Below are 144179 nucleotides of genomic sequence, written 5' to 3'. Positions count from 1 at the left end.
ACATTAATGTTAGAATCTATCAGAACATTGAACAGAACCAAGCGAGACAATCATCGTAGGTCGGGAAACGTTTCCCAGCTCGTTCCTCTTTAATACAGACATGTGTGCATATAACACCTACGGCTTTTTCAAAATACATTTCAATGTAATATATAATATATTTAGTTAGATGAACTCCTCGTAACCATTACCCAAGTATCAAAAATGACTTCTTTCCGGCTGCTATTATCCCCCTTACCATCCCTTTCAATGTGCATTCTTCATTTCAAGGATACATTCACTATGCCCATCGTCCGTTTATGATAGATGACTTCCTGACCAACATCCTTTGGACAATTCGAGCTTGATTTTTATGGATAAAGTTTCCTACAACCACGTATAATGTACAGCGCGTTAGTGTTCCATCTGGCAAGTTGAATGGAGTCAACTTTCACATCTACTTAACGGGTCCAGGAAAAAGGATATAGCAAACGGAGAAAATTTTATTCCTTGTTAGTTTTTATGGGTAAAGTTTCTCTAGGACTATGATATGCATGTTCGCGGAAAATCAAGGTTAAGTGACTGCATTCAAAGGATAATGGAGTAGAAGAGTGGCAATAAAAAACTAACAAATTTCAGGAAGATTTTGTAAAACTACTGCATGAAAAAGCTTATAAATTTAGTATATTTCTAAGTTAGAGTTGGAGCAAGTATTTTGTATTCAGAGCTGGGTTCAGCAGAATATTATTAATTTTATTAACGGCTCTTAACTGATTAATTGGGAAAAATCATCATTTCATCAACGACGGTACAACCGGTATCCGGTCTAGGCCTGCCTTAATAAGGAGCTGCAGACATCCCGGTTTTGCAAAGGGGTCCACCAATTAGATATCCCTAATCCTATCCTATCCCTAGAGATTGCCCCTATAGACTTTCCGGGCTGGGTCTTACTCATCCATACGGATTAAATGACCCGTCCGCAGCAACCTATTGACCTGGATTCTATCCACAATCAGACTGTCATGGTATCGCTCTTAGATTTCGTCGTTATGTAGGCTACGGAATCGTCCATTCTCATGTAGAGGGTCAAAAATTCTTCGGAGGATTCTTCTCTCGCACGATGCCAACAACTGTGCGCGGATTTCATCGTCGTACCTTTTATCGGTTGTGATTTGTGACCCTAGATAGGAGAAGTTATCAACGGTCTCAAAGTGGTAGTCTCCTGTATTTACCATTTTCTTTTGACCAGGGCGATTTGATGTTGTTGATTCATTCTTTTTCGGTGCTGACGTTGCCACCATTGATTTTGTCTTGTCTTCATTGATCTGCAGCTCAAGATCTCGCCTCGCCTGCTCGATCTGGATGAAGCCACTTTGTACGTCTCGAGTTTAAAGGATTTATGCTCATTATATCCCCATTTATTATAATTCAAGAGACCAGTCATACGTAGTGATCCTTTCATCCACAACAGTTTGTTGTTGCAGTACAATTCATCGTAATCCCTCTTTCTAGGCCTGGTGTATTCGCAATAGCCCTTTCAATGTAGTTTCCCTGCCAACTACAAACTGGTATGCCATGGTTAACCATGGCCAGTATGGTATTAATACCATTCTGGCCTAGCAAATGACTGGAAAAGGAATATGACACTCGAATGTAATGGGTGTATATAGGAAGTGTCAATGTGTGTATATGCTTCCATAACGTACCTGCTGATCAGGGAGTTTATTGAAGTTCCTATCCTTTGTAAATCACTGTCTGGTTAATTACCGGTCCTCCTTGATCCAGAACCAAAGCGCTCAGTATTGCCTTATACTCGTCAAGTGTAGCGCTGGGTGGAGCATAGCAGCTGTATAGGCAAACTTCTTCCACCTTCGCTCTGATGAAGCCTTCCTCCGGATGCTCCATGATTTCCTCGAAGGCCTGTTTCCCGAAAGTCCATAACGCTGCTTGGCCCATTTAATTTTTGACCCAAATGCCTCCACCGTGATTTCGATGTGGCTCACTAATTATGGTTGGTTTGGAAGAGTAGATCCTGCGTCACCTGGCAGTGGTTGACGACGATTTGTATTAAGCTCATCTGCCACTTGTGTTGAGAGCTCTCAACTACCTACAATATGCCACATGGCATCATGTCAGTTTGGATCTGCTCTAGAGTCCTTGCAAATGTGGCTCTCCACTCCGTATATTCTGCATTGTTTCGACCTGCTTTCGCGATGTGACTGAAACTAGGCATATAAAGCATCATTCAGCGACACCTGCTCTCTCTTGCCAGCAGCAGTTTGCATGTTCCCTCCACTTATGGACTGATGATGGCGGTTTCTGTCGCACCGTAGGCTTTCGGTAACGTCTTTACCGCTGACTGTTCAAATCCAATAAAGTCGAACTCCTTTTCCAAAGCCTCGCGAACTTCCTGTTTCCTAATTACCACATATGTATCCTTGTGGTCCATAGAGATCTCCGGCCAGCTTCGGCTTTCTGTCCCAAGGGCTTTTCAGTTTGACTCAAGAATTTATCCACCGTTATATCTATCCGGTCGTCGCTTTTTCGTTTGGTGTACTCTCTTATGTCTTCCTCGAATCTGGTGGTCACTAGCCTTTTTCACATTCTGGACAGCTGACCTTATAAATTCCGCTCATCTCTTCTTTTTAAGGTTTTGTGTAAAATAAAACCTTATTAGAATCGATTCGATGTCTGTCTCTCTATCCGTCCGTCTGTCTGTCACACCCAATTTATTCGGAAACGGCTGGACCGATTGTCACGAAAATTTGTGAGAGCGTATGGTCTGATGTTGCCTTTACATATATAAAGTGGCGCCATTTTGTGTTACTTTAAGGGGAGCTCCCCATACATGTGAATGAATATGGACATTTGATAACGGGTGAAATCTAGGGGAGTGAGGGCTCAAAATATGACCCACAAAAAGTGTAACAGGTCTCGTTCTCAGAACCTATCCAACCGAAAAATCTGAAAAAAATCACAGTGATGCAATGATGATCTATGCAAAATCTAGGCCTCAAAATAAAAACCCTTCCCAAAATCTGAATGAAAAAAGTTAATAATAGTATTTTAGCATATTCTAGAAATTTAGTCGGAAACCCCCCTTAAGTTCATGCTAGAACTACAAAATTTTGCATTTATATAGAGGGTGAAACTTTGCCATTTGTTGTGAATTTCGTGCATTCTACAACGTGTATGACGTCATCGTCCCATATCAATTCGTCAATACCACAACAAAGTGAGCTCAAATGAATGGGGGTCACAAAGAAACATTTTATTTTACGTTTCTGGGTCATTTGTATATCAATATTAATTACTCTAGACAGACATACCGTGCCTTTAAAAATGATAAAACCCCCATGTTTTCCATGAATTCTTAAAATAATAAAACAATTCCAAGAAGGTGTGTATACGCTCCGGATAACGATCGGCACCGTTACATTCTCCTGAGTGATTAGCTGGGGAATTCGAATTTCACGTAGGAAAAAAAGAGAAGGCAGCAAGGAAAAATCATTCTCTGGTCATTCGAGTGTGAACATTTGACCACTAAAGATGACGAAAGGTATTAGTAGAATTGGGTTTTAACATTTGAAGGTGATTTTTAGTAAATTTTGTTTAGTGAATACGTGATAATAGGTAGAGGAAAACGGTTGAATATGGCGGAATCAAAGATTATACAAACACTAATAATAATAATAATCGTTGGCGCAACAATCCATATTGGATCAGGGCCTTGAAGTGTGTTAGAGCACTTCATTCAAGACCGAAACGGTACACCACAGTACACTGTGGGAGGCAATGTGGTCAGCATTGCGCTCGCCCGAGATTATTACCCTGATTTGACTCAGGTACTCATTCACAGCTGAGTCGACTGGTGTCCGACATCCAGTCACGATAACAAATTCTTCTGCCCCCAGCGAGATTTGAACCGCGACCTTCCGCTACGACAGCCCAGCGCTCTAACCACTTGAGCCATCCGGACACAAACACTACATAGCCGAAATTGCTCGGATTACAAAGCGCAACAGATGTGCCGTCCGTAATGTTATTCGGGATCCCGAAAATTATGGGAAGAAAATGTCTACATGGCGGCCAAGAGCGGTAAGTCCTCGGTCTGAATATATTTTGATGAGTATTTCGGCGTTCCTTGATAAATTCCCGAAGTTCTAAGATTTTATGATATTACCTAATGCGATGAAGGTACCTCAAGGAGTAGCATTTTCATTCGGGGGACTTGTGCCTGAAATTAGGATCTACGCGGAATCGAGCTTCTTCTGAACGGGTCCGCCGATGGAACCATTTTTGCTCCATCTATCGTGATTGTAGCAGTTGATGACACAGTAGCCAAGATTTCCACTACTGAAGCTCTGTGGTCGTTGGATATCGACGACCAGGAGCCCGTTTGCCCACTCTCCTCGCCGGTGCTGGATTTCCGAAGCTCTGCACCGTCACTTTCACTCTATTCTTTTTCTCCATGTTTGGTTTTATTTCTGGATATCCTTCCTATAGCCAATTTTTATCCACGGGTAAGCAGTTTTATTCCCACCTAACCGGCCCACAAATAAGTATTCTCATACAGGCACATCTCCAGATGTGTGCATGGGCACTCACATATCACATCAATCGAGTGTTCCCTTATCCGCACGGAGGGATATAAATGGAGATCATCCCGTTTTACTGTAAGTTATGTCCAAAGCATTTACCTCAATTCGGATAGAGTCTTGTCTAGCCTAGAACGTTTCCAAAGTACCGTGATGAATCACAATATCTGAAACTTCAATGCCTGTCTGGCTGACCTTTCTTGGAAACTTGCTAAAAAGGTTGAACTGATTTACCGACCATTCATCAAAGAGTCTCTGACAAAGAGCATCCTTCAAATGTAGAGGGAATCTGAGAATCCAGTCAATCAGCGGCAATAAATAAGCATCCTTTATAGTGACACTTTTTCAAAGCTTTATGATTTAGGTAGGTAAGACAAAATGAACATAAAGCCCAGCCTGCCTTCGATCAAACTCAAAATAGATGAGCATTTCAAAAGCGGAAGAGGATGCAAGTGTGCAGGAAACCGTTTATAAGTCCGCAATTTCGGAGGCAATTGATATTACTGGCGTTCTCAGCATTGTAGCATAGAACTTGCCAACTCAGCACCAAGGCGAAAATGAAAATAGTTGGGGACAGGTTGAAAAGGAGCAATAACGATTTCATTTAATAACAAACCGCGATGTCAAAGATCGATACACATAGTTCCGTACAGTATAAATGCAGATAAGGGAGAAAGGTTAAATTAACTTGCACCTGAACCCCCTTTTTTTCCTATCAACTTCAATTCTCGTTCCGAGGTACCAGTTTCAAGATGTCCTAATAATAATTCTCCAATGGTTCTCGTTCACCTTAAGTTCGGTTTTGTATATGTTGTCTAAATCCCATAAACAGGCACGAAATTGACTGTTGAGCCCTTCTGTCAATTTGATCCTATAGATCCACGTTTAGACTCCACGTAATAACATTCGTGGATCCTCACTGGAGTGAGCATTTTCTTTGGAAATTGAAAGGTTTTTACGAGGTATAGGAAGCGTGTATTCCTCGGAGACTTGGGTTCTTAGCAAAGAAAAATTGCGAACTCTTGGCCACGTTCGAGAGAAGAATCCTCCGAAGAATTTTTGGCCCCCTACATGAGGATGGACGATTCTGTAGCCTACAGAACGACAAAATCTATGAGCAATACCATGACCGTCAGGTTGTGAATAAAATCCGGCTCAATAGGTTACGATGGGTGGGTCACTTAATCCGTATGGATGAGGATGATCGATCCCGGAAAGTCTATAAGGACAATATCTATGGAAGAAAAAGAAGACGAGGCAGACACTGCCTGAGATGGAGCGATGGCGTAGGTCAGGACGTCAGACTGCTTTTAGGGATATCGAATTGGTGGACCTCGGCGCAAAACCGGGATGTCTGGAGTTCCTTATTAAGGCAGGCCTAGACCGGATACTGGTTGTTGCACCGTTAATGATGATGATAGGAAGCGGCCCAGGCGATCCCTCATTCTCATTTGAATCTAAGCTCCAAATATGCAGATGTAGTTAGACGAGTAGAGTTAAATGTATGAGCAACTAAGACTAACTTTTTTCAAATCAACATTGGTTGTTTCTTCTGCGGAGAAGACCTCTTCACGTACTTCAATGGTTTCCTAAAGGCCTACCTTAACCTGGGACACAGTAGGAAATCTGGAAAAAGTTCATTTTAAGGTAATCTTCGATAAATGATCGCCGTTACTTTTGCTGTGCTGCGCCGAATTTGTCTTCACTGCTTTTCCCAATATTTGGAAATGCATTTATCTCAGCATTAACACCAAGTACATGGCTTTCTACGCCAATATTCTCTCTGTGCTATTGTAAAGATGTACTCTGTACATGGAAAGTGACCTGCACTTTTACTCAAAAACCCCAAGCTTTCATCAATTCATGTCGGTGCAGATATCCGCGGACGTGTTGATGAGAAAACGGAAGTGACAGTGGATGGGTAACACATTAACAAAGGGCGGCAATTCCATTGCAAGTTACGCCATGCAATGGAACCCACTACCCGAGAATGACCTTTGAGTAAGTCGCCCTAAAATTATGTGGCGGAGAACAGTGGAGGAAGAGTGCAAGCTACTCGGAAAATGCTGGATACAACTGAGGCATATTGAACCGATAGCGATGGCGCGTGAGTGTTGTTGGCGCGCTATGTCCCGCATAGGAGTTCATGGCAACCATATAATTACATGAAAACGAAGAATATGAAATGAAACGACCGCTTCATCCACTACATTCTTCTTCGATTGAAATTCAAAAACTTAATAAGGATAAAAAATTGTATATGGAAAGGTACAAAGTCAATCAACAAAGAAGAAAAAACAAGTTAAGTTCACAATAATCGGACGAGTGAAGGCATCAGCTCAAGGTTAGACACTTCCAGATATATATATATATATGTGTTGCCATTTACTTCTTGGTGAAGTGTAGTGTGTCAACCACACGTAAGTGCCATCGCTTACATTTCGCTTAACTGCGCTTCAGCTCCCTTCAGGACCTCCCGATATGCTCGCACTCCTCCTCTATCGCTCTGCGCCAAGTGCTCAAATGCAATAGTTTACAATCAGTTTACAATCATCCCACTGGTATGCCATAGGCGAAGGATAAGGGCCCTTCTCTACAGGACAGAGGAGACGGGGAGGGAAGTATGCAGCACGAGCCAAGTCTAGGTCGTCCAGCTTCTGTTCTTCACTAAGCATCAATCTACATCCCTGATTGATAGTCCTTTCCACCTCTATGGTATGGAGAACCTCATTCTGAGCGATTAGGAGGAAAATCACATTTGCGTCTCTATTTTTGCGACTTTAGGAAGAAACACCGTCACCATGTGTGCTACTAGTATATCATCCCCAACATATTTTTCAGTTTCACAGTTTTCTCCCCTCTTGGGTACAGGTTTGGAATTTAAGGGAGCATTTCTGTCATTTGAGCTAATGTCCGCTACTCCCCGCTTTCTTAGTTCTGATAAAGGTGGTTTAGGTCTGTCCTGAGCCCTTTTAAGGACCTCTTCTGGTTTCAGACCTTACTTCTGATAACGCAGGTATCATTTAGCACCTGCGCTACTGAGGCCTGTCTCCTTTCTGACATCTGATGTGTCGATCTCAGACGTGCTTTTGCTTGCCTCTGGTTTTTGAGTAGTGGTCTTTGTTGAATGCTGTCCTCGCAGTATACCAATGTTGACCTTAGACCCACTGCTTGACGCCCCAACGCCTTCCTTTTTGGTTGTAACCACCTGGCTCTCAATATTTCGGAGATGTGCCTCCGCCTGGTTGGCACTATAGGTGCGGTACGAAGTCCCGCTTGCTTGGTTGTAGTTTTTTTTTTTGTTTTAATACGTGTACTTATTTGATTCCCGCAAGTATAGGGGTTAGGATATCCGCCGTGCCACACCCCCCGTAGCACGGAAAACTCAAACTTACTCTAGACGTGAGAGTAAGTTGCTCTCCATTTGATCTGGTCCAACATCAAGTGGATGTGGACTTAGGATCCCTCACTTATCCTAAATAATAATTTAGCTTTAGATTAGCTTAGGCTCAAACTATTGGCGGTTTCACTTGGATAGAATTCGCACCATTGGCGTGTTTTTCTGAATATATAAAGGAGCGTTTTCCATATGTTGCCACTCACGGTCACGCTGCTTCCAGGACAGAGGTGAGGCAGCGTCGGACGAGTTGCCTCTGCCCCAGACGAAACCGTTTGTCGATACATTTTTTTTTTCAAAATTATTCACTGGTGGGACCAGGTATCAGTGACGCTCTGTTCCAATACAGTCTGTTACCCCCGATTATAAACTATCCTATAGGCACCGTTCGCATGACACCCTGGATTGGGTTTTTTCCGAATTCCCAATCTAGATCGGTAGCGTTTTGTTGATAGTAGGGTCACCTAGTACAGGGTTTGACTATCACCACCCAATAACTGTCTTGGTAGACGAGAGGCTTGACCCCTAGGAAACCATATGTCAGTCTAGAAGAGAGACAGCTCACCCTCAGAGAGATATAAGTTGGCCCCAGGGAGCTACATTCCTCGTCCGTCAACCCTGCAGTGCAATGTTTGACTACTAGTACTTTCATACAAAATATGGGCGGCTGAAAGCGGGAATCGCCTCTACTTAGTCGTTAATTGATATTATACCTGGGAAATGCTTCAAGGGTTTGTATCACTGCCTCGTGGATGGTATCCTTCTCCAAGACTACCCTGTAGGTGGTGGAACGGTAATGAGGTCTATGATTCAAAATTTGAGAAAGGGAAACTGCGCAAGTAAATCGTTTGCCCTTTTTCTTTAAAGAGTCCATCGCTGTGTTGTCAGTCCAGTACGAGGCTCCTTCTGTAGCTTGATAGCAGGTCGTTTCCCATGTGGGGTTGTCAGTCCTACCCAACCCCGTAACCTAGAGGGCCAATTGGCACATTTTTGTACTTTTCCTTTTTCATATGCAGTTTTTCGTGAAGAAAAAACTCACAGCATGAAAGTGAAGGTTTACTAGCAGATCTGTTGGTGTTTCTTCCACAGACATTTTCAAAATTTTGTGACTCATCGTAAGTTCCAATCAATGCTTTCGCTCTAAGGCTTACATTTGACCTCCGTCCTCCGAATAATTACTTTAAAACAAGTCGGAATACCGGAAGCTCGCGCTTCGGGTATAAAGGTTTTGTGTTCATCTTATGTAAGAAATTTCAACGCACATTTTTCTATCCGTATATAGCTACAAACCCAACATATTCGTTCATATTTTTCCAAACTACGAGACATACGTACATATTACAGCCATAGATATTACGCTCACCCTAAACAAACAAACTGCCTATTTCTGAATACCGTACACATATATGCACGTATATAAATTGATAGTACTCATATTTCCGATTTACTTCTTATATCTATCTGAATAGGCACTACCCACAAAGTTCATTAGCACGCATATACTATATACCTACATACACAGTTGATATTCATATACAAATGACTAAAAAACTAAAACAAAATAATTCTTTGGGACCCCATTCATAAGAACTCATTTGGTTGTGGTATTGACGAATTGATATGTGATGATGACGTCATGCAGTCATGCATGAAGAGTGCGCGAAATTTACAAAAAATGGTAAAGTTTCACCCCCTATAACTTTGTCAATAATAGTTGGATTTTCTTCAAACTTGACCAAACTGTGCACTATGTTCTTAACTATATGCATGCCAAATTTTGTACTTCTGGGATGAACATAAGGGGGGGGGTGCCGGGTAAGTTTCTAAAATGTGGAAATATACTATTATTAACTTTATTTGTGCAGAGATCGGAACCGGATATATTTTGAGGCCTAGATTTCGCAGAGATGCACCACTGTGATTTTTTTCAGATTTTTCGGTTGGATAGGTTCCGAGAACGAGACCTGTTACACTTTTTGGGGGTCATATTTTGAGCCCTCACTCCCCTATGTTCCACCCAATATCAAATATTGAACCAGTTTCGAAAAGTACTAATTGAGGCCTTTCATTTGATACCCCACATGGCCACATTTTATGAAAAAAAATTTTGCACCCTCCTTTCACATGTATGGGGAGCCCCCCCTTAAATTTAACACAAAATGGCGTCAGTTGCTGCATGTAAAGGGAACGGCAGATTACATACTCCTACCAATTTTCGTGACAATCGGTTCAGCCGTTTCCGAATAAATCGGGTGTGACAGACAGACAGACAGATAGACAGACAGACGGACAGACAGACAGACAGACAGACAGACAGACGGACAGACAGACATCGAATCGATTCTAATAAGGTTTTGTTTCACACAAAACCTTAAAAAAACGCCTTCATATATTTATCAACAACTTCTTATTTCACTATTTTTCTTCTCGTTAATGGTGTTTTGAGGCGAGAACCTCTTTAATAATGAGTCTGGTCATGGAATAATTCTCTTAGGTCTACTACACTCTGAACTCTTAATACTCCTCACAAACTATAACATCTTCATTTCTATCTTGCACCATTGCTGATTTCAGTTACTATCAAAAAAAATCATTTCATACTTTCATGTTTTTAGGTGTTTTCAGTTATATTATTCACTGTTCATGCGAATAAGAATAAACTGCAATTATAAGCCTCTTATTTATCCTTTAATAATTACTTTTATATTTTCCTTACATATTCATACATTTTAGATAATTATTTATGTTACTCGGAGCAGCCTGAAAACTAATGAATCTAATTTTTGAAGGTTTTGTGTGAAATAAAACTTTATTAAAATGGATTCAATGTCTGTCTGTCACACCCGATTTACTCCGGCAAAATGCCTCACTCGACGCCGCCGGGCAGACCCCGGTCCTGTCGAGAAATGAGCAAGGGTTCTTGATGCATGACGCATGGTGCCATGGAAGAAAGAGGATTGAAGTGTCCAATGAGGCGCCGAACCCCCCCCCCCCCCCCATTCACATCTCAACATCGGCCGTTGATTGCCGTCCTGAGAATTAAGCCATTGATAAAACAGGGTGAGGAACGCACTGGCTCCCTGCGCATTAAATGGTGACGGTTTCGTGAGAAGAACGAAGAAACGATCTCGCTTACACGAATACCAACCATTATGAACGTGGAAGAATCATAGAACCAAATTAAAAACACGATCCACAAAGCGGCTTCTGCAACACTCGGGTTCATCAAGCCAGGTAAGCGGTACATCAGCCGAGGTACTTGGCTTTGGAAAGACGATGTTCAAATGAAGGTCCGTGAAAAGAAACGCCTCTACCATAAATTTCTCGACAATAAAACGCTCGGCAACTGCCAAATTTATAAGAATGTCAACCGGCAAGCAAAGAAAGCAGTAGCTGTCCCCCGAGCGGCCATTACAAAAACCTTTACAATAAGCTGGACACTCGGGATAGCGAAAGAGATCTGTATCGACTTGCCAAAAGCTGAAACGAGCGCACACAGGTTATCGAACACTACTGTTGCGTTAATGACAAGAATGGTACTTTTCTTACCAACCGTCGAGCTGCAACGGAGAACTGGAGATCAGAACTGCGTTATGAAATTGCTTCACGTATTAACGCAACCTGGATGAAGCGGCGTTCCACAACTGGTGTTCCTCGTAGTCGACGTATCAACGAACGTCTCAAATCTAAAATTTACCGCAATGTCGTCCGTCCTGTCGCTCTCTATGGTTCTGAGTGTTGACCGACTATAAACGACAATGAACGGCGTATTGCGGTAATGAAGACGAAGATGTTGCATTCAATTAGTAGTGTGACATGTTTTGTTTTGATCAAATCCGAAATAAGGATATCCGTGATCGATAAGGGGTTGCACCAATCGTGCAAAAATTTCAAGAGAAGCGTCTTCGATAGTATGGTGCCAAGATTGGTCTGAACATCGAAGTCGATGGTATACGACCAAAAGGCAGACCGAAACAAAGGTGGCTTGATGCGCTGGACGGGCGCTTAAAAGCCTCGAGATTGCATCCAGATCAAGCATTTGATAGAGCCTAATTTCGGAAACGATCACGACGAGCCGACCCCGTAAAATTTGTTTTCACAGAATTTGATTATGTGCGGTATCAAATGAAAAGGCTCGATTAGTACTTTTCGAAGCGCGAGGCTTCCGGTATTCCGACTGGTTTCTTAAATAAAATTATGAATATTGAAAGTTTTTCTCCTTTAAAACGTACCATAAAGATATGTAATACTTTCAGTACCCAACCACGGTTCATATTATACTTTTAATTTATTTATTCATTTAACACCTCAAAACTGTCTCCCTCGACCCATTCATTACGATCTCGGAAGGAAATTTATAATAATTGAGCTCTTGTAGATAGGATATGTGTGGATAAATAAAACACAGTCCATGTGAATGGCAGAATGCTAATCAGCTTCTAATGAATAAATTTTATGGTAAAGTGGGCATTACTGTCAATTCAAATGCGTACGACAACGAGGGTGCAACAAAGTATGGAGATCGCGAAAAAAAATTAAATAGCACCAATAAGATTGTTTCTTAATTGTGCAGAAAACTGAACTGATTTAATTTTACAACAAATACAAATCAATAAGGTTATTTCATTATCACCAGTTGGCCATTCGTTAATCGGCTGGTATTTTGTGATCGTGATTATCCTCATTGAAACACGACCCGCAACCATCGCGACGTAAAAATAATGAGATCCATTTCATGTTATGTTGCTAATAAATGGAGAAATGTGTTTCAAATTACAGGAAAAATATTATCCGGGCTTCCCTCAATTTGCAAAGATTTTTTCCAGAAAAAGTTGAAAGTGGGTAATAAATACTTAAGTCAGGAAATTATAATAAACGTAGTGGTTAAAGATTGCCAAAGTGATCATCTAGGTTGTCATAGTTAATAACAGACCTATTCCAACCGCGGAGAGTAGAGGTCCATCAGCAGTAAAGTACAACTCCACTGAGGTGTCCCGTTGACCCACCATTGTGGAGAGGAGAGACGTTCTTTTGGATACTTCGGTCCCACTCACGTTCATTGCAAATGGCCTTCAACATGGGATCAAACTTACAACAGTGATCCTGCGGAAAATAGTCATTTCGGCACCAAACTTGGCTTTTGATTTGCCCGATGGAGATGACATCAGTCCCTCAAATTTTTTCGAAATTTATTTCGAATGTTGTTAATTCCATTGACAATGGCCACCACCTCCGTGGCGGAGTAGGACGTGATTTAGAAAATAACAATTGAATTTAAAAAATGAATTATTGGCGTTTGAAATTAAGAAAAGAGGTGAAAAAGTTTTGAATTACGAATACAATTTTTAAACGAAATAATGTTCAATTTAGTGTAATGAAATAAAAATAAATACTACAAAGTAAATTATTTAATATTTAATTTAATGTAGTAAAATAAATAAATACAACAAGCGCTGAAGTGGAATAGGAGTCAGTTCAACGCACCAAAACAAACATTGATTTCGCGTTTCGTGCACACTAAGTGCAAATGTTGCAGATTTGCAGAAAGACATACAAGTGGTGACCCCGAAGAACTCGCCCGATTGGAACAAGGAAAAGCTGCGACCACGGGCCGAGCTGTCAAAGTGCCACCGGCGGACATTTTCGTTGCCCCTTCTTCGAATTCGAGGCCCTACCTAATGGCCTTCCGACCTGGTGTGTCTGCAATTTTTGCAAAAGCCTACTACTTTCCCGGTGACATTTGGATATTCTTTTTATTTCACCCAATTCGTGCGTCAAATCTGGTGTGTCGTCAGCGGCGATAAGAACAAGAACTAGGTGCGACTGTCCGGTCATAGCAAATCATAGCATCATATTCATAGCAAATGGACTGCAGCCAGTTCGGCGAGACAAACTCAACAACCAACTGACTTCGACAACGTCGCCGCAGGGAGCCAGAGCCGCTGTCAAAGACCAATCGCACGCTTAGGAGACGCAACCTCAAAAAAGAAAAAACTGCCACTGCAAGCCACCGAAGGAAAAATTTAAATTTTTGAGTATTTATACCTGAGTTATCACAATCTCGGCTGATGCCGGATTTTACCTAATACTAGAACGAAGTGCCAAGCATTTAGGCTCGGATGATCCTACCTACTTAAAAACTAAAGGGGCGCTGGTGGTGGTGGCCGGTGGTAGGTTGATGAAAGAATCCGTCGAGTACTCCCCGCAACATCGAGCATGTATGCAGAATGGTGTACTTCTGCATAGTTTGAACCAGACTGTGCGAAAGTCCCAGGACACCAAGGAAAGCCGTGAGGGATTTAGGTACAATACCTGTAGTTGACAATATTATGAGAACTACAACCACCCGCTCGAGACGCCTAATTTCTTTGATTTCCCGAGCCAATAGCTCATAGTTCACCTTCTTCTCTACGTATTTCCGTTCAATGTTGCTACTATGGGGGATGGCAACACCAGTAATATACACAGAGCGACCCGTCTTGTCAACTAACAGTACATCAGGCTTGTTATGGGCAGTATGGCGATCAGGCAGAACTTGCCAGTCCTAATACATGCTGTAAGCAGAATTATCTGGTATTGCTTGCGGCTCATAACGGTAAATCGGACATGTTCCCGTGATCAGCCCATGCTTGTATGCAAGGTTTTGATGGATAACCTTACATACAGCATTATGCGTGGTGATGTATCGCCCCGGTGCCATAACAGCACAGCCAGAAATGAGATAATCCAACGTCTCTAACGCCGAACCGCACATTCTGCACTGGTCGTTCTCCACCCGTTCTTTTATGATGAACTTTTTATAAGCGCGGCTGGCGACCATGCCATCCTGAATGGCACACATGAACCATCTGTTCGACAAATGCAAATCGACAAATGGTTCACGTGTTCACCGTGCATTGCCATCGACTTCTATTCATCGATCCGCTCTTGGTCCGACTACACTCCACTCAGAGGATTGAAAGATCGATCCTTCAGGTTGAGTGGAGTCAGTTCACAGTCTGCCTTACAGACAGCCGCATGCAAGGGACTCGCCTGCTCTTTGCTGTACAAATAAGCGCGCAGTGAGTCGACTTGGCGATGATGTTGTGCCGCCACGTCAACCACGCCCCTACCTCCGATGTCACGAGGCAGGTTCATGCGCTCCACGGCAGACTATGGATGATACATTCGGAATTTGGACATAGTAGTCCGTATCCGCCGCTGGACATTTCCCAAATCGGTCTTCGTTCACGGCAATATTCCGAATGCATAAGCCAGTGAAGGGATAGCGAATATTTGCAACGCGCTTATTTTACTCTTCCCCGAGAGATGCGATTTCAGTACCAGCTTTACACGTGGCAGGAATTCGGACAGCAGAGCATGGGTACCCCGCAGAATTCGTAGGTACTGGTCTGTCTCGGTCATAGCTTTGATGTGGAGGTGACCAATGCTATGTCCGGCATACAGCTTGTGATGACCTTTGTGGATTGCTTGGATTCGACACTTGTCTAATCCAAACTCCATCCGAATATCACGGCTGAACATGTCTATTGTTCGCAACAGATTTCTAAGATATTCGTCAGTACCAGCATAAAGCTTGATGTCATCTAAGTGCATCAAGTGTGTCAGTTCGCACTTAGCACGTCTGCCATACTTTATTGCAAAACCATGTCCTCTAGTTTCATTCAGTAGCCATGAAAGGGGTTTCAGTGCCATACAAAACCAAAGGGGACTCAAAAAATCCCCCTGGAAGATGCCCCTGCGTATACGGACTCTGAGCTATTAGCACCCTCAGATGCACGCGCTGATAAGGTGATATGCCACCCTTCCATAACTATCGCCAAAAACTTTATTTGTTTCGGATCAATGCGATACAGAGGTAGAACATCGATTAGCCAGGTATGCGGGACGCTATCAGAAGCCTTGACATAATCGATATAGCAACTAAAGAGGTTTCTTTGGCCTCTCGTTGCTTGCCCCACAACTACCCAGTCGATAATGAGTTGCTCTTTGTAACCCCTTGACCCAACTCGGCAGCCTTTCGGCTCGTCGGACAAAATGTTGTTGATCTCAAGGTGCGCACTAACACTTCCACTAATAATGGACGTTATGAATTTGTAGGGGGTTGGTAAGCAAGTGATCGGTATTGTGTCTGTGGGGTCTTGCACCGTGTCCTTCTTAGGGATAAGGTAGGTAATCCCCGCAGTGAGGAAGGGTGGAAATTCCTCCGGCCGACTTATGACCTGGTCTATGCTGAACCGACTGTGTGTGCTGGTATATATATATACCAGAAATTCTGCACCCGATCCAGACCTGGGCCCCTCCAGTTCTTCGAGCTGTTTATGGCCCCTCGAACTTCCTCTTCGGTAGCATCCGCAAGATTCATGCCAGATGTATTGGCATGACGAGTGCCTTTCGCGGTGATCCACTCAGCATTCTCAGCATGCTGAACGGCTAACCCACAAAGTCCACCCCAATACTCTTTCACTTCCGTCACCGAAAACTGTACTGTCTGGACGCTCTGTTAGGATTCGTTGAGAGATCTGAAAAAGCTCCGCTGGTTCCTCGCGTATGTTTCATTCTGGAGACATCTGGAATGACTTTCGTCATACCGTCGTAACCGACTGCATATGACAGAAAGTTTCTGCTTTAGTGGGTCCAGAATTTTAACTACGGGTGTCTCACAGGAGATGGCATAGTTCCGGTAAACCCCCTGTACTTTATCTCTCGCCCATCTGCTGACATTACCAGTGCTGATCTGAATCAGTCTAGCAGTGTCCTGCCTTAGTGTGTCCCGCCGACGTTCCATACAAATTTTCCATGGTGAATTATTATTATTATCATTTGTTGCGGTGCTTTTTATTATTCTAGTTCAAAGGTATATTCATCGAAAATCTCATTTGGAAGTCTTATTATTTGGAACTGATTTAATATTTTATTATAGAAACTCGAAGAACGAAACCCATAAGCAAGCCTGCAAATCTTTTCGAAACGATCTTCTGTTTGCGATCAAGAACAACGCGGTAAAAATCCCCATCGTCATGGAAACCGTGTCTAGACTTCTATACAACTTTCCCTCCACAGAAGCCATTAAACCTGGCATACAAGTTGTAACATATTTTCGGTAATTAACATTTACACTTTAGCTTTATTTTGATCTCTTCAAAATCTAGATAGCCACCGAACCTTCCACGCTCAAGCTGTGAAAATTTCATAATTTTCTCACCAAGGGTGTCCAGCTACCGGAAATCGCATTTTTATTGTTTTCACATTAGGCTCCATTCGCGGCCATCATCATTGTATACCTTCCACCATTAATTGCTCCACGCGAAGGAAAAAAGCGTAAAGAATGTTTTCAACGTCTGTCATGCTCATTTATGCAGAAGTGGTCAATAAAAGCTGTGTATTTATGTCAGCGAAAACAATAAAGCCAGTGCAACACCCTCCCGCCAAGAATCAGGCCAACTACCGCACAAACATAATGTCGCTCGAGCGTATCAGCTGGAATCAGTGTGAAAATAATAATTTCGACTCCCTGTGATAAATTTTCTCAATCATTTCACTACATATTTAATTGCACACGGATAAGCCGAGTGCGTACATAAATAAAGCATGGACGTTACCCAACAACTATTTCTGGGGCCCAGTTCGGCTACTTGCTCAGATTAATGTGCAAGAATGGCGATTGTAATTTAATCCCAGCATTAGAAACGTATTAAGCGAAGAAATAACACTTAAAAGGCACTTAACCTGAAAATAACTAAGTAACTACAGATCATTAATGTTTCATGAAATCTAAAAAAAATCAAGATGGCGGCCGTAGCGCAAATGACGCGACGCCGTGAGAAATTTTATTATCAACTTTGATTTCAGCAAATCATCTCTGCGGGATAATTTTTGATAAATTATTTCTGGAGGAATTTAGAGTAGTGTTTTTGATTCGCGTGTTAGCGTGTATATCCACAAATGTGCTTAATATTGCTTCCATCTAATGAAACGGAAAACAAAATGGCGTCCATCTGATATTTTGTCCGTTCATCTGGCGTGAGATATGCTGGAAATGATACACATTTTTGCAGAAAGCTTTCGCTTCCTACATATTCTGATTGAAATTCATAGTAAAATGAAGCAAAACTGATGGTGGCGATATGCAAATGGGGTTTCCGTACAAATACACATTAAATGGCCGTTAAAGAAAGTGGAAAACGCAAAACGAACACAACCCACCATTCCGTGGGCCTGCAATAAAAGGACCATGGGCATGGGCGAAGCAGCCACTTTGTAATGAATAAATGTGTGAGTTTTTTATGTTTTTGTTTTACTCCAGACATTCGTCTTCCATCTCCGATCCTATTCGCGTCCGCATTCGCCCTGACTAGCTATAATTTGAATATTATATTATCTCGAAGTATATTTTCTCCATTACTAGTATGGATTATAAATGGACATGTCGGGAATGTCATTTGTCATGTCACGGTGCTGTTGTGTTGTGAACACGCAATCCGCCATAAAACGACCGTTACCACACTTCTTGGCGGACAACACACGCGACACTACACTCCTCCAATTGGCCATCATTGCTGCAGTTTGCAGTCGGTGCTCGCGAGGATACTATCTGAGGAGGGTGTTGTTTGTATTTATGATATATGCATATGCCGGCATATATACAAACAGACATAGATGCAGAATGTGGGATCCCGGTTTTACCAGAAAATAAGAAAACGTTTTTAATGCCCTCACGCTGTGCACTCCGTTAAGGCAAATATGTAAATCCAGGAACGAAATTTTAGGGTGCTCCTGATGATGATCCCGACGATTGGCATGATGAGCTAACGAGGAGATCTATGTTCCCAATAAGTAATAATTTTATTTGATAGAAGCAGAATACACCCCGTTAGCAAAGCGTAAAGAATGTATAATACTTAATCAGCGGTTATTCATTAAAATTGGTGGGAAATCAACTGGAGGTAGGAATCCCATTCGGGACGTTTTCCCACCATTATGAAATGAATCTATGAAAAATCTTCGATTTTTGAGATAATTTTCAAAAACAGTTGAAATGATAATGAAAGCTACTTTTCCACCCTAATACCCTATTTTTTTTGGGAAAAACAATCCTAGCGACGACGATTCAATGGTTTAGTTCAGTTAAGGAGGGGGGGACCCGCTCCTCGAAGCACTCAAACCTTTGTTGGGCTCGTTGTACCGCCCTCCAAAATTGTCTATGCAGTGGCCTTCGCAGGCTTCTGCCAATCTGAGCACATCTCCCTGAGGAAGAGGGAGCACGGATTCTTCATTGAAGACGTACCATGTGCTAAGTCCAAATTTCTTAGGTTTGCTCTAATACGAAGGATGCCAGAAAAGGATTTAAAGGCGACAGCCAATGTCGGATGCTAACTGGTTTACTTCTACGGAGTTCCTATCTATTTGCTCAGTACTACTAATCAACCTAGCAAATGTTGAAAATTGTTTCATAAAATCGGCTTAAATTAAGTCGTCTTCCACTCCAGTTACTACGGCCGCATAAAAAAGTGTTTCTAAATCTAATGATTCGAATGGAGTTTTTAACGTATCTTCTTCCCGAAGAAACGACACAATGCCTCCGATAACAATCCTCCAGATGCGCAATCCAGCCCTCTGAGTTGGGGCTTAAGCATACACTCAAAACCTTCCCTGCTTGCTGTAAGAGGCGACTGAAACATTAACAATGCCACGAACAGGGACTGACGTCACGGCTACGACCTTTGGCTATCGAAAAGGGACTATAACTGGTTTCTGGAATGTACGCACGCTACTCGACGACGGTAAAGAGGGTCCTCACAATGGTCGCTTTCTCCAACTTAAGCGAGAATTCCAACGATATAAGCTGGACATTCTGGGCTTAAGCCAAGTAAAATGGCACGACTCTAGAGAGTACTTCTCTTCTTTTTGTGGCAATGAGTTTTTGTACTCTGGAAAGCCAAGTAGTAGCAGAGGCGAATCCAGTGTCGGATTGTTTCTGACGGCTACCGCAAAGCACGCTCTCTTGACCTGGATGCCGGTTGCTGACAGACTTCTAACTGCAAGATTCCGGTTCAGCTTAAGGAGCATCACAATTTTAAGGAACATCACAACTGTACATCCGATGTAGTAGCAAATGCTGCAGATGCTTTCTACGAGCAATTACACACAGTTCAGGATAGGCTTCCTAAAAGTGACATTATGATCGTGATGAGTGATCTCAATGCCAAGATGGACTCTGACAACACCTTACTCGGACATGTAATGGGGAAGCACGATCTTGGCGTCCATTACGATAACGATGGAAAGTTTGTGGATTTCTGCAGCTTCTACCGCCATTAATAGCACATTGTTCCAGCACAAAGCCTGCCATAAGGTTAGTTAAGTTTCAACTGACCGACAACGTACGAGAATCAGATCGACCACTTCGCGATCGGCAGTACATTTAGAATTACCTTCTGGATGTACTTAACAAGAGAGGTATTGACATTGGCCTCGAAAAGAACTACCAACTGATCGCTTACGTTCGCCAGGGTTGGAGAGCTGCGACCCCTAAGTTCAATATCTATCGCTTGTATGATCCAACTGCCGTTCAACAGTCGGAGAGCTATCTTGCGGATCGGACGGCAGATATACGTCAGAGAATATCGACGAACATTGGACCGCCATCAAAAATGTTCTTTTCTCGAGTGCTATATAAGTCTTCGGTCCCATCCTGAAGGGCTGTCATAAGATCTAGCTGACTGCGGAATCGTGGAAACGAATCGATAAATGGTGGAAGTTGACCGCTCTATTGGCCGCTGCTAGTGATGGGCGAAACGCATTCGAACTACAATCATCATCATCAACGGCGCAACAACCGGTATTCGGTCTAGACCTACCTTAATAAGGAACTCCAGACATTCCGGTTTTGCACCGAGGTCCACCAATTCCATATCCCTAAAAGATGCCTAGCGTCCTGGCCTACGCCATTGTTCTATCTCAGGCAGGGTCTACCTCGTCTTCTTTTTCTACCATAGATACTGCTCTTGTAGACTTTCCAGGCTGAATCATCCTCATCCATACAAATTAAGTGACCCGCCCTCCGACCGTAACCTATTGAGCTGGATTTTATTCACAGCCAGACGGTCATGGTATGGCTCATAGATTTCGCCGTTATGTAGGCTATGTTTGTCGAACCAACCGTGCCGACTTTTCTTACGGCTGGGGCCGAGTATGTTTGTGGCCATATCAATGATAACGCTGTTTGGTTGGGAAGATCATTTGTAGATGCTTCACCTTCTGGACATCTGTTAGCTGCGGTTATTGCGGCATTCATTTCCTCCTTATATGTGTTACGGAGGTCGTTGTTGTGGATGGCTTCAGTACTCACTCTCACCTGATTGTCAGAGGGGATTGTAGGCGGTGTTGTAATTCGAGCCAGGAACAATATGCCTATATTGGCCCTTCAATATATTCTAACATTCATCAAGGCTCAAAAGTGGCGGTCCCGTCCGGCGAGGTTCACGTATGTGTTTAGACCGCTTTCCGCGTAAACCAGGTACTTCCAACAACCATTTGGTGCGATACTGCTAACTAAATAATCCGCAGTTCGTTATCACCTATGTTTTTATGTAAATTATGGGAGCCGACGTATCGCATGAATACGAACTCCACCCCTACTCGACTGTTTAAATCTCCAAGTATGGTTTTGACATCACACTTGGAATAGACGTCGGAGGCCGCTCAACTGCCTCGTAGGAGACATTCTTCTCCGACTCTGCAGTCTTCTCTGTAGGGGCGTGGATATCAATGAGGCTTATATTTCTAAATTTGCCTCGAAAATACAGAGCCTTCCGTTTACATTTTCAAAGCCGACAACAGCAAGTTAAAATATGCCGTTGTGTAAATTTGCCTCCAGCTTAGTACTGGAGCGGCGCATACTCAAAGCGCCCGGCCAGGCGAGGAAAAATTCGTTGGATCTAACGGTGAAACTGCGCTGTTAGATCTGACCATGAGTCTGCCCTTTCAAAAATCCGCCGTCGCCGAGTGCACAGCTTTTTTGTTGGGTTCTAAGCGAATCAATAGAAAGTTGTGCACTATTTGATTACTTTCGATGTAAAAGTAGTGATCACTGTAGTCTTAATATTTTGTGTAACTTCTCGTCAAACAAATCCTGAAGTCGAATCAGAACCGGAACACCTAAATTTTCCTTGGGCTGTTTTAGGTGAATGGTCAGCTCCGATGATCACTACAATGCCAATTTCCGTCACGGGCCAACGATTCCAATCCAGCCGCTTCCATGTAACTTTGACTTCAGAGGCAAATACTACTCCCTACAGACCAGCCAAAGTCTCCAAACTAAAAAGCCTTCTACATAAACGGATGTAGAAAGGAAAAGCCTAGGAAACAGAACGTCACTAAGTGCTTCAATTGTCAACAATTTGGTCACGTACCTACAAATCCACCAGCAGAGACACAGTCATCATAGTCAAATCGTGGCTAAGAGCAAATATCATCCCAATGGATTCACTTGCTTCAAACTGCATGTTATGATAACACTCGTTAGATTACCTGTCAAAAGTGGTGGCGTCCTTTGAATCCTAATCGGCTCCCTCTACTTCCCGGGTCGTATAGGTTGCCGCATCTGCCCAGTCCTGTCCGAACTCTCGGACATCGTAGAAAGTTTGATCCTTCCTTTCAGCTTGTATCACTAGCGGTTCCTCGGTAGCAGCTTACTCTGAACATCATGCCCTCCGCCTCTCAATATATTCACAGCAAATTGTGCCCTTTCCCACCCCCTTTCCTGATCGTACACATGCAGATTCTTTAGGCTAATAAATTGGGACGCTATCTACCGCGGGTTATCCAGTGTGGTGTTCCCTCAACTGAACAACACACGCATTCACACTAATAAGGAGCTAGGCACTTGTATAAGGAAATTCACCTCTGCCTCGATCTCACAACCGACAAACATGCTTCCAAAAAAGAATATAGCTACTACAAATACATGCCTTTCCCCTCAAGCCTCCTCTCGACAATGTAACAGATGTAATATTGACGACCGTCTCCTCTCTAAGATAATTAAAAACCTGCCCAGCAAAATTAATAGTGTTATTACATCCGAACTAAATACATCCTACCAGAAACTTCTTAAGTCCCTTAACCTCTCATATTTCTCCAATAATAAATCTCTCAACGTCAATTATTCCCCGATAAAAATAACTAGCTTAAAGTTCCATTCCCCTCAGGAAAAAGTATCTACTCGCGTAGCCTATATCAGCCACTTATTCAAAGCCAGGCCGCGGAAATCATCCAGTACTCAGAACTCATCAGTGCTCTCAACGTAAAAAGGATGGACATGAAAGAGTCCTTCCTATACTCTTTTCCCTCAGTCGTCTGGCCGACATTGTCAGAATTGGTCCGTTAGTCCCTTTCTTTACCTTCCAAGAAGAAGTTGAACTTGGGCTACCATGCCCCCAACGTAACAGGAGCGGGTCAGCTAGGAGAAACATAGGAAACAAGACGTCACTCAGTGCTCTAGCTGCAAACGTCTACAACCTGCAAAATGCGGCTATAATCTCCAATGTGTTAAATGCGCGGGCTCACATGTCTCCGAGGAACGCCCTCTCTCGATTGTTCAAGACAAGGCCGATATGGAGCGGGCAGTACCTCTCAAATGTGTAAACTTTGGCTTGTTGGGTCACTTCGTCAAACTACTCCAAATGTCCCCGTAGGATGAAATTAATTCAACGTAAAGAGGCCCTCTCTTTACGGCAACTCTGCTTTACACCCTTCTTCGTTACTTCCTCCCCAACATCAAGACAATGCACCGAATTGCTGCCGATTCACCGTATTCTCCAAATCTGGCCTGACCTGTTTCCTCCTTTTTGTAAATAATACCATTGTAGTTTTATTTGGATTTACTGAAAGTCCATGCCTGAGACACCAACTGTCAATCAAATTAACGGCGCATTGTATATTTGTATACACCATTCCGAGATCTCAACCACAGCCACGTCATCATATTTTGCAGTTCGCATAGTAGTGAGTTGATCTCCACAGAAGTGGCGATAGCACAACTCCTTGAGGGCAGCCTTTCGTCGTTTCGGTTGTTAGGTAGCGATCAACACCCACTTCATCACACAACAATCTCTGCGTTAGCATGGCGTAGATCCACTTTATTAGAATTTCGTCAATACCATGCTGGCGGCGTCACAGAGCTTTTGGAAGGGCGCACAGTCAAAAGCCCCTTCAATGTCCCCGAACACCCCCATCGTGTACTCACCCTTCAAGGTTGCATCCTCTACCTTTGAAACCAAGTAATGAAGAGCAGACTCACAAGAGATGATACCCAGCAACGTGATACCTCTATAATTGTTACACTGCGTGATATCTCCCTTTTTATATATGGGACAGATAATGCCTCGTTGCCAGTCGTCAGGCATTGATTCGCTGTCTTACACCTTGGGCATCAGTGGTTGAACCACTTGGTGTAGCTGGTCGCCTCCATATTTAACCAATTCTGGTTGTTTAGTAGTTCATCAAAGTACTCAACCCATCGCTTCAATAAGCCCATTCTGTCGGAAATCAGATTTCCCTCTTTGTCTAGGCAGGACGAACATCGAGGTGTGTAAGGCTTCATCCTACTAACTTGTTGGTAAAACTTGCGCGCCTGGTGCGGTTGCTCCCTGTACTTTTCTAGTTCACAGACTGTTGGTTCTCCCAGGCTTCCTTTTTCCTTCTGTGAAGTCGCTTGTCCGCTCGCCGGAGTCTTCGCGGGTGGCCGCGTCCTTTGAGAATGCAACATTGCTCAATATGCGGCATTCTTCTGCTCCCTTTCTAGCTTACATTCATCGGCAAACCAGCCGTTCCGACTCTTTTTGCGGCTGGGGCCGTATTTATGATAACGTTCTTCAGGCGATTGTGAAGATCATTTGTCGATGATTCATCTCCAGGATCTCTGTTGACTGCGACTCCTGCGGCATTCATTTCCCTCTTATACGTGTTGCGGAGGGCTGTGTTGTGGATGGCTTCAGTGTTAACTCTCACCTGATTGTCAGAGGGGATTCTGGGCGGTGTTATTATTCGCGCTCGGAGCACCATGCCAACGAGATAGTGATCCGAGTCTATATTGTCCCCCCAATATGTTCTGACATTCATCAAGGCTGAGAGGTGGCGGCGTTCGATCAACACTGGTCAATTTGGTTGAAAATGGTCCCGTCTGGAGAGGCCCACGTTTGTTTGTGGACCGTTTTCCGCGCAAACCAGGTACTTCCAATAACCATTTTGTGCCTCGTAAATGCAGAATGCATAACCATTCACTTATATTTCCAAAGCCGATAACAGCAGGTTTCTTTTTTTGGCTGACTAGGAAACCTACTCCGAGCACATGATTTACTGGATGGCCACTATAATATATGGTGTAGTGGCTTTTCTCCAGGAAACCGGTCCCTGTCCAACGCATCTCCTGTATCGCTGTTACATCAGCCCTATATTGTAACAAGGTAGGTTTTCGTCTGCAGTTTTCCATCAAGAAAGAAAGAACAGAAACTCCCGGCGATCACCACGTTGAGGTGGAGATACGGTTCGGTAGTTGAGCTGTTGATGTTGGTTCAACAGGCGTCTCACAAGTTTTGTGCTCCACTTTGAGTTCCAATCCACGTTTCGCTCTGGGATCTATACTACCCTTTGGCCGTCATTGTAATATAGCACCAGTAATACAAACGAAGTACTCCATCAACCTATTACATGTGTTAAGTCAACTCTATATTAAGCAAGACAATATATTCTAGAAACCGATTAGGCTCAATAGGAATCCGTAATCAATGTAACCAATTTCGGTGAAACTCACAATTACAAAAAAAAACTCCATTCATTAGCCTTATCCCCTAACCCTAAAACAAAAATGTCTGTCTGGATACCCAAAATGTACAATCTAGAATATAAAAGCAAATTCATCTTCTTCGGGGAATCCCGCAAATTGTTCTCTAATTGATGCTCCAAACCAATTCCGACTAACTGCTTCGGTTTTCACGAATAGAGGGCAGTTGCAACGATAACTAGAATAACCGGCAAAAACAGCTGTCAAGTTGCGAGTCAATTTTGTTCAGGGGAATTGCGCCTTTTCGTCCGCGTTCTCATGGTGGTTTTCGAGGATAACAACTACTTGATTTAATTTTGATGGTCAAATAGCCATACAGCCAGTATGTCAAAGGTAGGTTGGTACCTACGATTATTGCACAATTCTCATTAGTGTCTGCTTCCAGGACATTCGTTCATATTTTACGCTTGGAACCGCGAAAAAGCCGGCTGCCAAGGTGGAGTCAGCGCCTGTAGTGAAAAGAAAAGCCGTCGTGATTTCAAGTGACGAGGAAGATGTTCCGCGCACCCCGAAACAACCGTCGAAGCATGCCAAGAGTGGCAAAAAGAAACGCCGCATCAGCGACTCAGACGATGATGTTCCCAAGCCAAAGCAGACGCCAGACAATAAGCCAAACCTCAAGAAGTTATCGGGCGTGAAGGACAAACCCAAGAAAGCTGTTGACGTGAGTAATTTGTTTGGAGGCGAACCAAATCGAGTTGAACGTCCAAAACCGAAGAAATCTCCTGCAAAGGCTACCAACGAGGTCGACCTTCTGGACGATGATTTCGATATTTCCATTGCGGAGCTCGCCGATTCTCAATTAGAGGGCACTGAAACTGCCGTTGAGTCGAAGCCAGTCAAGGAAGAACGGTCGCGCAGTAAGAGCCGAGAAAATACTCCCAGAAAGTCGGAACGGCCAAAGAAACCAACTCCAAAGAAAGAGACCCCGAAAAAGCAAACTCCGAAGAAAGATATCCCGAAAAAGCAGACTCCAAAGAAGGAGTCCCCAACTGTGAGTCCCAAGAAAGAAGAAGGAACTCATCGCCGGGGAATAAAGAAGACTCCACTTAGCGATTTGGGTTTGAATCAGACTTCGGAGGACGAGCCACACACTTCCCCGAAGCGGAAGGCGACGAAAAAAGCTGATTTGAATTCAAGTGCGACCCCTAAACATCCAATCAAATTGATTTTATTATCAAAGGTTTTGTTGCAGGTGTCCTGTCTGATGAAGAGCGCCATGAGCGTAAGCAGCTTGCAGCAATTTTATACCAGAAGTACAAAAATCGTCAAAGCGTCATCAATCCAGGTTGCAAGGAAGTCCCTAAGGTAAGGAGACCGTTTTTGATTTGAAGCAATTTCTCTGCGGGTACCCATCTTCCCGGCAAACCTACAAGATGCGCAGGGGGTTCGCGTGACTGACATTGTCTGCACATTCTCCTTCATTTCCTGGATCCCTAAAATTAGATGCCGTTTTACACTTCCAGGGAGAACCGAACTGCCTGGCGGGGCTCTCATTTCTAGTTACTGGCATCCTGGAGTCCTTGGAGCGCGAAGAATGTAACTCCCTCATCAAAGACTTGGGCGGCAAGGTTAGCAGCACGGTAGGCAAACGCTTGGATTATCTTGTCGTGGGCGAGGAGGCTGGTCCTAAGAAACTCGCCACTGCCCAAGATTTGGGTATCAAAGTCATCAGTGAAGACGACCTTTTCGATTTGATCCGCGAACGGTCAGGAAAAGTAGACCTAAACAAAAACTCCAATAAAATTGTTCCTAAAAAGGAAAAAAAGGAGAAGGAACACGATTCTGGCGGTGGAATGAAGAGAAAGTTGCATGAAGAGCATAAAGTGAAAGAAGAGAAAAAGGTGTTGAGTCCTCCGAAGAAGATAAAAACTGAATACGATGCGCCCAGTTCGACGGAGTCCAAGCCTGCAACGGAATCTGCGGCAAAGAAAGACGAGAACTTGGCCTGGGTCGATCGGTACAAACCGACGAGTATCAAACAGATAATTGGGCAACAAGGAGCAGCCAGCAATTGTGTCAAGTAAGCGGACAGAATTTCGGATCATCCAATATAAAACAAGTTTGCTTTCTCAGACTCACTAATTGGCTTTCGAAGTGGCATTCCAATCACGATGGTAAGAAGAAGCTGCAACGACCAAATCCGTGGGCAAAGAACGACGACGGCAGTTTCTTCAAGGCAGCACTGCTGTCAGGACCTCCTGGAGTCGGTAAGTCGATTTTTAAAATAATTTATTTCGCGTGTTGAGCGGATTTCATGTTCTAGCGGAAATTTAGTTTTAAAAATAAATTTTATGCGTAGTTTGTAGTCAAAGGACACGTCGAATTGAGGAAGTCTTGCTTACAATTTTGTATTCGGCTCTGTTTTGCCAAATTAGTAGTTCCAGTTTCGTCGAATACCAGTGTGTCGACCAACCAAAACGACGGTGCAGTTCCTTCTTATTGCCATAGGAATTGTAAGCGGGGTGCTCTCATTCATCCTTAATATTCTTTTTTGGTGAAGAGTAAGTGCTATTAACATAGCATATTGACCCCAAACCCAGGGAGAAAGGTTTGAAGCCCCGGTCCTGCCGAGAAATGGGCAAGGGTTTTCGACGCATGAAAGGCATCAGGACGTAAGCAAGTTAGTCCGAGCAAAATAAATACTTGTATGCACGGCAAATGTTGGCACCCTAACTGAAAAGACCGAAGAATTCGCAAGAGCCCTTCGAAAAAAGCGCATTGATATCTGCGCTCTGCAAGCTGCGACATTGAACGCCAACGCGGTAAAAATGGCTATACACTTCTCTATTTTGGTAGCCCACACACTCAATATGGTGTTGGCATTGCCATCTCAGATGGTTTTCGTAATGCCATTAAATAAGTCGAACGATTTGATGACCGGCTGATGAAGCGACCAAAGGGTAGTATAGGTCCCAGGGCGAAACGTGGATTGGTACCCACGATGGAGCATAAAACCAGGGAAACGCCTGCTGAACCAGCACCAACCGCTCTACTGCAAACCCCTATCTCGACCTCCACGTGAGAGTTAATCTTAATGGAAAACTGCAAACAAAAGGATAAAGACGACTCCCGCGTCTAAAAACGGGACTAATTGTACCAACTGGTCCTCCAGGTTGGCGGTTGGGTAGGGCTGACAACCATACACGGACAACCGAAGATACGAAACCACGGAAGTTGCCTCAGACAGGATGGATTTTAAAACAACGAACTCGTCAACGACAACGGAATAACGATTTGCGCATTTTCTCATGGAACGTGCGCTCCCTGCACAGGCCGAATGCTGCTGAGCAGTTAGACGATACCCTGTCCCAATATAAGGCTAATATTAGGTTGGGGAAAAAGTAATGCCCTATTTTGTCAATAAATGGCGACACTTAAATATATCTTGTGCTGTACTTATCGCATCGGGTCATACTATACGGCGGTTTGAAGACGACAATCTGGGCTGCAGACGTCTCTTTGACAGTTTTATGATCGTAAGTTTCAGTCTCAAGTTATAGCGGGTCAAAGATAGAGTCCACCAAGCAAGCATAGCGTTGGTTCGATCGATTTCGTTTTGGTGTAGTGGATGTCGAAGATACACCCCATACTGGTAGGCCAATCGTCGTAGAAACCGATAAAATCGTCGAAATCATCCAAGTAGACCGGCATGTGAGCATTCGCTCGATTGGCCAGGAACTAGGTATAGTCCATAAAATCATTTGAAGCCATTTGCATAAGATTGGATTCGAAAAAAAGCTGGATGTTTGGATGCCACACGAGTTGACGCAAAAAAATCTCTTGGACCGAATTAACGCCTGTGATGTACTGCTAAAACGGAACGAATTCGACCCATTTTTGAAGCGGACTGACTGGTGATGAAAAGTGGATCACGTACGACAACCTCAAGCGAAAAAGATCGTGGTCGAAGCGTGGCGAGCTGGCCCAAACCATCGGCAAGCCCGGATTGACGGCCAGGAAGAATTGGCTGTGTTTGATGGGTTTTGGAAGGGAATCATCCACTATGAGCTGCTCAACTATGGCCAGACCCTCAATTCGGTCCTCTACTCTGAGCATCTCGACCGTTTGAAGCAGGCGATTGCCCAGAAGCGGTCAGGATTGGTCAATAGGATATGATGGTCAATGGTGTTCTGTTCCACCAGGACAATGTCCGGCCTCACACATTTTTGATGACCCGCCAGAAGCTACGGGAGCTCAGATGGGATGTCCTATCGCACCCACCGTATAGTCCGGACCTGGCACCAAGTGATTACCATCTCTCCCGGTCCATGCAAAACGCTCTTGGTGCTACTAAGTTCGCCTCAATAGAGGATTGCGAAAACTGGATGTCTGAGTTTTTTGCAAATAAGGAGAAGGGGGGGGGGGGATTTATAAGAAGGGGATAATGGAGTTGCCTTCTAAATGGCAACAAGGTTGCGAACAAAACGGCGCATAATTAACTTAAATCGGATAATTCTAAGTATGTTAAATAAAGCGTTAAAATTCGGTCACAAATACGACATTACTTTTCCCCCAACCCAATATAACAGCGTTGCAAGCGATGCACTGGACAGAAGAGAAGAGTCACTACACCATATATTATAGCGGCCATCTGGCTTTGAAAACATAAGTGAAAGGCTATGCAGTCTGCAAATTTAGAAATATAAGCCTCATAAACGTTCACACCCCTACAGAGGAGACTGCAGAGTCGGATAAGGATACCTTCCACGAGGCAGTGGAGCGGACCCTCGAAACCTGTCCCAAGTATGATATGAAAATCATACTTGGAGATTTCAATAGTGAAGTAGGGGCGGTGCCCGTATTCTGGTGATACGTCGCCGCCCATAGCTTATACATAAGGATACCAATGATAACGGACTGCATTTTATTCAGTTAGCATTATCACACGAAATGGTTGTTGGAAGTACCTGATTTGTTCGGAAAGCGGTCCACAAACACACGTGGGCCTCTCCAGACGGGAACACTTTCAACCAAATTAATCACGTGCTGATCGAACGCCGCCACCTCTCAGCCTTGATGAACATATTGGGGGGCCAATATAGACTCTAATCACTATCTCATATGGTGCTCCGAGCTCGAATTATTACCTAAAATCCCCTCTGACAATTAGGTGATAGTGAATACTGAAGCCATTCACAACACAGCCCTCCTCCTATAAGGAGGAAATGAATGCCGCAATAACCGCAGTCAACAGAGATCCTGGAGATGAAGCATCCACAAATGATCTCCACAGCCACGCGCAGAGACCTATCACGAACTCCGTCGACCGAAGAAGCGACTTGACAGATGGAAAAAGGAAGCCTGGGAGAACCAACAGATCTGTGATTTGGAAAAGAACAGGAAATAACCGCACCAGAGGCGGAAGTTTTACCAACAAGTCAGCAGGATGAAGCGTTACATACCTCGATGCCCATCCTGCCGAGACAAAGAGGGAAATCTGATTTCCGATAGAATGGGCAGATTGAAGCGATGGGTTGAGTACTTTGATGAACTACTGAACAACCAGAGCATCGGCAAGCTGTAGGTCCCGCCAACTGAAGACAACGGACAAATGCTGCCACTACCAAGCATAGAAGAATCCGTAGAATCCACCGGCTTAAAAACCATTAGTCGCCGCGAGCGGATGAAATTACCACCGAATTGGTTAAATCTGGAGGCGACCAACTACACCAAGCCTTTATGAGTTCAGGGATGGATTTTATCGCATCCGAATCCGTTGCGATTCTATGCATGATTAGGTAGGTATTTATAGTGTACATTGGGCGTCGTGTTTCATTTTACTGAAATATGCCTTGGAAGGCGATCTTAGACAAATAGTCCATCTACGGTAGCAGGATATTCGTAAAGACTTATGTAGGAGAAACTAATTCTCTCCCCAATATGGGAGCCCAACAAAAATAGTTAGAATCCCGATTTTATAATTTACAGTGGAATAGCATGAAATCTAAGTTATGCCCGATCTTAATATGTACAATCGTCATTTGTTTTTTGCATCCTCCGCTCCAGGTAAAACAACTACAGCGACATTAGTGTGCAAAGAATTAAGCTTTGATATAGTTGAGTTCAATGCATCCGACACCAGAAGCAAAAAATTGTTGAAAGAGGAAGTCTCAGAGCTACTTAGCAGTAAATCTCTTTATGGTTACTTTCACGGTGATAAAAAAACAGTTACCAAAAACCACGTACTCATCATGGATGAAGTTGACGGTATGGCTGGTAACGAAGACCGTGGCGGCATCCAGGAGCTCATTGCACTCATTAAAGAAAGTTCGGTTCCAATAATATGCATGTGTAACGATCGAAATCATCCGAAGATGCGCTCATTAGTCAACTATTGTTATGACCTTCGATTCAATAAACCTCGTATGGAACAAATCAAAGGTGCCATGATGTCAGTTTGCTTCAAGGAGAAGTTCAAAATTCCACCAGCTAAGCTTGAGGAGATCATCGCAGCCACTAACAACGATATAAGGCAAACATTGAACCATCTATCACTTTTGAGTGCCGGCAAAGAACTAGATTTAGGGCAGCGCGAAGGCAAAGATAATACAGCGAAAAAAGATTTGAAGTTGGTACGTATGAAATAAAGTAACAGATAGATGGGTTGGTGGGAATTCAAAAGGCTTAGATCATGCGCTGGTTCTTAGTAGCTAGCAAATATGAAGTGTCCATATTCGTTGCAGTAATAAATGATGATGATGAATTTCAGGGTCCGTGGGAAGTCGTCCGAAAAGTGTTTTCAGCGGATGAACATAAAAACATGACTCTAGACGACAAGGCAGATTTATTCTTCCACGATTACAGTTTGGGCCCATTGTTTGTCCAACAGAATTATCTTTCAGTTTTACCTAAAGTTCCAAAGTAATTATACAATTTTTTATCATCAAATTTAGTGCTAAATGATTGCAATTTCCGTAGACCCCAAGTTCCACAACAAGTAGCTCTCGCAGCAAACTCATTAAGCTTAGGCGATTTAATAGAAAAACGTATACGATCAGCTTCCGCTTGGTCACTACTCCCCACCCAAGCAATGTTCAGTTCCGTTATGCCTGGCGAGTACATGGCCGGACATTTTACAGGGCAAATCAACTTCCCAGGATGGTTAGGTAAAAATTCAAAAAGAACTAAGCGAAGCCGTTTGGCGCAAGAACTGCATGATCACACCAGGGTCAAAACATCTGGGTCGAGATTATCTATTCGGCTGGACTATGCACCCTTCCTATTAGATGCCATTGTACTTCCCTTGAAGGAAAAGGGTTTAGATGGCGTACATGATGCCCTAGAAGTTATCAAAGAATATAGATTGCTTCGCGAAGATATGGAATCTCTGATAGAATTGACATCATGGCCAGGCAAGAAAAATCCTATGGATGCGGTTGATGGCAAAGTAAAAGCTGCTTTGACTCGCGCTTATAACAAGGAAGTTTTGGCGTACACTTACTCAGCGATGGCTGGTGTTAAGAAGAAACGAGCAGAACAACAGGATGAGTTAGGAGGACTAGAAGAAGAGGGAGATGGAGTATTTGTCGTTGATGATGAAGAAAATGAGGAGGAAAACAAGTTGGAGAACGATGCATTGATTAAGGTAAGTCGAAGCCCGGCAAAAACCAAATAATTATTGAATTCAATTCCAGGCAAAGAAACGACCGGCTGAGAAAGGGGCAGCAAAAGCCGAAACCAAAAAGACTGGAGCTGGTACTTCCAAAGGAAAAGCCGGTAGCAGTAGAAGCAAGAAGTGAATGTTTAGTTAATACGTATATATTATTGTACAAAATATTCCATGAATAATAAAATCTCCGTTGTAGTAAGAGTATTTAACAGGAGTTTGTAGTTTTTAAGGATCAAAAGTAATATGCATTTCCCTCGGGATTCATCAGGTTGAGTTTCGAGTCAGTCTGTTCGCTACCACGACAGCGGGACACCTTTCAAAAACTTCATTCTAGCCTAGCATCCGAAAGCCTGAGAGCGATTGAAAGAACAATGGCACGATACATTTTTAATTTGAAATCATTGACGTGTAATAACAAAGTCCATTTGTCATCTCTATCGATCGTCGACACTTCAATGGATTTGATTTCGAAATCTGTTGGACTCCTCTTTCATGAATTTGTGGTGGAAGGCCGATGTCGTCGGTCTTCATGGGCCAATTCTTGTAGAAATTGATCGTCTTGGTGGCATCCCGAAACACTCCAATTTCAACCTAGAAGAGAAAAAATCATAGTTCGTGCCGCATATTACTGTTTTGAATGGAAAATATACAAAGAAATCTCAATGAATCATGAGCAAAGACTCTTCACTCCAGGCTTAGGTAGGTAAGTATCGGTGCGTGCACTGAACAGCTCAATTAGCGTTGTGGTACGCCGGTTTGATCCCACAGACTAAGATGGCGACTGCCATTGGGAGAGCAAAGGGGGCAGAATGTAGCCAGCTCAGATCTTCAGAATCAACCCATAGCATTCACGAAGCATTGTAGGTGGGGGACCCTGCGACTAGAGATCTCTTTAAGGTCCTCAACGAATTGTTTACCTAGTGTCGGCAGTTTGGTTCTGGCTAGAGGTGGGCAATCGTGAAGGAAGTGTCTGAAGCTTTCTCCCTCCTCTCCGCCGCTTCTGTGATGCAATTTTTTAGGGTATGACTAGTCTGGCGGCACACATCCCCTATTCGGCAATGCCCCGTACAGACCGCCGTAATCCTGCACGCATTTCCACGAGCCTGGCCGGGTCTTATTATAAGCAAACCAAATCTTCCTTACCTTGGCGCTGGTGATGAGCCCTCGCCACCTAAAGTTAGCGACTACAAAGTAGTGTGGGTAGATTCCATCTCTGACAATCGCTGCCGGGGCGCAGATTTCCATGGGCAGAGCCGCACCTGGCCAATTGGTTTGCCTCCTCATGTTCCTATGACCGACAACCCAAATTACGATGACTTTCATCGTGCCGTCCAATTCAGCGCGTCCCTGCACCATTCTACCAGCCTGGAAGATGTTGCCACTGAGTACAAAGCCTTAATGGCCGTCTGGTTGTATTTCAGAATGGCTACGTTACGCTTGGGGTTTGGATCTTGCCGTCAATAGACTTATAGTAATGCCAGTACTTCCGTCTGAAATAAACGTGCGAATCCTGGGAGACCGTAAGACTCGGCCACACTGCATCCCAGAAAAACCCCGCACTGACTTCACAGGCCATCTCTGATTCGTTGGTGAAGAATATTGTTTCATAGCCTTTCAACATCGCCGGTTGTCCACTCTACCCTGGTTGTAGCAAAGTTCCCGTGTGGGGTAGTTCATTAGAAATGCCCAGAGCTGCCGAGGTACTTCGTCTAGGATGTTAGTATCGCCGTAGGGCACCAGTGTCCAACATTCGGGCGCACGTAGTCTGACAGCACAGTGCGCTGCAGTGTATTTAACATGGAGGCCTAGAAGGAGTAGGAGTATATTGAGGGCATCTCCCGGGCAGATCTTCAGAGCCCCACAGCCCATACACATGGTTCTTTGAATCTTATTAAGCTTGGTTGTATTGTACTTCTTGTTCAGCGCCAGTCACCACACAACATAACCGTACGTTAGGATGGGACAAACTACCCTTGCATGTATTCAGAGAATCATCCCCGGCCGAACACTCTATTTTCTTATAAATGTTCTCTTGGAGGCGTACAAGGCTATACAGGTCTGCTTAACACTCAATTTTATGTCCAGTCTTCAATTTAATTTAGGATCCAGGATGACGCCTAGATACTTTACATTCGAGGAAAGAGGCAATCTTTGTTCATTTAGCCGCGAAAAGTGGAATTCGGGCACCGAAATCTTGGTGGTAAAAAGCATTAGCTCTGTTTTGGTTAGATTTATGCTGGGTCTACATCTTGCAGCCCACAGGCACAACTTTCTCAACGCCAATATCATCGAGTTGTTGACATACGCCACCAATTTACCCCGCTCCTGTCCAATGTAGAATTTCATGCATGACTATCAACCAGAGTCACAGGTCTGATCAAGTGGCTACCTCCCAGATCAAATTGGAGCAACCTAGTTCTCAGTATGGATATTATCCAATGAGTAAGAAACCCCTGCAATTCTATTGTGGTTAAAATTTCCCTAATGTTGGAACTAACGATATTAAATTCTTCCTCTACATCCAGAAAGACAGCTAGGATTATATTGCTTGTAGTGTAGCGACCGCTAAGTAGCGTGAATAGCGGTTTTTATGAATTTCCCTTTGAGGGAGGCGTCGTGATACTTGGGGGAGGGCGCCCTCTTCATTATCGCCCTTAAATCAATATCCAGTATGCGCTCCAAGGTCCCCAGCACGAAAGAGGTGAGACTGATTGGCTGAAAGTCTTTCACGGGCTCACGGCCGCGCCTGCCCGCTTTCCGTAAAATGCGATACATATCTGAAAGAAATGCTGCTCCAGCAAATCTCTGCAACCGTAGCACAACCCTTTCTTATTGTTTCTGTAGCATGACTGGTATTATATCATCTGGGCCCGGAGATTTATATGCAGAGAAGTTGTTTATATCCTACCTGATTTTATCCTTGGAAATGCTGCATACCTTCCAAGTAAAACTCTTGACTCACAGTCCTCCTTGCTGGCACTGAAGTGCGCGCGAATTAGCAGCTCCAGGATCTCACCAGAAGATCCCGCCCAGGAGCTTTCCCACTTATTACGAAGGATGGGCTCCTATGTTTCTTGGCCAGAATCTTAATGACTCTCATAGACTGGTTGATGCTTTTAATGTTATAAGACCAGTTCAATCAGGATCGCTTGATGGCAGTTTGGGTGGCCAATTTGTACTTCAATATTTGTACCTGTCTTTTTGCTGTATTTTGATGGCTACGAGACTTTGAAGGCGGTTTCGAATGCAGGAGTTTCGATCTTCGACTCTAGTTCGTCTGTCGTGCGAATATTGGCGATTCGCACACTAGAGACTTTGTTCTTGAAAACTTAACCAAACTTTCTCTGAAAGGGTTGAAGTTCTCTACAACGAGATTGAGCTGCGATCTGAAAAGGACCTCAGTTCAGACACTCCAATTCTCCACCGAGAAAGCCACATTGTCTATCAAGGATTTCCTCTCAACTGCTGCAGTTCTCTGAGCTGGAATGGAAGGCAGATACATGCTGACATACTACCCTTGTTAGACATTGATTAGTTTGTGTTGATAATTAAGTCAAAGAGATATTAATTTCTTTCATTGATTCCCGAGCTGGTAATCAAATGTTATTCTTCTAGTGGAGCTAATCGGACGTGAGCCATATAAGTTGAAGAGATACACACGTTCTCCGCTCCCGCCTGGTCCAATTGAACCAAGGTTAGGTCGCTGGAGGTCAGGTTCAGACACAGAAAAGCGTGCAGGCACTTCCAGGCGAGGATACATGCTCTAGCTCAGTTCCGATCAGTGTCTCTTGTGCTGTGGAATAATTTGTAATATTTACTTTGGAGCTCTTTGATGGTTTGCTCCCCTCCGCTCCAGGGAAGACCAGCAGGTAAGCTGAGGCGCACTTTGAGTGTTACAGATTTATTTGCGCTACCTTCAGCATGACCTGCTTTGCATAGAGGAATTATCGTTTCCTCTCGGACCCTCGCCTGTCCAGTGCTTCTAGGCATTTATTCGGAGTAGAAAAGGTTGACTGAAGTTCCCCCTTCCCTTGCTTCAGTAGTCCATGGAAATCCTGGGATTTTGAAAACTCAATTATTGGACGAGCTTATCCTTGTTCGCGCAGATCTTCAATAACCAGATGCGAGCAACCGGTCTCCTGGGAATCTCGTAATATGGAACTATCTTGAACATTGCGCCCTCCCAGGTGACCAACGAACTGAGAACATTCCTATATAATTGGTCCTCGTATGGTATCGCCTAGTACCCACGCACCACCTTGGAGAAACTCGATTTGCAGTCCAGGAGACGTTCGATGACCACATTCAACAGCCTGGCTACAACACTGTTCTATGCTTTCCGGCGCTAGTTTGCCACTATCAGAATTACCATCCGCCAACGCCACGCGTATGTGACTCCTGGTCGCGTCGCGGAAAGCTTTGGTGATATGTACCTCATCGACCAGCCGCTACCGTTTCACTATTTGCAGAGGTTACTTTTTGCTTTGTTGTTCGATCTTATCTTGAGATCAATACTCTCTAGGTCCAGTTCGACGATAATGCTTTTCAAGCTAGAAACCCATAGTCCCACCGCCGGAATTCTCCTTGAGGTTTCTGTTGTTGGTTTGCACACTGCGGTGCTGCGCCTGATATTGGCTTTAGTGGTCTCGATAGCTACTGCCTCCTGGCTGCAAGTCAACACCGCGTCCTCCGTTATGTGCCTGGCATCACCACCGTTTCTTCCTCTATCGTCCGGTAATCCGTGAAAAATGTCCAGCCTGACTATCCCGGCCACCAGAGTAAGAGTCTTACTTGAAAGTGGAGGTGCCCAAGGTATTCACACCCACATTTTCCAGTCGAAATAAATTTCGAATGTTGTTAACTCTGCTGCGCCACAAAAGTGTTCAAAGAAGAGTATAGCAGCTCTCACTACACTCTTTCATTGGTAACCGGTTTCACAGTGTTCCAATTCCTTTTGCAACACTTTTCTATTGAAAGGTTTTCAGAAACCGTAAATTTTTTCCCTCCCACTTCTGTCCCCTGTTATCCCGGAAGGTGTACTTCCAAGAGTGTCTGTGAGTTCTTTCCGGTTTTCTAAGCGTGAATACTGTAAGTTTCGGAAGTTTAACCAGTCTTCATTCTTATTGCTTTTACAAGCAAGATTTCAAACTCGTCTGGTTGATTTTCTGAATTTTTGCAGATCAAGGAATGCAAAGAACTGATTTGCCTCGGGAAATAGGGCAAAACTCTTCAAAGTACTCTAAAAGTGTGCGATTCAGAGTTGCCAATTGATCTTCTATCACCAAAGGAGTCCTAGTTGATTAATTGATTAAATAATTAAAGATTTCACTTGAAAATAAAAAAGATTCTTCATTATGGAGCTTAATCGAGCTAACAACTATCCAGTCAACAACTTAAACCAGAATGTTCAATATTCTGTTATAATTTACAACATACACAATAATTACCATACTAAGAATATATTAATTTAGTTTCGTAAATTAAATGGCCCCCTTAATAGATTGGACATTTATTTGCAGTAAGCGCAATTGAATTTCATTATTAATTGCAGTTATCATTACCAACTTTGAATATTAATCTTATATGTATCTTAACATCCAGGATTCCGTCTTTGTATTACAGTATGTTGGCCTGCAAATGAGGGACTGAAGCCCCCCCCCCCACTCCCACATTTCCGAGCCCCGCGAATAAGTGCATTGCGACGAAACACTTCAGTATTTGTTAGTGGACATTCACGGTCAATTTCGTCGATTTTTGAGGCTTTTGGGATCTCTCCCCTCTTGCTCGACTCCGGCCACTCAGAATATACTTTTGATCATCGTCCAAATCATATTAAGTCATTACACAGTTGACTTTAAGAGGCTAGTTTGCCACTTTAATGATTATGGCTTTTAATCCGATAAGAGGTGGTGTCTGTGTCTGTGGTGGTAATGGGTTAAGAGGGTCATCGCGTGTATGGGATTCGCGGAATCGAATTTTTTTTGGCATCAATTGTATCTGGATATAGTATAGTTTTTTTAATATTCGGAGTTCGGAAATTATTGTGATTAATTAAACACGTAATAAGTCACATGCCAGATTTATGTCGATTGCCATAATAAAGCGCGTATTTATCAGTCGGAATGACGTTCGAATGACTTCACCAAAAGGACAAGAATTGAAGCCAAGGCTATACATGTGTTTCTTGAAGAAACCTAATGTTTGTGGACTAGGTATAGATCAGTTGGCCATCAGCCAGACAGCTTTTAGGGGTATCGAATTGGTGGACCTCGGTGCAAAACCGGGATGTCTGGAGCTCCTTATTAAGGCACGCCTAGACCGGATACCGGTTGTTGCGCCGTTGATGATGATGATAAGATTTTATGGCTAAAAATCACATTCTACGTTTTAAATGCGTTTTTCTCGAAACTTTATACTGAAAATCTGCTGCCACCATAGCCCAAAATCTATCCAACGAAATTCTTTGAAATTTTTACGGTCTGCAAACTAGGATAATTGCAATTCATTCGATAGTTTTTTTATTCATTAAAGAAGCCTTAAAAAACGCCAAAATTCACAAAAAAAGTTTAACACTGCGCCAAAAATTTAGCCTTTAATATTTTTTAATAATCCTAGTTTGAGGACTCTACCTTTTCTTTTTCTTTAAGATGATCGCAACGTCCCCTAGCGTGGCAGCAGTAAAACACCTTTGTTTGGAGGTGGATGTATAAATTGCTCTGTATTTCAATAATAAACTATGCTAAACTAACTGGAAAAATTGCTACGCATTCTCAAGATATTAATAAATATATGGTGAAAAATTCGTATTTGTATCTTCATCCAGTTCTTCACAAAAAAATTCTCAAAAAAGCGAGAAAAAAACGGCCTCCATCCTTAAGTTCTTTTTGATAAGAACTACAGTATTTTTCTCATCAGCTCACTCAACTGTCTCTATTGATGTTACAGTTGGAACGGTCTTCTGATTTATAGAAGAGACGAGACAAGAAATGTTTGAATTTAGAACTTTCCATTTAATACATTGTTGGGAGGTTTATTCTAGGAAATCATAACGGTTTTCATCACGTTTTGGATCTATATTTGAATGTTTGTGAATATCTGATCCAGTGCTCACATTTTTCGTATTATCAGGGGGCTAGGGTCTTAACGTTCGACACTAGCGTGGGCACCACAATCCTTTCTATCATTCTGTAAAGGGGCAATTGCCACAGAAACAAAAACATCAAATTTGTACTGCAATGGAAATTTAAATTCCAGGATGTATTTTTAACATATCATTCGTTGTTACGCTAATACTTAAATTTTCTAACTTACAAGTTAATGCGTGGTTATCACAATACTGAATTGATTAAGATTCATAGGTTTGGTGTATTGCATACTCTGAGTTCATATTACTTTCGTATCAAATATCAGAAAATATGAAATTTACTTCGGTTTTTACTCTACGTAGTTTCCCATTGAGTGTAACTTACATCGTTACAGAATTTTCATATCTAATGGAAACGCTGTGTCCCAACTTCGAAGTTGTTCAAATTCCAGGACGGATGTCCATTCGTTGTCAACAAAGCAATATTTATAAATGCCGGTTCCCGAAATGCTGTACAACACATTATCGATGGAGAACAATTCATAGAATTCTCTAGGTTGGACAGGAACAAATGAAGTCAATATAAAAAGCTGCGGTGGGAAAAGAATCGCTCACCTGTCTGATTTGAACTCTATCATTTCCCAGCAGTTCACCCTATTGTCATATCGCTCCATACAATTTCCAATTCCCTCCGAACAGTATACACTTCCAGAAATAACAGCGCTACTGCAATAACTGTTCACTTGATTCATACTAGCGATTGTTTCCCAATACCCTACACGCGGATCAAATCGCACAGCAGTGGACAAACATTGGCTGTCATTTTCGCCTCCCATTACGTATAGCTGATTATCTGAAATATACAATAAGAGAAGCATTATTTACTCAAGCGAAAATAGAACTAAAATCATAAATGAACATACCAAGTACAGCAGCACCTAATGATGTCCTCTCTTCACACATAAGTTCAATATCGAAGGAGCGGCCTGTATATAAATCGTAAACTTCCACATCAGCCAATGATCCGATTGCATTCGTTCCACCAATTGTATAAATCAAATCATTCAGAAGACAGGACCTATGGTGCGACCGAGATACTATCAGTGGACTTAACTTCATCCAGTTATTTCGATAAATGTTGTAGGAATAATGATTTCTTGTACTCTTCCGATCAATGGCGCCACCCTGTATGAAAAGCGAATTTTTGTAACCAACCATGCTAATAGCAAATGCCTTTTCGGGAAACTCTGCCAAAGGCACAGTTGTTTTCGTTTTTAATCCATATCGATACAGATCGCCTGTTTCGCCAATTTTATCCAAAAAGAAAATATTACATTCGATTTCCGTAGAATGCAACGATTTTGATACCCATTCGGAGCAAGACTGGGTTTTCATTAACAGGTCCTGTTGTTTGACCAAATCTTTCCCAACGAGAAGGGGATGAACAAATTCAAGAAGTTTATTGATGTCTTTGGATCGATTGGGCGGATCATGGTTCACCCAGCGCATTATCCCCGAGAATATTATGTCATCTGTGTGATGGTGTATAGTTTGATTTGATAGTAAATCGAGAAGCTGTTGGATAAAAATTATTTTCATTGAAAATTTAAGAATGCAATCAGAGTGTTCAATAATTTATGTTAGCCACAAATAGCACGTGGTAAATGGAAGTAGAGTTCGGACCTCGCGAATACCTGCGCTGTATTATAAGACGCAGGACGGCAGGTGATGTTCTTAGAGCCGCCTCCATCAAACCCGAGAAAAGCTTGAAAAATATGCATAAATCCAGATAGGTTGTACGCTGTTGTAAGAGGAGAAGGTTCGGAAAGGGGAGGTGGGAGGGATAATCCATACGAGGAAAGTTTTTCTTAAAGAAAAGTGAGTTTTCAAGAGCAGGACAATCACAGTTACGGGAGGGTGACCAGATCACGGAGCAGTATTCGAGGGTATTTTTTATGAGGGAGTTGAAGAGAGCTAAGGAGGTTTGAATGGAGTCAAACTCAAGGAAGAAGCGAAGTATAAGGCCTGATATTTTTGCTGTTCGATTGAAATCTTTGAAGTAATGGGTATCGAAGCCGAGCTTATTGTCTAAAGCAACTTCGAGGTCAGTTTTGACATGATAAGGAATACATTCATAAGTGGCCACTTCACTGTAGGCAACACGCCTACCAGAAAGGCAAAGCAAAGGAGACAGCACTCTATGAGCTTATGGCAAAAATTGAAAAGACGATTATTACGTCTTTAGGCGCATTCATGAACATCGAAGATGCCTTCAATTATATCTCATTCACGGCGATTTGTGACGTGACGTGACAAAACAGCATGGAATCGATCTGCGGTTAATCAGTTGGATTCTTAACATGCTGGAGCGGAGAGAGATCCACATACTGATCGGACAGAAATACACAACGCACCGTTGATTTGATTGACAGTTGGTGTCGTAATATATATTATATATTATGTATATATTATGTGATAGAATATACTTTCGGGTGATATTGACAATTTGCAAAGACGCGACAACTTTGACCTATTATAACTTTGTTAGTAATAGTGCGATTTCCATCAAACTTGGTAAGATCATGCTCTATATTGTAGCCTACATTTTGTGGCTTTAGGATGAACTTACGAAGGGTTTTGCAGCCAATTACTAAAAATTATAGTAATATGCTATTATTAACTTTATTAGAAAGGATATCGGTATGGAGGGTATTTCGGAGCCTAGGCACCATCTAATGGAAACCTTTTGATTTTTTTCAGATTTGAGTACTTTCTAAGAATGGGTCCGTTCAAGAGATGATTACTTTCGACCCCCCGCACTTCCCACCTTACCGAAAAGTATTAATCAATACCTTTCATTTGATACTCCACATGACTATATTTGGTGAAAAAAAATGAGATTCCTCCAAATTTCAGCAATTTTCCTGGCACCCACACCGCCCAACACATATACCGTTTTGAAGCTCAGAACCTCCCTAAATAGTAGTGATCACGAATTAAGCTCCTTTTCTCGAAATTCTCAATGTTAATGGAGATATAAGCGTTTAGAGTTCTTCTAAAGATTCCTCCAATTTTCAGCAATATACCATTTTGAAGCTCAGACCCTCACCCGATAGTAGTGATTACGAATTAAGCTCCTTTTCTCGAAATTCTCAATACTAAGGGAGATATAAGCGTTTAGAGTTTTTGCCAAGAGTCCTCCGAATTTCAGCAATATACCATTTTGAAGCTCTGACCCGGTTGCACGGTTTTCGAATTATTCGTAAAAACCGTTGAAAAACATCCAAACGTTTGAATATAAATAACTCGAAAAGTACTACATTTACGAAAAAAATTTTACTTAGAATCGACCATTCAATCAATTTCCGTGGTTATTTCCAAAAAAATGTTCCTTACGGATGGGGGGAAGGCTGCCACACCCGTCTGCATGTCAATCGGTCTTGACTGAAAGAATTCGGAGGAAACTTTAATGAACTGTAATAGGTAGACAACTGAAACTCTAAACAAAGTTCGAAAATAGTCCCAAAGTTAACCACTTATTTCCCCATCTACTTTGTGGCCAACATTTATGTATTTCGGAAATGATAAAAGGCATACCTCATCAAAATTGAGCTGTAAAAATTCTTCACATTCTACAACTTCATGAAAACATCCAGCAGCGAATTTTTCAGCGTATTTCTGTAGCTCAAAGCAATCGTTTTTACCTACAAAAAAATAAATAATAGAACAGCCCCTTTTTGAAATCTCATTCTTAGGTACCTGCAAACCGTTTAATACCGATACAATTACTTGGCTCAAGTGCGTCCTTCAAGTAGTCGCAGCAATTTTTTTGAACAAATGTCATCTGTAAAAAGGTAGCAACAGAAAGGACATTCTGTACGTTATCAGTGTCAATTTCTATTTCGCCAGTGTACATGTAATACACTAAATCCTCCATGACTAGCGGATCCAAATCATACAGTACAACATCTTTCTTGCTGCTTTCTGAGAACGTCCCTGAAAAAAAAACACAGCCGTTATTTACATAAATAGTTGTAGTTGTTGGCGAGACAAACCGCAGAACATAGCATGAAAATATGGACTACTTGCTGCTAGTATATTTTTATGTGCTGGGATCGATGTGTTTGAAATCTTGAGGATAACATCGCATAACTGAAAAACCAGTTTGTGTATGTTACTAATTATTCAGGAAAATATAGAATAAAGTGAACATTACCTGGTTTTCGATGCGGAGACTATTCAAACTAGTTAAAAGATCCGAACTATATTTTTTATTGACAAATTTTTCATGCATTTCGATGTTTATGTTGGATATTCTCCCTGAAAATAAAATGCAATTCAAACCAAACCAATTCAATTAAAAGAACTAAGATATGGGATAAATGTTGGGCAAGTTGCAATGTTGCAATGAGGAAATCTGCGGAAAAAAGCCGACATATCCGTTATTATACAAGATTTAAGGGAAAGGGGTGCAATCCGTGATCGCTAATTCAGGGGGAGGAAAGGCTGAAAAGTAGTATAAAATCTGGAGTTTAATGAGAAACCAAGTCTCGCAGGAATATATGACGACGGACAAGATAATTGTCTGGTACAGTAGAAGCTTTAAACATACGGTGAGACGTTTCAAACGGAAGAGTTTTTGTAGACTGAAATAGGCACTGTAGGGTGTCAACAACGGTGCGCGGATTGCACTGTGACTGTGATTTTTTACCCCAGATAGGGAACATTTTCAACGGTCTCAAAGTTGTAGTCTCCTATCTTTGTTGCTTTTAATGCCTTCTGTTGAGCAAAGCTATTGTATGTTGCTGTTACTTCCTTTTTGATACTGAGGGTGTCAGAATATACTTGGTCTTGCCTTCACTAATGTGTAAGATCTCGCGTTTCTGTTCGATTTGGATTAAGGAAGTTTGTACAGCTCAGATTGTTCTTCCCATTTTATCAATATCGTCATCATAACTTCAAGAGAATAATACTATTGGCACATTAGACCTCACTTTTTCCAAACGATCCTATTGCTTTTATTGCTGATTTGCATGGAGTGAACCTTTTTTGATATGAATCGATTATGTTCTGGGTGTATGAGGCTATCCGGTGTAGCAAGATAACGAAGGATATCTTATAGATGGTAGTCAGCAACATGATAACTGGATAATTTATCAAACATTGATTCGTCGTCTTCAAGGTTTGGGCGAGTTAATGAACTATTTGCTCCAGTTGCTTGCCATATTTAACCAATTCGACTATAATTCCACCGGCGAACTTATGATTCTTAAGCCGAGTAGCCTCTTCATTTGGCGTCATTTATAACTTCCCTGGTCTGGCCTGGCAATAATGTACATTAATTACATCAGAATGATGAAATGCCCTTTTTGGACGTAGACATATATAGGCTTCCCTTGAGCTACATAACGTCTTTAAAAGAAAGGTCCTTATAAGAATAGTTCTGAGACATTTGCGTTTCCTGCCTTGCCAGCATATGTAGGAAACCTAAAAATTAGCCACTACTTAAGAGTATATCACTTGAATAAGCACATACCCTGTTTCAAATAATTGCTTAGAATTTCAATTAACCGATTCAGTCACTAAACCACTTTTCTTGATGCCGCACAACAGCACCCATTGATTGGTGTAAACAAATCAATCACTTGACATTTGCTAATTTTTTGTACAGCTGATATCTATAGCTGCTGTACCTAGTCACCGGAAGATGTCGCCACTAAGGCCGGAAGTGCGTAATGGAGGCTGGTGGTGGCCGTTATTAATTCACAAAATGGCTTGTATATAACTCCGCTAAAATTGCATCTTTGCGGAATGCAATGATCATCAACGGCGCAACAACCGGTATCCGGTCTAGGCCTGCCTTAATAAGGAACTCCAGGCATCCCGGTTTTGCGCCGAGGTCCACCAATTCGATATCCCTAAAAGCTGTTTGGCGTCCTGACCTACGCCATCGCTCCATCTTAGGCAGGGTCTGCCTCGTCTTCTTTTTCTTTTTGCAGAATGCAATAAAGAACCTCAAGTGGAGTTGAAAAGTTAACACTAGCGTGTTGATTTCTATGTCAACCTTTCAGTTGCATAAAATATAGTTTATGAAATAATAGTCGTAGGGGCACACTAAGAGGTAAATTAGCTTGACCGTGATGATTACCCTGATTTGACTTAAGCACTCATTCATTGAAGCACAACCTTCCATTGCGACAGCCTATGCTCTAACCATTAAGCCATTCGGTCACAGTACGTCAAACAGTTCCCGAAATTTTCACTTTTTTAGTTGGCTATGGTTGCGAAATTTACTCAATATCTCTACTCTATGATGGCGGCATCAACATGGCGCGCAACAGCAAGAAAAACAAGTTTAAAAAAGTTAAATCATTCTTCTACCTGGGGTCCAAGCTGCTAACAAAAACTAAAGAATCCATGCAAACAGCAAACTGGGTCAATTTTAGTCTATTAAAATTCTTGAAAACTTGAGTCATAAACAAACACAATTGCGAACTCTTAGCGGCTTTCGAGAAGATCTTCCTGAAGAAGATATCGTCAGTGATAAAATCAGGGTCATCAAGTTGGGGGGTCTCTTAATCCAAATAGTCGCGGGAGACGCTGATCAGAAAATCTATAAGATTTCTCTATTCATGAACTACTTACCATACAAGTTGACCTAAAGAAGTCAGCATTGATAAATCATGTCCTACATTCGGGTTGTTTCGTTATGAATCTTGCGGTTAAGCGAAAAAACAAGCTGGGTTTATAGGACATATGTATTTTCCTCGATAATAAAGGCATTGAGTCTGCTCGTTTTTAAAGTTTTGTGTGAAACAAAACGGGATCCTGATCGTGTAGTTTGCAGTAATCCGCTATTAGTAGCACTGTTCCTCAGAAAACTGGGATAGGAACTTTGTTTCCGAAGGATCATCTGTTTCTGATTATTGCAACTAACTCCCCCGCACATGATGCCTTTGTACAGATTCCAACAAGGAATGCAGATGGCTTTGGACCTAGGCCTACTCGACGGCCCTTGCCAAAGCTGAAACGGAATGGTTTATTAGGAAATGCGACGCACATGCGGTCTCCAACTTTTCTTCAGAAAAATATCTGCAAAGGCGTGAACAACGAGCTGAGAGGACTACTGGATTTCATTTCCTTCTTGCATGAGGGTTTCCCTTCCTTCTCCGCAGCTTCGGCGATGCGAGTTATAGGGTAAGCCGAGCCTAGCGGCATGGTCCCCTATGGGCCAGTGCCCCGTGTAGACCGCCGTAATCTTGAATGCATTTGCACGCGTCTGGCACAGGAGCTCTCGTGATCGGGCTATGTTATAAGCGGGCCAAATTCTCCTTGATTTGGCACAGCTTGTAAGCCTTCGCCATCTCAGGCCCGCGGCTGCTAAGTAGTGCGAGTAGACTCGGCCCCCGACAGCCGCCAGCGGAACAGCGACTGTATTCCCTGAGGGACTGCCAAGAGCAGAGCCTTGCCTGGCCAATCCGTTAACCCGCTCATTCCCCTCTATATTCCTATGCCCGGGAACCCAGAGGAGAGTGATCTTGAGCGTGCCGCCCAGATGGTTGAGCGCGTCTCTGCACTGCCCCACCAACCGGGAAGATGTCGTCGTTGAGTACAAGGCCTTGATGGCCGCTTGGCTGTCGGTCAGAATGGCTATGTTACGCTTGGGGCTCGAATCACGCTCCAGCCATCGACAGAGTTCCAAAATCGCCAGTACTTCCGCCTGGAATACACTGGTGAAACCTGGGAGACCATACGACTTGGATACACCATGTGTATTCGAGAAAACCCCCGTGCCGACTCCATAGGCCATCTTTGATCCGTCCGTAAAGAATTCCGTGTCATAGTCTTGCAACACGCCGCCGGTCTTCCACTTTGCGCTGGTTGGAAGGTCCACAGTAAAGTTTCTCGTGAAGTTCAGCTTGGGTGTGACATAGTCCGTGGGGGATGCCCAGATTTCTCGAGGTATTTCATCTAGGATGTTGCTGTGGCTCTCAGTTCTATGTTCAACCTCCAATTTAGCTTAGGATCCAGGATTACACCCAGATACTTTACATTAGAGGAAAGAACCAATTTTTGTTCATTCAGCCGTGGTAGATGGAATTCAGGTATCCTTGTCTTGGTGGTGAATAGCATCAGTTGCGTTTTGGTTGGGTTTATGCTGAGTCCGCATCTTGCGGCCCACAGGCACACCTTTCGCAACGCTCCTTCCATGATGTCGCTCATAATGGACAGAAACATCCCTGATACTAATATCACCAAGTCGTCGGCATACGCCACCACCTTCACACCGCTGCTGTCCAATGTATGTAAAATTTTGTCAATTACTATTAACCAGAGCACCGGTGAGATAGCACCACCCTGGGGCGTGCCTCTGTTCACAGCTCTGGTCAAGTGGTTGCCTCCCAAATCGGACTGGATTATCCTGGTACTCAGCATGGATATAATCCAATGCGCGAGATACCCCTCCAATCCAATACTGGTCAAGGCTTCCTTGATGGCGTGGGTACTGACGTTGTTGAAAGCTCCCTCTATATCCAAGAAGGCAGCAAGGGTATACTGCTTGTACTGCACCGTTCAACCGTGCTAATTACCTCGTGGAGGGCGGTTTCTGTGGATTTTCCTTTGAGGTAGGCATGCTGGGACTTAGAGAAAGGCGTTCTCTCCATAATCGTCCTTAAGTGAATGTCCAGGACGCGTTCTAGGGTCTTCAGCACGAAAGAGGTCAGGCTGATTGGCCGAAAGTCCTTCGCGGACTCATGACCTCGCCTGCCCGCTTTCGGTATGAAAACCACCCGTGCGCGCCTCCAGGACTGCGGTACGTATCCCAAAGTGATGCAGCTCCGGTAAATCTCAACAAGCCACGGCACAACCATTTCCTGCTGCTTCTGTAGCATGATTGGCATTATGCCATCTGGGCCTGGAGATTTGTATGCGGAGAAGCTGTTTATAGCCCAGCCGATCCTATCCCCAGTAATTATTGATTTGATAGTCTCGCACAGCTGGGGTTGCCGCAAACCCTCCAAGCGAGGTTCTGACTCACAGTCCTCCTCGCTGGAGGTAAAGTGCGATTGCACCAGCAGCTCCAAGGTTTCGCTAGAAGATTCCGTCCAGGAGCCTTCCGACTTTTTAAGGAAGGATGGACTCTTATGTTCCTTGGACAGAATCTTATTGAGCCTCGCGGATTCACTAGTGCTTTCAATGTTCTGACAATAGTCTAACCAAGTCCGCCTCTTGGCGGTCCTGATGGCCGACTTGTACTTCTTTAGGCAGTCCTTGTATGGCTGCCAGTATTTTTGCCTGTAGCAGATGTTGAAGATTTCTCTGGTCAGCTTCCTGAGACTAGAGAGATCTTCGTTCCACCACGGTGGCAGGGTCTTTTTGCTGTACTTAGCAGGGCACGAGACTTTGAAGGCGGTATTAAAAGCCTTCTCCAGAGCCCCGACCTTTGACTCCAGTTCGTCTGTCGTGCCAATCCTACCAATTTGCGCACCCGAGAGTTTGTTCTTAATTATCTGACCAAACTTTCTCCAGTCGATCCTCCTGGGGTCTCTAAAAGACTTGGAGACCTCTGCGGCGAGATCTAGACTGAAGAGTATCCAACTGTGGTCAGAGAAGGATCTCTGGTCAGACACTCTCCAGTCCTCCACCCTAAGAATCCCGTTGTTGGTTATTAGGGTGATATCAAGGACCTCCTCCCAACCGTCACAGTTCTCCGAGCAGGGGAAATGAAAGGTTGGTGTACTGCCCCTGTTACACACCGATAGATTTGAAGTAATAATAAAATCAAAGAATGACTCACCTCTTTCGTTGATTTCCGAGCTGCCCCAAAGCGTATGCCTTGCATTTGCGTCGCAGCCTATCAGCAGGTTGGCTTTCTTTACTGTTATGGTGTTCGTCAGATGGTGTAGTTCTTCTGGCGGAGCTGATCGGTCGTGAGCCATGTACGCCGAGGAAATATACACGTTCTCTGCCCCCATCTGCTCCAGCTTGACCACAACTAGGTCACTGGAACTCAGGTCCGGGCACAGCAAAGCGTGCAGACTCTTCCTCGCAAGAATACATGCTCTAGGTTTAGCCTGATCAGCGTCTCCTATGCTGTGGAATAAATTAAAATATTTGCTTTGGAGCCCTTTGATGGTTCGGTCGCTTCCGACCCAGGGCTCCTGTATTAATGCGATGTCGATGTCTTCCTCTAAGAGGAAGACGAGCAGATTAGCCGAGGCGCACTCGAGTGCTGCAGATTTATCTGCGTTACCCTCAGCATGATCTGCTTGCGTGGGGGGTTTTTCAGTCCCCGTCGGACCGTCGATCGTCATCTCCTCCAACAGCTCGTTGGCGGCGTCGATTGGGTCAAGGTCGTCGTCCGGTTTTGCAGAGCGGAACACTTTTACTTTGGCATTCCTGACTCCGAACCACACTTTATAATCAGCCTTTTTCCCCATAATTTATTGTAGAGCCATGCCCTCTAGCATCATTCAGTAGCTATGAAAGGGAATTCAGTGGTATACAAAACTAAAGATGCTTCTCCGTATGCGAATGGGTTTTGAGGTGTTGATACCTTCAAATGAGTCGCACCAACGATTAGTAATTATTGGTGTTTTCGTCTCCTTATTTCCTTAATTTTTGACTGATATGGACAATAAAGTCCGTTGCCGGTGTATTATCCTCGTCGCTGGTATCTCCGATTACCCTGTCTTCGTTGCGATGAGCCAAACCCTCTTTCTTTGCTGCCCTGCGGCTCCTTCCTATGTCGCTGTTGACATCGATGCTTTCGCCACTGCCGACGTTGATCCCTTCGCCACTGTTGTTGTCAATTTGACTGCTCCGATCATTGCAGTGTGCGCTGATAAGCTCGTCGTCAATTTCTACACTTGCTCCATTAGAGCTTGGTTTTGCCTCGGGAGGACGTCGAATTAGCTTCAGATGAATCGTATCGCTCCTTTCAACCCGAGGCCTTTCATGTTCGGCTTTAAATGTGCGACCGGAGCCGGTTTTCCTCTTCGCTGCTCGAGCGCATATTATGGTTTAATATGGACCGCGCTCTTTAAACTTCAATTGGATTCTGTCTGCGGTTTTCCCTCTTTCTCAGAATAATGTTTCAGACATAGCAGAAACTCTTTTTGGTTGCTACATTGTCTGTATTTTGACTCAGTAGTTAAACAGAGAATATTGTGTTGAACATCGATAGATATATTTCAGTTAAAATGCATTCTGTTCGGTAACATTGTAATAGATTTCTCAACATTAACAAGAATTATTTGATATGATTTTTTAAAACGAGACGTTGGATCTATGACGATGGACTTTTAAAAAATTGAGACGGAACAATGAAGCACAATGAGTTTATTTCTTGACTTTGAATATGAGAGCAATCGATGCTTTTATGAAAAAACCGAAAAAGGTCGTATTTTTACGAGATATTAGCGTTAAATGTTATGAAATCAGTAATTTCGAGATAAATATTATGACTAAAAAATTCGCTATTCATAGCTGGACATTCCCAATGAAAATTAAATCTACACCATATGCAAAAATTGATTTATGATGCTAAATCTAACTACACAAATAGTAGGATATTCCTTAAAAACTGCAGTTTTATATTAAGCTAAAGATCCGCAATTGAATATTCTTCCATCCAAACGTTAATTTAGAATAAATATGTGTTCTTCTAAGCTACCGGTCAATGGCTCTCTTCCTATAGCTGAATTAAATGCACTTAACGTTTCCTCTCTTGTAACATTACAATATGTAAGCATCTCTAAAGACTGAACTTCCTAATTATATACCCTAAACCTTCTACTTAGGCAGTATAAGTCCCCGTAACATGTCGAAGCTGTTGCCATCTGGTTGTACAGATTCCATTCGCCCATTAGCAAGTTGCACCTTCAAAAATCCGTAGTCATCGATTTCGGAAATTTTACCCTGTCTTTTGTCACCTGAAGCGTCCATAATTGTGATATCTTGATTGCTGCGAAAGATTGAAAAATGCATTATTGATTACGTTTAGTATTTTTCCATTTGATTTCCATCCACCTTACCTATGCAGCCAATATCGATAGTACATTCCTTTCAATTGTGATATCCCTTCGTTCTGAACTTTGTCCATTAAATATTCTATTTCCGTGAATATTGAAGCCAATGTTTTTTCATATGTCAGAAGTGGAAGATTCTTGTTGGCGCTACGGTTATAGTCTTTGATCAAATCATTCACGCATGTTGTTGGTTTCGAGTTTGACAAATTAATAGCACATCCGGCATTACAAATTGCCATTTTATCTACTATTTGAGCATTGACTAGAATTCCACCAATTTTCGAAACTCCAGTTGCATAAATATCATTTGGCCACTTCAAGCCTATATCGATATTCTGGAAAGACAAAGAAAGATAATGGGATTAGGACTTCTAGATATACATATAACCCCTTACCGTTAATTCCCTTAAGTCTGAGGTTATTTGCTTCAGAAACCCCAGTGGGAAGTGCCACTGGCGCACAGTACCAGAAAGCAAAAACCTGCATCTACGCATTGCTAACCACACACTCAAGCCGAAATAAAATATTAAATACCTGGGAATCTCCCTCAACAACAAACTCAAATCCAACCCTCACGTCAGATCTGCTATCGCCAAGACCTCTAAGGTCTCAGCTGCCTTAAAAACCCTCCTCTCATCCCGGGCTCCGTCCCCTGCCACCAAAACCCTTTTATACAAAACCCTCATTCGTCCAATCCTGACCTACGGTTTCCCAGCATGGGCTACTATGTCACCGAACGTAGCAGAAGCCCTCCAACGCTTTGAAAGGACGATACTCAGGAAATGTACGGCCGAATGCAGAAGGCCAAACCTAAAATTTCACCAAAACTCTCTTCTGTACGACCTTTCAGGGGTTTGCCCCATAATTCCGCACATGATCAAGTTGTCGCGCGTCAGACTGAAAGAGTGGCTGTCCCACCCTAACCCGCTGATAAAAAATCTCGCTAAACGCAATGCACTATTACGCGAGCAGAGGTACTACGTGTCAGGGCTGACTCTCCACTCGGACAGTAACTCTCCTCTCAACCATCATGCCTCTCCTCCCTCCTTCATCCCCTCCTTTTATCAAAGCTCCTCCCCGGAGTTTCACAAAGGCTAAACGCGTAAGTCCAATGTTCTAGCAGTCAATCCCCGCGCAGATGTAGATCACGTTCTATTATTTTTTCTTTACTTAGTCCAGATTAAGACAATAAACATTAATTAGCCTGTACATAAAGTAATACCTCCAATCATTAATTTCTTCCCTAAATTAAGGTCCCTCCTTCTACCAATTAAGCCCCACAATCCTTTTCATCCCTCCCCCCCGCAATCCCACAGTCCTTTTCATCCCTCCCGCCTTGGGTCACTCTCCTCGCACAGGCCCAAATCGAGTAAAAGATAGCCCTTTCTCAGAATGCTAACACCATTGAGAAAGGGCTGCGCTTTACTCCAATTCCGTTAATCAATCCTGTCCACCGGTGCCTAAAAAACTCCCTTTTTCCCGTTTCCCAGTACGGAGTACTATTTTGTGTTATGTTTGTTTAGTTGTAAGTTATAAATTATTCTTAGGTTTAAGCACATGTTATGTCAAATGAGCACTGACATGCACCATCTTTTTACTTTATAACATGTAACCGGCTAGGCCGGATATCTCCGTAGGTTAGCGTTACACACTTAATTAGTCACGCTTGAGCTTTTAAGTTATTATTCCTTTTGTACCGCACATGTATTTCTCTTCTTTGCTCAATAAATAAATCTGAAATTTGAAGATATACATATAACGTGTAACTCGTGTGGAGTTACCAAATGTTTCGGCAGATGCGTTACTTAGTGCGGATAAGGGAACGCTTACGGATGTGTTATATGTGCATACATCCGGAGATGTGCGTGTATCAGTATGCCGGGTAGGTTGGAATAAAACGCCCACCAGTGGACAAAAATTTACTGTAAGTGGTGTCAAAGGGTAGTATAGGTCTCAGGGCGAAACGTGGATTGGTACCCATGATGGAGCATATAACCTGGGAAACGCCTGCTGAACCAACACCAACAGCTCAACAGCAAACCCTATCTCCACCTCCATGTGGTGATCGCTGGGAATTCTTTCTTCATGAAAAACTGCGCTCCCTGTACAGAAATGAAGCTGCTGAGTAGCTAGCCGATACCCTGTCCCAATATAGAGCTGATGTAACAGCGTTACAAGAGATGCGGTGAACAGGGACCGGTTTCCTAGAGAAAAGTCGCTACACCATGTATTATAGCGGCCATCCAGTAAACCATGTGCCCAGAGTAGGTTTCTTAGTCAGCCAAAAAATTAAACCTGCTGTTATCGGATTTGAAAATATAAGCGAAAGGCTATATGCACTCTGCGTCTCCGAGGCAAGTTTAGAAATACAAGCCTCATAAACGTTCACGCCCTAACAGAGAAGACTGCAGAGTCGAAGAAGGATACCTTCTACGAGGCAGTAGAACGAACCCTCGAAGCCTGTCCCAGATATGATATCAAAATCATACTTGGGGATTTTAACAGCCAAATAGAGACGGAGCCAGTATTCAGGCGATACGTCGGCTCCCATAGCTTACATCAAAATACAAATGATAACGGACTGCGGATTCTTCAATTAACAGTGTCACACGAAATGTTTGTTGGAAGTATCTGGTTTGCATGAAAAGCGGCCAACAAACAAACGTGAGCCTCTCCAGACGGGACCACTTTCAACCAAATTGACCACGTGCTGATCAAACGCCGCCACCTCTCAGCCTTGATGAATGTCAGAACATATAGGGGGCCAATATAGACTCAGATTACTATCTCGTTGGCATGGTGCTCCGAGTTCGAATAACAACACCACCTACAATCATTTCTGATAATCAGATGAGATTTAACACTGAAGCCATCCACAACACAGTCCTCTGCGACATCAATAAGAGGGTAATGGATCCCGCAATAACCGCAGTCAACAGAGATCCTGAAGATGAAGCATCAACAAATGATCTTCACAATCACCTGAAGAACGTTATCATAAATACGGCCACAAACATACTTGATCCCCGCCGCAAAATGACGCGGAACGGCTGGTTTGACCATGAATGTAAACTAGCTACGGAACGGAAGGATTCTGAGTACCGAATAATGTTGCATTCTCAAAGAACGCGGCCACACGCAGAGACTTATCACGAACTCTGGCGAGCGGAGAAGTGACTTCATAGACGGAAAAAGGAAGCCTGGGAGAAACAATAGGTCTGTGAACTCGAAGGGTACAGGGAGCAACCGCACCAAGCACGCAAGTTTTACCAACAAGTAACCAGGATGAAGCCAAACACACCTCGATGCTCATCCTGCCGAGACAAAGAGGGAAATCTGATTTCCAAAAGATTGGGCATATTGGAGCCATGGGTTGAGTACTTTAATGAACTACTGAATAACCAGAACATCGATGAATTGGTTGTCCTGCCAACTGAAGACGACGGATAAATAATGCCACCATCAAGTGTAGAAGAAACAGTCCGTGCAATTCATCGGCTTAAAAATCATAAGACGCCAGGAGCCGATGGAATTACAGCCGAAATGGTTAAATATGGAGGCGACCAATAGTGGTTCATCAACTTGTGCTCAAAATGTGATACAGCGAATCAATGCTTGATGAATGGCAAAGAGGCGCTATCTGTCCCATACATAAAAAGGGAGATACCACAGTGCAGCAATTATAGAGATATCACGTTGCTGAATACCATCTATAAGATATTTTCCGCTATCTTGCTAGGCCGGATAGCCCCATACGCCTAGAACATCATTGGCCCATACCAAAGAGGCTTCACTCCAGGCAAATCAACAACATTTCCCAGGCCAACGTGGTAAAACGGTTCCATGGTGAAACCGAGTACTGCAGAAACTTAGGAAATCAACCAGACGATTTCTAAATCGTGCTTGCAAAAGCAATAAATATAAAGACTGGCTAAACTTGCGGAACTCACAGCGTGAATATAAAAGGCTCGTAAAACGTTCGATACGACACTCTCTTAGAGCATACTGTGAGGAACTGGAAAGTGAAAGGGAGAATTCCAGGCTGGTTGAGGGTCACATTCGTGAGAAGGGCTAAGGTCGCACCCACTAAATGAAAACCAAGATGCTTACCAACGTGGAAAATCTTCATTATTCAAAGATAGAGGATGCAACTTAGAAGGGTAAGTACGCGATGGAGTGTTCGTGGACATTGAAGAGGCTTGTGATTGTGCGCCCTTTCAAAAGCTCTGTGATGCCACCAGAGAGCATTGGTGTTGACGAAACTCTAATAAAGTGGATCTACGCTATGCTAACGCAGAGATTGTTGTGTGCTGAAGTGGGTGTTGATCGCTACTTAACAACGGAAGCGACGAAAGGCTGCCCTCAAGGAGGTGTGCTATCGCCACTTCTGTGGAGTATGCTGATCAACTCAATACTGTGCGAACTGCAAAATCTGCCCATACATGTTGAAGCTTATGTGGATGACGTGGCCGTGCTGGCCGGAAAAAGAAGTTAACGATAGGCTTGTAATCTAAGGTAATGGCCAACTTAAAGAGGCGAAAGGAAGGTCTTCGTCAATCCGTTCAACCAAAGTAAAGTCGATGAGCTTGATGTTCTCCCCAAAAACCTGTTCTGTGAATTTTTGAGAGCTGCCATTTTCACTTATTCAAATATTATATCACCAGCAACCGTTAATGATAGCGCATACCAGCTTACGTTTTGATGCCCAAGTCTTATATAGGAGTTTATAGCCAGTATGTATGTGGACAATTCAGGCATTATTCTAAGCTACTAAGGGATAGAGGAAAATAGTGTTGTTCAAAGCACGAGTTGGCGCAGTGCATTAATTGATTAAATACCTCAATTTTAGGAGTTTTATATAACGCTGCTGTTGATGAATTGATAATTAGTTCTGATTCTAACGTGAAAGTAATAAGTTGGGAAAACGGAAGCTGAGTGCTTCGAGTGTCAAAGATTTTGTGAATTGTTATGTGAGTTAGAGTTAAAAATTTAATTGTGTACTATTTCAAAACCATTTTGCACAACTAGTTGGCACAGAACTATATTAGTTTTCACAGTTAGTAAGCAATTAGTAGTGTTTTGGACAGCGTGATTTCTCAGAAGTTTATTTAAATAATACAGAATGAAATAACAATAGAAAAATGTATCCTATTGTTAGACGCAGACTTGTATTTAAGGTACTAGTCTAGATTGGGAGGCAAAAAAAAGTCAAATTTTACGAATTTTCTTTCCGCTCTTTTTTTAAATATGACCATGTAATTTTTTTTCAAATTAATCTATCGTTCGAGAGTACAAAAAAAAATATTTTTTTTTTTTAATTTCTTATTATTTAACTATTTTATAGAGGATGCCAAAGTTGACACTTCGAAAAGTACCACATCAGTATGGGCGACAGTTAAATTTCAAAATTGGCAAGTCTGCAAGAAAAAAATCAAAACGGGGACTAAAGTAAGTTTCCTCACCTGATAGTTCACCGCCGTTTATAAAACATTGTTGACAAAAAGAAAATGGCGGACTTTGTAAAAAAGTTTGGAAACCCGACCTTTTTTTGCACCTTCAAATTTTTTGTATCTCCTTTCTGTGTATAATTGTGTGTGTATGTGGTCATGGAGAATAAAATTTATTTAAATCGGTTGAATAGATTTTGATTTTAATTTGCGGCCAGTTGAAAAAACGTTATTTCGAGAAAAAGGAGTTTAAAGTGTTTTACATTTTATTTGTTCATTACATTGGAATACAGTTTTATCACTTACAACCGATTAATCTGCTATCCCTGAATAGAAGAAATTCTTATGTTAGAACGAAGGGATACACAATCGAGGCCATAAGGTTAAAAGAGTAGCTGTGAAGGTCGAAAACGCGCTCACGGTTAAAACTGTTTTACACTATTTTACAGTTCGAATTTTCCCAAAGCATCTTAGGATGTATTTTTAAAGGACTGACTTGTTGAAAAGCGCAAAAAAAACAAACTCACGATTTTTCGAAATTTATAATGTAGACTACTGCCTTAATCTTGAATTTGCCCTTTTTTAACTTATTTGTTTTTTATTCAACTTTTCCTGCATTTTTTACCAAATGGTGAACCCGAAGAAGAAAATATAAATCCAGTTTTGCTTACAACACGTGTAGTTACGGTAGAAACTATAACTAACGAGGTAAATTGAAAAATAAAATTCTGCAGGGCTTAAAAAAATTGAATTTCAAAATTGCTCTCATTTTTTAACCTAAAACATCGAAAAAATGTACATAATGTTGACGAATCTCGAAAATCCTAGTTCGCGTCATAATAACGAATTAAGCAATCATTAGGAGAAATTTTGAAGTGTGGTTCTGAGATAAACGCTTCCAAGGTTTCAGTTGATGTTTTCGAACATTCGCGATGTAGGACCTTGTTAAGTTTAGTTGCATTTTTCTTAAAGACAAGTCCAGAATAAATTGCTGGGTAATCCCGAAAAGTATCCGAAAAAACGTGGTGTCACAAAACCCTACAAAAGTCATAATACGAGAGAACTAACAGAAATTTGGTAAATTTATATAAAACTAGTCGGAATACCGGAAGCTGGATGCTCCCGGTATAAAGATTTTGTATTCATCTTATGTGAGGAACTTTCTGTGTGTGTTTTTCAATTCATACATAGCTAAGAATACAAAATATTTCTCCATAAATTGCCAAACTCTAAAATATATATGTATGATATAACATATTAAAACACATATACAACAAAAAATGAACTTCACAGTTTAAGTATAGCAAACTTAAAACGAAAGTAAATTTATATAGAAAATTTGAATTGAAACAAAAGAAGCAGCATTCGTGACATAAGGTCTAGAAAGGAGCGATAAAAATAATAGCGGTTCAATATTTCGGTCGACAGGATACAAAAACGAAATAATGTTTAGGCATTAACAAAAAAAGTTTGAATATTTGATTTTGAGTCCTTTGACCTTAATGAGTGCTTCCTAAGGATGCTTCATCATGTCCAAAAGCTTTTGGTACTTTTCAATGGCGATCACCTTCCAGGAAAAGTCTTCTACAGTCCAAAGCTTGCTATTATTTTTTTGTTTTTGATTGATTTCAGGGGACGTGACGGGTTCAAATTTTGATTTTTTTTTTACTTTTTTCAAAGGGTTTATTTTTTGAGAGAAAAGAAATATTTTAATGAAATTTTGCACATATATTATAATTAATTAAGAAAAAAGGATTTATTAAATTTTTCATGCTGCTTTTTATTTGCTACAATTTTTTTAATAAAACGTCAAAAATTGACGCCGTGATTGATTTCAGGTCACTGAAATCAACCTTATAAACGTTTTGAGAAAAATTACAAAATTACAACATTTATTACAATATTGACGGTGGTGACTCTTCAGTACAAAAGCTGGGTCGTATCTGGCAAAAACCGTTTCCATAGTGTTCCCTTCTATATATACAACATGCTAACAAAATGAGAATGTGAAATTGAACCCGTCACGTCTCTTTAAGGCCTAGATTTTTCGGCTGTATATGCTATGAAAGAACCAAGATTTTGGAAAGTTAAGCTAGTTCTAAAAAGTACTAATTGAGACCTTTCATTTGATACCCTATATGACCATATTGAAATCTTACACGCTTCTTTTATAAGTGTGACAACGTTCCTTCCCCCTTAAAACTCAAAATAAAATCATCCCATTTGCATGTAAAGAGACTCACAGACCGTACGTTTTCGCCAACTTCTCTTCCAGCCGTCAGCCGTTTCGGAGTAAATTGGGTCTGACAGACAGACATTGAATCGAAACTAATAAGGTTTTGTTGAACAAACGGTAATTTTTTAAATCTTTACCAATTCTTATCAGTTTGTGTTTTGATTGCATTTCTTGAGTCTGCAGATTCACCTTTCAAAACATTCCTTGTCTTTTTAAAACCTCTGAATTTTGACTTTGACTGCATTTATAATCTTCTCATTAGAACTAAAGACTTTTCCTCTCGATATTTTTTATTTTTGGACATAACCAGAAATCACACGGTGCCAGATCAATTGAGTATGGACCTGAACGAATTTCTTCGATGCCTGAGGCCACAATAAAATCATTAATTTTTTCAGTAGAAAGTAGAGCTGGATTCCTTTTTGGGACTGCCTGCAAGCAAATTTGTTTAGCACGTTTCTGGGTATCACTTTACTGTTACTGTTTGACCAGCTTGCAGAGGAATAAAGGTGGCAACATTGACCTTGGTGAATCAAATTGCCATCATCATTTTTGTTGTCGTGCTTTGTGGGACAAATTGGCTCGTTCTGGGCTCGGATCGCACTTATAGAGCCAAACCTCTTCACCTTTAACGATTTTGTTGAAGATACTTGACTGGCCGCTCAAGCTCAGTACATTAGCAACCATTTCGTGAGTCAATCTAGGATTTTCGTCTATTTTAGTTTTTACTAGGACCACATTGCTATCATCGGTACAAGATTTTGAAAGACCTGGAATCTTCCGAACCATTTGATATATTAAAATTTTCAATCAAGGTGGATTCGTTCCATACGCATTTTGTCATTCATTAAAAATGTACGTTGACCTCAGCTGACAACCGTAGAGAATAACGCGTCAAATTTTCTGGTGTCACCAAATGTGGTTTTTCTGAAATTTCACATAAAATATCGCCTAAATTTCCCTAACAAAAAAACGAATATGTTAATTTACTTCTGTTAACCTGTATAATTTATATGTTCTGTTTTATGTTTTCTTTTTAGTTACTTGTTTCAATTTTTGCCTGACATACCTTCACAAAAAAAGAATCTCAAAAAAAAAAACTACTGTGGATTTCCACTTGAAATTTTGAGGGATGGTTTTCGCGACTATATCCTATATGCATTGGATAAAAGTTTGATACCCGCTTTTGCATGTATGGGGGTCCCCCCTTAAAGTAGAGAAAAACTACTGTGGGTTTCTGCATGGGCGGAGGTTCATAATTTTAACATTTCCACCAAATATTTATTGATATAATCGTTTCTGATAAAACTACGTGTGACAAAAAAACAGGCCAAGAACCAATTTTAAGAGGACCCTTTGGTATTTTTTAACAATTTTTTTTCGTAGAGACTTATTTACGCATTCAATCATTCTCACGCAACAATGGATACCCGTTTAAACATCCAAAAACTAAATTCTAAGTTCTTCGGTGCCGAGATGGTGGTAATGTGGCGCAGCACGGTTAGCAACATTCGAAATTTTTTATTTATTTCGAATGTTGTTAATTCGACTGACAGAAATTAGCTCTGTAGAAGAACGACTTCCATGATAGGAAAGCGTTCGTCCAAGATGTCAACGAGCGTGTTTGGGTGAACGTGGAGCGTGGCTGCCCACAGGGATCTATCGCAGGTCCAGTACGGACCTTCGTATGAAGGCTGCAGCATTCGTCCTGCCCAGGACGTGCGTATAGGAGTCCAGTTCTTTGGGAGCGCAGGCAGGTGCGAATGTGTGTCGGGTGGGAGGTGTGGGTTTAAGGTGGTGGAGGTTGTCTCTCAGCAGATGCAGCAATCCAGAGTCTGTGAGACCCGATCTCTTGTCGAAGACCGGGTCACTTGGGAGCCTCGGGTTCTCCCCGTATACCAGTTCCGAGGGGCTGGCAGTAAATTCCTCTCGGCGGGTTGTTCGGAGGCCAAGTAGGACGAGAGGCAAAACTTGAGTCCAGGACGGATCGTCGCGGGCCATAATGGCGGATTTCAGCATCCGGTGCCAACGATCTAGTATACCATTGGATTGCGGGTGGTATGCATTAGTCCGCTGGTGTTTGAATCCCAGGAAAAAAGGGTGGACTCAAATTGGAATTGTGATGATAATCACTGCAGGGGCACCAAAGCGAGGGATCCACTCTCGACAGAGGGCTTCGGCACAAGATTAGGCCGTAATGTCATTCAGAGGTATTGCTTCAGGCCACCGCATAAACCTGTCGATGATTGTGAGGCAATACTTGAAAGAAACTCCATCCAATTCAACCAAGAGCGGACGACGTAGGCAGCCTTTCAACATCACCGCGACGGTTTTATCCGACAGTGACTTTTGGAGCCCACGCGTTCACGATACACATGTACCCCGTAACCCGTTGCTCAAGCTCAAATCGACTGTTCTCTTCAACAAAAATGAAATCTACAAAGATTCCAAGGAAGTACTTGCTATGATAACGGACAACAAACTTTTTCACATACATTAAGACTTCGTCGGTGGATCTGCCATAATGGAAGCCATACTGTCTGTCAGATATCAGATGGGATGTTTTCACCCCCAGTCGCAGTCCCATGGCTTTGCACATCTCATCTCCAGTGTCTGTTTGAATGTTGCTAACCCTGCTGCGTCACAGTAATATGGCTGCCTTAAAAAAGTCCCCCCCGCCCCCTCCAAACTTACCATAAGTACACAATATTTCTGATAACAATCAACTAAAAATGTTTGTTACACGAGCAATATGTGTTTGAATCTGTAATTTTGCACATGCTGTATATACTATAAAAAAAAATCAGATATTTGAAAAAAGATACCAGACGGTTTCGTTTTCCACAAAACGTTAAAAAGGAAATAGGTAAATGTAATATATGTCAACTATTTCCGTGAATTACACAAACACATACACATCATTAATCTATGACTTGTGATGTAGCAAATTTATAACTTTGATCTACTGAAATTTTCCAGTATTGTGCACCAGCCAAAAAATGAAGCTTGCTGCTATCGGGTTTGAATACATAAGAGAACGATTATGCACTCGGCGCTTACTAGGCAGATTTCGAAGCAAAAGCCTCATTAGCGTTCACGATCCTTCAGAGGAGACTGCCGAGTCGGAGGAAACCGTTTATGAGGCACTGGAACGAACGAACGAACCCCCGAAAGCTGGTCCCAGGTATGATATGGTTTGGTATATTATCAAAATTATACTTTTAAATTTTAACAGCCAAGTCGTATACAGGCAATGCGACGGCTCTCATAGTTTGTATAAAAACATCAACTACCGCGGACTGCGTATTATTCAACCAGTAGTGTCACACGAAATGGTTGTTGGAAGTACCTAGTTTGCGCGATTTAGTCCGCAAACAAACAATTAAATTGTGCGCATCGACAAATGATTTTGACAACAACCTAGGATGTTAGCATTGGGACGGCAAAAAACATACTTGGCCCCAGTCACCAAAAACCATCGGAAAGACCGGTGCAACGATGAATGTGAGTTAGCAAAGGAACAGACGAATTCTGCATACCGGGCAATGTAACACTCTCAAAGAACGTAGGCACGCGCAGAGATCTACTACGAAAAAAAGGAAGCCTAGAAAAAACCAGCAGGTTTGTGAACTGAAAAAGTACAGGGAGCAACCATACAAGGCGCGGAAGTTACTGAGCCATTGATGCTCATTCTGACGAGACAAAGAGGGAAATCTGGTTTCCGACATATATGAGAGCATATATGAGAGATGGATTGAATATTTTGATGAACTGCGCAAGAACCAGAATATGGGCTAGTTGGAGGTCCCACCAAATGAAAATGATTGCTGACCATGGAAGATATGTCCGTGCAATTCATTGACTTAAAAACCATGACTCGCCAGGAGGCGATGGAATTAGAACCGAACTATCTAAATATGGAGGCGACCAACTACGCAAAGCGGTTCAACAACAGATAAGGTTTGGAAGACCGAATCAATGGTTGATGACTGGCAACGGAACATTATCTGTCCAATGCATAATACGTGGGAAATGCACCGCAGCAATTGTAAAGATATCACCTTGCTGAGTACCATCTCTAAGATATTCTCCGCTATCTAACTAGACCGAATAGCCCCATATGCCTAGAATATAATTGGATCATATCAAAGGGAATGTAGCCATTTCTGGGAAAAATGGGCGTAACAAACATCCAATTTTACTAAGGCTTCACTTTATATAAATCCTTAAAAAAGAAGACACCGTTAAAATGGAGTCGTTAAATTTCGTAAAGTTTAAAGTTTAAAATATTAAATTGTTTAGGAATTTATCAACGCGACGGATTTGCCGTGGAAAAGTGCGTGTGTTCTGGCCAGTGTTGCGTACGATGATTTTCTATGAATACGAATACGAGAATGAGTGAATATTTTCGTATTTACGCACGCAAATGCGAATTCGACTGTATTTTTATGTTCGAAAGTGAATACAAACGTATTCGTATTTACGAGTGTGAATACGCATTCTGTTGGATTAATATTTCCAAGTGCGAATACGATTTTTTTTTGTACCGAAATACTGTGGTTCGCCTGGATAGCGAAGATTAGCGCCTTAAGGATCTGATTGTGTTGTACGTATGTATGGAGGATTCGGACTTAATATCAAATAAAACAATTAAAAAGCGTTGCAAGTATAGACAAAAAAGCATGTACATATAAACTAGAAATATATTTCCAAGTCTGGAGAATTGTTTTGTGAAGAGAAAGCATTTGAAAGCAAAGACAGTCTAACCCTAACCCGTTTCTGGAGCTCTGCTTCACGATTGGTTTGGTCGCCTTAAGAGCCTAAATCGTAACATCGGTCTTTCATACCACCTCCACAAAAAAAATAAAAAAGTAAAACGACGTTAAATGGCAGCTCCAGTGGTGGCTAATTGACATTGCCGAGACGGCTGATAGCACGATTATCGAATTTAGCGCGCAAAAGATCGGTTGTAGCATGACGCACCATCCTGCTGAAACTAAAAATCATCCATGTCTAAGATTTCCGGCCACGAAAAAATAATTCATCATGTTTCTGTAACGCTTGCCTTTGACCGAAATGGCGTCTCCAACAGCATTTTCAAAAAAACAAGTTGAAATGCCGGAAGCCGGACGCTTTGGGTATAAAGGTTTTGTGTTCATCTTATGTAAGGAACTTTCCATGCACTTTGTTCTTTTCATACATAGCTATTAAATCAAAATATCCCTTCATATATTACCAAACTTTCAGGTGTATTGAAACGTAAATATTATTTTTGTTTAGGAATTGAGGGGTCCTAAGTCCGTATCCACTTGATGTCGGACCGGACCAAATGGTAAGCAACTTGCTCCCACTCTTTATCGTCCACGGACTCCTCTTTTTGGGTTTAACACCTAAAGTTCAAAAATTAAAAGAGGAACGAAGATGGCTACGGTTTCGTACTAGGACAGAGGCAACTCATCAGACGGTGCCTCACCTCCCCGCTGCTCCCAGGGCCCCGTATCCGTACCAGGGCAGAGGCAACACATCAGACGCAGCCTCACCTCTTCGCTGCTCCCAGGGCGGAGGTGAGGTGTTGTACCACAAATAAGGACAAATTAAAGCACTTCCACCACCATTTCTCTCTGCATTGTGCAGATATCATCCCCCTGCTTTTGGTTGAATGACTTCCAATGACTTTCATGAATTGTCACATTTGCAGCTCGCCTGGGTAATTGCAAAAGCTGTGCTGTTGCTTCACTTATGAAAGAACGTTGTGATCCTTGACCAATCAACGCTCGTAATAACGTAAATACACCTTGACAGTTTTTGACCCAAACTTTCGCTGTAGCCAATAGCACTACAGGAACTTGAATACCACTGTTAACAGCATTTAAGGAAGAGACTTGCTGACATGGAGATGAATCCTTGCTTGATGACTTTTGATGTAACATTGAATGATGATTTCTTCCATACAGCTTGCACTTGCTTCGACCTTCGTTTAAACAATTAAAGCACAATCGTAATGATGTTATTATTTCGCGTCATTTAATTATACCAGACTTGGACAATGGGTTACACCAATGAATTTTGTGCTCCCCTTTACACACTTGATATAACACTTCTTTAACTTGCGCTGAATGAGCTCCTATTGTCACAGTTTTGCGTTGTGTAATATGTACTGCTTCCAATACTGTAAATTGTTGCTGTAGAAATTTTGTAAACTGATCCAAAATTGGCAGTTCCATTGAGGATCCAATCGATTTCTGCTCTTCGGAATTACTGTCCACATCCAGTTTATGTTGTATGACATAGACCAATATCAAGTCAACTGCATTTGCTCTCAATGAACTGGTATTGGAACGAAATTGATTGATAGTGTCCAGCACACGTTTGATACATGCCGTACTCGCTGTTGAGCATGTAAGCAAATTCCATATGTTCTTCATGCAGGCATTTCCGACTGCTCTTTTGTTCTCATATCTTCTTTTTCTTCAGCTTTTGTTCCGTTCACAAGTGGGGTCGGCTCGTCGTGATCGGTTTCGCCATTTAGTTCTCTCAAATGCCTGAGCTGGATGCAATCTCGAGGCTTTTAAATCCCCATTCAGCGTATTAAGTCACCGTTGTTTCGGCCTGCCTTTTGGTCGTTTACCATCGGCTTCGATGTTCAGACCAATCTTGGCAAGGGAATTCTCGTTAGCACGAATTACGTGACCATACCATTGAAGATGCCTCTCTCGCAACTTTTCCACGATCGGTGCAGCCCCATAACGATCACGGATATCCTCATTTCGGATGTGATCAAAACGTGTGACGCCACTAGTCCAACGTAACATCTTGGTCTCCATTACCGCAAGACGCCGTTCATTGCATTTTATAGTCGGCCAACACTCAGAACCATAGAGACATTGCGGTAAATTTTAGATTTGAGACGATCGTTGATACGTCGATCACAAAGCACACCAGTTGTAGAACACCATTTCAACCAGATTGCGTTAATGCGTGAAGCAATTTCATAACGTAGTTCTCCATTGGCTGCTAGCGTTGATCCGAGGTATTTAAATTGCTCAGTTCTAGGTAGATCAATGCCGCTGATAGTGATTGTGCCGGTTTCATGGGAATCGGTCGTCAAAAATTCAGTTTTGTTTAAATTCAATCTGAAACTGGGTTGCATGAGGCGATCATTCCATTTTTGGACAAGTTGCTCGAGATCATTTTTGCAATTAGATGCTAGGAACACATCATCTACATAAAGCAGTGTGTAGGGCGCTAGACGTTGGGTGTCCCGTGTGACGGTGTCCATAACAAGAACAAAGAGGAGTGGTGAGAGGGCGCTTCCTTGATGATCACCAACAGAGACACGAAGCGGTTTTGATACACCCGCAATACTTCGAACTTTACTTTTCGGATCGTGGTAGAGCAATTGCACCCAGCGGACGAGTTCTTCTGGTACTTAGTGTTGTCTTACAGCATACCATACCACACGAACTAGCACACCGTCAAATGCTTTCTCTAGAGTCAGAAATGCAATATAAAGACGGCGATGCTTCTCACGGTGATTCTCGACGAGTAATCGCGCAGCGTGTATTGCGTCAGTAGTTTTGGAGTTTTTGACAAATCCGGCTTCACTCACGGTTATTTCAACGATTTCGCGAACACGGTTGTCAAGAATGCGTTCAAAAATCTTTATGAAAATAACTGGATTGGACGCGCTCCGAATCCCTTTCCCCCTGGCACCTGTGACCGTCTGCCTTTTCACCCACATGACCATTAAGGTCACCGGAAATGATGATATAGCCGTCAGGAGGCACGTGACAAGTCTTTTCATCGAGAAGTTGCCAGTAGGCATCTTTCTCGGCGTCAGGTTGACCTTTCTGTGGTGCGTACGCGGTGAGTGCGATCAGCTGATATAATGGTGAGCTTCATCAGCCTTGATCACGGAAACCCTCTAAGATGGCAATGTCAACACCATATTGAGTGTGTGGGCTACCAAAATAGAGAAGTTTATAGTCATTTTCGCCGCCTTCGCGTTCAATGTCGCAGTTTTTGGCACCAGACCATCGGGTTTCTTGCAGAGCGCAAATATCAGTCCGCCTTTTACGAAGGGCTCTTGCGAGTTCCTTGGTCTTTCCAGTTAGGATGCCAACATTTAGCGTGCAGACATGTATTTGTTTTGTTCGAACTAATTTGCTTACGTCCTGACGCCATCCATGCGTCAAGAACCCTTGTCCATTTCTCGACAGGACCGGGGTCAGTCCTGCCACGTCGACTGAGGTGGACGTCCTAGCATTTCTCCGAGGCTTGTGACTCAATCCGATCATCTTGTTTGTAACGACATTGTATGCATTTTTTTGGTCGGTCTGCCGCGGGACCTGTAACCAAGAGAGATCAGGTAGGATTTAGCGTAGTTGAATAACTCCAACTATACTCCATTTATCTCTTTCCCTGGTCTCAGCATTTTATTTTTGTTTTACTGAGGATAGTACAGAGTATGTTGCCTCAAATCCTCATGGGTTTAGGACCAGCATACTATGTTAATAGCATGGCGGTCTCATATCTAGTCTTCGAAAGGTCCCAAGCTGCCGTATAATTTCCTTCAGTTCAGTTCAGGGACCGACGCACGCATACACTGCATTTTTGGCGCTCCACTGAGCTTTGTACGGTCGTGCACCATGATTTTGGATAAATCATAGAAAGCAATCCAATGCGTAGAATCCAAATTGAATTTCGAGATCTTGATCCTCTCCAGTTTGACTGTGTTTTCATGAATTACCGAATCCTTTTGCCTTGCTTGATTCCTTTTCGCAGATTCTGCTTTCCTCGGAACGTAGTCTGCCAGAAATTTACGGAACAGCACAATACATTCTCTAAACCCATCCTCTACTTCTTCCTACTCCATCATATACTACTCTAATAAAGCCTTGTCCTCTACCATTGCCTCTTTCACGATATTGGAAGTATTGTGGATTGTATCGGGATTCTGAATCCTTCTTAAAGTTCCTGATGTGCCGAAGAACTTCCTCCAGATTATGCTTTTGCTGACTGAAGATGCGCCATTGAATTAGTGATTCGTCACGAAATTATGGAGAAACTTCTACTAATTTCTGTATTGGTTCGACCAGAGTATCCCAGAGTATTCCAAAAAAGATCAACAATTCTCAAATTGTTGATGATAGTCTTTGTTAACAATCCTCAAATTGTTAACGTGCAACAGAATGGTGATTATTACTAATGTACTAACTCTATTAATTATCGTGAGAGTATTTATACAAAATATCCCCAGGTTTAGTAAAAAAATATAGCTTGGCAGAAAATAGAAATTATTATTTTCAAACGATATTTGCAAAGAAAGCATGAACAAAATCATTGACCCATTCAGGGCAGTTGAAGCGGATCTAGCACTGTTAATACGAAAGGCAACATCTAGTTCGATGCCGCCGCCGGTAGAAACCACGCTTCCCAGATATACAAATTGATCAACGCTTTCGATGCTCTCACCATTGATGCAGATAAAAAGAGTGCAATGACCCATCCGACTTAGAACCTTGGTTTTGTTGGTGTTTATCTTCAGTTCAGGTCTACTTGAATCTCCTTCAAAATCCAGAGGGATTTGGCCAAGGTCCATGACCCCGTGAGAGGGCAAATAGATGTCATCAGTGTGTTGTAGATACCAGACCTACATTAATGATGTCGATGGATCTTATGGCATGCACGGCTGATCTCAGGAAAACTATCCACCCAACTCCCGCCGATTTGATCCATCCCCATATTATCACATATGGCGAATGTTTAAAAGCGCTGAAAGCCTTTCCAGTACTGTATCACTTGGCGTTTTTGGGTCCCACTGACAATGTGCCACCCGGGCCAAATAATTTACACTTAGTTTCATCCGAGAAGATGACTCTTTTCCAATTATTGACTGTGGTGGAGTGGATTGTGGTGCTGATACCATAAGGGTGGGTTAGACCTCATTTTTTGCGTGAGCATTGACTTTTTGTTAGTCTTCCGTGACTTTAGGTCCATTTCGTTTAAAGCCCTTTACACCGTAAGAACACTGCACTATTTCGATTGGGATCTTACTAACTCACGGGAATGGTTCCCATCCCCCTGGAATAGAGCTTTCTTCCTTCCAGATTATTTTTCCCCTCATGGCTGCTGCTTTCTACACTTTTTTAATGATTTTATTTACAACGATATGGCTCATTCACACAATACGAGATATTTGTCTTTTACTCGTATTATTTTTAAAAAGTGCCGCACTTTTTTCAAGAGAGACATTTTTAAATGAACCTGCCACTTTTGGTGTTGTCACCATTCGCACAGAAAATTTATAATTTTAAACCGCCAAAGCATTCATATGTATTCATATAATATATAAGTATGAAAATTGAATACCGCTGGTAGTAATGTACATATATATGTTACATATATCCACCTGGATGGGACACATATGTCTGTGTCAAGTAATCAATACTAATATACAAGGGCCAAAAAAATAAACCTAAAATGTGGCCCCTCGTTCATGTGATATGTCATACAGAAAGTACAATGAATTCAAGTGAAATACAAAATTTCGATTTTCTATAATTTTGCTAGTAATAGTTGGATTCCCTTCAAACTTTTCAGAATTGTGTCTTATATTATCATTTATGCTGATACTATATTTAAACTTCTAGAATGAGCCTAAGAGTGTTTTTTATGTAAATTTCTAAAATATTAGCTATTATTAACTTTACTGATGCATGTATCGGAATGCGATGTATTTTGACGCCTAGATATTATATAGATGCACCATTGTGAATTTTTTCAGATTTTTCGATTTGATAGGTTCTGAGAATAAGACCTGGTACACTTTCTGGGAAACACATTTTGGGCCCCCACACAGCCGGAAAGAGCTGGCACTTTCAAATAAGATATGATTAAAAAAAGCACTACATGGACCACTCTGTACTGTATTATGTTAATAGTTAATAGATAGTTTGCAATTAAAGATACTCGTTGATTGGTTACCCTGATAGATTTTGACCAAGCGAAATACTGCCTTTAGAAAGACACTGGAATATGGACCTCCATGGTTACAAACTAAATTATATTCCGTCTGAGCTGCTTGGCAAACTATTTTTCGAACGACTTCCTTTCATTTACATCAGGAAAAAGTGACAACATTCAATTCTAGTTCAAGCGACATACACTGAACATTTGATAATTTCTACTAAATGAAAGGCGAGATCTAACTTTCGTCCTGAAACAAGGATGATGACAATATGTAAAAATTTAGCAACGTGTACTCACCCATTGAATATCCTCTGATCCATTCACTACTCACACCTGTACGTACTAGTAATGAATGTAAAGGTGTCAGGTAACTTTCAAAGTTTCAGAAAAATATCGCAACAGTTTTAATTACAAATAATTTCGTGTTTCGTTATTCTTTCCTGAAATAACGATTGGCAGTGGAAAGGTTTTAGATACATGTTCCTCATTAAAACACATTCTGAATTAATATCACCGGAAAAATGGGGTCAACTCTCATTAAAAGTTTTCAAAACATGGAACGAAATCAAAATTTGTTGAACATTTTTTATTGAAAACTGCACCGAATAAATTTCAACTTTCGTCGTGATTTAATGAGCTAATTGGAAATTAAGCTATCTAGAATCAATTGAACCGTGGTCGTTACTCCATATTCCATAGCGTAGATAGTGAAGCTAACTAAATTGTAGAAAGTAGTGACTTTCCCGTGCTAGGAATATAACACAAATCAAGATTTGAATTATTAACGAAATAAAAGGAAAGGAGGTGGCCCTTGTTTCAAAAACACAACAAAGTAGGGATGAAGTTTTACCAATAAGCTGTGAGTGATGTACTATTACCTAATCTAATGTACTTTTGCTGCCATCAAGTTTTAGGTTTTTCTTAGTTCACAACCAGCCCATTGAAGGGAAATGAAGGTGATAGGCATTCCACTAGCATTTCCGCAATGTATGCATAATCCCAGAATCTTCCTAGGGATGAATTAACCTTGTGACCACAATCAAAGCACTACTGTTTGCGGGAGCAGGCATTACTTCTTTAGCTGCCTTGCACAGGTAGGAAATGAAATTGACTGAGAAAATGAAGTTCTTTATCTTCCGCCTCTTGTTGCTTCAAAGATCCCTTGAACGTTTCCCACAATTCGCAGAGGTGATTATACAAGGCTTTCAGAGCAACATCGCTTTATCATTCAGAGTGATATAATCTCAGATATCATCAGTGGAGACTCAGTACCAACTCCGAGAAGCGTGTACGCAATTGTTGGGAACAAACTGTATGCAAGTAAGATTAATAAATGCCTGAATTTTTGTGCACTGCCAACGATGTTGAGTAGGCCCCTTTTCTGTCGTTTTTTAAGGTTTTGTGTATCAAATTAAAGGTCTCGGTTACTACTTTTCGAAGCCGGTCTTAGTTTTGACATTTGTTGGAAAGGTGGAGAGTGCGGGAAGTTGAAAGTGATCATTTCTTTATCGAACCCATTCTCAGAAACTACCCAACCCAAAAATTCGAAAAAAATCAAGAGGCTGCCACTATATGGGGCCTAGAAACTGCCACTATATGGTGCCTAGAAAACTCCCCTTAGGTTCACCCTAGAATTATGAAATTACATCCAGCAATGTAAGCTACAGCATAGAGCATGATCCTGCCGAATTTGGTGAAAATCGGACTATTACTAACAAAGTTCGCTTCTGTGCAAATTGAAGACTTTGAATGTCAATATCACTTGAAAGTGGATATTTTCACATAATATGTGCATATATTACGTGCTACATACTAATGGGATAAATGCACACTCAAAACTCTTTATAAAAGAAATACATAAAACCTTTCATATCTGAAGCGTCTAGCTTCCGGTTTCCCGATTTGTTTCTGGTTCTATGGCTGTAATTTTTGCGAGAAGAATGTCCAGTTCTCTTCTAATTGTGTGATCGTTTCCGATTCGCAGATTTTCGATATTCTCCTCGATGGTTCTAACAGTCTGTCTAACTTTGTGAGTGTTAATAATATGCAGAATGGTTTTCGTGTCCTGTATTATTTCCGTCTGTCCCATATTAGTTATGGTATATCCGTTGTTAGCTGCGATTCGATTCAGGGTCAATGACGCTTTTTTTGTGGTATTACCAGTACCAGTAGTATTAGTGTGGGAAATACTGATATCATCATCTGTAAATTTGCGTGGTCATCATCATCATTAACGGCGCAACAACCGGTATCCGGTCTAGGCCTGCCTTAAAAAGGAACTCCAGACATCCCGGTTTTGTGCCGAAGTCCACCAATTCGATCTCCCTAAAAGCTGTCTGGCGTCCTGACCTACCCCATCGCTCCATCTCAGGCAGGGTCTGCCTCGTCTTCTTTTCCTACCATACCATGCCAACAACCGTGCGCCGATTTCATCATCGTAGCTGTTATCGGTTGTGATTTTCGACCCTAGATAGGAGAAATTATCAACGGTCTCAAAGTTGTAATCTCCTATCTCGATTCTTCCCGTTTGACCAGTGCGGTTTGATGTTGTTGGTTGGTTGGTTTTTGGTGCTGACGTTGCCACCATATACTTTGTCTTGTCTTCATTGATGTGCAGCCCAAAATCTCGCGTCAATCGCCGTCTGTTCGATCTGGATGAAGACAGTTTGTACGTCTCGCGTCGTTCTTCCCATAATGACGATATCGTCAGCATAGGCCAGTAGTTGGGTGGACTTGAAGAGGATCGTATCTCTTGCATTTATTTCAGCATTACGGATTACTTTCTCGAGGGCCAGGTTAAAGAGGATGCATGATAGGGCATCCCCTTGTCGTAGACCGTTGTTGATGTCGAATGGTCTTGGGAGTGATTCTGCTGCTTTTATCTGGCCTCGCACATTGGTTAAGGTCAGCCTAGTCAGTCTTATCAATTTCTTTCAATTTCGTCGGGATACCGAATTCTCTCAGGGCCGTGTACACTTTTACCCTGGCTATGCTATCATAGATGACTTTAAAGTCGATGAAGAGATGGTGCAACTGATGTCCATATTCCAACAGTTTTTCCATAGCTTGCCACAGAGAGAAAATCTGATCTGTTGCTGATTTGGCTGGAGTGACGCCTCTTTGGTATGGGCCAATGATGTTCTGATGCTAGGGGGCTATCCGGCCTAGCAAGATAGCGGAGAATATCTTATAGATGGTACTCAGCAACGTGATACCTCTATAATTGCTGCACTGTGTGATATCTCCCTTTTTAAGGTTTTGTTTGTAAAACAAAACCTTATTAAAATCGGTTTACCGTCTGTCTGTCTGTCCGTCTGTCTGTCTGTCTGTCTGTCTGTCTGTCTGTCTGTCTGTCCGTCACACGCATTTTTCTCGGAGACGGTTATAGCGATTGGCACCAAATTTGGTAGAAAGGTGGGAACTGTGAACGCTCACGCATATAGTGAGTTACATCCTTTTATGTCGAATTTAAGGGGGGGTCCCCATACATGCAAAGGGAGGGTGTAAATTTTTTTTTCATCAAATATAGTCATGTGGGGTATCAAATTAAAGGTTTCGATTAGTACTTTTTGAAGCCAGTCTTAGTTTTGACATTTGTTGAAAAGGTGGGGGGTGCGGAGGGTTGAAAGTGGTCATTTTTTTAACGAACCCATTCTCAGAAACTACCCAGCCGAAAAATCTGAAAAAAATCAGGGGGCTGTTACTATATGGTGCCTAGGCTCCGAAATACCCTTCATACCGATACCTGTTCAAATAAAGTTAATAATAGTACATTACTATAATTTTTAGTAATTGATAGGAAAACCCCCCTTAAGTTCACCCTAGAATCACAAAATTTTGCAACAATATAGGCTACAGCATAGAGCATGGTCCTGCCAAACTTGGTGAAAATCGCACTATTACTAACAAAGTAATACTAGGTCAAAGCTGTCGGTTCTCTGCAAATTCGAGACTATGAATGTCAATATCACTTGAAAGTGGCTGTTTTCACGTAATATACGCATATTTTACGTGCTACATGCTAATGGAACAAATGCACACCCAAATCTCTTTATAAAAGAAATACACAAAACCTTTCATACCTGAAGCGTCCAGCTTCCGGTTTCCCGACTTGTTATGTATGAAACAGATAATGCCTCGTTGCCAATCGTCAGGCATTGATTCGCTGTCCCATACCTTGAGCACAAGTTGATGAACCACTTGGTGTAACTGGTTGCCTCCATATTTAACCAATATCTATGGTAGAAAAAAAAGACGAGGCAGACCCTGCCTGAGATGGAACAATGGCGTAGGCCAGGACGCCAAGCAGCTTTTTGGGATATCGAATTGGTGGACCTCGGCGCAAAACCGGGACGTGCAGAGTTCCTTATTAAGACAGACCTAGACCGGATGAGTTGTTGCGCCTTTGATGATGATGAATTATGACGTCAGCATCTAATTTCTATGATTTAAGATACAGAATATTCGCGCGAGATTCATATCATTAAACAACTATAATTTTGATATTAATAGTAGACTTTACACGAAATTTTCCAGTATTATGCGCGATGTTATCCTCTATGTACATATTTCCCCTGTTCAGCCTTTTCTGGAGTATAAGGCATCATCACAGTCCCAAGTTTCAATGAGACTGCGCTTCTGCGAACATAAATATCCAAGACGATAGAGATTTGAGAAGCGAGATCGAGAGGCAATTACTCAACCATCTCGAGCACTGCACCTGCACTATTCTCCATGCTAAATCAAAATTTAGTACTTTGGGATAAACTTAATATGGTTTTCCGGTCAGTTGATAATATAATATTAAGTTTATTCGAGCAGATATCGCCATGGGATGTATTTTCATATAAGCACACCACCCTGATTTTTTTGAGTTTTTTTTCCCCGAAAATTGGTCCTATCTCACTCAAGTCTGATCATTTTGACCCCTTACTACCTCTTCGAATTTAAATCGAAACTAAACAACTTATGAAAATACTAATTGAGACCTTTCATACGGGTACAAAAAAAAAAATTGTTCGCCGCCCTTTGCAAGTATCGGGAGCCCCTCTTTAAACTTCACGTCAATTTATGTCCCTCACTACATGTGTGGGTGTGTGGTTAAGTTTCGCTTCAATCGGTGTAGCCTTTTCAGGGTAAAGTTTATGTGACAGACAGATGGACAGTGAACCGATTTTAATAAAGTTTTGTTTTACACAAAACCTTAAAGCTGTTGCACACAAGCAAATAAATCTTTTCCCCAGCTCGTCGCCGGACGAAATGAAGAAACTGATGCGCATGCCTGGAAGCTACGGATACTACAGGTAGCAAAGCAAAAGATTCATTATGTCCCTTCTGATTTGATGCAAACTAAAGCATTTGATGCACTTAGATGATGTTCAGCTGCATACTGGCACGGACGATCATCTTAGACGTTTGGAGGACATAGTTGATATATTCGACAGCGATATTTGTTCCTAATAGAATGTAACCGTTTTGACATTGGTGTGGTTCCTGTTTACTCTTTTGTGCAATTAATAAGGTAAGCATTCGCCAATACTGTTGACCTCGTGTATAATCGTGTTTTCTTTTGTTGTATTTTTTTAAGTGAATTCCGGGTATTATTCTGTGCAAATTTTTCGTTAACCCCCTTTTACAAACATTCCAGTGTGACTCATTTAACTTGCATTTTTACCCTGTGGAATCGCAACGTGCTCCCCAATCTACAATATTATGTGTTCTGAATATTTGCAAAGAATCAGAATCATCGCGGCCAAAGTTTTGAGTATGTCATGGTTGTTGTGAGAAATGGATTGAATTTTTTTTTCTTCAAATATATTATACCGCAATATGTGTGCAATATGGCTACCCCTCTGCATATGGACATTTCAACATATATCCGGCACCCCTTGAAACCGTCTATTAAAGAAGCCCTACGTAATCTTCTAAAATTACATTATGTAAATTATTAAGAACTAATGATATAACAGGTAAAGGCATCCACGACCAATTGCCTTTCGTGCCCTTATTTCAGACGCTCCAGATGGTTTCTCCGATATTGACTTCGACAATAGAGTCAACTACTAAGGTTAAATCGAGAAAATCATCAATCTTGACTGACTTCTGAGCGTCTTTAAACAGGACGCAACGCAGCATAGCAGTCCAACCCTCTGACCGGGGCACCATCTTCAACTTCAACGAAATGTCGGCTCTGGCCTCTGCACCATTCTTCTCAATCTCAATCCCAGGTATTGTAACTGAATCAAGAGTATAATTAGTTCATCTTCACTTATATGTGTGTTTCAAGGTTGCTATCCTTCGCAAGTTTAACCCTGACTTCGTGATAGCTTCGTTCAAAGTGACGTATCCCCAAGAATGAAACACTATTGTCAATCCTTCTTTCTGATCGCAAGATATGTTCGCCAATCAGTACAAATGCATCAATTCGCAGGAAACTGTGAAAGCAGCCCACCTACGCCGTTGATCTGTGAACTTGATTTCTTTCACTACACATTTCCTTTTACCGAACTCATTTTCTACTCCACTGGCTTATTTTATGGTAGTGTAATCTTACCTAACTCGAAGCCTAATACTGTTCCTTCTATTGCTCCTCGGGGTGACGGTGTATTATATATGTTGGACATAGAGTTAGTGACCTCCACATATGAGCTACAATCGTGGACGGAGACCAACAAGAGAGGAGACCTATTCCAGAAACCTAAAAAGATGGCGAAATTGACCATGAAGATCCAGCCGCAAATACTGAAGCTCCATCGATGTGTTCCGTCGACACGCGCTGGAGCCGTAAAACTCCAGACCCCAGTGCCGCGATCGAGAGGAAAGATCCACGGCGGATCGCAACCCCAATCGATGCTTCTCCTGCCTCAGATGTGCTATGAGGGGTCCGGGTGCTTGAGGTCCGGTATGGATAACCGGCGGGAGTTGTCTGACTTGGTGACTGGGTCGGGTTCGTGTAATGGACAGCACGATGTGAAAATCGCTAGCCATGGAGTGGTTCGCGTGTAGGCGCCATTACGACCAGGTGCGTTACTCCACCTGCTGCAGCTATTTCTCCACAAATTGTGGCTGCAGCTATTTCGCTACAATTTGTGGCGACCACTTCGGAAGGTTCGCGTAAGCAACGGATGAAGTGGACTGAGGAACGAACCTCTGCATCATCCGCTTCTACCACGGAATAACGGCGGGGCGGATACAACATCTTACTGTCCCTTGTTGCACCAGAGATTCGTTGAGCTGTGCAGCGAGTCGTAGACGTTTATTACTCGCAGCGACACAATCTCGGCCACCATCAGGGAACGTGTTGGACTTAAGGTCATCGCGGAAATTGATGACCAAGAGTCGATGGGGGCAGAGACGGCGGCGTCAACAACACCACCCCGCACTGCAGACAACAGTTTCAGTACTCACCGAAGCACTCTGCTTCACCGTCCAGCTGAGGCTCGGGACGAATTCCAAAGAGCGTGCATAGAATTCTTGGAAATGGAAATGGAACGTCGGCGAGACTCACAAAGGCAGAGCATTGCTAGACTGATTCAGATCAGCACTGGCAATGCCAGCAGACGGATGAAAAATTAAGGGCAGAGGGTTTACAGGAACTATGCCATCCCCAGTGAAACAACTGTAGTTGAAATTCTGAACACACTAAAGCAAAAAAATTCTATCATATGCGCAGTTTTTTTTCAGATCCCTAAACGAATCCCAACAGAGCGTCCAGACAGTACAGTTTTCGGTGTTGGAAGCAAAAGAATATTTGGGTGAACTTTGGTGGTTACCCACCCAACATACTGAGCATGCTGAACGGTTCACTGCTGAGGGCCGTCGCTATGCCACTACGCCTGGCATGAATTTTGTGGATGTAATCGAAGAGGAAATTCGACGAGTCATAAACAGCTCGAAGAACTGAAGGAGCTCTGGTCTGGATCGGGTGCAGAATTTCTGGCATAAGAAATTTACCAATATACACAGTCGGTTGGCACATAACATAAATCAGGTGATTAGTCGGCCGGAGGAATTTTCACTCTTCTTTACTGCTGGAATTATCTATAATACCTTGTCCCTAAAAAGCACACGGTGCAGGACCCCGGGGACACAAGACCGATTACTTGTTTATCGACCCTCTACAAATTTGTAACGTCTATTACTAGTGGTAGAGTTAATGCTCGCTTCGAGACTAACAACATTCTGTCCGAGAAGCAGAAGGGCTGCCGAGTTGGGCCACGGGGTTGGAAAGATCCATTAATTATCGACTCGGTAGTTGTAGGACAAGCAACTAGATGCCAAAGATACCTCTTTATTTGCTATATCGATTATGCCAAGGCTTTCGACAGCGTCCCGCATACTTGTCTAATCGATGTCCTACATCTTTATCGCATTGATCCCAAACTAATAAAATTTGGCGACAATCATAGAAAAGTGGCATACCACCATAAGGTGGTATGCCACTATTGTGTATTGTGTACATCTGAGGGTGCTAATACGTCAAAGCCTATCCATATACGGAGAGGCATCTTCCATGGCGATTCTGTTCCCCTTGGTTTTGCATGGCAATGGACCCCCTTTCATGACTACTGAATGATGCTAGAGAACATAGTTTTGCAATAAAATATGGCCTACGTGCTAAGTGCTAACTGACACACTTGATGTTAGATGACATCAAGCTGTACGCTGGTACTGATGACTACCTTAGAAGTCTGTTGTGAATGGTAGATATATTAAGCCATGATATTCGGATGGAATTTCGATTAGATAAGTGTCAAATTCAAGCCATCCGCAAAGATCATCACGAGCCGCATGCCGGACATAGCATTGGTGACCTTCACATACAAGCTATGACCGAGACAGACTTCTACAAACACCTAGAAATTCTGCAAGGAACCCATGCTCGAGTTGGTGATCTGAACGATGCTCTGCTGTCCGAATTCCTGCGACGTGTAAAGCTGGTGTTGAAATCGCATCTCTCGGGGAATTAAATAAGCGCGCTGAATGTATTCGCGATCCCTTCACTGGCTTATGCATTCGGAATATTGCCGTGAACGAAAACCGACCTGGAAAACGTCCAGCGGCGGATATGGACTATTATGTCCAAATTCTGAATGCACCATTCAAACTCTGCCGTGAAGTAGATAAACCTGCCTCGTGACATCGAAGGTGAAAGGTTTCCTGCGGGCTATACTCCTGGCATATCCAGCCTCACGAAGAACATTCCGTACAGTTTCAACTGATACGATTTTCCCTACCTCTTTCTTCATCTCAGCAGCTACTTTTAGTGCACTTTGCCTAGATTTTTTTCGAAAATTATCCCGGGTAATTTTTATTGTCGACTAGATCTTCGGGCCTTTTCGCACTTTCTTGTTTTCAAATACCTGAAGTCAAAGCTTTTAATAGCTGTAACTGGCCTGTAAGCATTTTCACTTATTTCTTTGAATGGACGACCTTGTTTGATTAAATAATTTACAATTTTTCACTCTTCTGCCGTTGTTTATCGGTTCTTTCGTCCCATATTGCAATTTCTTAATTATTACCTTACAAGACTTGAAATCTACCACTTTAAGATCTTCTTTTTCTTCAACCTTTGTCCCGTTCAAAAGCGGGATCAGCACGTCGTGATCGGTTTCGACATTTGGTTCTATCAAATGCCTGATCTGGATGCAATCGCGAGGCTATTAGATCCCCTTCAAGCGTATCAAGCCACCGTTCTTTCGGCGGGCCTTTTGGTTGCTTACCATCGACTTCGATCTTCAGACCAATCTTGGCGTGTGATCGAAGACCCGAAGAACCCCATATCGATTTCGGATATGATCAAGACGTGTCACGCGACTAATCCAACGCAACATCTTCGTCTACATTATCGCAAGACGGCTTCATTATCTTTTATAGTCGGCCAACACTTAGAACCCTAGAGAGCGACAGGACGGACGACATTGTAGTAAATTTTAGATTTGAGACGTTCATTGATACGTCGATCCCAGAGAACACCAGTTTTGGAACGCGTGAACAATTTTATAATGACCTGAGATATTCTAATCACTGTCTTGGGCAGAGGGGTGGTGAGATGTCGCTTCCTTGATGAACACCAACAGAGACACGAAACCGTTTTGATACACCCGCCACACTTCGAACTTTACTTTTCGGATCGTGGTAGAGCAATTGAACCCAACGGACGAGTTGTTCTGGCGTTAACTGTTGTCGTAGAACATACCAGATAAATCCGTGTGGCACACGGTCAAACGCTGCCTCTAGATCCAGAAATGCAATGTACAGAGGGCGATGCTTCCCATGGTGTTTCTCCATGAGTAACCGTGTAGCGTGTATGGCTTGATTCAAGGTTATTTCAACGATTTCGCGAATGCGTTCAAAAATCTTTATGGTATGGGAAAGTAGCCGGATCGTACGGTAATTTGAACATTCTCCTAGATTACCTTTCTTTTTCCATATTGGAACTGTGAACCTTTCTTGCCAGTTTGGTGTTCTAACTTCCTGAATAACCTGATTAAGGAATTCACTGAGTCACAGTGTCGGGTCCCAGCTCTTCGTTTTCCAGAGCTCAGGTGCGATGTCGTCAGGTCCTGTTGCTTTCTCCGATTTCATTCGTTTTATTGCTTCATCGACTTCAGTTGCACTGACAAACGTCGGCAATGATTGTTCAGTGGAGGATAAACAAATTCTTCAGTTGAAATGTGCTCCAAATATTTTCGCCATCTATCCATCGCGCCTCAACGGTCGATGAGCAAAGTAACGTTCTTGTCATTAACGCAACAGAAGTGTTCGAAATCCTGTCTGTGTTCGTGCCGTGTTTTGGAAAGTTTATATAGATCTCTCTCGTCATCCCGAGTGTCCAGTTTATCGTAAAGAGTTTTGTAATGGACCGCTTGAGTGACAGCGACCACTTTCTTTGCTTCTCGATTAGCATTTTTATAAATTTACCAATTCATCATCATCAACGGCGGAACAACCGGTATCTGGTCTAAGCCTGCCTTAATTGGGAACTCCAGACATCCCGGTTTTGTGCCGAGGTCCACCAATTCGATATCCCTAAAAGCTGTCTGGCGTCCTGACCTACGCCATCGCTCCATCTTAGGCAAGGTCTGCCTCGTCTTCTTTTTCTACCGTAGATATTGTCCTTATAGACTTTCCAGGTGGGATCATCCTCATCCATACGGATTAAGTGACCCGCCCACCGTAACCTATTGAGGCGGATTTTATCCACAACCGGACAGTCGTGGTATCGCTCATAGATTTCGTCATTGTGTAGGCTACGGAATCGTCCATCCTCACGTAGGAGGCCAAAAATTCTTCGGAGGATTCTTCTCTTGAACGCGGCCAATAGTTCGCAATTTTCCTTGCTAAGAACCCAAGTTTCCGAACAATACATGAGGACTGGCAAGATCATAGTCTTGTACAGTAAGAGCTTTGACCCTATGGTGAGACGTTTCGAGCGGAACAGTCTTTGTAAGCTGAAATATGCTCTGTTGGCTGACAACAACCGTGCGCGGATTACATCATTGTAGCTGTTATCGGTTGTGATTTTCGACCCTAGATAGGAGAAATTGTCAATGGTCTCAAAGTTGTATTCTCCTATCCTTATTCTTCCTGTTTGACCAGTGCGGCTTGATGTTGTTGGTTGATTCGTCTTCGGTGCTGACGTTGTCACCATATATTTTGTCTTGCCTTCATTGATGTGCAGCCCAAGATCTCGCGCCAATTGCCGCCCGCTCGATCTGGATGAAGGCAGTTTGTACTTCTCGGGTGGTTCTTCCCATGATGTCGATATCGCCAGCATAGGCCAGTACTTGAGTGGACTTGAAGAGGATTGTACCTCTTGCATTTACCTCAACATCACGGATCACTTTCTCGAGGGCCAGGTTAAAGACGACGAATGATAGGGCATCCCCTTGTCATAGACCGTTGTTGATGTCGAATGGTCTTAAGAGTGATTTTCCTGATTTTATCTGGCCTCGCACATTTGTCAGGGTCAGCCTAGTCAGTCTTATTAATTTCGTCGTCAGTTTTTCCATAGCTTGCTGCAGAGAGAAAATCCGATCTGTTGCTGATTTGCCTGGAGTGAAGCCTCTTTGGTATGGGCCAATGATGTTGTGATGCTATGGGGCTATCCGGCCTAGCAAGATAGCGGAGAATATCTTATAGGTGGTACTCAGCAACGTGATACCTCTATAATTGCTGCACTGTGTGATATCTCCCTTTTTATGTATGAGACAGATAATGTCTCGTTGTCGTCAGGCATTGATTCGCTGTCCCATACCTTGAGCACAAGTTAATGAACCACTTGGTGTAACTGGTCGCCTCCATATTTAACCAATTCCGCTGTAATTCCATCGGCTCCTGGCGACTTATGACTGGTGGACTTGGTGGTGGTAGTATTTGTCCGTCGTCTTCACTTGGCGGCACCTCCAACTCGCCGATGTTCTGGTTGTTCAGTAGCTCATCAAAGTACTCAATTTACCAATTGGCCAGCGTTTTATCGTCGAGGAACTTGTAGAGGCATTTCTGTTGATGGACCTTCATTTGAACATCGTCTTCCCAAAACCAAGTACCTCGGTTCATGTACCGCTTACCTGGTGCGAAGGTTGCAGAGGCCGCTTTGCGGATCGTGTCTTTAATTTGGTTTCATGATTCTTCCACATTCGCAATGGTTGGTAATCGTGTGAGATTATTTCTTCTTTCTTCTCACAAAATGGCCACCATTTAATGAGTGGCAGGTCAGTGCGTACCTCACGCTGTTTTATCGGTGGCTTGATTCGCAGGACGGCAATCAACAACCGCTTTGAGGTGCGATGGTCTCATAGGGAACGGCTTTGCAACAGTGACGGTTGTAAAATTTCGGCGTCTTATGAAAATGTAGCCAATTTCCGTTTTACTCCACCTATTATACTATAAAATGTAGGAAGTTGAGACAATTGTTTGATGAACGTATTCATAAGTACGAGGTCATGAGTGTCCTCAAAATCGATTGTATGCTCGCCAACCTCATAACGGGCTCCAAACCCCTTCCCTCCATGGCACCTGTTACCGTCTGTCTTTTCACCCACATGACTATTAAGGTCACCTGTAATGATGATATAGTCATCAACAGGTACTTTTCAGGTCAATGCATCGAGAAGTTGCCAGAAGGCATCTCTCTCGGCATCAGGTTGACCTGCCTGTTGTGCGTACGCGGTGAAGAAGTGAATAGTACGATCAGCTGATATAATGGTGAGCCTTATCAGCCGGTCATCAAACCGTTCGACTTCTTTAATGTCATCATGAAAACCCTCTGAGATCGCACTGCTAAAATCTTATTAGTGTGTTGGCTACCAAAATAGAGAAGTTTGTACCCATTTTTACGACGCTACTAAGTCGCAGCTTTTGGCACCAGACCATCGGGCATCTTGCAGAGCGCAGATATCAATGCCCCTTTTGTGAAGGGCTGTTGCGAGTTCCTCTTTCCTTCCAGTTAGGATGCCAAAATTTAGCGTGGAGAGTGTGACACTAAATAGACTACAACCCAATGTCGACACACTATGCACCAAAATGTTTTGGTAAATACCAACATTGTCTTTTTTATTTTGTTATGTAAATTCTAAGTTAATCAAGGGAAAGGTAAGCAGACGAAAACTTTTTCGACAGATTGTTTGTCATACCGGGTACTTTTGGGAGCACCCCGCAGGACAATGTCATCCACTGTATCCTTCATGCATGGGTCACAGTTCCGACCTTCGTATTTCGTATCAATAGGTATACCCGTGTCGAAGACCTATCTTTATGTTTTAACACAAAACCTTACAAATTTTGCGTTTAAATGCATAATTCATTCCAGGCGAATCAGTGTTTCATATTTATCTAAACTGATAAAACGATTATTCGATGTCTATCCATTTTTACGTAGCTTATCGTAATTCAATTAACGCAATTCGTCAGATTCCAATCGATATTTTCAAGCGACAATTATTCAAGGCCGCAATTGCGCCATTTCCGAAGTCTTCTCACCACGGCCACAACCCACCAGTTGCCGGTATCCGACTACGCGAAAATCATCATCGCGAAACAAAGATGGCGCCGTGGTAGTGCACAAGTGACAGCCGTCGTCGGTGATTGATTTTTCTTGTTTCCCCCTCGAACACTCTCGGGAGCCGGACGAGAAATTATTGTGCGCGAAATCCGAGGATCCGAACAATTCGAAATTTTTGAAAACCGCAAGATTCCGCAGCGATACCATGTTTGTGCCGTCGGTGAGGTTGACTCGTAAGGTTGCGGTTACGTAAAAAGTTGTGGTCGCCGAGTGTTGGGACGGCCACTGGCCGTGCGGGAGCAAGGAAGCCCAGGGAAAAAGTTCTACTCATGGATTCGCCTTTCAGGTGGAAAATCGATTTCATGATTTGAAGTGTCAATGCGGGGAGGTTTTTTATTTCACTTGTGGTGCACGCCTCCCGTGTTTTTGTTTTATTGAGAAAATATTGTAAGTACGGCCGAAGATACGTGACTGGCTGTCGCGTCGGAAAATCGATATTTACACTTTGTTTTCTATTCCTTTCTGGGTGCGTGTGCAGTAGAGGAATGGAGGTAACGTCGGAAGCAAACGGGCTGGACGTCATCCAGAGTATGATTGACATCTCGGCAGATCGATTGGAGGGGCTCCGGACGCAATGTGCGACAAGTGCTTCGCTGACCCAGCAGGAAATCCGCTCGCTGGAGACGAAACTGGTAAGAATGTTCTCTGAATTGTTGTTGACCAAGGCGCGGCTGCCTGAGCGGATACCGAGCAGTGGACTGGCCACTTCGAGTGCCGAGTTGCGTCAGTGGTTGCGGGTGGTGGGCCTCAGCCAGGAGTCGCTGAATATATGTCTGCAGCGACTCAACACGCTGGAGCAACTTCTCGAGATGTCCGAGACCGAATTGAAACAGATGCTATCGAGCAACGCTAATCTGAGGGAAGAGGAGCATCGCAGGCTTAGTTGCGCTATTCAAAACCTCCGGAAGTGTCGTGACTCTCTGCGGGATGGTAACAAGGAGCCCGACAACTTGTACTGGGATTCATGGGACCGGCATCACCACGTTCATCATTACAGGAATTTGAATAACGCCGCGGGGTTCGCTTCGCCTCGTAACTATCGGACGGCTGTGAAGCAGGCACACAAGGCTAGGCAGTCTCCGGTTGGCGGCAGCGGCGAACAAATTGTGCAGTCGCCGTCGGCCATCACCACCCCCGAGGATGCAATGCACAGTTCGACGCACACGTTGACACCATCTCCGTCACCCCCGAACTCCCCGTGCTTGAACACCCTTAGCAGCAGTAGCGGAAACAACAACTCAAACCAGAAGTTGACACACCGCAAGTCCGGTACGCCTCCACCAAAGAAAAAGCATCAAACCCTACTCCCACATCATCCCTCGACCCCGTCGCACACTCCAGCTTCACAGACTGCTGCATCGATGACGGGAAGCGGCAATAACATCAATCAGGACCCGATGGCACCGCTGACCAAGTCCAAGTCGCACGAGTCGCAGCTAATGCAAGACAACTCGCAGCCTGGCACCGGGAATAACAACAGCAACAACAACGTGCAGCAGCAGAAGCCGCAAACCACGGCCCAAACGACGACGTATCCACACCATCCGATCCCCCGAACCCGCCTCCATACGGAACCAGGTCCGGATTTGCCATCCCAGGTCCATCATTACCCCTACAACACGGAGGTTGTGGTGGAGAACACAAATAACTTGACAGTTCCTCGGTCGCCGTGCACGCCGATTGTATCGCTGGGCATGGGCCACCAAATCACGCATCGCTTCACGAAGGTGTTTAAAGTTATGTCGACCTGTGATCTCTGCCAGAAGCAAATGTTTTTTGGTCTGAAGTGCAAAGAGTGTAAATATCGATGCCATAAAGACTGCGAGCCCAACGTGCCCCCGTCCTGCGGTCTACCCCGGGAATTCGTTGACGAATTCAAGCGGACGTTGCAGTCAGGAGATGTTTTCTTGCCTAACACGTCGCCGAACTTGGGCAGTCGGAGTGGTTACTTGACTGCCGGTCGGATGACGAAGAATCCAATCGCTGCATATCACGCCCCGGACAGTAGTTCACCGGGGTCGAGTTGCAACAGCTCGTCGCCCTCTAGTCCGGCCTTATTTAACGTTCACCACCAACACAGTCAGCAACATGCTGTAACGCAACTGACGACCCCTTCGTCAGCGCAGAAAACAGCAAGTCAATTCAACTTCCCCGAAGTGTCGACCTCATCAACCCATCCAACACACCAGCATGCAGTTCACCACCCCAAAGGTTTGAGCGGTGCACTTGATTCTCCACTGACTACGGTGAGCAGCGCCAATTGCAGCAGTACCGGGACAAACTCCAGTAGTAATTACCAAGCAAATGCGCATAACAAAGTGCAATACAATGTGAATAACAATGCAATGCCGGCCCCGCTGTCGGAGCTTGTGGATACGCATCGTAGCAACGACAGTGACAAAACCGTGTCCCTTTCTGGGAGCACCAGTGCAAGTACGGATTCCGACAGAACTCCAGTACGGCTTGATTCCACTGAGGAAGGAGACTCGGGTAACTGGCCACGGCAGAATTCTCTATCACTAAAGGAATGGGACATCCCCTACGGAGATCTCAAATTATTGGAGGAGATTGGAAAAGGTCGATTTGGAACAGTACATCGAGCACTTTGGCATGGAGACGTCGCTGTGAAGCTCCTGAAAGAGGATTATCTCAACGATGCACAGACACTAGATGCGTTCAAGCTGGAGGTGGCCACTTTCAAGAAAACTCGGCATGAGAACTTGGTTCTCTTCATGGGCGCTTGCATGAACCCGCCCTTCCTGGCCATCGTCACTTCCTTGTGCAAGGGAAACACTCTGTATACCTACATCCACATCCGAAGGGATAAGTTCAACTTGAACCGGTCGACGCTCGTGGCCCAGCAGATTTCACAGGGCATGGGCTATTTGCATGCTCGCGGCATCTTCCACAAAGACCTTCGGACAAAGAACATCTTCCTGGAGAATGGGAAAGTGATAATTACGGATTTCGGCTTGTTCAGCTCAACAAAGTTAATGTACTGTGATCTAGGTTTATGTATACCAAATGGCTGGCTTTGCTATCTGTCACCCGAGCTGGTACGCACGCTGACTCCACATCGGCCCAGCGACGAGATTCTACCGTTCTCAAAGTCTTCGGACGTGTATTCGTTCGGGACGGTGTGGTATGAATTGCTGTGCGGCGAGTTTCCGTTCAAAATGCAGTCATCCGAGGCAATCATCTGGCAAGTGGGACGAGGCATGAAACAAACACTGGCTAATTTGCAAACGTCGCGGGACGTTAAGGATATTCTGATGTTCTGCTGGGCTTTCCAAGCAGACGACAGACCTACTTTCTCCAAACTCCTAACGCTTCTCGAACGCTTGCCGAAGAAGCGGCTAGCACGGAGCCCATCGCACCCGGTTCAGCTGTCGCGATCGGCCGAGTCGGTTTTCTAGGAGAGTGCCATTTGCAACTTCGATTTGATGTCATTTACCACTATCTACTAAGACATGTGTGTGCGTATGTTACTATTTGCTGACGAGGGAGCGCGCAACAGGGCAGAACACAGATGCGAACGGCGATGGTCACATATAACGACGAGTGCTACTTTTTAGCCATAAGATACAAAAGAAATTTTCTCGCCTTTTTATAAGTAACATATAAGAATATGTAATCTATGAACGATTGCGCTTCATTCTAATATTGTAAAACCATGTGTACATTACGAACAACTTAACCCACAAACACACATCACACGCTCCGAGCGGGAGCCACAATTAAGCAAGATTATATACCAAAATTCTACATCATTCCTTAACGAGTATAAGATTATTGTGTAAAGTTATAAATGAAAGCAAACTAAAGTACATAAAATATTCTAGATATATACAAACGTAAACATCTATGAAGTGTATTTCGATTTAAGGGAAACAAAAAGCAACCATTATGAGGTGCGAATTAAACAAATCATGCAGCATGATAAGACGAACATGTTATTGGAAGCACATATAAACGTGAAAATCACGCAAAGCAAAACAAATTACGATATACATAATCTAAACTAAGAGTTGACTATTTCGCGACAAGGATTTGTCATTGTAGGAGACACTTCTACGGAACGAATTTGTTGAACATTTTAATTGAAGTAAGAAATATTTTTTATTTAAGGAAGCAAATGCTACACAATTGAACGAATGCGCCAACCAATGTGAGAGATTTGTTTGAGGATACGAACGAAGAATAAAACTATTAAAATATATACTCATATTACATGAAAATGTATTGTTTTCCTATTTCGGTGGTTTCGTTGCGAATTTTCAGTGCAATTTCACAAAGTGGTAAGAAAAGCGGTCCTTTATGTAAAGATTGCTCTGCTTTGGAAGAGGGTCACTGCTAAGAGTCTTGGTGCAACGCCAAGCTATCATAGTGGGGGTAATTGGACATCTGGAATTCATTTTCAATGATCTCTAAATGACGAAATACTATAAATAGTTTTATACTGCTTTAGACCATATTGCTGCTAGCTTTACTATGTTCAGTGCCAAGTTATTTGAAAGGCTTCATCTCTTAACTTAAACAAATCATTGTGAATCAAAATCTGATACCAGCACACCAATTTGGCTTCTATGAAACCCATTCCACAAATCAACAGATGCACAGGATTTCGAATTAAATTAGGTGCGATCTGCCAGTTTTCTCGATATCGGCCAGGCATTCGATACCGCTTAAGCTGCCTTGTTTAAAATCTGGGAATGCAGTTATCTCAACACCAAGATCAAGTTGAGACTGTTCTGTCGCATGCGAACATCGCGGGAAGTCGTGGAGGGAGTTAAAGGGCATTTCAGGTAACCACGAATGATGGCGCGTAGGTGTGATTGATGCGCTATACTCAACCAAGGGGTGAATGGCAACCATATATATCAACGATTATGAGATCTCCTCCCTTGCCCAAACCGATGAAAAACCTGGGTCAAAGGAGTCTCGTTACTCTGGGGAAAAAAGCTTGGAATAGAAATTCAATCTAGAAGAGTCATCCTCCCTTTTATTCGTATCCGTCGCGGGAAGGTAATCATTTCAAGGGCGGATAGTACGTTCTACGCAGCTTATTATGTCTGCGTCGAAAGTTTACCCCGATTGCAAAAACTTGGAGGGAAATGTAAGCAGGTTTCGGAGGAACCAAAAGGGAATCTCATGCTGGAGCTGAAAAAATCCGAAGAGAACAAAAGCGAAGGCTTGCGCAGTCCAGTAAAAATTTACTTGAGGGAAAGTGCTGCCGCGAATGCCTAAAAGCATGGGATCGCTATACAGGCTACCTCCAAAGCAAAAAACTGCATTGCCTTAGCAAAGCAGTTTAAGCTGTACAACTTACAGGAGGCATCCATTATAAGCCTCAGAAAGGCGTATTTAGGCACACAAACGGCGACCATCCGCCAACCAGCAGAGGAAGCGTACAAGCTGGTGAATGTCGAGAAGGTTTGTATTGGATAAGGTAAGATAAGATAAAATTTCTTTGAATATATGTCTCAAGCGAGGACATGCAGAAGTGTAGTTGATTCAGATGATTTGAGTAAATGTGTGCATGTTGTAGGATGAAAAGGAAGGCCTGGACAGTGGGCATATTGCCGGAAGCGGCAAGTATCCTGAGTTCAAAAAGGCACCAAATGCAATAGGAAAATGAGATGATCCAAATTGACCTCGATCACTGTAGGGTCGCTGAAGACCTGCTCTCGAAGACCACCCATGAAACGGAAGTGCATGGTTCTACACTAACCTTGGATAGCCAATTCTACAGGTGGGGCACGCAGTGACCAAGCCATACAGGAATGTATGAGACAACCCACAAGTGGGTTCGTATGGGTAAAAATAGATAGCATACATGTCTATAGTTGCTAAGCTCCCCCAAGCCTGACGCCTGAATTTGAGAACATGTTGGACAGATTGGTCCTGGAGGCAAAAGAACAGAGACCAGAAGCCACCACCGGTGACTTCAATCCATATTTTTTGTAGTACGCACCCACTTGATGACAGACCGGACCAAATGGGAAGCCCCTTACTTCCTCTCTTGTGGTCCACGGACTCCTTTTTTTTTTGGGTTAAACCTTCAAGTTTTCCAAACAAGTTGACTGACGTTTCGTCCAGGGCAGAGGCAACTCATCAGACGCTGCCGCCCGGTCCGTCATCAAGTGGTTACGAACTCAGGACTCCCAGCATCCTCAACAAAAATTCACTTCGGCCTGGTTTAGGCCTGAACTTTCGCTTCAATATGTTTCGTACTCATAATATATTTGCGATTATATATAAATGGAGCGATTACCACCTGTCGTTACTTTCGGTCACGCTGTTTCCAGGACAGAGGTGAGGCAGCGTCAGGTCAGCCAGTCAACTTTTTCGTTGCATATGCCACAGAATAGAAAAGTTCACTGCCGAATGTACGAGAGTGTTGTCTCTTGGAGGCTTCTTTGCGGTTATATATCATATTGGCTAAGTCAGGTTAATACTTACCGGAAAGGAGGATCCTTGTCGATTATGGATCTGATTTTTGGTAGCCCTTGGAAGTTCGAGATATGTTCTGGACCTTCAGTAAACACAAACATTCGCAGTGATCGCCAAGTGACTTGAAGAACGAGCCAAGCCGTCCAAGAATGAAGAAAACGTGAATTTGATCTGCGAAAGCGATTGTCGAGCAAACATTCATAGATCTGTGGTTGGACCAGGACACTACACCAGGCACACCCTCGGAGATAGCCTTCTATATCACGGAGTATATCGCGACAGCATGCGACGCATCGATGCCGCCACGCTACACCTTCCTCCGCTGAAGGCCCAATTACTGGAGAAACAGTCAACTGTCTGATCTTGGGAGCAGCTCAGAGAGCAATATACAGAATTAACTAGCTACACAGCGAAGCAAGAGGAACTGCTTCAAACAACTCTAGGCAGAGGCCGATATAGACCCATCGGGTAGCGCCTACCGGGTCGTAAGAAAGAACATTCGGTGAGATTAGCTATGATCTCGCACAAGCTCTCACGGGATATAGCAGATACCGTATATACTTCTATAGTTTTAAACTGTACAGCTCACCCAACTGTCCCAGCCGCGGCCGTATTCCGAAGCACCCGAACATGTCTTCTTCCATTGTCTTAGATTTACATAGAAAAGCAAGGATCTAGAGGAGACTTTGGGAAGAACAGTAGCACCGGAAAGTCTAATTGGGAAAATGCTTGCGTGCCAGTAGTACTGAAATGCAGTTAACCATATGGTAAAGTGGACTCAATGCAGACTGAGAGAAGCAGAGGAGGCGAGAATGGAGTAGTTAGGAATGGAATCGATAGGCGAAGGGAGAGGATAGAGGCATGTCTATCGCGCGATGTCATACTTTACGGAGGTTAGTGGGTAAAAACCCCACTCGCTGGGACATGTGTACCAGTTTCTTTTGAAGATTTCATTTCCAGGAAAAAAGGGCAGACAGACAGATGAACAGACAGGGAACTAATTTTAATTAGGTTATGTTCTCAAAAAATGATTGGATGGCTCTATTTTTGTGCTGTGTTTTAAATTATACTGTTCTAAAAAAAATATTTCAAAATATTAACTCTCATATAATACCCGGAAATTCATAGATTTTCAAATTATTATTCAAGTGTTTTTTTTCAACATAATCATACCAAAATCAACTGACATAAACTTTTTGTTTTAATACCTAAATTCAAAATAAAACTTTATGAAAAGCAAATCTACAAAGACTCAAAGAGTGTATTTTTTCTCATCATCAACAGCGGAAAAAATTGAAAATATTTCAGTAATAACAATAATTTCGCTTGTTCGCTGTGCAATATTTTAACAAAAGAAAAACACCAACACCTGAGAGACCAATCATGGAACACGATGTTGCTGTGTCAAACCACCACCAGTTGACGCGGTTGGCGTCGGATAATGAAGTATAAATGTTCTTACATTTAATGAAGGGGTCATTTCAGTTTTGACTATCGTTGTGATAACAGTGAATAAAAAGTAAAAAAGGATGAAAAAGAGTCAAGAACGTATACTTTTTATGTATAAGTTCAAACTCGGTAATAAAGCAGCTGAGGCGACCAGGAACATTAACGGCGGCAGTTCAAAAAATTCCGGTCAGGCAACGTAAACCTTAAAAATGAGCCACGTGGACATCCACGACCATCGATTGACAACGACGGGCTGCGTTTGCTAGTCGAACCTGCCACACGTCAGTCTGTGAGAGACATTGCAGAGAAACTGGGCGAACACTATTCGACACTATTCGCTTGCAACAACTTGGAAAAGTGAAAAAGCTCGAGAAATGGATTCCGCATGCACTTACGGAGCAAAACATGGTGCTTCGAATGGAAATTTGCAGTTCTTTACTCTCCCGCAACAGAAGAATTCCTTTTGCAGGGAATAGTGACATCTGATGAAAAGTGGATAGTATACGACAATCGTCGACGATCAGCACAATGGCTAGGTGCTGATGAACCACCGAAGGATATGCCGAAAGCGAGCCTCCATCCGAAGAAGGTAATGGTGACTGTTTGCTGGTATACAGCTGAAGTTATCCACTAATCTTTTTTAGCATCTGGAGAAACGATAAATGCACAGAAATACTGTGTATTCACGGCCGAAATTAGTCAACAGAGATGATGTGATACTCCTTCACGACAATGCACGACCTCATGTATCCAGAACAACGGTTCAAAAGTTGAACGAATTTCAGTATGAGACTCTGCCTCATCCACCATATTCACCAGACCTTTCGCCAACCGACTACTACTTTTTTTAAGCATTTGGATCCCTTTTTGGCGGAAAACCAATTTAGGAATGAAGAGGCCACCAAAATTGCCTTCGACGAGTTTATCAATACTCGAAAATTGGACTTCTACGAAACTGGCATACATGCTCTTGTATCTCGTTGAGAGAAGTGTTTCGAATCGAGTGGGACCTATTTTGATTAATTAAATAAATTTTTGTAAACTTTACAGTCGTTTCAAATGTTAGTACCAAATCGGCCATTTCGTGTGCAACAACCTAATAGGTGCAACTGCAAGCTATTATAGTGGGGGTAATTAAACTAATTCTCAAGTATTGGATATTTGCAATTCATTTCCAATGATCTCTAAGTGACGAAATACTATAAATAGTTCTATACTGCTCACACCATATTGCTGCTAGCTTTACCATGTCCAGTGCTAAGTTATTTGAAAGGCTTCATCTCTTAACTTAAACAAATCATTGTCCATCGAAATCTGATACCAGCTTTTAAGAGCTAAATACTTTATCTTTTTATGATATTAAATTATATGTAGCACTTAATTATATACAACATGAAATTAAATTAATATTAAATGCCGCAATAGCCAATCTCGAAGACAGAAGACTCTCTATTATTTTCTTTTACGTCCTGCCGTCAAGTCAAGGCACTCTGCTCTCCACTCCTGTGCCGAGGTCTAAACTGAGTGGAGAGCGCTGGTGGCGTCATCTGAAAAATAAATTTCGAATGCCGCGAATCCTGCTGCGCCACATCACTCCGCCCCCAGATGAAACCGAGGGGTTTCAACGACTGAATCCGCAACTGTGTTCCCCATCAGTTTTTGAAGCGAACGCGCCGTTGTTTTGGGGTACACACGGGCTTCAGCCTGGACAAGGAGACCGCCTTTTTGTGTCCACCGATCTCGAGCTGGAAAAAATGTTCTCCCCGCTCGAGAACGCGGTACGGGCCTTTATAAGGAGGCTGCAGCGGCTTCCGGACGGCATCCGTCCTGACCAGCACGTGCGTACACATGTCAACAAATGCACAGGATTTCGAATTAAATTGGGTGTGATCTGCCATTACACAAAATTCAATACGAAATAGTCGTTGTAGATGTAATTATGTTTTGAAAATTGTAAGAAATCGAATTATTATTATTATTCTGTTAAGGAAAATTCGCATCGCGTCCTTGAAGAACTATTGTGCCCCTTTTATTGGTTATAGTGTACCTATTGATCATAGTATTTCAAGCAGGCCTATAACCGTTAGGAACTTTAGTATGTTCCCTACTTCCAGATCGTTCAGCTTTGCATCTGGTATTAAGTGTTCTGCCAGATACCTCGACCTACTTTGCACAAGTCCCAGGACGTGTATAGAGGTTTCGTCACACTCAGCACAAAACCTGCAGGCAGGGTCCGTAGATATCCCTAGCTTTCCTAGGTGATAGTTCAGCCGACAATGACCAGTAAGAATTTCCACTATGATTCGGAGGTTCTTTTTGGTGAGGTTTAAGCAATCCTTTGTGCGTATGGGTTCGTATCCCCCAATAAGCACTCTAGACTGCTACATCCCTGGTAGGCCCGCCCTTTCCTTAGATTCATAGCCATGAAACCGTTTCCGATTCCACAGAAGGGTTCTGGCCCGTGTAAAGACGTCCCTGCTTCCTTCTTGGCTAGCTCGCCCGCTGCCTCGTTGCCTTCCAACCCAGCATGACCTGGAACCCAAAGTACCAGACCTTGTTGGACGAGCCGAGTGTATTCAGTCTCTCAAGGCATTCCCATACCAGTTTAGTTTTGGTTGGACCTAAGTGCCTTGATCGCTGCTTGGCTATCGGTGAGAATAGCTATGTTCTGCCTCCTATAGTTCCTTTCCAGATTAAAGGAGGCACATTTGTCTATGGCGCATATTTTCGCCTGGAATATGCTAGTGTACCTGCCCATTTGCTCAAAGTACATTTTCCTTGGACTAATGACACCGGCACCCGCTCCCTCTGCTGTGAGGGATCCGTCAAATACAGATATATCAAAGATATATTCAACACAATAAAATCTTTATATGTAAATTGAGTAAATAGTAGACGACGAACATATGAAGCAGTCATAAGTTTTAAGTGAGCTTCTTCCTCCAAATATTAGTTTAGTGGCAACAGGAACTATTTAACAACAGTGTCTCCTCATATTGCTTCGAGAAAACAAAAGCATTGGTATATAATGAGGACTTTTAGGTCCAATGCAATATACGGGTACTCATCGTCAGCTGCACTACTTCTGGTTCAGAATAAAATGGAAATATTAACTATGAAAATAATACCCTTTAAAATAGTTCATTAGGGAAAATGGAATCAAAAAACGAATTGAAAACGCATCAGGTTGCTAGGATTCTAATTAATCATTAAGAAAACTACATTAAAAGACCTATTTTCACGTATCTTTTGAGATTTTTTAGTAGGAAAAATTAATTGAAGTGCAATCTAATTTAGGCATTATATTACTCAAATTACGCGACATTATTCCAACTGCCAGATGTGTACCGACTTTTTTATCTGAAGAAGCTTTTAATTTTTTTCAAGGTGCTGAAAAAAAAAGTTATCAATTTTCAAAACTCTTTTTTTACAAATAATGCTAAAAAGCACCCTTCAAAATATGATATTGTCCCAAATGTTGGTTAATATTCTTGGAAATTTTATAAAGAATTATATCTTTAAATTCATAATTTCGATATTAGACGCCGGGCGTATTCAGGAAGGCGTTTTGTCTTGCATTTGTATAGTGTTTGGTGTTTTATCTGTATTATATTTGGAGTTGATTGTCAAGTTTAAATAAGTATTATTATTATTATTTAGGTGCATAAATGTTCTAAAGAAAAGATTGTTCTAAATAAAAATAAAACTAGGTAGCTTGCTCCTACTACTTACTTGCTTCCTACTACATAGTAGGAAAAGATTGTTGGTTTACAAGTGCTATTAAGAAGGGAAAGAAACCGTATACTCCTCCGCGATCAGGATGGCATAAGCTATGCCTAGAAATATGCTGGGCACGCCTGAGACGCCCTAAACAGTCTTCGACAAGTGTATTGTATTCAAAAGCTGTCGGGGCTTGGTCATATAAGAGGAAATCTCCACTCAAAGGTCACGTCACTTCACCCTCAATCAACCAGAAAGGATCGGATTATAGGTCCTCGCTTACCCCTACAGCCTTTACATGTCTTACCCGCACTATCAAGAATCTACCGTTCAGCATTTAAAAGAACCGAAAAACGAATGATGACTACAAAATGTCCTGTCGACGTAGGCTAATCTTTAGTTTATACGAAAAACTTTTGTATAACAGCAAACTCTATAGAAGCATATGTTGGGAAAATGTTGAAGATGTGAGGTTTGATGATCTTCTACAGAATACAGACTTTGTTTAGTTTTAAGATAAGAGCAGATTTCTATATCTGAAGCGATAGAACAGTTGGAATCGAAATAAGGTAGCGTCATGAACAATTGCTGCAATATTTTTTTATCTAAATGTTGAAAGGAGTAGATTTTTTTAGTTAACAATACTTTAATGCCACTTGACTAGAAGGTGAAAAATTTGCATTGAAATAATAAATATTCCCATGAATTTTGGGATCAACTAAGCGTAGGTCAGGCCTCAGGGAACTGGGGTAGGGGCTGTATCCCCGAGGATACACCCGTTTTTGATTATTGCAATCCGCTCCCTTGCACACGATGCGCTGGTGAGTTTTTCATGGAGAATACACATAACCAATCAGTGGTGAAGCGTATGCCGTCGGCAACTTTCCTTCAGAGGAACGTCAGCAAAGGCGTCAAAAACGGGCTGATGGAATTGGAGGAACTATTGGATCGCATCTCCTTCTATAGGTGAACGTGGAGAGCAGCAGAAGACGAGCAGAAACAGCCGCACTCCCCGCTGAGAACGCTGTGGAGATAGCCCACTCCAAAGCGAACTGGGGAAAAGCGGAAAGAGGACGACGTGCCTGAAGAAAACTTTATCAAAGTAGTTTCCAGGGCCCAAAAAAAGAAAGCGAAGAAGGAAAAAAGGAAATTACTGACTACGCCGCCATAAACCCGTCTGCCCAAAGACAAAGAGGCTGCAAACCAAAAGCCAGAAGCAGAAGAGACGAGGAAGTAAAGAAGGACTAGACGATCGGCTCTGCTCATTAAGCCGACAGAAGGCAAGACATTCACGGAAGTCCTGAACCTGAAGACAACGAAGCAGAGATGTCTTCATTATGTAAAACGAGCAGTGGCGGAGTCCTCGTCGAACTGGGTCCGAAGACGACTAGCAAGAATATGTTCTGCGCTCAAGCGATCAAGGGGTTATTCGGGGAGCTCTTGTTTCCAGCGTAGAGCCCATGTGTTATCTAGAAATCAGGGATCTTAACTGCTTCACAGAAAAGGTCGAAGTGGAGAGGCGATAAAGCGTAAATGTCCAGAGGTAACCAATGCCCGGATAGGTATCACCTCTGTAAATGCTCAAGGCCAGATACTCACCGTGGTGGAAGTCCAAGAGCAATATGGGAGGAAACTCAGCAGCGGGACAATCAAAATTGAATGGGTAATATGCAGGGTAACAATGCGGATATTCCTCACAAGGTGGTGCAGCTGTCTGGACTATGGGCACACGTCAGCAACTTGCAAGGGACCGAACAGAAGGACAGCATGCCGAAGATGCGGCCTAGTAGGTTATCAAGCGACGATCTGCAATGAAAGCGAAAGTTGCGTTCTCTGCAGGGGTCGTGGCGCGTCTGATGAGAGCGTCGCACACACTGCAGGTTCGGGATGGTGTCCAATTTTTAGGGCGGAATGGGAAAGAGCTAGGGTGTGAATGGCATGATCCGCATTTTACAAATTAACATGCAGACCTCTGGAACGCTTCCTACGATAGTCTGCTGAGACTCGATATCACCGAAGAATCGCGCCTGGTGGGTTATGCAGATGACGTTGCAACACTTGTTGCCGGACGCACTGTTCAACAGGTGCAAAGCAGACTTGAGATATTTATGCGACGGAAGCGAATGGATGACTGCTCACGGTTTCAGTCTTGCGCTGGAAAAACCGAGTTAGTCATCTTGACCAGAAGGAGAATCCCGACCCTGCGTCCCATATCGATCGGTGAGTTGACTATAGAGTCAAAACCAGCGGTTAAATACCTTGGTTTAATGCTTAATAATTAATGGTTTAATGAACTTCTTTGAGCAAATCAAAGCAGCAGCGGATAGTACTGCACCTGGAGTCGCGGCCTGAAGTCAGCTAATGGCGAATATTGGGGCCCTATATTTACTAGGAGACGTCTCCTTATGGGAGCAACGCAGTCGGTTCTGCTCTATGGCGCGGAGGTATGGGCTGATGCCCTTGACATGGAGGTGCATCGTAAGTGCCTTGCTCAAGTGCAGAGACGGGGAACTTTGCGAGTGGCATCCGCTTATCGCACTGTCCAAACCCGCCGTAATGGTGATCGCGGGAATGATCCCCATTGCCCTCCTTGCCAAGGAGCCTACCGGGTGGCAACTCTCTGGGCAAAATTAGCGAAGGGGCAGATGGACTGCGCGACTCATCGATAATTTACACCCGTGGCTGAACCGAACGCACGGTGAGATTGATTACTTCCTTACCCAACTTCTAAGCGGGCATGGAGGTTTTTTCCCTGCACAGGATTAGGAAGGTACGATCTCCTGATTGTGCGTTCTGCAATGGAGTGGCAGACGACGCTGAACACACCTTTTTCTCTTACGAGAGGTGGGACGGCTTTTGTCAGCAGCTTTATGCAGACACAGGGAAGATCTCTCTAGACAACATTGTCAGAGAGATGCTGAAAAGCGCTGACAGCGGGCTTTTTTGTGATTTTTGTTCCTTCCATTATCAAGCCGTTTGGTAGTTTGGCTCTTTCCTTGAAGAAATTTTGGGTAATATCAACACGTCTCAACTAGAGTAGTTGAGTCTATGCACATGGGTAAAATCTCGGTGTCCTACTGGAGAGATAAAACTTAAGAAGCACGCTCTCATCTCGCCGAAACCCTAGCATTCGGGTTAGCTCTAGCACATCCCGTCCGCTTTCATATATTATCTCGCGTAGTGGGTGTTCACGACTTGCAAACCTGTTAGGGGAGTTTGGGTAATTGACAGTCTTGGTGACCGTGTTGATGCTAAAGTGATGTAACGCTTTGTTCTTATCGTAACACCACGATAGGATTTTTGCTTCGATCCATGTCTAATATTATTTCACATTTGAAGGCCCAAATATGTCTAGAACACGATCAATTTTCAGAAATTATGCAATAACACTATATACAAGCGTCTGTCTCCGGAATTTTTTGTAGAGTTCTACTTGGATGCTAATGGATTTGTAAATTAAATTCTTTGCACATCATTTAATTTAGGCATACCAGCATTTGATCACTACGGCCTGTGTTTTCTAAGGAGTTAATACCGCCAAGAGCTAATTGGGAGCTATCTATTTTTATTTACTATATTACTTAATTGAAATGAACAATTAGATAGTCTAAAATTTTAGCGGCATTTATTCGATATAACATTACTCACCTTATAACCTGCTTCGTTTATTATACAATGAATCATTGCCACACCAATTAAATGTTGGAAGATTGAAATATGTTGACCAAGCACCGTCTCCAATGGAATGTGAAATTGCAAAGAAAACATGAGACATCCTTCGGGACTTAACCACTGCAAGTAAAAATGAGGATAAATAAAGGATTGAACAAGAATATAGCTCTTGGTATAATTTACCTGATTATTACTTCTGCCTTGAGCTGACGTCTGGCGACGTGGAATGACTGCAATTCCATTTGTTAATGTCAGTCCATTTATAATATGCATAGATGATGTCATAATCGGAGCATAAATAACAAGACGTCCCACGTTATTGGATTTTAGATTCTGCAAATAAATAATAAAATAAGAAAAAAGGATGCAAATTATTTTACGAAAAAAGAACAAAATTTAGTTTGTGAAATAAATGAACGTCTACCTACATCAAAATAATCCACAGTGGAAAAATCTTCTGGACAAGAATGTATCATTATTGGAAGAAGAGTTGAGCTAGCCTTAGGCGGTGTTTCATTTTTATCACAAAACTTGATGTTCAGTTTGGGCGTATTGATCATATTTTCGGAGACCATACTCGATTTTAGTCGATCTAGGAGCTCGAATTTTGACTGAAAATGGAAGAGTTCATATATTCCATATCAGACCGGAGATGAGGTGGAGCAAGTTAATTTAAGGATGGCAAGTAAATGGGTTGAAAGTTTTTTTAGCCAAAATTTTTTTTGGCAAGGTTTTTGTAAGGGGTGACATAAAAAATAGTTACCTCGTGCCGCCCAAGGAAGTACGCCGCTTTGTAAAGCTTCTCTACATCTGTACCGTTGAAATCCTGTTTAACATTTATGTTGAGTTGCGATTTAAGGAGATCGGAGAAAATTTCTAGGCGAGCTTTATTGTTTTGCTTCAGTATTGCGTATTTAGACTCATCGGCCTCAAACTGGCTTGGATCAGACTCTAAGTGAACCTATTTGGTGGAGAGCATATTTTAGTAGGACCAAAAATGTAAATATGTAAAATTCCCATGCTAATTACCTGAGAGAATACGAATTTCCCGCATGTTTTCATGCTGCTGGCTAGTAGTAAACTTGGTGTGTTCCATGTTTCTTCTGTTCCCAGTACTTTAACATCCAAACTATGCACCTCACCTTCCAGATCTTGCACCTCGATGGACCTTGGACACACTAGAGCTCTAAGCCGAAACCACCATGCCATGTTTTTTGTACACACACGAATAATTTAAAAACGCCGAGATAGAGAAAAAAAACGATCGGCAGGCAAGGTGTTTTCATGTTTTCGGTTTTTCAAATTTACGTGTGATTTTGGGGTGAATTTTGAAATGAAATGATATAAGGACGTTTGGATAGCGTTGAGGATATGAACAGGAAATGATATTTTTCCGATGAAATATGACGTTAGTCAAGACATAGGAAGAAGAGCGTTTTATAATAATCAAATGCGAATCGAAATCACAACATTAATATTAGCCGCCAACGTAAGATTATTAACATAAAAGAAAAAGGAAAGAAAAATAAGAGAAAAAACCAGTTAAAAAATTGTATTAACTTGTTAAATAAGATTTGAATAATATTTCGTTCGTATAATATGTGGTAAACTCTATGCGACATAAAATGTTTTTAAAGTTTTTGTGCTTTTAATTGTATAAGATACAACCCAAAGTAACATCGACTGAACATCCAAGTAGTTGCTTGTGTGTTATCTTGGAATTGGTGCAAAAAATGCATTTCATTAATGTCATATTTACTCAAAGGAACAAAAAACGTGGCTGTTAACTTCTCATATACTATACTTACGGTATACAGTGCCGTGTTGTTGATAAAAGCGGTAAAGCGTTCGATTTGTAGCAACAGTTTGTGATTCCCGCAACCAAATGAAATATATATTTATATACAAGGTTCTGACTTTCAGAATCAATTGGCAGCATTCAAATAAGCTAAGAATTTTCCGATTTTATTGCCAGCATCATTTTTAAAGCTCTCAGAATAGTCATGCTCAATATCAGCTGCCTGGCTCACCATAGTGCCGAGCAATTGCATATAAAATGTGTAAAGGTTTCTCCCCCAACTATGACAGGGTGTGTATTTACAATAAATGGGAATAATCCAACAAGATATTGCCTTCAGAAGCAAAAGAAAGATGAAAGCTTAGCCTACGCTTAAAACTAGAGTACGAGCAAGAGTCTAGTGGAACGAGCTGTAATGCAATTTCGATGCTATACCGAAATAACCTCGGAATATAAGAGCGGAAATAAAGTTCCGAGTACAGGGAAAGGCACTTCGAAAATGTCGGCGTCCTACACAAAGCCGTTCGGTAAATGATGTCAAGAGATGCGAAACAGTCCATAAGATCAGTAGAAAGTCTAACGACATATCGAGGAAGGTTCTGTATATTTTTAAGTAAGGGGGATTAAGAGATTGGAGCCAAATTGGATAGTCCAGACGGGAAAGTGTTTTTTTTTAAGGAGGGATCGGGTGATGGCGAAGTTGAACTTTTTGTAGGACAAGACAATCACAGTTACGGGAAGAAGACCAGAGGAGTACATATAGCTAGGGTTCGGTCATACTATTCCAATCATTAATTGTTGGCTCGTTGTTAATCACCAGGCATTGATTCGCTGCGACAAATCTTGAGTATAAGTTGTCGAAACACTTGTTGTAGTTGGTCATATTTTGAGCCCTCACTCCCCTATGTTTCACCCAATATCAAATATGAAACCAGTTTTGAAAAGTACTAATTAAGACCTTTCATTTGATACCCTACATGGCCACATTTTATGAAAAAAAAATGTTGCACCCTCCATTCACATGTACGAGGAGCCCCCCTTAAACTTAAAACAAAATGGCGCCACTTGCTGAATGTAAAGGGAACAGCATATCACATACTCTTACCAATTTTCGTAACAATTAGTCAAGCCGTTTCAGAATAAATCAGGTGTGATAGACACCGACTCGATTCTAATAAGGTTTTGTTTCACAAAAAACCTTAAAAATCGTAAGTTATTGCCGGCAAACCAGCGACATCGTCTGAAAGACCAAATCGCTTCAGACGGAAGACGATGCTGTGCTTGTGGTGGGACCAGCGGGGTATTGTCTACTATGAACTATTGAAACCTGGTGAAAATGTCGATGCCCACCGTTATCACCAGCGCTCAACTCGGAGATACTACCTCACCCCGCTTATTCACCAGACCTGGCTCCATCCGACTATCATCCGTTTTCATCGATGGACCACTCGTTCGCTGAGCATCACTTCAATTCGAAAATGGCTTGATGAGTGGTTTGCCTCGAAAGATCAACAATTTTATTGACATGGTATCCATAAATTACCCGAGAGATGGAAAAATATGTAGTCCCTAGTCCCTGCTACTAGTACTTTGAATAAAATTTTTTTTGCTTGTGTTTCTTGAAAAAAAAAAAATAGCGGATTTAAGCTTGCACAATTGACCTTTTGAGTTCACAGACTGATTAGTTTTTTCTGCTTTTCTTTTTTTGTTTGTGAGTCGCTTCTCCTTTCGATGGGGTTTATGATAGGCCTCTGCACATGCCCGCCTTCTTTGAGTTGATTTCTCTGCTGTCGAACCATTCTTTTTTGCGTCAGGGACCTATTATTTTTGTAGTTGTACCAATGATAATGTTCTTCAGGTGTTAATGAGTCATCTCCAGTAGTTACGGTTATTGCAACATCAATTTCCTCTTAATAGGTGTTATAGACTGTTATGGATGACTTCACTCTTACCTGATTGGCAGAAGGGATTCGGTTTAGTGTTATCCACCAGCACCATTTCCACGAAATTGTGATCCGTCTATATTGGATTCTTTGTTTCAAGATTGAAAGGTGGCGATGTTCGGTTAGCACGTAATCACTCTGGTTGAAAGCGATCCCGTTTAGAAGCCTAAGTTTGTTTGTGGATTGCTTTCGGTAAAATAGGTACTTCCAAAAATCATTTCGTGTAACACTACAAGTTGGATTATCTGCAATCCATTGTGTTTTTATGCAACCTCATTTTAATATACCTGCGTTGGGCTTCGTAGCATCGTAGAAAGTATCCTGATTCGACTCAACCGCATTCTCTGTAGTGTCGCGAACGTTAATTAGGCTTATCTTACGAAATTTGCCACGCAAATGCAGAGCGCATAGGCGTTCGGCTCATATTTTCAAAGCCGATAAAAGCAGGTTTCATTTTTTGACTGACTAGGAAACGTATTCCGAATATATGGTGTAGTGATTCTTCACCAGATCCCTGTCCGCCTTCTGCCCATCTTTTATAATACTGTGACATCAGCTCTATATTGAGACAGGGTATCGACTATCTGCTTGACAGCTCCTGTTCTGTACAGGCAATGCACTTTTCATGAGAAAATGCGTAAATCGGTTGCCTTTTTTCGTTGCCGAGTTCGTCGTTATGAAGTCCAATCTGTGTCAGCTCTACCCAATCCCTAATTTGGAAGACCAATTGGTGCACTTTCCCTCTTTTTAAGGTGCGTCCTCCGTCTCTAATTTTTCATTAAGAAAGAACTCCCAGCGACCACCATATGGAGATAGAGATAGGGTATGATAGTAGAACTGTCGGTGTTGGTTCGAGAGGCGTTTTCCATGTTATACACTCCGTCGTAATAACCAATCTACGTTTTCGCCCTGGAAACTACTATTTGAACAAATGTCTAATCAGACCGATTGCATCGCGACCACTAGAAGATTTAGGAGCTTCCTTCTGGACATGTGCAACAAAAGGATGCTGATACCAGTCTTGAAAATAGGTCGTAATTTAATGGTTGTTTACCTTTGCTTCCACTTTGACTCTGCTCCCACTCGTAAGGCCGGAAAGTTTCCCCCATTTAAAACACGCCGCTTTCATGATCCTGTTGTCATTCGGCAGTGGGAGAGCTATCTTGTTGACCCGACAGCACATATATTGAGGAGTCCACTAGAAGGTATTAATTAGCATGGACCACCATCAGAAGGGGTTTTTTATGACGCGACCACGTCCTGAAGGCAATAAGACCTGGCTTATTGCAGTAAGGTGTTAGCGGATTGATGAACTCAAGTTATTATTGCGGATAGGTGCGAACAAGATTCACTTGAGCTTGGATATTGTGACAAAGGACGAAAAATACAATACCGAGCGAAATGACAAAAAGAATTTACTATTTCGTCGGTTAGGGCCATATACAATGGTTTCCGTATCGGTTCCGTAGATTTTTCATTCGTCCGGCAAAGACGTTAACGGTACACCCATAATGACGGATACTGGAGGAGTTCAATAGACGATTCTTCGAACACCTTTATCGATAACATCTGCTTACTTCATATCATATCATGGATTTCTACCTAATGACTCAGTATTCGGAAAAAGAGGCAGAAGATACATTCCAACAAAATCAAGACTTTCAGTCCAAATTAATGGATAGAGCATTGAATGTGTCAAATAATTTCATTAGCCAAAATTGAAATTTCGAATCTTTTCCTTTTCATTTTACTAAAAATTATTCTTTCTGCAAATATGCATATTTAGGCGACTACTTGTTTTCTTCCTCAGTGCTAGATACAGCTTTCATGTTTTGTTAAAAATTTGGAAATGCAGCTAAATCAGTACCATCTTAAATATGAAGTAGGTTCGATCAGTAATGCAATCAGGCGGTCACAGAATCTACGAGCATTCGGAACGATACCATATTCATCCCATATAAGCAGGCTTCGCTTTTTACGTGGTTAATAGTTTTCATAAAGTTTACAATTCAATTGCTTAGGCGTTACTTTTTGCTAATAGATTTCAAGCTTTTGATTTTTATGGTGACTACTTTTCAAAATAAATGAAAAGGAGATCGCAAAGGAAGAAAACTGAATATAACGATATAAATGATGATAAACTAATGCAGCAGGTTTATTGTGGTTTAATCGCTACATTTCAACTGAATTAATTTTCTATTTTAGGACTGTTTTTATGTTAGCTGTTTATGTACAAGTGTGCGCCAAACAACCCATGAATATTTGTCACCAAAAGCTAGATTAGCCTGGGAGATGTTGCAAATGACGCATGCACGTACTGTGCGTACTTAAATTGGATCCTTCTTGTGGAATTTGTGCAATAAGTTTCATCTGGTTGAAAATGTATCAAGAATCCTGAAAGCATTTGCTATCTTTAGTAAGCACGATGAGCCCCCTAGACGATTACCTACCTTGTCGTAGTGAGGAAGCTCAGTAAGGAAGATCCTCCAGGAAACGGGAGGTGACACCTGAAGCGAAGCAGTAATCAAAACCCGCAAGCCAAGTGTGACTATCGTGCCGAGGGCTGAATGGTCACAGGGGTTAGGATGTGGCTGTAAACGCTGAACTCTGGCTGCCAGGCGACCACCAGTTTCAACTAGCCTTGTCTCGGCAAAAAGCGGCTCTCTGAGTTTAAACTCAGATTCTCCACTTACTCAGGTGGGAAACAATATAATTGCGACCCAGGTAAACCGCCTTCGGGCCAACCGCCTCCGGGCAAAGCACAACCCAAGGGCAGTGCCAAGGTTGAGCGGAAAGGATAGTTTGGGGCACCTGCGGTCAAGGGGAAACCGGAGCGGCAGCGGTCCTCGGGCGATTCTAACTCTTCGACACAAAAGGCAGCAAAGAGGGCTCGGCTAGGCCTTCATTTGCAACCAAGGCTATCGAACCCGACGATACTGAGCAGTGCGAACAGCTTAAGAGGAAACTCCTTCTAGCTGTAAGAACTGTATCATCGCAAAGCATTAAGCTTTACTTTGAGTCGGTAGGCGTATACCGTAAAATGTTACGGCTAAACTTTGTCGATGAAGATACGAACGAGTGGCTCCGGCAGTACTGCTCCTCCCTTAACGATGTGAGAGGGTGTGCGACTAACCTTGAAAAGGGTCGATGGTAGCTCATCGTTAATTAAGTGCTTCTTCTGGCTTCCAGAAGAAGAGCGGAATAGTGCATGGGTTCTGGAACAACTTGGTGTGCAGAACAACCTCAACACTTCCACCTGGATGCTGCTAGGCAGCAAAACAGGAGCGAAAGCCGATAGGCCGAGAACTTTTCTCACTATCGGCGGTCCCGAACCCGATGTTAAGAAGGTTTTAGAAAAATCGGGCTGCCGGCTCTACTACGGGCTAGGGACGTCACGTTACAAGTGTGGGCTCCTAAAACCATTGAAGGGGACGTGCAGCCCTCGGCATCTTCATCTGAAACGTAGATGAGGTGCAAATTTACCAAATAAATTTGCAGCATTGGAAATTCCTTTACAAACATCCGGTAGCCCTGATGTCGGCCGATCATATGGTTTCCAGATTTGTCTTTGAAAAGACATACACTGTCGTAATCACCGAAAGAGAAGAATAGTCGACAAATGGCCATGAGTCTTTTCAGATTACAGACTTAGTAATCTTTACCGACGGGTCAGTCATGGAGAGCGGATCGGGCGCAGGGGTGTTCTCGGGGAATCCGATTATAGAACTGGCCCGACCATTCAGAAAACTGACGACCATATTCCAGAAGGAGATATATGCCATTTCGTTGGCAGCAGAAGAATGTCTGCGAAAAAAATGGAGGGGTCGCACCATTCGAATCTGTTCCGACAGTCGGGCGGTATTATTAGCACTAAATAGCAACGACATATCAAGCCAGTTGGTGTGGAGTTGTCATCAGGTGCTGCTGAAACTTGGCTGACTAAATTTAACATTCCTGATGTGGGTACCGTGGCACTCTAACATCGCTGGTAATGAGAAGGCTGACAGAGTGGCTAGCCGAAGGTCTGGATCCACAATGGTGGGGCGAAAACCAGCTCTTGGAATCCGACCCTCTATTGTCAAGTCTACTCTGAGGGGTGAAATTGCAAGGATTGAGTCGAGAAATTTGGACTCTTGCCGGCAGGCGAAAATCCTTATGAAAGACCTGAGGGTCACTAGAGCGGCATTTTTGTTGTCCCTTAAGAAGCGGGACATGACTCCTTAAACTACCATATGGAAAAAATTGGGGTGGTGATTCCGGCTATGTGCAGCCAATGTGAGGAGGAGGAGAAGACGACCCTGCACTTTTTATGCAGCTGCCCGGTCTCCTCAGATCTCAGACACCTTAGCAAGGTTTTCTTCATTGAAGAATCTGCACACTCTCTCCCCCTGGAGAATGTTCTCAGATTCGCTAAAACCCGCGAACACCGTAGGCGGGAAGCAATTGAATAGGTGATTTACGAAGATAGTACAATGGACCTAACAATGGCTGAGTGCTCGGAGCTGCGGCTTGCCCCAGTAAACTAAACTAAGTATGATGAGAATGCGGGAGAGTATTCCTTTCGCTAACGTAGTACTCAATTGTTATTTTCTAGTAGGGAAGGAGTCATGAAGATTTGTGTTTGCTGAGTTTTTTTACTACAAATTGCTCACAAACAAATTTAGAAATAAATGAAAACTTTCCCAAAATTTAAACGCTTTAGATCTGATGAATTTTTATTCTTTACTGATAATATCTGCTTCGAGTGCAATAAGGCATTAGGACGTTTTGTTTATGGCTGGAAATCTAAGAATAGAGGAAATTTTAAGCAAGCTCATTGATCAGGATGGAGTTACTCCAAGCGACCTCAAACTTTCGATTTATTCAAAGCTCTGGACCTCATGTTGTCATAATTCGGAACTTACAGATTCTATATTTCGTGGAATTCTGTTAAGATAAGGACCGGTTCAATAGCCAATACATTGCTAAAATATTCTGATTTACTTATCTTACACACAAGCAACTAAAATGAACACCACAAATATTCAACTGAATGTAAAGGGCTTAAAAAGCATCTTTATGTAAAGCATTTTCCTATCACTATTTTCAGTAATCAAAGCAAATGCGAAATAGCTTTGATCTTTAATCTATTTAGCTTAATTATAATTGTTAGTGTTTCTTGTAAAATGTTCTTGCGAACGATTTCATTTAGCCCGAATTTTCAGAGAAGCTTTTCCGATTTGAGCAAAATAAGTAAATTAAGATCCGCTTTTATCGACAGGCAAGCAAAAACAACGAAAAAGAAAAAAATAACGGATTAAGTGCATTGTAACGATGCCAGTGTTGATTGAATTGCGGAAGAGTTCTTCAAGTTATAGCAGAAACCAGAAAATGTTTTGGAATCTGAATCCAACATGCGATTCAACGAGAATTTACAAATATGCATGTGATTGATTCGGCACGAAAAGAAGGAAAAATGATGAAAAAGCATGGCTACGCATTGTCAAATGATCAATGGTAAGAAAGATCACTTGATGAATTTGAAGTAGCTTTAACAGAGGAAGTCCTTTTTATTGCCCGAATGTACATAGTACAGCCGTAAGTTTTGCAAGTTCGTTCATACGAGAGGTGTGCGGTGCCCGAAATAGTAATACTGCGAAACGAGAGTACCTACACATCCCCACTGCCAGCCGAATTTCAGGTTCTGCGACTCGGTAGTTCGTTCGAGCCGTCACGATGAAGCTCGAAATGCGAAAGAAAACAAGTCGGGAGACGGGAAGCTAGCTTCTTACTACGTAACACGCAATATACACATATATTATGTGAGAATATCCACTTTCGGGTGATATTGACATTCAAAATCTGGAATTTCCAAAGAAGTGACAACTTTGACTTATCATAAGTTTGTTAATAATAATGCGATTTCCACCAAACTTGGTAGGATCAAGCCCTATATTATAGCCTACATTGCTTTCGTGGTGCTAGGATGATTTTAAGGGGGGCTCTGCAGCCAATTACTGAAAATTATACTAATATACTATTATTAACTTTATTTGAAGGGATATCGATATTGAAGGTATTTCGGCGCCTAGCCACCATATAGTGGCAGCCTCTTGATTTTTTTTTCAGATTTTTCGGTTGGGTGGTTTCTGAGAAAGACCACATTAAATATATTATCAATTTCGACTTCCTGAACTTCCCGCCTTTCCAACAAATGTCAAAACTATGACCAGCTTCGGAAAGTACTAACCGAGACCTTTCATTTGATACCCCACATGAATATATTTGGCGAGAAAAAACTTTACATCCCCTTATATCCGACGTAATATGATACTGTATGCATGAGCGTTCACAGTTCCCACCTTTCCACCAAATTTGGTGTCAATCGCTGCTACAGTCTCGGAGAAAAATGCGTTTGACGGACAGACAGACAAACCATAAACCGATTTTAATAAGGCTTTGTTTTACACAAAACCTTAAAAATAGCCATTATTGCGTTGCGATTCGTGTTTCATAGGTTGACCTTACACAATCCGTTTGCCATGAGTTAATCCATCAAAAATGGGCTGATGAAATGACTGGCTTTTGTTACATATATTTAAAGATCCGACCCATACGGAACACACAATGACAACTGCACTATAACTCAACTTACCATCAGTCCAGCCAGATACAGATTTTATTTAAAAATTAAATTTTCATCAGTCACATTAGCTATTGCCATAAAAATACCAAGACGATCAGTTGGCCATAATTTTATCATTCAGACTGACGCCACACGGATGAATTATTAAGGTAGGCCGTAGACGATCAGTATTTCATCAGTCTATCATAAGTCAATCCATCAAAAGTGGACTGATGAAATGGCTGATGGACTAACGTATTAAGTATAAACAAGACGACCAAAAACCACTTTTGTTGCATGTATTTAAGCATGTATGCATGTATTTAAAGATTCGAACCTTTCGAAAGGCATGTTTCGATTAACAACACATATCAACTGCATTACACTCAACCTATCATCAATCCAGTCAGTCTGATAGATAGAATACTGATCGTCTAAGGTCAGCCATACATTAGCGACGTACAGAGAAACAGCTGATTTGGAAGACAGGATGCGAGACTGAAACTTAGCTGACTAAATGAAACATTCCTGATGTGGGTACCGGGGCACTCTAACATCGCTTGCAATGAGAAGGCTGACAGAGTGGCTCGCCGCGGGTCTGGATCCACAATGGTGGGGCGAGAACCAGCTCTTGGAATCCGACCCTCTACTGTCAAGTCTACTCTGTGGGGATTCAGTGGAGAAATTTGGACTGTTGCCGGCAGGCGAAAATCCTTGTGAAAGACCTGAGGGTCACTAGAGAGGCATTTTTGTTGTCCCTTAAGAAGCGGGACATGAAAACCCTAGTAGGGCTTTTAACGGGACACTGCTCCTTAAACTACCATATGGAAAAAAATGGGGTGGTGATTTCGGCTATGTGCAGCAAATATGAGGAGGAGGAGAAGACGACCCTGTCGTTTTTATGCAGCTGCCCGGTCTCCTCAGATCTCAGACACCTTAGCAAGGTTTTCTTCAATGAAGAATCTGCACACTCTCTCCCTCTGGAAAATGTTCTCAGATTCGCTAAAACCCGCGAACACCGTAAGCGGGAAGCAATTTAATAGGTGATTTGGAAGACAGGATGCGAGAAGGGCGTCTGCGCTATGTGCGACGACCGAATGTTATCCGTGAATGCATTCGTCGCAATCTTCTACGTCACCAGAAGCGACTAACAGCCGAAACTGACGTATCTACGCGGAGTACCAGTTGTATTTTATGCAAGGATCTTCAGCTTGGCGCATACAGGCGATATGTTAGCCATTTATTAACTTTTCGACCGAAAGAAATACGGTCAACTCGATGTGCTGTACTCCTCACATGTTCTCGCGGGAAAAAAACACCGCAATAATCCTTTCATCGATGAGAAAATCTTGACCATTGAGGAAATAGTGAATAAACAAAACGATAGAATATACGCCCAAATTTGTTACGAAGTGAAGGAGGAAATGCTGCGAGTCCAGCATGGTCACTACATCACTAGGTAATAGTCTGGTGGGTAGTTTTTTTTACCATGTTGTTACCGATATTTTATTCGCCGGGTGGAATTGGAGCTTTCAATAAGATTCAGCGACGGCGCACAAAGCCAACAATGGCTGACAGAGCATATTCCTTGTTTCATCCCCCCAAATAAATGAAATTCTGGTTGTCCCGATTTGAATCCTCTGGACTATCGACTGTAGAACATGCTATAGTGGAGGTTGCCTGTGCATGTCAACATGCAACTTGGTTGTGTGGTTTGAAGGCGAGTATAGCGAAGGCTGTATCTGTGGGTGTGTTTGAGGTGGGGGAGAGGCAAAGCATCTAAGCACTCAGACTCTAGTGGTCCATTGTACTCAATTACCCTGTCTAACGGAATATCCCGGATTCGTTTATGTATCGTAGGATTCCCCTTAGTGGATGTGATGCTACTCACTGCAGTTGGAGCACATCACCAAAAATCTGATATCTGATGCGTCCAAAGGTGGGACACTCTCATAGAAAATGTTCCGTGGATTCTGCTTCCTTATTACAGAAAGGAGCTAGTGAATTATGGCCAGTCAGAATACCAACAATATTTTTGCAAGTCTTCCTACTTTTCAACAGGATAAATTTTGTCGTATATTTGTTTCGTTCTGACCGGAAAAGTTTGGTTTGTTTAGCAGCATTAAAACTCAGCCACCTGTAATTATGGAAAGCTGGCTCCTAGTTTTTGATAGTAGTATTAGCCAATGCTGCTGACACCCCAATTGCTGATTCCGGTTCCGGGAAATTCATCCCTCTTTTGCTAAAGCATCCGAGATTTAATTTCCATCAGCACCACAATCCCCCACCCCACCCAAAGTAGTTCCACGGTATTGAATCCAGAAACAGAGTTTAATTGATTTCTACATTCCTGAACGAACTGTTTAACACCCGCAATGCAGCTTGACTGTCGCGAATGCGATGCGTCTGCTCTTCCACCGCTCGTCAATCATCCAGGTAGCCGCCCTTAGGATCGTATACGCTTCAGCCTGAAAGACCGTTGTATATTGTCCCAAGGGAAAAAAATACTTCTCGTTTTTATTCGGGAGGTAGATATCTGCTCCAAAACCCTGTTCTATTTTTGAACCATCGGTGTAGAAGACGTCAGTATATCCTGACACGCATCTTTCTGGTTCATCCCAGTTTTCTTTTCGTTTCAAGATAACCTAATATCTTTTACTAAACAGATGTATGAGGAGCCGAGAATTAGAAGGCATTACGACAACTGGATTCAGTTCTCCTAATAATTCTTCCAATGCTCTCTGACGGCATCACAGAGATTTTGAAAGAGCTCACGGTCAAACGCCTCTTCAAAGTCCACGAATACCCCCATCGCGTACTCGCCTTTCAGAGTTGCGTCCTGTATCTTTGAAACCAAAAAGAGAAGAGTAGACTCATAGGACTTCCCACGATGGTTAGCATGTTGGTTTTCAAATAGTGGGTGCGACCTCACCTCCTTCTCGCTAAAGTGACGCTCAACCAGTTTCTCCAGACATTTCAGCGACAATGATGTTAAGCTGATTTGCCTGAAGTTCTTTGAATTTGAATAGTCATTTTTCCAAGGCTTAGGTATGAAGACTACCTTCACCTTCTGTCAAGAGGAAGGCACGTAGCGCAGAACAAGATGTCCTCAAAAAATATTTCTTAGAAGATGCTCTAAGTGCTCTATACCCTCCTTTAGCATGGCTGGGTAGATGCCACCTATCCCAGGTGCTCTGAAGTGTTCAAATAAAAGTATAGCAGCTCTCGTTTTTTCATTGGTAACAACCGCTCTTGCAGTGTCCTAATTCCCCTTGCAACACCTTCGGGTTGAAAGGTTTACAAAAACCGCCAATTTTCTTTCTTCCGACTTCTGAGACCTTTTCTCCAGGGTGGCGTACTTCCAAGAGAATCTGTACAGACTCAACTCTGGAGTTCGTGAAAGTACCATCCGGTTTTCTAAGAGAGTCCAACTTGGCCGACTCATCCTTATTAAGGACTCTGCACAGCTAGGAAGTCTCCTTTTCACCTTCCAGTTCCTTACAGTACGTTCTAGAGGAATCTCGTTTCGAATGTTTTACGAGCCTCTTATAGTTACGCTGTGAGTTCCGGAAATTTAACCAGTCTTCATCTTTATTGCTTTTGTAAGTTCGATTTAGAAGTCGTCTGGTTGATTTTCTGAGTCCTTGCAGTTTTATCGCGTTGGCTTCAGGAAATAGGACAAGCCTCTTGAAAGCACTCTAAAAGTGTGCGATTCAGGGTTTCCGATTGATCTTCTATCGCCGACGGAGTCCTTAATCGCCTAGGGAGCTCCACTTTGACGCCAAGAAGCTCATTGAACTTTGTCCAATCCGTCTTCCTAGGATTCCGCCTTTGTATTACAGACTATTCGCCTGTAATAGTCAGACTAAACTCTAAGTAACGATAATTTGCTATCAACGTTTGACCCCAGACATTTCATGCTTGTATCGACGCGGGAGGCGGTATTTTTACATTTTGTGTTTTCTGTATTAATTTTGAAAAATATTCCCTATTAGCTCGATGGAAATAAATATTTGTTGCAAAACTTATGGCTATATTTTTCTTTTTTTCAGTCTTTCTTCCGTTCACAAGCGGGGTCGGCTCGTCGTGATCGGTTTCACCATTTGGCTCTATCGAATGCCTAACCTGGGTGCAATCTCGAGGCTTTTAAATCCCCATCCAGCGTATCAAGCCACCGTTGTTTCGGCCTGCATTTTGTTTACCATCGACTTCAATGTTCAGACCAATCTTGGCAAGCGAATTCTCGTTAGCACGATTTGCGTGACTATACAATCGAAGACGCCTCTCTCGCAACTTTTCTCCGATCGGTGCAACCCCATAACGATTGCGGATATCCTCATTTCGGATATGATCAAAACGTGTGACGCCACTAGTCCAATGTAACATCTTCGTCTCTATTACCGCAAGATGCCGTTCATTGTCTTTTATAGTCGGCCAACACTCAGCACCATAGAGAGCGACAGGACGGACAACATTGCGGTAAATTTTAGATTTGAAGCGTTCGTTGATACGTCGATCATAAAGAACACCAGTTGTGGAACGCCACTTCATCCAGGTTGCGTTAATGCGTGAAGCAATTTCATAACGCAGTTCTCCATTGGCTGATAGCGTTGTCTAGTGCGTAACTCTTTTGGTAACATTCAAATAAAAGCGTAAACACCATTTTAATCCTTAGACATGAGGCTCACATGGTAGTTTCAAGTATTTAAAATTTCAAAAAGTATTTTTTTGTACGCCTTAGGAAAAAAAAGCAGCAGTTTGAAAAATAATATTTTGCGAAAAACGCATTTGAATGTGGTTATATACAACGCGTCGTACACTTGCTCCGGTTTACGACTGCAACTTTTTAGCGGCTTCGATTTTCGAAAAATCGTCTCCTCCTTATACACGTTTTATACCAGAAGAAAAAAAGCAAAAAAAAATGATTTTTCTATTTCCAGCAAAGCCGGCATACATAGTTGTGAATTTAAGTGCGATATTACCAAGCTCATTTTCATTTTTTGGGTCCACATCTTTTGCTCAAGTTAAAGATCGATCGTACCTGAATTACAATCGTGACAACAAATTGAAACGCAACATCCCTTACCTAATTTCTGGAAGGATAAGCACACTCAATGAAAAACATTCTCAAAGAAACACTAAACAACCGAAAGGAAATGCTAAAATCAAACACTAGCCCTTTTACGAAATAGTGCATTGAAATAACGTCTTGCAATAGCATAGTAAGAATAATCTAATGTTCTCTATTGCAAAAGAAAACTAAGCGTTTTCTGATGACGTTGATATTGAAAGTTCATGAAGTGTTTTTACGGGTTCATGATTTAGTTAGAATTTAAGTGGAATAAAATCGTGATCCTATGCCTGCGTGTTTGATTTGTTTTCACTGTCTTTTTAAGCCATCTTCTCATTCTCGCGTGTGAAATTTACAAAGTGAGATTTACAGTTACATATAAAACAAAATATTCCACAGATAGAGAGATAAATAAAAATGACGAACTTACGGTTTCTTTGAAGACGGTGGCGTAGGTTCGTCACTATCATTGGAAAAATGCTTCTTCACTGGCGACGGTTGATAGCAGAATATATGGTGCATCATTTTCACTTTCTGCCACTTGCCATAGGAGAATTGAACTAGTTCGTGCTCGCGGACCTGTAGTTTAGTCAAAGAGAATATTCAATTAGATTATTAAGGACTTCAAGTAGGATTTGATTCACATAGATTATCAGAAAATGAGGGTCAGCCAAATTGCGATTTTTAAATTTTTGTGACCGTTTTTACTTACTTCTGCAGTTCTATAAGTTGGAAGGATTATATGAAGCATGTCGGAGCAAAGCGAGAGTACTTTTCCACCTTTCAAGAAATAATCAAGCAGAATATTGCCAATATCTTTCTTTACTGGCCCACAAATTATCAAGAGGCAGGTGTTATCCATCCATATTCTTTGCTGTGCCTGTTGTGTAGTCAGCGGATATATTGTATAACTAAAAACGAATAATATACTGTAATCTAGTTTTAAACCAAACATGTACGCTTCTTACACATCTACTTCGAGGATATCTTTCAATGTGCTTATAGCACTATCTCTTGCACTGATGCTTTCCGAATAAACAACTACATTCGGTGGCTTGCAGTCACTGAGACTGCCCTTTTTCCGGACTAGAGGGGGACGTTGAGTGTGATCTTTACTAACAGAAACCGATTCTTCTTCCCTAGTTGTATTGTTGGTGACCATATCAGCGACTTCAGGCAAGCGATTGGTCTCAGGGGGTGGTTGTGATGTAAAGCCGGAATCTACTGTAGTGGAGGATTTCAAGGGCGTTGAAGAGCCGCTTCTAATGCTCTTCATTGGAGATGCATGAGGAGTTGAATGTTTTGAATCGTTTAGAGAAGTGTGTTTGATTTCTAAAATTTCATCAGATTCAATCTGTTTTGGGGAGAGGCTCCGAGCTGGACTTGTTCTTGTCGCGGGTTCGACATCATCTATCTTTTTTGATGGTATCAAATCTGGTTTCACAATTCCTGATTTGCCTTCTGTCCGATTTTTATTATATTCATATTCAGTTGCTTGGTTTGCTAAAATACTAAGGCTACGTAGTCCTGTTAAATGTTTCTCCCATTCTTTCATGTTTAAATGACGCATGGCACGACATGTTTGTTGCTTGCGTAGATGATTCTTGAGCAGATGAAATGGTTGTGGTTCACCTTCACAGATGATGGCTAGAAAATAATTTACCAGTTATTTTATTCAAACAGATTTCCGAATGATTGGATATTACATTCGATTCGTAGTAATGGAAGCTTATCATTTATTATTAAGTTGTTTTGCATAAATGTTGTCATCACTAGTTTGGTGAAGTGGTGCACATCGGATTCAAGCAGAATAGCGAAATGTGAATCGACCTTCCACGCCAAAGGGCGGCCGTAGTGCTCTACCTGCAAAACAATGAAAATCTAATATTAAAAAAATGGGCACCAAATTGCGATATAATGGAACATGATTTTGTGACGTTTCATTTAGTCATTGCCACTTGTTATGATCCACGCAAAAAGTATCAGTTTTGGGTTAAGCTAACTAAAATATGAAAAAGATGAGAACTATAAAGGGAAAAAATAGATATTCATAAGCTTTGATCTTCCCTGCTCCATACTCTTTGAAAATATTCTTCCAGTTGTCACACTCAAGTCGAATGCCCTTGTTTGTACTCTTAACAGGATAATCGTTCTTTCTCCATTAAATGGTCTTCCAGGGAGCTTAGTAAGCAAGATCCTCCGGGAAACCAGAGGTGATACCTGAAGCTAAGTGGTAATCAAAACCCCAAGCCAAGGTGTGACTACCGTGTCGAGGGCTGAATGATCACAGGGGTTAAGGTGTAGCCGTGAACAGTGAACCCTAGGTACCAGGTGACCCCCAGTTTCAACTAGCCTCGTCTCGACAAAAAGGGGCTCTGCCGAGATGGATTTATTTTTTCCGGTAAAACAAAGGCCATGCCAATCAACTATGAAGAAAATAAAAACTCAAAAAACACAAGAAATCACCAGCACTTTGATCATGACGATCCAACCCTGAGTGAAGGAGCAACTCTGAGTTCTTCGATGAAGAATCTGAGTCCAGATTCAGATTCAAGTGAGAACCAACCCTATTGGGACCCAGTACTTAACGGACAAGCCGAATCAATCCAATTCTGTCAGAATTCCTACCCCCGGGCTCCAATCGGCGCCTCCTGCTGAGACTAAAGTTTTACCTATGGGTATGTATCTATCTTTGGGTAACTAACAGCCTCCGGAAAACCAGGCTTCGGACAAAAAGCCTTCAGGCAAACCGCCTTCGGACAAAACACAACCCCCGGATTTTGTAAATGTTGAAGGAAGGAAGAAAGGAAAGGATCGTCTGGGGCATCTACGACAAAGGGCAAACCAAAACGGCAGCAGTCTTCTGACGATCCCAACTATTCGACTCAAATGGCTGTAAAGAAGGCTCGGTCAACAACGGCTAAATCTTCATTTGTAGCTAAAGCGATGAATGGATCTTGTATGACGACACCAATCCTTCCGGTTACGATACAAAGCAGTGTGAGCAGCTTAGGAGGAAACTCCTTTTATTTGTAAGGACTGCATCCTTGCAAGGGATTACGCAACGCTTTGAATTGGTAGGTGTCTACCGTAAAATATTACTGATAAACTTTGCTGACGAAAGCACGAACGAGTGACTCAGACAATACTGCTCCTCCTTCAACAATGTATGGGAAGGTGCTTAATTGGCCCCGAAAAGGAGCATAATGGTGCTGAGACTCTGGAACAACTTGAAGTCCAGAATAACTTCAACACTTCCCCTTGGATGCTATTAGGTAGCAAAGCAGAAGGAAGAGCCGATATGCCAGGAACTTTCTTCACTCTCGGGGTTCCTGAACCGGATATTAGGAAGATTCGGGAGCAAACGGGCTACCGGCTCTACTACGGGTTTTCAACCGTCACATTACAAGTGTCGGCTCCTAAAACCTTCGAAGAGGACGTACAGTCCCCGGTATCTTCATTTGAACCATAGATGAGATAAATCTGCAGCATTGTAAAGAGGCGACTGCACTTATCAGTCATGTATACACCTCATACAAGAAGAAGAAGGTTGATGGTGGGGAAATTAGGGGCTTACAACTTCCGGAAATTTCTTGGAAAACATCAGGTGGCTCTGATATCCGCCGATCATATGGTTTTTAGATTCGTCTTCGAAACGACATACTCCGTCGCAATCACCAAAAGAGAAGAATGATCAATAAATGGCTACGAGTCTTTTGGGATTACAGACTTAATAATGTTCACCGATGCAGGGGCGTTCTCGGGAAATTAGGTTAAGGATATGGCTCCACCTTGGAAAAATGGCGACCATATTACAGCTAGAGATATATGTCATTTTATTGGCAGGAGAAGAATTTTCGCGTCAAAAATAGAGATGCCGCACCATTGAAATCTGTTCCGACAGTCGGGGAGCATTATCAGCACTAAACGGCAACGAAATATAGAGCCACTTCATGTGGAGTTGCCATCATTTGTTGTCCCTTAAGAAGTGGGACATGAAACCCCTAGTAGGACTTTTAACGGGACACTGTCCCTTAAACTACCACATGTAAATAATCGGAGTGGTATTCTCGGCCGTATGCAGTCAATGCGAGGAGGAAGAAGAGATGGTCTTGCACTTCGTATGCAGCTGGGCGGTCTCCTCATACCTCAGACAAAGATACCTTGGTAAAGTTTTCTTCAACGAAGACTCTGCGCATTCTCTGCCTTTGGAGACTGTTTTCAGATTCGCGAAAGCCTGCGAACGCCGACGGTGAGAGGCCGATGATCTCCGAGGATAGTACAATAGGCCTAGCAAAGGTCTAAATCTAAACTAACAAATGAGTGGAGGTAGCAACTCTGCAGACACTACAGAGGCTTCAAGAAACAGTTCTGCAGAGAGACCATCAAGGTATCCAGCTTTACTCCGTTCGAGAACATCAATGTCAAAGATAATTCTCCTCCGTTTAAAGGACCAATCCGTATCTGCATGTTATAATGGCTTGTCTTATGCCGCATTTACGATGCGCATAATCAGATGTCAGTTAACGTACTGCACTTAATGTAAGCCAGTCGTAAGAGTTAAACATATAGCAACTACTGCATCATATCATGCATGGCGTAAAATCTTGCAAGGATCTAACTTTTACATTACGTGACATTCCCGTTTAAAGAGTTGAATTCAACAGCCAATCACAAGGCGATGATGTGTATATGGTTGTACAAATGGAATTGTTTATTGTATGGCGGGAAACAGAAAAGAACCCTTTTGATAGAACTTGTTAAAGATGCTCTAAGAAAAATTGCAATTTGGTTTTGGAATTTTATAATAAATTAACTTTTACATAAATTTATCTTTACCCCCAAGTTCATCATACAAAGTACTTGGGACATTATTCATCATATAACGTTGATCCTGTGGTTTTTCGTATAAAGTTTTAGAAGCGAACTGCATTCTCAGTAATTTCACAAGAATTTTCAACGGTCGCCGCAAAAATACTACATCAGGCAGATAAAATATGGAAGGAAGGAATATTTAGCCACGCCTTAAGTAACCAAATAGGCATGTATATAATTTCATTGTCGTTGCCTATCTCTGCTTTTCACTATTTTCGATACATTATGATTTAAACCTAAGAAATATTAGCGGTCACTATATGTTCTTACAACAATCGTAAATGATATACGTAAAGCATTACGTGACCATGTCTTACGGTGAGTGATATTTCATTATGCGCATCGTAAATGTGGCATTATTATCCACAAGTGGTACGCATCCACCGGATGTTTAACGAGGGAGAAGCGTGGTGAAGTGCTCCTTCCACTTCTTCAGTTGCTCATAATCATGAATGAGGAGCTTATCATTAAAGTTATTCACAGTTAATGCTTCTCTGAACAACGCAATAATGGAATTTCTTTTATCGCGACGTAGACTACGCTGCACTTCTCGTATTTTCCCATGATAACGGAGTTCCAACGTGCAAACAACGAGTTAAGATACTTTTCAAAGAAAACGTAAACATACAGACTTCAAAGAACAAGCCACATAAAATTTAATTCCGTTTTCTGCCAAGACACCTATGGCAATTTTTCATATAGAACAAAACGAATCGTTTATATGTATTTTATTTGTATCGTGAGTAGATGTCGAATACCAGTCGACCCGGCTGTGAAAGAGTACCTGAGTCAAATTAGGGTAATTACAGGAGAGCGCAATGATGACCACCTGGCCTTCTAGACTGAACTGTTATCCTATAGTGTACTGTTATGGTCTTGAATGAAGTGCTCTAAGACGCTTCATGGTCCTGATTCAATTGGATTGTCGTGCCAACAATTATTATATTTTCCAAGTTATCACTATCTCGGCAGATGCCGGATTTTATCTAATACTAGCACTAAGTGCCAAGCATTTAAGCTCGAATGATCCTACCTATAAATGCAAATTTATGAAAATGAGCTAAACATCGTCTGCTTTTTAGGGCAATTGATTTAGAATGTGCGAATGATCTGACAAATTTCCCTTGTTAGATGGCAAGATGTACTCCCATATGGTCTAGTGGCTAGGATATCTGGCTTTCACCCAGAAGGCCCGGGTTCGATTCCCGGTATGGGAAACTTTTTTTCAAATAAAGAGAAAACCATTGTCGGATTGATCAATCCAAATTTTTATACATACTTTATGGCATAATTCTGTAATCCCTAAACTTAAACAAAGATAAAGATATTTAATTTGGGAGGACTTTTTTCTAATAAGAAAGCGAGAAAATTGAGTGTGCCCTTACCAAATTGCCATATTGGCTACTAACACCTATCGTTTTATTGACTTGCTGGTTTACATATTTATGCCGTGATTCCAAACAGCAGTTTCTTTTTGGCTAAGGAAGGATCACGGCAGTGTTGTTTTCGTTATTATTGACATTTATTCAAAGGGACTTGAACGAGATATTGCTAGAACATGCATTCCAGGCCACTTAGCTGATTGCTTTGACCGTCGAACGCCATTCACCGTGGTTATATTTTTCATGTTCGTGTTTCTTAATGTCTACAGTGAATTTACGTCTCGGCAAAGTTCAACTCAAGTTTCCGTCCACTTCCTAGTTCCTTTACTCCATTCCTGATTAATGTACAGTTGGGAATTTGAAAATGCCTGACGATTGGCAACGAGGCATTATCTATCTCATGCATAAAAAGGGAGATATCACACAGTCCAGCAATTATGGAGGTATCACCTTGTTGAGTACCATCTATAAGATATTCTCCGCTATCTTGCTAGGTCGGACAGCCCCATACACCCAGAACATCATTGGCCCATACCAAAGAGGCTTCACTCAAGGCAAATCAGCAACAGATCAGATTTTCTCTCTGCGGCAAGCGATGGAAAAACTTTTGGAATATGGACAACAGTTGCACCATCTATTCATAGACTTTAAAGCCGCTTATGATAGCATAGCCAGGGTAAAACTGTACACGGCCATGAGAGAATTCGGTATCTCGACGAAATTGATAAGACTGACTAGGCTAACCCTGACCAATGTGCGAGGTCAGATAAAAGCAGCAGAATCACTGTCAAGACCATTCGACATCAACAACGGTCTACGACAAGGGGATGCTCTATCATGCGTCCTCTTTAACCTGGCCCTCGAGAAAGAGCTCCGTGATGCTGAGGTAAATGCAAGAGGTACAATCCTCTTTAAGTCCACCCAACTACTAGCCTATGCTGAAGATATCGACATCATGGGAAGAACCACTCGAGACGTACAAACTGCCTTCATCCAGATCGAGCGGGCGGCAATTGGCGAGAGATATTGGGCTGCACATCAATGAAGGCAAGACAAAATATATGGTGGAAACGTCAGCACCGAAAACCAACCAACCAACAACATCAAACCGCAGTGGTCAAGGAAGAATAAGGATAGAAGAATACAACTTTGAGACCATTGATAATTTCTCCTATCTAGGGGAAAATCATAACCGATAACAGCTACGATGATGAAATCCGGGCACAGTTATTGTCAGCTAACAGAGCCTATTTCAGCTTACAAAAACTGTTCCGCTCGAAACGTCTCACCATAGGGTCAAAGCTCTTACTGTACAAGACAATGATCATGCCAATCTTCATGCATTCCTTGGAGACTTGGGTTCTTAGCAAGAAGAATTGCGAACTCTTGGCCGCGTTCGAGAGAAGAATCCTCTGAAGAATTTTTGGCCCCTTACATGAGGATGCACGATTCCCTAGCCTACATAACGACGAAATCTATGAGCGATATCATGACCGTCAGATTGTGGATAAAATCCGGCTCAATAGGTTACGATGGGCGGGTCACTTAATCCGTATGGATGAGGATGATCCAGCCTGGAAAGTCTATAAGGGCAATATCTATGGTAGAAAAAGAAGCCGAGGCAGACCCTGCCTAAGATGGAGCGATGGCTTAGGTCAAGACGCTAGACAGCTTTTAGGGATATCAAATTGGTGGACCTCGGCGCAAAACCGGGATGTCTGGAGTTCCTTAGTAAGGCAGGCCTAGACCGGATACTGGTTGTTGCGCCGTTGATGATAATGATACTGCAAAAATTCTACCGTCTAGAATAATCGAAGCAACACCTTCTCGTCTTTATGAAATAAGCTACTCACACTGCAGCCAGAAAGTGCGGCATCCTAGTTACATTCAGACCAGTCTTATTAGACAGCTATAGCTTTTTCGCTAGTATTATTTAATTTTATTCGCACAAGCCGATATTTCGGGAACAACTTGTTCCCTTCATCAGTGTTACAGGTCTCTCGAAATATCAGTATATACGAATAAAATTAAATAATACTAGCAAAAAAGCAATAACCGTCTAATTATTTCAAATAATTCAATAGCTAGAAACACCGCAAGATTATAATTATATCATGTTTGGTTGTAGTGAGGCTGAAGCTGTCAGAACAACATGCATTCAGCGTAAGAACTTCTAAGGGCTTGGTTATGCTGCATCAAATTGGAATATGTAAATTTCTCCAATAACAAAATTTGGACAATAAGCTAATCTTTAGAAAAAGTACGACACTGTTAAAGATACAATTTAGCGATAGTCTTAAGCTAGAATGTAAATATTTCGACTAAGTGAAGTACCTGAAGAAACCTCGACGTCAATTCAGAAGGAAAGCGATACGCATCTATTATAAGCAGGATTCGAATGTAACCGTGATCTATAACTAATTGTGGCTAAAAATTGCAGATAAATTATAGAAAGGGTCTCTATTTGTACGCTACTCCACGCAGTGATACGTACGTTCGGAGATAGTGTGTGCAACTCGTACGAGTGTGGAGAATTACGTGAAAGGATTCTGATTAGGGAAGTCTCGAGATTTCATATGAAAGGAGTAATAAACGGTCCGAATACGGGGTCTTGGCATCCACGTAACCATACAACAACATTAACATATAGAGATATTAGGTTGTTGCATATGAAATAGCCGATATGGCAATCAAGTTGTGATTTTGCTGTCGGATAATGAAGTATAAATACTCCTACATTTAATCAAGGAGTCATTCCAGTTTTGACCATCGTATACTTTTTCTGTATGAGTTCAAACTCGGTCATAAAGCAGCGGAGGCGAACAGGAACATTAACAGCGCATTTGGAGCTGATACGGTAAGCGAATGAACCACACGGCGGTGGTTCGAAAAATTCCGGTCAGGCGATGTAAACCTTCAAAGTGAGACACGTGGACATCCAGGACCATCGATTGACAACAAACAGCTCCATTTGCTAGTTGAATCCGATGCACATCCGTCTGTGAGAGACATTGCAGAGAAACTGAACGAACACTATTCGATAGTTTCCCGGCACTTGCAACAACTTGGAGAGGTGAAAAAGCTCGACAAATGGATTCCGCATGCCCTTACGGAGCAAAACATGCCGCTTCTCTTTTTGCACAGAATAATGACATGTGATGAAAAGTGGATAGTATACGACAATCGTTGCCGATCAGCACAATGGCTAGATGCTGATGAGCCACCGAAGCATATGCCGAAACCGAGCCTCCATCCGAAGAAGGTAATGGTGACTGTTCGGTGGTCTACAGCTGGAGTTATCCACTATTCTTTTTTTGGCACCTGGAGAAGCGATAAATGCACAGAAAACTCGATGAAATGCACCAACAATTGAGTATTCAACGGCCGAAATTAGTCAAAAGAGATGATGTGATACTGCTTCACGACAATGCAAGACCTCATGTATCCAGAACAACGGTTCAAAAGTTGAACGAATTGCAGTATGAGACTCTGCCTCATCCACCATATTCACCCGACCTTTCGCCGACCGACTACCACTTTTTTAAGCATTTGAATCACGTTTCGGCGGAATAACAATTGAGGAATGAAGAGGTCATCAAAATTGCCTTCGACGAATTTATCAACACCAGAAAATAGTCGTTTTAAATTGTAGTACCAAATTGGCTATTTCATGTGCAACAACCTAATACATTCGATTTTATAAGCGTACTTCCACGGAAACGTTTGAAGTTGATCCCATTTGCACATTACCCTGCTGTATGTTGCCGAAAATGTATAGAAGGATACTCATGGCAACGTTTATAAAGATTAGGATTCATTAAAGAAGATGTTCTTTTCGAATACCCAATAGACTTCCCGCCTTATTTTCACTAATCACGGAAATCAATTCTATGGTGCAATCTAACAAAACTCTCAAAGGCCGTTTTTGAAAAAAAACTGTGTGTTGGAAATCATCAGCATTTGAAATTTCAACCAAATCCAAACAGACTGAAAAGCCCACGGTATGGTAAAGTCACAACGCCAGCCCACAAACTTCAAGGAAAGGACATTTTCGGGAGAAGTGGATTGCCGTCGTTCCAAGTAATCCATTTTTTTGGAATCAGGTTTAAATTGTGAGGATCATTTCAATGTGAGTTAACATTTTTTAAACTTTAACTCCAATCTTAATTGATAAGATCTGATTGTGTTGGAATTTTGTATTATTATGATGAAATTAAGTCTATAATTACTAATTTTACATTTTTGATTGTCACAGGTTGAATTTTCTCCTCTAATAATACTTCATGCGAACAACTTCCATACTCCCATATGGTCTAGTGGCTAGGATATCTGGCTTTCACCCAGAAGGCCCGGGTTCGATTCCCGGTATGGGAAACTTTTTGTGTTGTTTGAAATATTTTCTTTTTTTTCTTATGCAGTTTTAACATATAAATTGAGAAAAGAACTAGGTATTGTTCCTTATACTGCAAATATTTTCATTTTCCTTCCGCTTACAATTGTTTCGGAGACCACGTGTCTCCTTCAACAGTGCTAGTACCTAATTAATTAATCTCTACTAATTACTCTGTAATTGTTTTTTATTTTTCCCATTTTTTCCTATTTTTTATTTCTTCTGCATACCTTTTTTACCAAGGTCGTTGCACAGTTTCCTTCATCGTTATTCAAGTTTACCTGCCCACTTTCTTTGATGATACATGTGCTTTCCGCTGCATCCAAAAGGTGTTTTCTGCACCCGCTTTATAACATCCACGTGGTCTATCGTTACGGTGCGTCCCTCTTCCACCATATGCCTTGCTACTATTGACTTGGTGTTTCGAGGGTCGTCGCTTTTTCTTTCGGTGTATTCTCTTATGTTTTCCTCAAATCTTGTGGTCACTAGCCTTTTAGTCTGACCAATATATACATTTTCACATTCTGGGCAGCTGACCTTATAAGTTCTACTCATCCCTTCCTTTTCAATTTGTCTTTGGTTGAACCTAGCTTAGTCCTCAATTGTCTGGTTGTCAAAGAAGGGAGCAGGTAACCTTGAATTACGATGAAGGAAACTGCGCAACGACAGTGGTAAACAATTCGGGAAACCGGAAGCTAGACGCTTCAGGTATGAAAGGTTTTGTGTATTTTTTTTATAAAGAGATTTGAGTGTGCATTTGTCCCATTAGCATGTAGCACGTAAAATATTCATATATTACGTGAAAATAGCCACTTTCAAGTGATATTGACATTTGTAATCTTGAATTTGCAGAGGGGCGACAGTTTTGACCTAGTATAACTTTGTTAGTAATAGTGCGATATTCACCAAATTTGGCAGGATCATGATCTATACTGTAGCCTATATTTCTGTAAAATTTTGTGATTCTAGGGTGAACTTAAGGGGGGTTTTCCTGTCAATTACTAAAAATTCTAGTACTGTACTATTATTAACTTTATTTGAACAGGTATTGGTATGGAGAGTATTTCGGAGCCTAGGCACCATACAGTGACAGCCCCCTGATTTTTTTCAGATTTTTCGGTTGGGTAGTTTCTGAGAATGGGTTCGTTAAAAAAATGACCACTTTCAACCCCCCGCACTCCCCACCATTTCAGCAAAAGTCAAAACTAAAACCGGCTTCGAAAAGTACTAACCGAGACCTTTAATTTGGTACCCCACATGACCATATTTGATGAAAAAAAATGTAAACCCCCCTTTTGCATGTATGGGGACCCCCCTTAAATTCGTCGTAAAAGGATGTAACTCACTATATGCGTGAGCGTTCATAGTTCCCACCTTTCTACCAAATTTGGTGTCAATCGCTATAACCCTCTCCGAGAAAAATGCGTGTGACGGACAGACAGACAGACAGACAGTAAACCGATTTTAATAAGGTTTTGTGTTTACACAAAACCTTAAAAAGGTATGCAGCAGGTAATAAAAAATAGGGGAAAAAATGGGAAATTGGAACTGATAAAACACGGCTCAGAAGCGATTGAATAGAAAATGGTGAAATGTAGAAACATGCTAGTACAGAGGCTTTAGTTGGCCATAAGGAAAAAAACACAAAAAAGATTACATTGTCAATGAAAAGATGATTACAGATTTCGTTTCGTTTGTAAAAGTTCCCCCAAAATAAAGATTATTCAATTTTGCTATCGACAAGAAGTTTTTCCTTTATCTTTATATAACTTATATTCTCACTTTCACAAAATTAATATTCAAAAAATATTTTATTTATTTTATTTTAATATTATTAAAGTAATAATAGTCACTTCCTTTCGATTTACAAAACAACTAATGATGACGATGATTTATTGAAGAAACCGATAAAATGAAACAAGTCGAGAAACCGGAAGCTGGACACTTTAAGTATTAAAGGTTTTGTGTATTTTCTATATAAAAATATTTGAGTGGAGATTTGTCCGATTAGAACCAAACACGTAATATATCACCATCATCATCACGGTCTAGGCCTGCTTTAATAAGGAACTCCAGACATCCCGGTTTTGCACCGAGGTCAAGCAATTCGACATCCATAAAAGCTGTCTGTCGTCCGTTTGACCAGTGTTGGTAGCTTGGTTTTCGGTGCTGACGTTGCCACCCTATACTTTGTCTTGCCTTCATTGATGTGCAGCCCAAGATCTCGTACCAATCGCCGCCTGCTCGATCTGGATGAAGGCAGTTTGTACGTCTCGGGTTGTTCTTTCCATGACGTCGATATCGAGTTGGGTAGACATAAAGAGGATCGTACCTCTTGCATTTACCTCAGCATCACGGATCATTTTTTCGAGGGCCAGGTTAAAAAGCACGTAATATATGTATATATTGTATGAAAATACCACTTTCGCGTGATATTGACATTCAAAATCTCTGATTTGCACAGAAGCGACAACTTTGACCTATTATAACTTTGTTCATAATAGTGCCATGTCCACTGTGCTCTATCTTATAGCGTACATTGCTGCAAAATTTGGTGGTTCTAGGATGAAATTAAGGGGGGTTTTGCAGCCAATTATAGTAATATATTATTATTAACTTTATTTGAACCGATATCGATATGGAGAGTATTTCAGAGCCTGAGCATCATATGATGGCAGCCTCCTGACTTTTTTTCAGATTTTTCGGTTTGATTGTTTCTGAGAATGGGTCCGTGAAACAAGCGAATAGTTTCGGCCCCCAGCACTCCCCACTTTTCCAGCAGATGTCAAAACTAAACCCGGTATCGGAAAGTACTAATCGATACCTCACATGACTATATTTGGTGAAAATAAATGTGCATCCTCTTTAAGTTCGACCTAGAATGATGCAATTCATTGTATGCGTGAGCATTCGCAGTTTCCACCTTTCCACCAAATTTGATGTCAATCGCTACAACTATTTCCGAGAAAAATGCGTGCGGCAGACAGACAGATTTTGTTTTACACAAAACCTTAGTAATGTGCTGACAAATATACGAGTGAGGACAACAAAGGCAAGGAGAAAAATAGATTTCCACAATTTGGTTCAGAGTAAACAGGACCCAAAATGAATGATCAAAAATTATAGTTGAATTCAGGCTTTTTATAACGCGCGAAGTACAGTGAAACTTCTCCTAACCTACCCAACAATATCTGTTGCATGGGCCCAGAGATATTTTTTAATACAACATTTAGTGTACCCTCGAAATACGGACGCGACACCAAAAATTATCAGAAACATTCATTATGTCACATATTTTCACCTCTCAACAACGAACAGCGGGGGCCCAGTTTTTCATTTCAGAAGATCTGAGACTGTTTACTTTTTTTGCGGACAACATTTTGTTTCGTTTCTATGAAAATAATATTGTTTCTTCCTGGGCACAATGACCCCGGGGCGCAAAACGACCTCCTCCCTTTTATGACATCATCATAAAGGACAAAGTTAACAGAGATCCTAGAAATAAAGCATCAAATGATCTTCTCAATCACCTGAAGAACATTATCATTAATACGGCCGCAAACATACTTGGACCCAACTGCAAAAAGAGTGGGAACGGCTGGTTCAATGATGAATGTAAGTTAGTAATGGAACCGTAGATGTAATGTTGTATTCTCAAAGGACGCAAGCACGCACGGAGACTTATCATGAACTTCGACGAGCGAAGAAGCGACCTCACAGATTGAAAAGAGATGCTGACAGAATCAGCAGGTTTGTGAACTCGAAAAGTACAGGGAGCAACCGCACCAGGCGCGCAAGTTTTACCAACAAGTCAGCAGGATGAAGCCTTATATAACTCGAGAAAAATCTGATTTCCGACGAAATGGGCATATTGGAGCGGTAGGTTGAGTATTTTGATGAACTGCTCAACAACCAGAACGAGTTGGAGGTGCGGCCAACTGAAGACGACAGGCAAATACTGCCCCCATTAAGTAGAGAAGAAACGTTTCGTGTGATTCATCAGCTTAAAAATCATAAGTCGCCAGGAGGCCATAGAATTACAACCGAATTGGTTAAATATGGAAGCAACCAATTACACCAAGTGGTTCATCACTTAACGCTCAAGGTGTGGTACAGCGAATGTACAGCCTGACGACTGGCATACATAAAAAGGGAGATATCACACCATACCACCGTACCATCTATAAGATATTTTCCGTTATCTTGCTAGGCCGGATAGTCCCATACGCCCAGAACATCATTGGCTCATGCCAAAGAGACTTCACTCCAGCCAAATCAGCAACAGATCAAATTTTCTCTGTGCGGCAACAATGGAAAAACTGTTGGAATATGGACATCAGTTGCATCATCCTGTTATCGAATTTAAAGCCGCCTATGATAGCATGGCCAGAATTTGGTGTCCCGAAATTGATAAGACTGACTAGGCTGACCCTATCCAAAGCGCGAGGTCAGATAAAAGCAGCAGGGTCATACAAGAGGATGCCCTGTCATGCGTCCTCTTTAACCTGGCGCTGGAAAAATTGATCCGTATTGCTGAGGTAAATTCGAGAAGCACGATCCTCTTTCAGTCCACCCAACTACTGGCATATGTTGACGATATCGGCGTCATGCGAAGAATGACCCGAGATGTATAAACTCCACATCAATGAAGACAAGACCAAATATATGGTGGCAACGTCACCACCAAAGAACAAAGAATCAACAACATCGGTTGAAAATCACAGCTACGACGGTGAAATCCGCGCACGGTTGATGGCTGCGAGTAGAGCCTATTTCAGTTTATAAAAACTGCGCTCGAAACGTCTGACCATAGGGTCAAAGCTCTTATTGTACAAGAAAATGATCTTGCCAGTCCTCATGTATTCCTCGGAGACTTGGGATCTTAGGATGGACGATTCCGTAGCCTACACCACGACGAAATTTATGAGCGATAACATGACCGTCAGGTTGTGGATAAAATCCGGATCAATAGGTTACGATGGGCGAGTCACTTAATCCGTATGGATGAGGATGATCCAGCCCGGAAAGTCTATAAGGGTAATATCTATGGCAGAAAAAGAAGACGAGGCAAACCTTGCCTGAGATGGGGCGATGGCATAGATCAGGACACCAGACGGCTTTTAGGGATATCGAATTGGTGGACCTCGGCACAAAACCGGGATATCTGCAGTTCCTTATTGAGGCAGGCCTAGGCCGGATACTGGTTGTCGCGCCGTTGGTAATGATGATGATAATGAGAAAAAACCGTCACATTAAAATAACGGACTAAAAAATTGGCAGATATTTCAAATATGAAGAGACAAATGAAAAGAATAAACCCGAATGTCTTACTAGCATAAAGGACAACCTGCCTAAGGACATACACTTTTGAAGGACAATCAGTTCCTCAGTAAAGCGAACCAAGCTGGGTCTTCTCCCTATAAATGGGAAACTGAATTTTACAAGTGAACCCTGCGGCTGGTTGTTTTAAGGTTTCCACCTCTAAAAAAACTGTTATCCCTTGTTTAAATTGGCGATACTGCAGAAAGGTAACCATAAATCTACAACATGTTCCATCATCTTTGGAATGCCGCATTACTTATCATTGCGAGTAAGGTAGTGGGCCCACTACTCAACATTACATTGTCACCAAGTGGCAGACTCTGTATGGAACCCACATAAACTGAATTTTCACTGTTGCTTTTCAGTTTTTGGTATCGGTAAACTAAATTAAGTCTTGTCTTAGCGATTTGAGAAAACAGCATCACCCCCGCTTGCTGCAAAACCTCAAAGATTGCAATTGCTGCCGGAAAGCGGTGAAGTGAACATTTGTTGTTTTCGATTCCGGAAGGCAATTGTCGCCAATCTAGAACCTATCAAATAACGATTATTTAGTTCTCAGTTTTTTGGAAAGGACATTGGTTTCCGGGAATGCAGCACACAGCTCGGATATTCAAATGCCTTATTTGAGCAATATGTAAAGAAGGCTGCATGGGCTCACTGTATTCAGTTCGACGCCGCGCAGTTCATGAATGACAATCACGCATTTGGCGTTCGACACAAAAACCATATTTTACAAGTAGAACTCAGAATGAGAGCCGGCATTGTTATCAACCATTCGGTCTTTTATCGCCTATAAACAATCTTACGTAAGAAGCTGCGAGTATTTGAAGCGAATTTATCAACAGAGCCCGCTGAAATCGAGGCCAAACAGAAAGCATTGTGTGATCGATGAAACCACTCGAACATTTCGTGCAAAAGGGCAACTAGCGAATTTATTGATTAAAGCGAGTCTCTTACCATCACGGCTTCGCTCTCGTCGCACTCTTGACTCGGCACGATATCAGTTTCCAGCAGAAGATGCACAGCACACTTCTGGTCGACTTCTAGTTGTTCTTCGCCGAAAGATACCTCGAAAGGGAGCAAATTTGGGGGATCCGGAAACGACACCCACGGTCCTAAGAAAACCTTTTGCATCGGAACTAGACTGCATCCCCTCTGGCTGCCGCGGAGCCACATTACATCAGAGATTCGGGCAAGAGCGCGATTCGTGCACAGGTCAGAGGTGGCGGTTGTGGTGGAGATGTCTGCAAAAAAGGATTGTGTCATAATGAGAAAAAGCGGGAGCTCAACAGTAGTTACCATTGACTTCGCTGGGGACATTGTAGAAGACAACGCTCGTTTTGTCCGCCAGTTTCTGCCTGATCTTGGTGCAGATCGACTTGATTCGCCAAGCCTGCAAGTATGTTGCCAGAATATAGTAGAGCGTAAGGAACATGATGTTGATGTTAGTGTCCTTGCAAACTTTGCTTGTTCACTCGCAACAAACAATTTAACGATTTTGCACTGTCATTTTCGTCCGCGAAAACTCTGTCACGGTAGCAACGCACAACTACTGGAAATAGTAACTTTCGAGAGGCAAAATCAATGCAAGGGCTTAGTGATTTACACAAGAAACGGCCTCGAGACGACAGGGAAACATTTCAACGGCCAATCGTTTCGTAACTCGCGGACGCGGTACTTACAAGACAACGAACTATTGACGGAAAAAAATAAATTCATAAAGTACACGACTGAGCAGTTTGAGAAACGGTGGTGGCAGTTGTCACTCGGCGACCGACTGATAAGAATGGATTCCAGCTGGACTGGAAGATTCAGTCTTCGTGATAAGTTGGAGGAGTTTTGAGCGGGAAAAGGTGGAATTGCAGTTTGAATACATTACAGAATACATTGGCTCGACAATTATCAATTTGCAGAAAAGGAACTAAAATATCAACATTAAAAGATTATTTTCTAATTTGAGGGCGAACATTTTTTGGCATATCGCTTATTATCCGTAACACTTATAAGGGGGAAATGAATGTGGCATCAACTGCAGCTAATAGAGTTCCTGGAGATGAAGCATCAACAAATGATTTTCACAAATACATGGAGAACGATTTCATGAGACGGCTAGTCGTAAAAAAATTAAAACGACTGATTCGATGGAAAATTAGCAACGGAACGGAAGAATGCCGCCTACCAGGCAGAAAAAGGAAACTTGGGAAAACCAAGTATGTGAACTGGACAAATACAGGAAAAACCGCACCAGGGGTGACGGTTCAACAGGATGAAGCCTTATATACCTCAATGCTCGACCTGCCGAGGCAAAAAGTGACCGTATGAGTCTATTGATACGAGGGGTTGAGTATTTTGATGAATTGTTGAATAACGAGAACATCAACGAACAATTGTCATCACTAAGTATGGAAGAAACAGTCTGCTCAATCACGCGGCTTAAAAATCATATGTCATAACGAGCAGTACTGGAGGCGACCAACTACACCAAGTGGTTCATCAAGTGATGATCAAGCTGTAGTATAGCGAATCAATGCTTGACGACTGGCAACGAAACATTATCTGTTCTATACATAAAAAGGGAGATATCACGCAGTGCAGCAATTATAGAGGTATCACGTTGCTGAGTATCATCTATAAGATATTCTCCACTATCTTGCTTGGATAACCTCATACCCCAGAACATTATCGGTCTATACCAAAGGACGGATTCAACGGCATAGACTTTAGCAACGGAATATGGTTTACTTTTATGGAATTTGGAACGTTCGCACTCTAAATAGAATCGGAACTCTGTGAGAACTTCTGTAAAGTCCATAAATCCACTAACATGAAAACAAAAGAAGTCCGTCAATCTGTCTTTATTTTAAATTTTTCGTGCTTGATATTCGACCGAGATCTTCACTCTTCTATAATCTTCTATTATATTTTACTATTACACCGTGTATCTCCGATTGAGATTCTTTTCTTATCTTATCTTCTTTAAAGCGTAAAACTGGACAAGTGGAAGGGTTTCAAGGCAAACCTGTTTTCACACACACATGTATTATAGGAAGATCTTCGTCAAGATCCATTCCCAATTCTCTCATTTATCGTTGACAACATGGACCAGACGCACATTCAATCAAGCTGATCATGTTCTTATCGGAAAACAAAACGACGACATCAAGAAAAGATGAATGGAATATTTTAAAAAGCTGCTCGACCGCACCAGCGAGAAGTAGAGCTTTGACGAACCCGGAAGTTATAAACAACACACTATTCGAACCTCCTTCTATTGAAGAGATGCAAGCAGCCCTGCGCGACCAAAAACTGAACAAAGCTCCAGGATTCGATGGCATTCCAGCTTAACTATTACAGAGGAGAGGAGATTGGCTGGATAATCTCATCCATAAATTTATTTTAAAAATTTGGACAAATGAAACATTACTTAATGACTAGCGCAAAAAGGCAATTTGTTGTCAACAAAAAGAGACAAACTTATCTGTGACAATTATAGAGACATTTCATTTTGTGCACATCTTACAAGGTCCTGACGAAAATCATCCAAGCTAGGTTACAGCCATATATAGACAAATTATTTGGTGGATACCAATGCGGGTTTTACAAAGGACGATCCACGATGGACCAAATTTTCACGGTCAAACAGGCACTAAAAAAGGCCTATGACTTCAATATTGATGTGCATTAGCTCTTTGTCGACTTCCTTCAAGCGCATGAAAGGGTCAAACGAGAAGTACTATATCGTATCATACGCAGGTTCCGCCTATAAGAAAAACTGGTGCGAATATCCGAACTGACAATGGCTAACACTGAATCCCATGTAAAAGAGCTTGGCGAGCTAACGCAATGCTTCGAAAAGAAACTAAGGATTAAAGCAAGGAGATGGACTCGCCCCCATGCTTTTCAATCTTGCCCTTGAATATGTTAGTTACCACGGGAACATTGCTTTACAAACCTTCGCAAATAGTGGGATTCGCTGACGACATAAACATCATGGCTTGTTCAATTCTGGACGCCCAGGAGGTATTTCTACAACTAAATGAAGCAGCGCAAGAAGCGGCCTAAGAATTAATGGAAAGAAAACAGAATTCATTACACAATCAATAAGATATGGGAATATGACAAAATCTGATAATGGGCGAAAACGTGAAAATCTGGACAACTTTTTGTACTTAGGAGTAAACATAGCGACGGATGGTGATGAAAAGGACGAAGTGCGTCCTCTGGCGTGGTACCCGAAAGACACTTTTTTTGAGATGGGTAGATAAGTTGCTGTGCACTTCAATAATGAGCGACGATGTTGCGGTGAAAAAACTGTTACGTATGATGCGTTTATTCAGTTCTTCAAAAAAAAAAAGAAAACTAAAACACAAAAAAGCGAAAGAAGAGGCCTAGATACCAGCAGCACATGAAAGGTGACCACTACCATTATTCAGAAGCTCCAAGCCTTTATTTCCGCCAGGTCATCGGTGTATCCGGTCTGACACAATCTGGAATGATTACCTAAGTCGGTGTACGAGTTGCTGTTGTGATTAAAGGGCGGAAGTGGTAGCGGATGGGTGCACACATGGTTTGTTCAACTGAGAACCCATATGTGCTTTCTTGCGAGACTCGTCTTGATAGATTCTACGCCTGATTGGTATCTTCTCTGACGTTTGTGTTCTTCCGTTCTTAGGAGAAGAACGACATTCAGAGTGATTTTGTACAACCACAACACTTGTAGTAACCGTGAATGCCACATGGAGTCAAAGGCTGATTTATAGTCGATGTCGGCTGTCGAGATATTTCGTTTTTGATGAACAGCTTGTTTTACTGCTATTGTATCGATTACAGCCTCTGGGGCCTTTTGCGCATCCTTTCTGCTTCTCAACTATCAGTTTGTGAACTTCAAAATATTTCGAGATGTATGCGCAGAAGACTGAAGTAAATGGTGGGAAGACAATTGGTCGATATTTTGAAGGGCAAACGGTGCCCTATTATTTGGGGATGAGAAATGCTGGTTCAGTAACCATCTGAATAAAATGATTTGCTAATACTTTGTGACTGCTCTTGAACCGCTTTAGCCAGAAGAAGTGAATCTTATCAACACCTGGATCTTTCACGTTGAAGTGTATGCGATCCTAAAGACAACAATGTGTAATGATAGTCAAGCTGCGTTGAGCGCGTGGAACAGTTCTTTGATCCCTTCAAAAATCGATTGAACTCTTTTTCTAAATTGAATACGGTGGAATTACTTTGGGTACTTGGTCATTGTCGTGGAGAGTGAAATGAAATCTCAGTCAGTTGAGCAGACCCTCGAAGCCTGTCCCAAGTATGATACCAAATTCATACTTGGAGATTTCAACAGTCAAGTAGGTATGGAGCCCGTGTTCAGGCGATACGTCGACTCCCATAGCTTGCATAGGGATACCAATGATAACGGACTGCGGATCATTCAGTTAGTAGTGTCACACGAAATGGTTGTTGGAAATACGTGGTTTGCGCGAAAAGTAGTCCACAGACATACGTAGCTCCCCTCAGACGGGACCACTTTCAAACAAATTGACCACGTGCTGATTGAAAGCCGCCTCGATGAATGTTAAAACACATGGGGGGGGCAGTATAGACTCGTTGGCAAAGTGCTCCGGGCTCAAATAACTACACCGCCCAGAATCTTCTCTGACAATCAGGTGAGAGTTAACACAGAACCAATCCACAGCACAGTCCTCCGCAACACCTGAAATGAATGCCGCAATAACCACAGTCAACAGAGAACCTGGAGATGAGCATCAACAAATGATCTTCATAATCAACTGAAGAATGTTATCATAAATACGGTCACAAAAATACTTAGCCCCAGCCGCAAAAGGAGTTGGAACGGCTGGTTCGACGATGAATGAAAGCTAGCAATGGAACGGAAAAATGCTGCATACTGACTAATGTTGTATTCTCAAAGGACGCGGGCACGCGTGGAGACTTATCACGAACTCCGTCGAGCGGAGAAACGACTTCACAGACGGAGAAAAGGAAGCTTGGGGGAACCAACAAGTCTGTGAACTCGAAAAGTACAGGGAGCAACCGCACCAGACGCGCAAGCTTTATCAGCAAGTCAGCAGGATGAAGCTTTACACACCTCGATTTTCATTCTGCCGAGACAAAGAGGGAAATCTGATTTCGGACAGAATGGACATATTGGAGCGATGGCTTGAGTACTTTGATGAACTACTGAACAACCAGAACATTGGCGAGTTGGAAGTCCCGCCAACTGAAGACGACGGACAAATACTGCTACCACCCAGTATAGAAGAAACAGTCCGTGCAATTCATCGGCTTAAAAATCATAAGTTGCCAGGAGCCTATGGAATTACAGTCGAATTGGTTAAATATGGAGGCGACCAATTACACGAAGTGGTTCATCAACTGACGCTCACAGTATGGGACAGTGAATCAATGCCTGACGATTGGCAAAGAGGCATTATTTGTCTCACACAAAAAAAGGGAGATATCACACAGTGCAGCAATTATAGAGGTATCACGTTGCTGAGTGCCATCTATAAGATATTCTCCTCTATCTTGCTAGGCCGGATAGCCCCATACGCCCAGAACATCATTGGCCCATACCAAAGAGGCTTCACTCAGGCAAATCAGCAACAGATCAGATTTTCTCTCTACGGCAAGCGCTGGAAAAACTTTTGGAATATGGACAACAGTTGCACCATCTATTAATAGTCTTTAAAGCCGCTTATGATAGCATACCCAAGGTAAAACTGTACACGGCCATGAGAGAATTCGGTATCCCGACGAAATTGATAAGACTGACTAGGCTGACCCTGACCAATGTGCGAGGCCAGATAAAAGCAGCAGGATCACTCTTAAGACCATTCGACATCAACAACGGTCTACGACAAGGTGATGCCCTATCATGTGTCCTCTTTAACCTGGCCCTCGAGAAAGTGATCCATGATGCTGAGGTAAATGCAAGAGGTACGATCCTCTTCAAGTCCACCCAACTACTGGCCTATGCTGACGATATCGACATCATGGGAAGAACAAACGTACAAACTGCCTTCATCCAGATCGAGCAGGCGGTGATCCCGGCGAGATCTTGGGCTGCACATCAATGAAGGCAAGACAACGTATATAGTGGCAACGTTAGCACCAAAGCCAACCAACCAACAACATCAAACTGCACTGGTCAAACGGGAAGAATAAAGATAGGAGACTAAAACTTTGAGACCGTTGATAATTTCTCCTATTTCGGGTCGAAAATCACAACCGATAACAGCTACGATGATGAAATCCGCGCATGGTTGATAGCAACCAACAGAGCCTATTTCAGCTTACAAAAACTGTTCCGCTCGAAGCGTCTGACCATAGGGTCAAAGCTCTTACTGTACAAGACAATGATCTTGTCAGTCCCCATGTATTCCTCGGAGACTTGGGTTCTTAGCAAGAAAAATTGCGAAATCTTGGCCGCGTCCGAGAGAAGAATCCTCCGAAGAATTTTTGGCCCTCTATATGGGGACGGACGATTCCGTAACCTACATAACGTCGAAATCTATGAGCGATACCATGACCGTTCGGTTGTGGATAAAATCCGGCTCAATAGGTTACGGTGGGCGAGTCATTTAATCCGTATGGATAAGGATGATCCAGCTCCGAAAGTCTATAAAGGCAATATCTATGGTAGAAAAAGTAGACGAGGCAGACGCTGCCTAAGATGGAGCGATGACGTAGGCCAGAACGCTAGACAGCTTTTAGGGATATCGAGTTGGTGGACCTCGGCACAAAACCGGGATGTCTGGAGTTCCTTATTAAGGCAGGCCTAGACCGGATACCGGTTGCTGCGCGCTTGATGATGAGGATATAGTCGCAGGGTATAGTGTTGATCTTATCCGATATGTGACTGTATGGGCTTTTTTAAATTTTAATTCAACGTGGCATAACGGTTTACGTTGCCTTTATGTCAATAAAATAATAGTATCGGCAGAGGAGTCGATCCTGTAACAAGTATCTCTCTTACAAGCAAAAAATGTGGTTATTGCATGATAAAGGAACAATAAAAAGTATTATATTGTTCTTATATAATAAAACAGTAGTTTATTGACAAATTAATACTAATTTCAGTTATTTTTATATCTAGAATCTCATTTGATTATTTAAACCACTAAAAAGTTGGTCCTATATCTAAAATATCACAATATAAACATATTTGAAATTTGTGAGGAGTGCTTCAGTGATCTAAAATATGAATAATGTCAGTTTATAATAATAATAACAATATCGGCAAGAAGGATGGGATGACTTAAGATACTTCTACAAAAACACGTACGCCATGGAATCATTCGTTCTCAACCTGAACACAAATCGTATAAGACGCAATCGAGCGTGCAAAGATCAACCTAAAAAGAAAATAAACAAAAATACAAAAAACTTGTTATTACAATATTTTCCACATAATTATCAAAAATTAATCTTTTTCTATAGATGGTTTTGCATTACTTATTGAGATCCATATGGCTTGGATGCTGATCAATCGATTTATTGTTTACACAGAAAATGTTGATAACTTGCTTGGACCTGAGGAGGAGGCATCAAGTGAACCCGTGGCAGAAAGCCGGTTAAAGAAACAAATATTCATGTCAATAATAAACATGGAGCCTGATTCATGGCGAAGCAATATGGGACTGGATGCACTAAGCCATGGTTGATACCCCGAGAGAGGACTCCCTTTGATGTTGTTTACGCTTTCTTAGTAAATTGCTTGCGTTTACTGGGCCTCATGGAAAAATCGTTAAATCATGACCTGGAAGAACCATTGAGGCAAGCATTTTCGTTTTCGATAAGGAGAAATTTATTGTATAATTAAAACTGTGGGGGATGTTTATTGCAATTGTGTTATTTTTTAGCTTTGCGATTATATGAGCAGACTTACGTCAAAGTGTATCTACAATCGCTTATATTCTACAGGGCGTCGACAGGGAAAGCCTTGATTTAACGTTGAAGGGGGTGGGGACGGGGTGCATATAATTGGGAAACACTACGTACCTATGAATTTTGCTAGAATTGTTTTTTCCAGGGGATTTTTTTTTTAAATACGAGTAAACACAAAAGCATTTCATGGTCTATTTAAAGATTCAGAATGAATATTACAAACAGAGTGGATGTTGGGAGTCATCTTTTTTACTTGGGATCAAGACTTCATACTTTATATACTGAGCCCCATTCTTGTGAAATATTGCATGCAGAATGCTTATCTGTAAACAAGTTATAGTAATATAGCATTCTGTCCAAATATATTGTGCACTTATTCAGAGCATTGATGTTTTTCAAAGGTCATAGAAATTTATTTTTGATTGACATCGAAAACAATTTACTCTTTCACTGGCAATGAAATTATATTTATATTTTATGAATATATTTATTATATTTATTTAATAATCGATTGCTTGCTTATCAGACGTTTTGTGGGAAATACTACGTTTATGGAATAGGTATCCTTGGTCTATATCTATCTAAAATAGAATGGCCTTTTCTGCTGCATTTTTGGTTCAAACATAAGCCGAATTGAGAGTGAAGAAAAAGAGGAAGCCTAAACGACATGAAACAAATTTGGTAAAGACACACCATCTTTGAAAATGCCCTTGTACCGGAACCAAGGAACCTATCTCCGGCAACAATGAGAGATTTGAGTAACTGATTCAGGTGTATACATAAAAGAGATAAGAGGACCTCTCAATGTAAAGAACTGACAAATTGTTTCATAATATTTTGGGCATTTTGGACTCATTTTGTAAGCGATTCAAAACGAATTCACGGAGTTTCCGCAAGAGCTACGTAAGTTCGAACAAATGAAATACGTGTCTGCACGCTAAACGTGAGCACCCTCACTGAAAAGACCAAGAACTCGCAAGAGCCCTTCGGAAAAGGCGCACTGGTATCTGCGCTCTACAAAAAACCCGGTGGTACGGTGCCAAAAGCTGCGACATAGAACGTGAACGCGGTAAAAAATGGCTATAAACTTCTCTATTTTAGTGCCCCACACATTCAATACGGTGTTGGCGTTGCCGTCTGATAGGGTGTCAATGATGCCATTAAAGAAATCGAACGATTTGATGATCAGCTGATGAAGCTCACCATTATATTAGCTGATCGCACTATTCTTTTCTTGGCCGCATATGCATCACAGATAGGTCGAGTTGATGGCGAGAAAAATGCCTACTGGCAATTTCTCGATGCAAAGACCTTTAACGTGTCTGCTGATGACTGTGATGCTGAGAGGTGGCGGTGAGGAAGACGGGTCGGCAACCCTGTCAGCTGAACCAAAACCAAGTGATCGAGGAGAACCTCCATAGTGGTGGCACCGGGAGACGCTGTACTCACTTTGGCTTGCCGGCCGTGACGCAGTAGGCGAATGCTCCAAAGGCCTAATCAGGGGGATCAGACCCGACTCTGCATGGGGACTCATCTGAAGTGGCAATTTGGTCACGAAACCTTACCAGCGGTATACTGGTACCATGGAAACCGGGATAGCCCCTGGACTCTCATACTTCGAGTGAACTCCCGTTGTATGTGAGTACAGCTCGGTTGTTTGCGGTTGGCCCCCTAGTGGTTATGCTCAAGCAAGAAGAGACCTTCGGATCTCGGCGTGGTGTTGCGTTTCAACACCTCCTTCCTTAGTTCGGTAGAGATTTAGGTATGTCTTGCATCCACCGGTATGAATGCTAAGCCATGCACTTGGTATAGACTGGTACCGCTTGTCTCAGCGGTGATTGTGGTCATAAAATTAATCCGTGTCTTAAAAAGACCATGGGATTAAGTCGTCCAGACAGGTGCTCACGTTAAACCCTCAAGGACTTAACTGCTGATGAGTGTATCATCACTGCAGGCGACCTAAATGGTCATGACGAACGGCAACAGGTCCCATAGGGGATAAGGGTTTGTAGCACGCAATGACGTTGCGACTGTATAGTCGATTTTGCAGACACTCATGACCTTATCATTGTTCATTAAAGAATTGTCTTATCTTTATACATTTTATAATGGGAACAGTAAAACGCAAATCGACTATACATATTCTCAGAAGATGCCCACATTTTAATTTTCCATGAGATTATCGTACCTCAACATCGGCTGTTAATTGCTGAATTTCCAATCAAGTCACCGATAAAACAGCGTGAGGAACGCACTGGCTTGCGTGTTAAATGGTGGCGATTTCGTGAGAAGAAAGGAGAATTGATCTTATTTATGCGATTACCAACCATTACGAATGTGAAAGAATCGTGAAACCAAATTAAAGATACGATTCACAAAGCGGCCTGTGCAACCCTGGGGGTCGCCAAGCCAGGTAAGCGGTATCCACTGAGATACTTGGCTTTGGAATGACGATGTTCAAATGAAGGCTCGTGAAAGGAAACACCTCTACCACAAGTTTCTCGATAATAAAACGCTGACTAATTGGCAAATTTATAAGAATGCCAACAGGGAAGCAATGAAAGGGATCGGTGTCACCTGAGCGGGCCATTACAAAGATCTTTTCGATAAGCTAGACACTTGGGATGGTGGCAGAACTTGTCAACTTGTCAAAAGCTGACACCAACGCACACAAGATATCGAACACTACTGCTGCGTTAATGAAAAGAACGGTATTTTGCTTACCAACCGACGAGTCGCGACGAATAGATGGCGAGAATTCTACGAACAGATTTCAACTGAAGAATTTGCACATCCTCTACTTCCACAAGCATTATTGACATTTGGAGCAATTCCACCTGTCAGTGTCACTGTACGCAAAGCGGTAGTTAGCTGGTGAAAGGTTCCGTTGCGGTTCTCCGCCTCGAGCTGATTCCAGTTAACCCGTTGGGGAGTTCCGTCCCTACGTACTCGAGGAGGGCGATCAGACCCGAGTCTGCAATGGACTCATCTGAAGTGGCTCTGCAACGAAGCCTCACTGGAGGTTATCTGGTATCATGGGAACCGGGATAGCCCTCTGAGAGCATATGCTCCAGGAGAATTCCTGGAGGATGTGTTCTCGGCCCGGGTACCGGGTGTCACTGAAGTCGAGGAAGCAATAAAACGAATGAGATTGGGGAAAAGCAATAGCACCTGACGACATCGTATCTGAGCTCTGGAAAGCGAAGAGCTGAGACCCAATACTGTGGCTAAAAGAATTTTTCAATCAGGTTATTGAGGAAGGTAGAACACCTGACTGGCAAGAAAAGGTAGTCCAGCGAAATGTTCAAATTACCGTCCGATCCGGTT

General features: G+C 42.2%; 5 protein-coding genes and 2 non-coding genes across 8 annotated transcripts in view; 4 read left to right on the top strand and 3 right to left on the bottom strand.

The window, feature by feature from the left end:
- Positions 1-26009: 26009 nt before the first annotated feature.
- On the top strand, positions 26010-33624 carry LOC119660189 (replication factor C subunit 1). Its single transcript, XM_038068603.1, has 9 exons — positions 26010-26149; positions 26202-26955; positions 27012-27124; positions 27283-27839; positions 27893-28026; positions 31826-32391; positions 32529-32680; positions 32738-33404; positions 33454-33624. Exons 1-9 carry the CDS (start codon positions 26141-26143, stop codon positions 33556-33558), a joined length of 3057 nt encoding a protein of 1018 aa, XP_037924531.1. The 5' UTR covers positions 26010-26140; the 3' UTR covers positions 33559-33624.
- A 7028-nt stretch (positions 33625-40652) lies between these two features.
- Positions 40653-46179, bottom strand: LOC119660507 (kelch-like protein 20). Its single transcript, XM_038069104.1, has 8 exons — positions 46049-46179; positions 44729-44832; positions 44568-44664; positions 44272-44508; positions 44110-44216; positions 41436-42087; positions 41128-41365; positions 40653-41064 (listed from the first exon to the last, which is right to left on the bottom strand). The coding sequence occupies exons 2-8, from the start codon at positions 44804-44806 to the stop codon at positions 40902-40904; spliced, it is 1572 nt and encodes a 523-aa protein (XP_037925032.1). The 5' UTR covers positions 44807-44832; positions 46049-46179; the 3' UTR covers positions 40653-40901.
- A 5502-nt stretch (positions 46180-51681) lies between these two features.
- LOC119660409 (biotin--protein ligase) lies at positions 51682-133684 on the bottom strand. Of its 2 annotated transcripts, none has more exons than XM_038068946.1 (13): positions 133242-133683; positions 132900-133186; positions 117680-117836; positions 116942-117620; positions 116686-116884; positions 116404-116552; positions 101587-101743; positions 101321-101518; positions 100986-101168; positions 100741-100890; positions 100534-100677; positions 52551-52879; positions 51682-52480 (listed from the first exon to the last, which is right to left on the bottom strand). In XM_038068946.1, the coding sequence occupies exons 1-13, from the start codon at positions 133375-133377 to the stop codon at positions 52309-52311; spliced, it is 2940 nt and encodes a 979-aa protein (XP_037924874.1). In that variant the 5' UTR covers positions 133378-133683; the 3' UTR covers positions 51682-52308. The 2 variants fall into 2 exon arrangements, with proteins under 2 accessions (XP_037924874.1, XP_037924875.1); XM_038068947.1 differs by having other exon boundaries at positions 52309-52480; positions 101587-101725; positions 133242-133684.
- On the top strand, positions 85172-89488 carry LOC119660410 (kinase suppressor of Ras 2). Its single transcript, XM_038068948.1, has 2 exons — positions 85172-85650; positions 85742-89488. The coding sequence occupies exon 2, from the start codon at positions 85749-85751 to the stop codon at positions 88677-88679; it is 2931 nt and encodes a 976-aa protein (XP_037924876.1). The 5' UTR covers positions 85172-85650; positions 85742-85748; the 3' UTR covers positions 88680-89488.
- Trnae-uuc lies at positions 121994-122065 on the top strand. The gene has a single exon. It is a non-coding gene; the product is annotated as a tRNA-Glu (tRNA).
- Positions 126533-126604, top strand: Trnae-uuc. The gene has a single exon. It is a non-coding gene; the product is annotated as a tRNA-Glu (tRNA).
- A 6311-nt stretch (positions 133685-139995) lies between the features above and the next one.
- The window catches only part of LOC119659275 (microtubule-associated proteins 1A/1B light chain 3B-like), a 16653-nt gene continuing 12469 nt past the window's right edge, over positions 139996-144179 (bottom strand). Inside the window, exon 3 of the mRNA XM_038067283.1 lies at positions 139996-140320. Coding sequence (XP_037923211.1) covers positions 140316-140320 — 5 coding nt within the window. The 3' untranslated portion in view covers positions 139996-140315. The remainder of the gene's footprint in view (positions 140321-144179) is intronic.

This window comes from Hermetia illucens, chromosome 6 (assembly GCF_905115235.1).
Source record: "Hermetia illucens chromosome 6, iHerIll2.2.curated.20191125, whole genome shotgun sequence".
Lineage (NCBI taxonomy): Eukaryota > Metazoa > Arthropoda > Insecta > Diptera > Stratiomyidae > Hermetia > Hermetia illucens.
This window is presented reverse-complemented; position numbering and strand designations above follow the sequence as displayed.

Excerpts from the sequence above, each read along its gene's own strand:
- LOC119660409 (XM_038068946.1), bottom strand. The coding sequence starts at position 133,377 with ATGTTCCTTACGCTCTACTATATTCTGGCAACATACTTGCAGGCTTGG. Across the intron at positions 116,553-116,685 it reads CAACTTATAGAACTGCAGAA|GTCCGCGAGCACGAACTAGT; the intron begins GTAAGTAAAAAC and ends ACTAAACTACAG. Across the intron at positions 101,519-101,586 it reads GGAAATTCGTATTCTCTCAG|GTTCACTTAGAGTCTGATCC; the intron begins GTAATTAGCATG and ends TCCACCAAATAG.
- LOC119660410 (XM_038068948.1), top strand. The coding sequence starts at position 85,749 with ATGGAGGTAACGTCGGAAGCAAACGGGCTGGACGTCATCCAGAGTATG.
- LOC119660189 (XM_038068603.1), top strand. Across the intron at positions 26,956-27,011 it reads AAAAGCTGATTTGAATTCAA|GTGTCCTGTCTGATGAAGAG; the intron begins GTGCGACCCCTA and ends GTTTTGTTGCAG. Across the intron at positions 27,125-27,282 it reads GTTGCAAGGAAGTCCCTAAG|GGAGAACCGAACTGCCTGGC; the intron begins GTAAGGAGACCG and ends TTACACTTCCAG.
- LOC119660507 (XM_038069104.1), bottom strand. The coding sequence starts at position 44,806 with ATGCATGAAAAATTTGTCAATAAAAAATATAGTTCGGATCTTTTAACT. Across the intron at positions 44,665-44,728 it reads GTCTCCGCATCGAAAACCAG|TTATGCGATGTTATCCTCAA; the intron begins GTAATGTTCACT and ends CTGGTTTTTCAG. Across the intron at positions 42,088-44,109 it reads TACAGCTCAATTTTGATGAG|CTTCTCGATTTACTATCAAA; the intron begins GTATGCCTTTTA and ends TTTATCCAACAG.